We start from the raw sequence: 102,280 nt of genomic DNA, 5'->3' as shown, positions 1-102,280 counted from the left end.
TAAGACAAACCAAGCGACCCTGGAAAAAATTACATGACAAAGAATTATTTTAGGAAGGGGTTCAAGTTATGGCCAAATGATTCGATTTTTACGATAACGTGTTGTTGGAGATCATGAGTTTATTTGAAAATTGCATAGAACCTATGCGTAAGTTTGATGAATTCACTACGTTTTTCAATTGGAGAAACTCTCATTTATTGTTATATGCATTGCGGAAGATATTTTAAAAGATTTTCGAAAAAAGTCAAATGCACAATGAATTTTAGTAACTAATTTAAACAAAAGTAGATTTAATTTCATATTTATTTCTATTTTAAACCTAAAAATACTTTAATCTGAAATAAATTTAAATAAATGTGAAATATTTGAATTCTTGGATGATATTTTTATTTGAGGATTTTATTTGAATTTAGGAAGGTATTTAAAATGAATTGTAATGTACTATTGCTTAAAAAGTCTTGAAAATTACATTATTTTTTTTTTTGCTGGGGAATTTAAAAGTTTTGACCAAATTCTAATCTGTATGACCATAATCAACCTGTGTACTAAGTTTTAACAAATTTCTAACGGGTAAGAAGCGATGTCTTGTCGAACATTTTTGTATCCTTTTGTATATAGTGGCGTAATTGTTATTTGTTGCCATCATGTCGCAAAATTTTGAATTATTTTGGACGGATGGTAAGGGTTTTAAACTTTGGGGTGTGTCTAAAATCGACTTCGTATGTAGCTGGTATTTGGTCGAGAGGAAGGGTTTTTAAATCTGGTGTATATCGAACATTTGCGAAGGTTTGCTTTTACAATTAGATTGTTTAATGAAATTATAAGAGTTATTCATTTATGATTATTATTGGCAAAACTAAATTTTAAATTTTGTATTCTTTTAAGGATTCCGATTGTAGAACCGAGGCCAATAGCACAGAATGCACGTGTTGGATTGTTGACAACTTATTTAAGTTTTTGACAGGGACCATTAGGTTCTAGTTGTTATTGTGTTATACATATACATATAAATAAATATTAATAACAGGGTGGTCGATTATTCGAGCTTTTTATACCCTTCACCATGAGTGGCAAGGGTGTATATAAGTTTTGTCATTTCCACATTTTTCATTTGCGACCCCATAAAGTATATATACATATTCTGGATCGTTATAGATAGCGGAATCGATATAGCCATGTCCGTCTGTCCGTCTGTGTATTGAAATCAACTTTCCGAAGCCCCCAAATAACTTAAATACACTTACATACATTAATATCTCCGAAATTCTTCCGGCTCGGTCGCTATTTAAAACCGAATAAAAGCGGTCCACAAAGTTGGACATATTTTTTTTCATCGAAAATTTTTTTTTTGTCATAAATTCTTTCTCCAAAAGAATTATTTAAAGAAATTTAAAAAAAAAATTTTGAAAAAACTTTTTTTAAAAAAAAATAAAAAACCATTTGGAAAAAAAAAAATTTTAAAAAAATTTTAAAACATTAAAAAAAAAATTTTGATTTTGTTTAAATAAAAATATTAAAAAATAAAATATTTTTAAGTATAATTTGGTGAAGGGTATATAAGATTCGGCACAGCCGAATATAGCTCTCTTACTTGTTATAATATGGGATTTCCTATAAAGACATAACAATTTCGTGTTTATCATCAGAATTACAATAGTGCAGAGCAGTGGCGATCGCAATATTGTATCAGGATTGCCGCATAATCATATTTATGACTGCTCAAACAGTATTCCGGGGGTACATTTGGTGAAACCATTTTCAATACCAAACAAACCTTATTAACAGAGAGTATTTGTGGAAAAGTTCAGCCAGCTAGTTCCTTTCGTTTGGGCCCTATCGTCTTTTCAACAGAGAGACGGACGGACGGACGGACCTAGCTAGATCGTCTTAGAATCTTATGAAAACTAATAATATATATGGGAGATTTCATGTGAAGTGAACCAACTTTTGAAATCGATGTCTTCCGATTCCGAATTACTAGTCCTATTAGATAGTAATTCAGACACAATTTATAGTAATTTTCAACAAGATCTCTCGGTGTCTCGGAAGACATCGATGTCAAAAGTTGGTTCACTTGACAGGAAATAATCCATTAACTAATTTGGGTCAGCGACAAATATTTTGATGGTGGGTATACAAATTAGCAAAATATGATTTTTAATCGAATAATTCTTAAGCGAATGTCAGACCTAATGAGCTTTCGAAACTTTTATGCAGGCAGTACTTACATACATACATATACATGAATATATACGACATATGTATTTTATGAAAAACATGCATTTCATTTTTGTTACCTTCAATGATTAAGAGATAATCAGCTAATGGTTTGTAATGTAGTTGTTGTTGCTGTTATTTCACTCTCACAGGTGTATTTGAATTGAAATGTTTGTTTGTTCGTGTTCGTTTATTTATTTAATTCATATGCCGATTGTCAGTGTGACTAAATTGAAAAGTATTTTTTTTTTTGTTTACAATTTTTCACTAATGAATTTCACTACCTCATTCACCATCATTATCGTAAATTTTTTTTTCAAACATTTTATTTTTTTTTTGGCAACAATTTCCTAAAAACTATAAAAAGGGTATAATTTTTGGGCCATAATATAAGTTTCCTTTGACATTAAAAAAATCCCTTCAGCTACTTTTGTGACTTTTTGAAGAAACGATTTTCGATTTTCGAATCTGCAATTTCAAAGCCTAAACTTAAATAAAGGTCAGTCTGTTTGGTTATCTTTATAAAAAACACCCGTTATTATAATAATATAATAATAATAATATTTAAAGATTCGAAAATAATTTCCATGGCGCAGGCACTTTTAATTTAAAATAAACAACATTTTAAAACCGAATGAATACTTTTGTGTGGCTAAAAACATTTCCGCTAAAAGACAAGGGCATTTAGAATAAATATGTATGTGCAGTATGTATTAATACATAAATATTTAGATAAATTAAATAAAAATAATACTTAATAAATAAACATGATCAAAATGAAATTTATTAAAAGATTAAAATTTTTAATTTGACATTTTCTAAACATGTTGTTGTTTTGAAATTATTATGTATAAAGATGTAAATGACACACATTATACACATGTAAATTTCATACATACAGTATTTGTATGTATGTAAATATGCTTATATTTGTATTCAAAATTCAAAAATGTTGCAATAATAAGAACAAGACACATTTGGATTTGAATTTGAATTTTGTAAACAGATTGGTGGATCGTTGTTTGGATCCTCAGCCTCATGTTATATAGTTTAATAGGGATTATTTACGAAAATGTATTAAACATCATCATACTCATACAAAAATTCTCGTTAGGAATAAACTAAGGGAAACACAGAACCACCAGAGAATAGAATTAAAACAAGAACAAGAACAACAATGAACCCAACGTAATATTAAATACAAAATATATTTTGCAATTGAGTAAAAGATAAAAAAAAAAATTAAAAGCTAAATATAACACAGATTTCTAAAAGAATGTATTATTGTATGTATGTTTAACATTTTCGAAAAATTATTCAAAATATTAAATTTTAAATTGATGTACATATCTATATATTTCCTGTAGTAAACATTTTAAAACGAGTTCTTGGGTAACTTCTGGTACTTAACAAATGTCCTGTATGTCAGTAGTTTTTCAACGAATGCATACCATTGCAATTAGAGTATTCAATTAATCGGGTTTCTGGTTTAATCGGTTAATAGAGCAAATAATTAATCGGGGTTTAGATTTAATCGGTTAATTTCAAATTATTCGATTAACCGAATAATTTTTTTTTTAATTTTAAATTGAAAAGAAAAACACGAATTTTGTTTATTTATATAAGAATTTTTTAATAAAAATATAAAAAATATAAATATATGTATGCACAAGAGAGTTTTTTAGGATTTTAAGGCGGTCTTCTGAAAAAATCTTTTTAAAAAAAGAAAGTAATTTAAATGCTTTCCTTATAAACGATTTTTTTAGTTTTAATAAAACTTAACTTAAAAAACCTCTATCACTGATTGTAATTTCACAATTTCTCAGTTCTTTTTTTTTTAGTTTTTTCGAAGCATATTAAAATCCAACCATTGGAGTTCTTTTTGGATTTTTAGATTTTGAATACTATAATTGTTTCGTTAAGTTCTGATAAAAGAACTCGTTTCAGTAATGTCTTCAGTTTATTACAATGTCGTCCTTCGGCTCATTGCGACAAAGTTCATCTATCTTCTATATATATAAAAATTAAATGGTCCATGTATGTAATGGCATCACGTGAGAACGGCTGGAGCGATTTGGCTGATTTTTGTTTTATTCGATTCGAAATTTTCAGGAGATGGTTTGTAAAGAAAAAAATTCAAAAATTCCGGGTAAAACTCGGATTTTGAGTAATAAAAAAGCTCCCTAAAGTATGCAGCACAAATTTAGATATTATACCCTACACCACCATAGTGGGGAGGGTATTATGCGTTTGTGCAGATGTTTGTAACGCCCAAAAATATTAGTCTAACACCCACCTTAAAGTATACCGATCGACTTAGAATCACTTTCTGAGTCGATTAAACGATGTCCGTCCGTCCGTCTGGTTGGCTGGCTGGCTGGCTGTCCATGTAAACCTTGTGCGCAGAGTACAGGTCGCAATTTTGAAGATATTTCGATCAAATTTGGTACATATTACTTTTTCGGCCCAAGGACCAAGCCTATTGAAACTGGCTGAAATCGGTCCATTATTTCACCTAGCCCCCATACAAAGTCCCCTCGAAATTGGACTTTATCGGTCATAAATGTTTAATTTATCTATGTATCTACACAAATTTCGCTCCAAATAAGTTTTATATATACAAAATTCATGTCACCAAATTGTGTTACGATCGGTCCATAATTAGTCATAGTTCCCATATAAAGCCCACTTCCGAAAATCACTCAAAAATATAAATTATTGGAATTTTAAAAGAAAAATATTTTTACTCATTTACTTGGTGTAGGGTATTATATGGTCGGGCTTGACCGACAGGTATATGTGGGTTGGAGAGACTTGAAGAACTAACATTAGTTAATGCTACCGGGCGAAGCCGGGGCGGTCAACTAGTAATATAATAAAGGTCACTACCAAATTCCTTAGTTTCAATTTTCGTACTATACTTCAAAAACTACAAAATAAAATTTGTGTGTTTAAAACTATATTTCTATATAAATCGACGCAAATTAATCTGTTTATTTGTTATTTGACAAAAAATAATCGGTCAACCGATTAACGGTTAATCGAATGATTAATATTCCTCAATACTAATGGATCTTAAGATCAATAGACTGAGAAAGTGATTAAAAAAATTGATGTCCCTCAATATGTTCATCTTTTGAAAATATTATTTCATTGTTTTGGAATTATATTAAGATAAAGAAAGCAGTTTTTTGTCCCGCATAAGTTTGAAAATCTCTTCATTTTTCAGATATTTTGAAAATTGTCCCGCTTTTTGTAAAAATAAATCTAATTTAAAGGGTGGGTAAATTTATGGTACGGAAGTAAATTGGTTGTCAAATAAAGAAGGTCAATTATTGAGCTGTCATCTTTGCCATTTATTTAGAACAAACTTTGAAAATTTTAACCATCGAACGTTTTGGATGCATGGAACGTTTAAATTATTCGATTACAAACTAGTCCAAACAATTCATTTATGATAATATGATATAAATCATAAAAACACTAAAAAGCACCGACTCACCAAATACACTGATCACAGGACAAAAAAAATGGTCTCCTCAAAAATGGTCTCCTCCAAAAGAAATGGTCTCCTCAAACAAACTGAACTTTAGTGGGGAACATCGTCACCTTGTATTTCCTCCACCCTAAAATGCATACTTTTATTGAACGATTCAAGAGATCCGACTAATTTAAATCGGGAAAAACTGCATGATTTCGTTTAGTCTTAATAATTCAATTAAGAACATAAACTTTCAGTCCGACCTACTAGATAAGTTAATTTTATATTCTGTTCTATGTATCTATATCCACATAATTCGACAAGCAAAAAATCACAAAGTATGTATTTGTTTTAGCTATGCTGAAATAATAATGTAACTTTAACATTAAAATTTATAAAAAAAAATTCCCGAAATTTTACTTATCACTTCTACTCTAGAAATATAACATAATTGTTTTGTTCATTATATAATTCATGAAACTTCTATGATGGCACTGTGTATATAAATAGTAACAGCAAGTTGCAGTCAGTCAGTTTATCATAAGCGCTGTTAGAATTAGCATCAACTGCATTACCAGTCTATTCTTGTACACCCCATCTTGTATAAACCCATCTGTTTTGACTGTTGTTTCTTATGTGGTGTGTTATGGTGGATCCACGTTTCATCCAATGTTACTAAACGCGGTGATCATTCAAAATTGAAACCATTAAGCCATGTGAGATGCCTCTCGTGAATATATCATGAATATTTTCAATTGTTTCGGGTATATAGACTTCAACTGGGCGTCGAGAACGTTCGGCATCTTCAGTGCTTAACCCACTGTTTTAACATTGAAATTGATGGTGCAGAGTTTCCATAATAGTTGTGTTCGCGTACTTGATAATTTGCAATAATTTGTACAAATTATCACTGGAAGTTACGGGATTCCGTTCGTTTACTTTCAAAAACTTGTAACGAGAGAGCAAGAGAGTGTTAAAAGTGACATTTCGTAGATAGAGAACATGATATTTTTTACTGGACATTTTTTGTCCAGTAAAAAATATCAACATAAAAAACGTTTAAAACATATGGTTGCAAATGCAAATAAAACTATAAAGTTGAAAATTAATACAATTTACAAGTTTTGCAAAGAAAAGAAGTAAACTAGCCCAAAACAAACGCTTTAAATTCATTTATAATAAAATACAACTTATTTTTACAAATTGTTGTTCGCGTACTTTTTTTTGTTACTTTTCAGATTGAGAGTAATTTATTTTTACTCTTTAAAATAAAGTTACTGGATATTTTTTATTGGAAAGTACGCGAACACACCTAATATTTATCAAGCCAAGCCATGATTTGAGTGATGTTTTTTCAGCTTGTTCAAATTTTGACAGGAGTCAACTGACAGATGCCTGTTGACAGGAGCCTGTTATTGACAAGCCCTCGCACTATGGAATTTTGTTTTGCAAATCTAAGGGACATATAAGACTCTAACTTTTTTCAGAATACATTCACAAAACTAACTCATCCTCTTAGAGAACTGGCCAACTAAAAACTAAATGGATTTGCACATGTATTGTGCATTACCAACCAAAATTTTTAAATTTCAGAAAAGAAAAGAAATAAAAATACAGAAAAACCACATTATATTTTCAGCTATAAATAACTAAAAATATATGAAAAACAAGTAAGAAAGTATGGTCGGTCAAGCCCGACCATATAATACCCTACACCAAGTAAATGAGTAAAAATATTTTTCTTTTAAAATATCAATAATTTATATTTTTGAGTGATTTTTGGAAGTGGGCCTTATATGGGAGCTATGACCAATTATGGACCGATCACCATAAAATTAGGTCGTGTGATTTATGTCTATATTAAAGTTAACTATGTTGAATTTTGTGTGTATACCAACATTTTTAAGCGATTTATGTACGTTAAAGTGATTTTCGGAAGCGGGTCTTATATGGGAGCTATGACTAATTATGCACCGATCGTAATAAAATTTGGTGACATGAATTTCGTATGTATAAAAGTTATTTGGAGCGAAATTTGTGTAGATACATATATAAATAAACATTTATGACCGATAAAGTCCAATTTCGGGGGGACATTTGTATGGGGGCTATATGAAATAATGCACCGATTTCAGCCAGTTTCAATAGGGTTCGTCCTTGGGCCGAAAAAATTATATGTACCAAATTTTATCGAAATATATTCAAAATTGCGACCTGTACTTTGCGCACAAGGTTTACATGGACAGCCAGCCAGCCAACCAGACGGACGGACGGACGGACGGACGGACGGACGGACGGACGGACGGACATCGTTTAATCGACTCAGAAAGTGATTCTAAGTCGATCGGTATACTTTAAGGTGGGTACTAGACTAATATTTTTGGACGTTACAAACATCTGCACAAACGCATAATACCCTCCCCACTATGGTGGTGTAGGGTATAAAAAGAAGCAAAAACAAATGCAACAACAACAACAACAACTACAACAAAGAAATTTCGTAAAAATCGACCGACTTTACTCAACAAGCACTTTGTTGTTTATTGTAACACGGATTGTGCCTCGTTCATGTCGTTTGGTTATTTAGTAGAGTGGCCAACAATTGACGGTTTTTATTTTTGAAAATTTCGAAAACACAAAAAATCGAAAGAAAATAAATTAAATTCAATTGAATAAAAACACACAAAAAAGTACAACAATTGTGATAAAATATCAATCAGTGAATCGAACGAAGAAGTGATCGACTGGCACACAATTAATTTTCTTCACATTTAAACATCGAAGTAGATTTCGTGTACAACGGTTGATCCCATTAGTACATTGATCGGGTTGTCGTTGAAAAAAAAATTCTATTCTATTCTTCGTCACATGAAAAAATATCAAAATATTCAAATTTGTAATAAATAATTCATAAACATACTCTCGTACTACAGCCAGCTAAATTTTTGCAACAAAAACAAACCGAAAATATGAGTTTTTTCTAATTAGAAGAAAAACATCTCACCTTGTTGGAATTAATTAACGGATTCAGTAGTTTTTTTTCAACAAAATTAAATTTTCTTTCAATTAAAGTTACATAATTGCTAGAAATTGTGCAAAATTTTATAAAAAAAAATTAAAATTTTTATATAAAACCATTATTTTAAGTGTATCAAAGTGAATTTATTTCCGGGAATTCATATTTTTAATATTTTCATTTTGTTCATATTTCAATTTCAGTGATTTATTAAAGCAAAAATACTCAACATCACTAAAATGTAAAAAATAAATACCAAGAATTAATAAAAAAAAAATAAAGTAAACGAAAGTCAATTTAATATATAAAAATATGGAAACGGTGAGTTTGAATACTGAAAACTAAGGTGTCAAAAATAAAAGTTATTTTCAAAATGTGTCACTGAAAAATTAATACACTGCTGAAAGTCGAGTCTTTAAATTATAAAAATAGAAAAGTTCCTGTTGTTGTTGTTGCGGTTATAAAGTGGAAGAAGAAAAAAATCAATTGTTTAAAATGTGAAAAGTGCATAGAAACAACAAAATATTTTCAAATATGTAGTACACTGTAAAAAATTAAATATAAAAAACTTAAAATAAAATATAAAAAATTTATTTGAAATTTTAATAAAATTTTGTTAAAAAAATACATATTTGAACACAAAAAATAAAAATTGTTTAAAAAATTATGAATGAATATAAAAGTTAGACAAGATAAACAAAATTTTTGTAAAAATATGTTTTAAAATAAATCATAAAAATTTACGAAACCCAAAGGATATGGGTTAAAAGTATTACAAAATATTTATTTCAGTTAAATTAATTTCGTTAAACTATTGAAATGTATTGAAATATCTAAAAAAAGTTCAAAATTACGAATTCAAGTACTGTGGTGCATGATTAATAATGTTAAAAACTGGACTGCTTTATTTCAGACCGTTACCAAAATGGTGTCAAAATATTAAATTCAAACATTTTTAGATGGTACGAAAAAAACATAGCCAAACTTTAGAAAGCTAATAAAAGTTGTCGAATATTTTTGTTTAGGGTAACTATGACCCAATAAACTCAGAACATCCATCAGAAACTAATTTGCAAATTAAGTTTAGGAACCAGGTGCAAAAAGGTGAAGAGTGCCTCAGGGCATTGTTGCCGGTTTGGGTGTAAAATAATATTTTTAAAACGATTTTATGGAAAAACTAATAAAAAATATTTCGAATAGATCGGGCGACTAAAAGTTAATAAAACTTTGATTTAAAAAAAAAAATAAACACAAATAAAATTTCACGTGCTAAAATTATGACATCACGCACAAAACAGCTGACAGAACAATAACTAAAAGTCTGAATGCATTTCGACCTTCGAGGGAAATGTTAACTAATCTTAACTAAAGTCATAGTTAAATTTAAAAGAAAAATTATAATTACTTTTTGAGATAATTGGTGTTAACAAATTAGCAAAAAAAATGTCAATGTAGGAAATTAATCAATTGCAAGATATAAATTTATGTATATGTAACAGGTGTTTGTGATTATTACTAAACGAAAAAATTAATAATATAAAGTTCACTCTTTTGTCCACTATAAGTTTTTTTTAAGGAGTTCTAAACAATTCTCGGCTTTATTTAAATAGAATTATCCATTTTTTAATTAATTCTTAATGTAATTTGTTCATCATAATATTTATTCAAGCTTTGAATGATTGAAATAAATATTGAATTAAAATATTTGTTCTTCATTCAATCTGTTTTTGTTAAAAAATGAATTGAAAAAAATATTTTAAAGCCTTGTACTACGAAGGTGGTGCCTTTTTGAAACACTTGTCTTTGGATAAAAATAATTTTTCAACGTAGTCTTCTTTGAGCTCTATACACTTTGTGCAACCTTTCTCCAAAATAAGATTTGTCGAGGTCATCAAATTAGGTAGTCTTTGTGAAATGATTTCTTCAGGTTTGGAAACAAGACATAGTCATTGGCGGTTAAATCCGGAGAACAGGGCAGAAGAGTGAGCATTTCGTAATGGATTTGAATTAAAGAAAACTTGAATGATTCAATAACGAATTAGTTCTATAAATAATGAATATTATTATAATTACCCCTATGAATTAATTCATAATGAATTCATTAAAGTTATGGTTAAGAGAATTGAATTGAAAATTGAGTTTATTGAACTTATTCGTGAATTACAACGAACCTACATTTTTCATATTTGCTCCAAAGCAAAACAAAATTTTTGGAAATTACGTCGAGCTCTTTTTGTTTGTTAAAAAACAAAATCTAACAAAAATTAAGAGGCTTTTTAAATCTCTACACAATTATGATGTATTGTGGTTCCTGTAGTACAAATATGGACCAAATTTTAAATTATGTGGAGAGGTTTTTTTTAAAAAAATTTGTAAGTAAAATTTTGAATTTTTTTAAACGTATCTCCACATAATTAATGATTACTCAAAAACGGTTAGTCCGATATTATTAAAGTAGACTTAGAAAAATTGAAATTTACATAGCCTTTAATATTGCGTTTATATATTGCGTTTTAATCGGATCACTAGTTTCGGAGTTATAATAACAAATTAAAGCAAAAAATATATTTTTTACGTGAAAATAGCTAATTTATTTGTCTTATAAAACTCATAAAAAATCGAGAACGTCAGAAATTGTTTAGGTTTATTGCTTTATCATAAAGCCACATATAATAGCAACAAAATGAGATATCGATCATAAAAATCCATTAATTCTTTTCGAATTTATTCACAATTAAGCGAATTCGCTCATTTTTTGTTTGATATACATAAAATTGAGTAGTTAGTGTTCTTCTTTCGATTAATTAAATTTTAAAAACATTTTCCCCCTGCTATGTACAAATTTTCACACATATATTGCGTTTTAATCGGCTCAGTAGTTTAGGAGTTATAATAATAAATTAAGCCAAATAATATGTTTTTTAAGTGAAAATAGCTAATTTTTTTGTTTTTAAAAAAATCACGAAAAATCGAAAACGGCAGAATTGGTTCAGATTTATTGCAAAGCCACATGTAATAGAAACAAAATGAGATACGATCATAAAAATCTATGGATTGTTTTCGAATTTAATGACCCTTAATAAACAAAAGTTGGATTTTGGACATTTTCATCCCCCAGTTTGGTGAACATTGGTAAAAAAAATCATTCTGAAAAAAATTTTAGTAAAATTTTTTCAGTTTTTAAAAAAAATTTGACATTAAAAAATTACTTTTGCAATTTAATTTGAAAGAATAGAAATGTGTACGTAATTGTCGTTCTAATGAGACATACAACACAGAAATTGGTTAAAAAATTTTAAAGTTATTAAAAATTCCCCAGGCCATTAACGTGACTCTGGTCACTAGAACAAGAAATGTAGGAACAAAATTAACATATTTTGAGAAATATTAAAATAAAAGCTCTTGTATACTTAAAATATAGGATACCGTTAACCTATTCGCAGGTATGACCAAAGTAATTTATTCTTTTTAACGACAGTTTCAAAACTCCATTTTCAAATTTTTAAATATTTTGTTAAACAAATTTCAGAATTTTTTGATCCTCTCATTTGGGAGTTATTGAGAATATAATAGGGAATAAAAAAAATTATGAAAATATCTCCTATAGTTTTTCCGTACCTGCGATTTAAATATTGTGTTTTTCGAGAAAACTAATTTCCTGGCCACATTTTGGCGAATGAGCCCAATTTCCTTACTGTTATTCAGAATATTATAGTGCAGGAAATTTTAAATATAGTCTTTAAGTTTTACTAAAATCGGAAATCGTTAACCCTTAAATCGTGAAGGTCAAAGGTCAAATTTTTCAATATTTGAAATTTCTCATGGAAAGATAGCTAAATGTTATATATTTTTGGGCCGATTTTGATAAAACTTAAGAAAAATATAACATGAAGTCTAGTATTTATAATAACAGCACATAAATGGAAATTAACCCTAAATGGCACTTGGGGTTAAAATGACACTCAACTTTTAAAATCATAAAAAAACATTTTCAATTTCAATAGTGCTGATCAAAATTTGATTTTTAAAGGGCAAACATAAAAATATTGTAGTATGTATGTATTAGAAAGTAGTAAGTTAACCTATATGTCTAATATAACAAAATATATTGACTTTGCAGTAGATCTAAAACCAAGATTTTCTTAGAAACACTTAAAAATATTCTTAGAAATCTTTAAAATCATAAATTGTAAGGTAATGCGAAAATATAATGGTGAAATATTGACAGAATCTCAGTTATATTAAGCACGCCATACGTTAGTGATACTGTTTTTGGTAAAATAAATAACACTGATAGAAATGTTAACTCAGATGAAAGTAATATTGAAAGTGATGATGAGTGTGATATAGAAAATTTTATCGACAGTGATATTCATGATATGGACAGGGAACAAGATCTTTAAAGGTACATATACATATAAATGAATGTTAGATATTCAAGGAATGATGATCTGTGAGTTTATCAAAGAATAAATACGTTCATGTTTCCGCTCATTATTGCACCAGAACAATCACAAACCAGAACAAATATGAAAAACATTTTGAAATCGTATTGTCAGTTTTCGGGATATTTCCACTTTTAAGTTTTCATAAAAACACGTTTTTTTTTTAGATTTTTTAGCTTAACACGTTAACAGTCCAAGGCAGCGACTGATGCTTGCCTCACACGTCCGCTTTTTTTTGCAAAATCGGTGTATTTAAAATTTAAATATCTATATTTTTAAAATGTATATAAATAGCTAAAAGGTTTTTTTTAATAGCCCACATGGGTTGTGGACTCCATAAAACAAAATCTCATATAAATCGCTTTCAGAGTCCACAGACCACATGTAGGCTTGAACATTGTTTGGATGAACAGCCCACATATGGGCTGTGGATTCCTAGCGCTTTCTGTTCACAGTATGAGAGCTTAATTTGTATAGTAGTGTAATCTACATAATATATCAAAAAAGAACCTTGTAATTTTTTCAATTTAAAGCATGTGATCAATAATAACACCCCAAATCCTGAGTAAAAATTCCTTAAAATCTTATACTACAAAAAACTCAAAACCTGAGGCTTAGAAATATTCAAATGATTCAAATTTATATTACACTCAAACTCATCCGAATAATCACATTCAAATCTAAACAACAAGCAGAGCATTATGAATAATTCGAAAACACAGGTCACAGAGGAACTCCCCAGCTAAGAATCTCACACGCGAATTAATCGCATTTAAACAGTTACTGCCCAAATATGACAATTTCTTACGGTATCTTATTCTACTAAATACTCTAAAAATATCTAGAGAAAGTATCGCGCGGAACTCCCAGCTTTTCAATCCATCTCTTAAGTTATTAATCATGCTAAGAAGCACAGACTCGTAAATATAAGACAAACTATCCATCTGAAACTTTAAAATTTCAATCACTTCAAATAAAACCCTTTTACTGAAATAAAACTTATAAATAATTCTTCAAGTGTATTTTTTACTTTGCATTAAATTTTCACATTTAATTAAGAATGTTTTTTTTTTGTTGTATTTAAATTTATTTTAAATTTGATGAAATTAAATTTAACGTTAATTTTACTTTATGAACCAATGACACAGTGAGGCACAAACTAAAATCTAAAAAAAAATCTTTAAGGAATTTCAGCTGCATACCCGTGTAAAGAGGGGCGGCAAAAATACCACCAAAAAATCAAACAACAACAATAAAAAATTGCAACAAATAAATAATAAAAATAAAATAAAAAACAAGTGACTCGTGAAATAACACGACAGCATCATTTATATACAAATTAATTCGCATACACTAATAGAAATACTTTTGTATTTTTGATATAAAAATAAAATAAATTTATTTGGATATTTAGTATATAATGGTTGTTGTAATCGTATTGTTTATAAATGAAAATCTTAATGCTTTTTAGCATTTTTAGTCAATTTTAATTATCACATCAGCCAACCGTTGACAGATGATTTGACAGATTTACACTTTCGTTTATGCTGTGCTTATTTATATACTTGACTCCCTCTTGAATTTTAATTTCGCTATTTTCTCTTTCACATCCTGTTGTGTTTTTTATTCATCTCATTCTCTCTCTCTCTCTTTCTTACCTTAAGAATTTCAAAAGAGACAGTGTTTTGTTTATGATTTCAACATAACTGTAATTATATGAAACGTGAAGAAAGCATTCAATTCGCAAACAAATTTAACCTTCAATTATGAAAGATTTATTTAATGCTAAATTAAGTGTTTCAAAATGAAAAAGAAAATATTTACATACATATATGTATGTATTGCATATTTTTAGTCAAGGCAACATCCAAATAATTTAAAATTTTAATTGAACGTAAATAAATAAAAGTGTTTAAAATTTGAATATCAAAGGATGTGTATGTGAGTGTATTAATTTTAATTTATTTTTGTTACTCAAAATATTTCGAAAATAATTTTTTTTATTTTTGACCAAATTGATTAATGGTTTCGATATTTCGGGAAAAAAACACGAATTGTCTATAATTTATTTGGTGTTTTCTTTCAGGCATTTGATATATTAGTTGTAAATCAAGATTTCAAAGCGGAAACCTCGGACTCTGTCACTCTGACACGCGGTGACATTGTGGAAGTGCTGAAAACAACTGAAACCAATGGCGGCTTGAAGTAAGTATTTTTAATAATTTAATCTACATAGTTCCTTTGTGTTGAAAGAGAAGTGAATCGAATTAAATTGTATGAAAATCATTCGGTAATGTTTTTGAAACTGGTGACATGGGGCATAGGGAATTATACATAGAGACGAGACACTCCGAATTGTCAAACACAAATACAACATATCATATGTCTGATACAACAACAAAATACATTGACTAACATGTATTTTGTTGTTGTGTCAGACATACATACATATATGTCTCGCCTCTATGTATAATTCTCTGTGTTTGGAGAGTTACTCCGTAATTCAATGTGAATAAAACACCTTCGAAATACAATGTATTAAGCATTAATATTCGAACCTTCAAATTGTTTTTCGTTACTCCCTGTTTATACCTGATAAATTTTTATCATGATAAACTTCAAAATGGTTGTCCCCATTTATTAGTATTATTTCTTCGTTATGATACATTTGTTAGTGCTTTTGCTTAGACAACAAATGTCATTTATTGTTATGATGAATATTTGTCAACTATAGACACGGGGTTATAGTTTTTTTGATGTTTTTCTTTCGACATAGAGGAGTTGACAGTTAATAATATTAACTGTGAAGGCCCATAATAATAATCAAAAATAGTATATTTTAAAAGAAATAAACCATAGACAAGTTAAAGTTTAGTTTTGACTGTAAATATAAAACTAGCTGAAGCTGTTTTTGGCCATTGTTAGCTATGACCTTTTCCCATCTTTCTGGCAATATATGAATTTCGAGCCAAAAGAACTGCTCATCTTTTGAGGCCAAGAACGAATCAAGGCAATTTCGGATACTCTGTTCTTAAGTGAAGCTTGTACCAGAGATAGCGATCTGATAGGATAAGGTCTGGATTACAAGGAGTGTGAGGCAAAACTTTCCAAACACTTCTTTCTAAATAGTTTTTTACAGATATTGAGACATGCGGTTTCATGTCTGGGCGTTTTTCGGCCAATTTTCGCTTCAAACGAATCATTTGGGCTCGGTACAGGTTCTCTGTGATTGTCTGATCAGATTTCAGCAGCTCATAATAGATAGGACTCTTTTGGTCCAACCAAATACAGAGCATTGCCTTAGCTCCATGGCGCTTTGTAATGATTCTGTGCAAAAACGAGATTCTTTTATAGCATTCAAGCAGCATTTCAGACATAAAAATCCTCTTTCAAGGTCTCTCAGCTTCAATTCGTATGGTATTCAATTTCCCTGCTTTTACATGAATCCTGCTGGTCGTAAACGTATTGAAATTGCTGCTGAGTTGCTCCCAATGATTTTGCAAGCTCTTGTTGAGTTTGACAACAATCATCATGGAGTAATACTTCCAATCCTCAAATCAAAAATCACCACTTCTAACCGCACAAACCATCTCTCGCACGTTGAAACTTCCCATTTGAAGCTTCCCATTTAATTTATAGCCCAAATAATTTCCTTTAAATATTTTATTTTTTTATTTTTCTAACTTAAATATTATAATGTTTTCCTTTCCATTTCAGAAATGTAACAGACGCTGATGCAACTGCCAAATGGTTGGTTCGTGTATTCGGCGATAATGCCAAAGAAGGATGGGTGCCGAAAAATATTTTAGATGCTGGCCTATCAGCCATGTTAAATGGCAACGAAAAGGAAAGTGCTGATTTTCAGAAAAAGTAAATTTTATTGTATTCGATTTAAAATCAATATATAATTAAATAAATATTAAAATTTATCTAAATTAGAGCCGTTATACGTGAACTAATCGAAACAGAGGAGGAGTTCAATCGTGATTTACAAAATGTAGTTGATCGTTATATTAAGGCCGTTGATGCGGCTACAGCACCACGTAATGTACGCGATAGTAAAGATATAATATTTGGAAATTTTCAACAAATTGCTGAATTTCATAATATGTGAGTACAAAGCCATCATCAGACTGTCTGAGTTCTCATCTGAGTTGAATATGTGAGACGTTAATTTATTTATTTGCTGATATACTAACCCCCATTTTCTCAATCTCTGGCTCAATTTTTATCGTGACGATAAACTGACAGTTCTCATACAAAAAAATGTTAATTGGAGGTTTATCGTTACGAAAAACGATATGGTACATCTTCTATGACAGGAATTTGGGAAACTAATTTTTTTAACATTCAACTCATTTGAGAATCCTGCTACTAGAAAAACTTGCTTAATTCATATTAATTTCTAATTTATTTTTCTAATTTAAAAGGGTTTTCATTGATGGCGTCAAGTACTATGCGGATAAACCGAATATGGTAGTCAAAACCTTTTTACGTTTGGAAAGAGATTTTGATATGCATGTTAAATATTGTAAAACCGAACCTTTAGCCCAAGAATATTTAGCATCGAACAAAGAAGCCTACACATTCTTTCAGGTATGTAAATAATTAAATTCTATTAAAATCAGATTTACAACATTATTAACGTATTTTAAGTTCATCATTTGTGCAGTAGTTTCATTAGAACTTTAGGAAAATATTTCTATAAGTTAAAAACTCATACAGATCAGCAAAAGCTAATGATTATTCAGCTTATTAACATTAATAGCTCAAAGAGAAATACAATATAATTCGATTCGAAAGGAATAATTTTCGAATCAAATGAATGTTGCAAAAGTAAATTACTAAAGTCAAAGTTTTGAACACCCCTTTAAATTTTTTATTAATGAAAATAAAATCCTGTAAACGTTTATAAATAGTTTTTTCGGACGAATAATAATAATCAACCTGTGGAATCAAACTTAAAAAAAAATACGTTCCCGAAAATTTGACAGAAAATCAGCTAGACCTGCCAACACCAGCAGACTTTAGACCCATTGAAAGCATTTGTTAAATGACTAAATCGACTAAGAAAGAGATATTAAAACGATTTCAGTCAGATTGTCCATCTGGTGGTTGTAAAAATATTGAAGATAATTCTAAAAAATAAATAAACTCAGAACAGCCATCACAAAAAAGGTGAAGAGTGCCTCAGGGCATTGTTGCCCGTTTAGGTGTAAAAAACAATAATTATGATATTGAAAAACTAATGAAAAAGAATTAAAAAAATATTACGAATAGATCAGGCAACTAAAAGTTAATAAAACTTTGATTAGAAAAAAAAATGACACAAAATTTCACGTGCTAAAATTATGACATCACGCACAAAACAGCTGACAGAACAAAAACTAAATATCAGAATGCATTTCGACATTCGCGGACTTTCCAGTAAAAAATATCCAGTAACTTTATTTTAGAGAGTAAAACTACATTTACTCTCAATCTGAAAAATAATCAAAAAAAGTACGAGAACAACAAGTTGTAAAAATAAGTTGTATTTTATTATACATCAATTTAAAACGTTTGTTTTGTGTTATTTTGCTTATTTTCTTTGCAAAACTTGTAAATTGTATTTATTTTCAATATTTTTGTTTTGTTTACATTTGTAACCATGTTTTAAACATATTTTTTATGTTGATATTTTTTACTAGATAAAAAATGTCCAGTAAAAAATATCATGTTCTCTATCTACGAACTGTCACTTTTAACACTCTCTTGCTCTCTCGTTACAAGTTTTTAAAAGTAAACTAACGGAATCCCGTTACTTCCAGTGATAATTTGTACAAATTATCAAATACGCGAACACAACTATTAACAAATCTTTAACTAAACTTTAGTTACTAAAGTCTAGTTAAATTTAAAAACAAAAAATATATTTATTTTTTGAGATAATTGGTGTTTTGTAATGCATGCCTTGAGGCACTCTTGTGGGTTAGAGGGTTAATGAACGAAATTCACTCTTTTCCAATTTCTCCTCAAGTCACGAGATAGTATGCTATCAATCAAGATGTATTAACAAGGTGGCAGCGTAACTACAACAATTACAACAATACAAGAACAATAGTCATTTTTGTTTGTGTAAAACCGTGTAAACTGTCAAAAAAAATTCACAAAAACACACTTTTATAAATGAAATAGTTTTTTTTAACACTTTTAAATATTTTATGCACTTAAAGCGATGACAAATGCTCACTTTTTTAAATATAAAATAATCGTTTGAATCTTATAACAAATTTAAAAATGTTTGTAAACAAGTTTTTGACATTTCACAAGGCAAATCATGAGTAGAGCAAAAAATAGTCAGCTGGCGTTACGCTGCCACCTGGTTAAATATGCCTTGCTATCAATGGCACACAAACTAAATGACTCAGCTTGTTCAAATTTTGACAGGAGTCAACTGACAGATGCTTGTTTACAGGATCAGTTAAAAGGCGGAACATTCGTGAATACTCGTATTATAAGGAGTCCATTAAAATTATAAAGACACATACTTTTCGTTCTGTTTATCCAAAAATACAAATAGTTATTGATGGATACTATTGGGTAAAATACTTGTTGCTCAAACATTGTTAGCTAAGAATTCTTTCCTCTCATTTGATTACTGTTTGTTTTATTTAAAAATCATAATAAGCGTTAATTTCAATTTAAATTGGACCTCAAAATGTTAACAATTTCAGTTCCTAATTAACGGTCAAAATTCTCAAATTGAATTTTTTGCAGCAGTCTAATGTAGCAAGCATTATTGTTTGTTTGTTTACCTTCAGTTTTTATTTAAAAATTTGTCGCATTTTTCAACACCCTTCTTTCTTACTTTTTTTTATAAAAATAGAATTTTATGTTTTTATTTTCATTAGCTTATCCTCAACCACCTGAGTTTGTGATCATTTTCTATTTAGACTAAGAAAATTTAAACAAAAAAAAAAATCATCATAATTTTCTTTTACTTCTATGTGTGTTTTTCAAACAAGTTCAAGTTTATTTTACATCAAAGAATTTTCAAATTCATTAAGAAAAACATTAATTATTGCACCTATATTTGTTTGTTTGCCTATCTACATCATAAAATTCCCCTCTTCCTAAAAGAATAAAAAACAAAATGACCTTGAAAATTGATCATAAATATTGAAAACTTCATTAGAGAATTTTTCCAATTTGAAAATTACTGTTAACAAGTGTGTTGACTGCCAGAATTATCTAGATGATATTGAAAATATTTTCTGATTGCTTTTTTATTAAGTTTTTCTATCTACATAGTACATGTGTGTGGATTTTAATTATTTATTATTATATTTTGTGAAGTTGTTTGTAAAACAAATAAACAAAATGTTATTTTCTGAATGTTTGTCTGTCTGTCCGTCTGTCTATGCCAGATCATGGTCATATTTACTATATAGAACACTTCACTTGAACCAGTTTATTATGAATTTTGTTTGTTTTCTTTGCTTGTTTCTTTTACGAGTAGTTTTATTTTTATTCCAGTGTATATATTTATTTATTTTTTTGGGGGGTTCAAAGAAAATAAGTTTAGAAAATAATAAAATATTTAATAAATTTTACCGCATGTTTTTGTTAAATTTTTTAACAAAATTTGTGTTGTGGTATTAGTGCGTGTGTTTAGATATGTATGTCTGAATGTATTTGAAAAGCTTTTATTTCCGCTCGACAAATGAAAAATATTATTCTTGTGATCTCTAGATAGAGCTTTTGAAAAACAATTTCATAATTTTTTCTATTTATTATTATATTTTTTCCCTTTTACTTTAATTATAGATTAATTTTGTTTTTCTGTGTGGTCAACCCCATTTGTATTGACCACCATCGCATAGCAATCATTTTGTAATTTTACGCAGATATATATTTAACAGTGGGTAACCAAGTTTACAATTGTAGCTACTTCAAAAATCTATTGTTAGAATTAATTTGAAGTTAAGAAATATTGTGATTGCAAGTGAAACAATTTTATTTTTCAAGATTTAGGGAAACTGATAGTTTGATCAGCTCTTCCAATCTATCTAGACTTTTCTCCCTTCACCCGGCTTTCAGCTAAACAATTGGTCCTTCGAACCAGATTATCATTGGAAGATTTTTCTTCCAATTCTCCGAGATTTCAATCATTTGTTGTGGATTTCCTACCAACAAATAGTTTTTCTTCAATTGTCTTCAACCATAAACACACAGGAAAGTCGGGTGAAGGGAGATAAGGGTAGATAGATTGAAAGAGATGTTCAAACTCTCTGAGCCGAAACAAAATCGTTTAGATTTCGTTCCTCAGAACAATTGGACAAATGAATATGGAAAAAGGAAAGAAATAAAACAAAGTAATTAGGATATTTTCTAATTAGTTATTCAATTGTTTGAAATATTGGATCTTACCAATAAGGTGCAATAGGAGTAGTACAGTTGTAAGTTAGACTTGTATCTCGCCAAAAAGAAGTATTTACGAGTCTTGACGTTTAATTTAGATCTTATAATGTGGGAAAATAGGAATTGCATGGAAATGGGAAAAATCGTTACGTGTTGTTTTTGGCGTAAACACTTTTTTTATTTTTTTTTTTCAAAATTTAAATATTTTTTTTTTAAATTTATTAGTTTTTCAAAATTTTTTTTTTCCAAATTTAACAATATTTTTTTTTTTAAATTTATTAGTGAAAACAATCATAAATCTTTGATAAATTTATAAACTGTTTATGCACATGAGGGTTAGTAACCAAGATAAAGATCTAAAATAGGTCAAAAATCGAGGTTCTCCCGTTTTTTTTTTCTTTATATCTCAGCCATTTGTGGGCCGATTTTCTCGATTTGAGTAGTTTGTCATTCCATTTGTAATTCTTTTTATACCCTTCACCTTCGTGAGAAGGGTATATATAAGTTTGTCATTCCGTTTGTAATTTCTACATTTTTCATTTATGACCCCACAAAGAATATATATTCTGGATCCTTATAGATAGCGGAGTCGATTAAGCCATGTCCGTCCGTCTGTCTGTCTGTTGAAATCAATTTTCTGAAGACCCCAGATATCTTCGGGATCCAAATCTTCAATAATTCTGTCAGACATGCTTTCGAGAATTTTGCTATTTAAAAACAACAAAATCGGTCCACAAATGGCTGAGATATGAGGAAAAAACCAAGACAACCTCGATTTTTGACCAATATCTGGATTACTAAGACATTAATATTGACAATATGGATATCTAATGATAGATATTTCAAAGACATTTGCAACGACGTATATAAGACCATAGTAAGATGGAACTACAATGGGTCAAAATCGGAAAAAAACAAAAAAAATTTAAAATTTAAAAACAAAAAAAAAAAATTCCAAAAAATGAAAAAAACTACTGGAAAAAATTTAATTTTGTTTACCTAAAAATATTTAAAATTTTGAAGTATAATTTGGTGAAGGGTATATAAGATTCGGCACAGCCGAATATAGCACTTTTGAATTAATTAATTTCACCACAAAAAAGAATTGAATGAAATTTTAATCAATTCAAACGAATTTGAAGAATTCGTTTCTAATTCAAATGAGTTTGTCAAATAGAATAATCGAAGTAATTTAACACGTTACTCTCTGAATTGGTTGACGTTGTGATGTCCTTATCAGACATTTGTTGAACAGCATCCTTTGACATTTGAATAATATCTGCTTCAGACACTTAATTGGTGGACAAAACTTGCGGTTTTTTTCACTGTAGCGTCTAAGTTATAGAAATTGTTAAATCTTTGTTTCGTCAATTCAAATGAGTTGAAAATGAATTGCTAATTCATTTGAAACAAATAAATTGGAAATGAATTGCAATTAACTTTGACAAATTCATTTGAATTAGAAACGAATTCTACAAATTCATTTGAATTGAAAACGAATTGCAATTCATTTTTAACAAATTCATTTAATTGAATGAAATTTGAATTCAATTAATTGTTTTGTGTGAATGATTCGCGAATTAATTCAAAAATTAATGATTCATTTACAGCTCTGCAATATGGATATCTAATGATAGATATTTCAAAGACCTTTTCAATGACGTATATAGCGCCATAGTATGTCGGATCTACAGTGGGTCAAAATCGGGAAAAATATTTTTTAATCCGATTTTTTTTTCACCAAACAAATTTTTTTCAATAATAAATTTTAAAAATTTTATTTTTTAAAAATTAAAAAAAAATTAAAAAAGAAATGTTTGCCATAAAATTTGTTCACTAATAAATTAGAAAAATAAAAATTAAAAAAAAATAGTTAAAAGGTACCGGAAGCGTTAATTTGTAGTATTTCGGTAACGGTATTATAGCGGTAACGGTAATTACAGTTTACAATAATTAAAATTATGTTAACAAAAGTGGTATTTTTAAATTATTTATTGAATTTTTGTTAATTGCAGTTATATCGGTAACGGTTGCTAAGCGGTAATGGTAGTTGATCTGAAAGGGTATTTTAGAGGTAACGGAAGCATAGCGGTAACGGTTTTTATTATAGGTACATTAGATACAATTCTACTTTGTATTTAAGAAAAGTTAAGTTAGTATTTTTGATTATATTTGCAGGAAATGAAGAAGCAATTATCAAAATATAAAAATATTTAGAATTTAATCAACATTGACGCAAGCCAAATAAAAGCATTCGGTGACTGACTTCAAGGGGAATCTGAAAATGTTTTTGATTAATTAAAATATTTCATTTGTCTAATGTCTTCATTACTATTACAATTTAAAATACATAATTGATCCTTTTTGTTTTTGTTAATGTAAAAAAAAACACTTGTTGCTGCAACATTAACGATCGCAATTCACAACTTTACATATGAGTACATTTAATTAACAATCAAATACATTAAATTTACACTAACAATTTAAACAATTAAAAAGCTCTTGAATGAATGAAAAGTTCAAAACCCTTAAGGACAGTCAATCAGTAGTGGTGAATTTACAAAAAATTAAATGCAAATTAAATGTTTATTTAAAAAGAAACAAAACAGAAATTATTACAAAATTTTAAATTGTAGAAATAGATGAAAAATATCACAATTGTTTTTTTCTTCTTAATTTTGCGGCTGTTTCTTCTTTAATATTTAGTTGAAATAGAGCTAAAGACACATAATATTTATATTTAGATTTCCACCAAAAAAACCAAAAAACAAAAAATGAAAATTAAAGAAAAATAGAAATGAAAATCTTGCCGAAAGAAGCTTTTTTTCAAAGTTCTAGTAGAGCATTTTAGTCACTCTTTAGACGTTCGAGTGTACGTGTCGCGCTGAAACACCGTCTATTTGGATCTAACGTGTTGGATATATTTTTCAAATCTTCTCTGTTACTGATTCTGCAACAATAAGAATATACTTATTTTGTGAACCAGATACATATACATATATATTTCCAAGTTATTCATAATAGATATATGTACATTTATATATTTTGTATACTTGTACTTGTGTGTGTAGTTTAAAGAAGTGAAAAACCAAAAAAAAAAAATCATTAATTTATTTGAAAAAGAAATTAAAAAAAAATTATATAAATTCAATTGCAAAAGAAAAAATCGGCAAAAAATATAAAATTTCAATAAAATATTGAATTTTGAAAAAGAAAAAAAAAGTTTCAGAATATTGTAAATTTTATATATATATGAGTCCCAAGCATATATAGACAATATAATTTACATAAAAGTGAGTGAAAGCTTCAAGCCAAATATTGAGTAAATATATCAATTTGCACATCTTTATAATTAAAAAATAATTCTACATTAATATCGGGTGATTTGCTTAAGCATTTTTATATGAACTCTTAAAAAAATATCATTTAATGGACTCTTAATGGACTCTACTTTGCAAAAAATAACATTGAAATTGAAAAGTGTTGAATTTATTTACATATTTGAAAGAAAAAAGTACCAACCAAAAGAATAATTTTGCATAATTTTCATTTTTCTGTATGTATTGTGTACAGTGAAAGCTTTTTCGGCTGGACTTTCTTTTAGCGGCATATTTTCTAAAAAAAAATTATTTTGGAGTCTCACTGTGTTAATTCATTCTGCTGTGTCCATATTTCAAATTTTATTTCTTTAAATTCAAATACATATTCCTATGTTTTCTATATGACTTTTTATATTTGGTTTTGTTGTTGCTGTTTTAAATATTGTCTGATTTTATTTGCCAGTTGTATTCTTAAACGCCCACAATATTTCAAAATGATTATTCTAGGCCAAGACTTTCTCATATAAAAAATAGAAACATCATACTAGAATAATACATTGATGCCATATTTTTCAAAAAAAAAAATCTTGTTTGTTTTTTAAACATTTGGCAGGGTCGTTAATTATTCGTTCAGACAAATGTTTAATGACAAGGAATTTCTAAAAATCCTCTAAGTTGACTGCAAAAAAATTCTTGTCAAAAGTTTACCGCACTAAAGTGGAGTTTAAAATTTTTAGAAACTTTAATTTCAAGTTAATACATTTTAATAATTACCTTAGGGGAAATGGTATAATGGGAGTGGTTCCTTGTGAATACTGCTAACAGATCCAATTTCTAGAGTTTGGTCATGTATTCTGAAGTCACGGGGCTAACTTGTTTCGAACAATGGACAACAATTTCCTTGTGCTTCAAAATTGTACCCCCACCTTAAATTGTGCCTTTTACTGTAAAATCATGTTCTGCCAAAAATTAACGTTATCGGATAACATTATAAGAGCAGGATCTGCTCTGAAGTTTGGAGAGGTAACAATATTCTTTTTTTACCTCTCTCTTTTTGCTTCTCAGACCGCTTGAAAAATAAATGTCATTCCAAATTGTAAAGGATCTTCTTCTGAATGTTGACAGTTGATAGCGGCCATATTGTTGAAACTACATCTGTCGAATTGACTGCCATTTATTCAGTTTCATTAGCCAAATCTACATGGACGGATATAGCGTTCTACAACACGTGCAAGTGATAAAATAGTTATATCAATATGTTTATCGCCATTTTACGCGATGAGGCAAATTTCTGGATGAATGGGTACTTCAACAAACAAAATTGTCAAATTTGGAACGATACCAATCCACATGAGATCCAAGAGCGTCTAATGCATCCCGAAAAAGTCATTGTTTTTTGTGGATTTTAGGCTGGCGGCGTCATTGGTCCATATTTCTATGGCGAGCGCAATAAGTCGATGATTACCAAGTTATTTTGGCCGGAATTGGTTTCAATAGCACGGCGCTATGTGCCACACAGCTCATGCCACATTTGAGGGCATGGTCATCTCACGTGAAGATGATGTGAACTGGCCATTTAGATTTTGCGTTTTGACCCCGTCGTGGGGTTTTCTTAAGTCGCAGGTCTATGAGAATAAGCCACAAATCATAGCGGCTCTCAAAGCCAACATATTCCATGCCATCAGTCAAATTCAGCATGATTATGAGCAAGAGTCATGGAAAATTTGACATTTCGGATGAGTGCCACCCAGGGAAACTGCGGCGGACATTTGCACAATATTATTTTCCATACATAATGCCGTTTGTAATTTCTACATTTTTCATTTGCGACCCCACAAAGTATATATATTCTGGATCGTTATATATAGCGAAGTCGCTATAGCCATGTCCGTCTGTATGTTGAAATCAACTTTCCGTAGCCCCCAAATAACTTACAATCATGATTGATACATCAATGTATCGGGAATTCTTCCGGCTCGGTTGTTATTTAAAATCGAGAAAATCGGCCAACAAATTGAGATATATGGAAAAAACACATTCGATTTTTGGCATATTTTGTTTATCTATATCTGGATTACAAAGTCATTAATTTAGACAATAGTGATATCTAATGATAGATATTTAAAAGTCCATTGTAACGATATATATAAGGCTATAGTAATTTGAACCTAAAATGGGTCAAAATCGAAAACAATTTTTTAACCAGAATTTTTTTTTTCAATAAAAATTTTAAAAAAGTAAAAAAAAATGGAAAACAAGTTCTAAAAAACAATTTGGAAAAAAAAAATATTTTTACAAATTTTGAAAAAAAAATTTCAAAAACTATTTTTTTAATTTTAGTTTGGTGAAGGATATATAAGATTCGGCATAGCCGAATATAGTTCCCGTACTTGTTTTTTTTTTATCAAATTAAAGAAGTAAATCGCATATAAAATAAAACAGAAATATGCATTTTTTTTTTTAAGAATATTAGAAATTTCATACTTTTTAAAACATTTTCATGTTTGGTGGAAATTTAATTTTGAATGTTTTTATTAAAGTTTAAACAAGTATTGTTAAAGTTTACTTTATTCGGAATAAAATCAGCTATCGCTTAGTTGTATCAATTAAAACACATGGCAAAGTTGTGATACTTTTTCAAAACATGATTTAATTTTTGTTTAATTTTTCCATTCCAAACATTGCTTTAATAATCGTAATTGAATTCTTATGTTATAAAAATAGTTCATATTTGTATGAAGTTACAAGCTCAGTAATACTTATTTATCTTAATTACCATTTATTTTACGTTCGTCCACGTTTGTCTATTTCCTTTGTCTTTGGCGAAATAAGCAAAACACAATTTACCGCATATGTTTATTGATCCTACAAGACATTTGTAATAGCAAACAACATTAAACAATATTATAATGAACTCTGGCTGTGATCTTTATTAATAATAATAATGTGATTAGTTTAATAAATAAATATTTGTTTAAAGAAACGAGAAAAACTGATTTTGTTTGTGTAGCCTGACTACGCTTCTGTTTTTTTTTATTTGAGCAATTAATAATATGTAATTTAAAAAAAAAATAGTAATAAATAAAAACGCCAACCAAAAAAAATTTAATTATACATACGAATGTGCTTTATAATATACAGATTTGTATATATGAACGTGTGAATTTGATATAGTTTATTGCCTTTCAACTATTTGTCAGTGAAATGTTTGCCAATTTTACAAATTTCAAATGTAATATTTATAACGACTTAAATTATCACATTTTAATTTTAATTATTTTGTTTCAAAATTATTTGTAAATATTTTGTTTTGTTTTCTTTTATTGTTTTGCATTAATCTGGCAGCTCCGTTAGTTAACTATGCCATTAATTTGACGAAAACAAAATTATTTATTTATAATAAAAATTTAAAAAAAAGAAATCACACACACACCAAATATTCAAACATATTAGAAAATTAAAAAAATGTTTTTCTTAATTTGTTGTTTGTTTGTCTAAATATTTTTAGACTTTTTTTCTTCTATAAAATTTGTTGTTATCTAATGAAGGCCAATGGATACAGATATTAAATATATATTTCAATAATAATGGTCGTAATTTGTTGCAAATATAGAATTTGTAATTAATTTGTATATTTTTTTATAACCAAAAAGAAAAATTATATTTAACTGGAAACATACATATTTAATGGACTAAGCAATAGATAAATAAATACATATATGTAGATCGGCAACTCTACTGTCAAAGACCTAACTGAGTTGTAAAAAACCTTAGTGGTGAGAATGTATTAGTTTCGTATATTTTTCATGTTTAAAATGTAATACTAATGGCCGTATTCACAAACAATTTTTAAATTTAAACAACATTTTAAAATCTAATTTTGTATGGATATATTTTGCTTTAAAAAATTGTTTCAATTTAAAATGTGTTTATGAATACGGGGATAAGTATTTTAATTCAACTAAAATTCTTGCAATATTTTCAAGTGCTTGAATTTTTAGTTATTCAGTGCTTATTTTGTTTTGAGTAATTTTTCTAGTTTCCCCTCTATGTCTATTTATTTCTCTATGATTTTTTTTCATTCAGTTTTGTTTTTAATTAGCTTTTAACCAGATACAAAAATAATTGAAAAAAATGTATTATTTAGATTTGAATTGAAGACAAATTTAATCATTCAATATATTCTTAATCCTAAAATGCATGATTTTTACTTTTATTTTTCTATAAAGTGTCAAATATTTAGTTGATATTTATTTATTATATTTCCTAAAGCTTTAATTTGATTAAGAATTTATTTAGCTGAGACATCGTACTCCATTTGATTTTGCTGAAGGAGAATCTGAATTAGCATCATGCTTATGTTCGTCTAAAATTAAGTGGAACTGGAATGTATAGAATTGGCAACAATATGCATTAAAGGGTTAAAGCTATTTTTTTAATGGATTTGAATTTAAGAAAACTTGAATGATTCAATAATAAATTAATTCTATAAATAATGAAGTCTGAAAGGTATGAATTTAATATATTTAAAGTACAAAGGAATTAATCCTATGAATTAATTCATTAAATGAATGGTTAAGACATAAAATTTATTTTGATTGAATTGAAGAAAAATGCATTGAGAATTAATTATTCTGAACCTGTGTTAAATGAGAAGGGTATAAACGAATTTTTTATGTTTTCGTTTATTTTTTTCAAAATCTGCATAATTTTCCAAAAAATTACAAAGTAATTTTAAATGACATGACATCTACAAAACGTCGGGAAATTTGTAATAAAAATCTGATTTTTTATTTACATTGAGGAAGTTCAGACCCTAGTAGCTAAAGAAACTCAACAACTTTAAAAATAATTTGTCATTTTCATTATTTATTTATTAATTATATGTGAATATACACTTAGTTTCAAATTCTACAGGTATATGTAAGGAAATGTTAAAAATTTTTATAAAATTACAAATTCGTCAATTTTATGACATCTGACAACCAGCAGCATAATTTTATAATTTAGACATTTTTTCGTGTAAACAAGTCAGTCTGCATGTGTGTGTGTCTGTTTAGATGATAGGAATTGTTTAAATTTATAATTTACATGCTACAATAAATCTGTTTCAAGGTAAACACAAAATGTAAAATGATAAAAAAATATTCAATAATCAAAATAAATGTGATTAATTTAGTTTTTCTTTTTTATGCATACATACAATCATATACAAGGTAAACAAAATTTATTTTATATTTCCAAAGTTGTTTTTTAATTTTTTAGAAAAAAAAAATTATTCGAATTGTTATTTTTAATTTTTTAAATTTAAAAAAAAAATTTTGGTTTTTAAAAAAAATATTTTTTCCGATTTTATCCCATTGTAGATCCAACTTACTATGCAAATGCCTTTGAAATATCTATCATTATATATCCATATTGTCTATATTAATGACTTTGTAATCCAGATATAGGTAAAAAAATCGATGTTGTCCCAGTTTTTTCCTCATATCTCAGCCAGATTAATATACATAGAGCGGAAATTAGAAAATCACTGTATTGATTTTGCTCTCACATAGCTTTTTTATATTGATACATTCTCACCACTTAGGATTTTGACAACTGAGTTAGGTCTATGGCAGGGGAGCTTCCGAACTATGTGTATGATACTTATTAAGAATATTTAGAACAGTTTAGATGTTTTATGAAGCTCCTAAATACAATATACTATATACATAAGTAATACATATTTTTCCTTTTTTTATGTATTATAGGAACGAAACTTCGAAAAGAATAAATCGATATTTATGATCAATATCTCATTTTGTTCCTATTACATGTGGCTTTGCGATAATGCAATAAATCTGAACAATTTCTGCTGTTTTTGATTTTACATGATTTTTTATGCTTCAATTTGTTATTATATCTCCGAAACTACTGATCCGATTAAAACGCTCAGATTACTTCAATAATATTGGACTAACTCTTTTTGAGTTATCATAAATAATGTGGAGAAATATTTAAAAAATTTACAATTTTGAAAAAAAAAAAAAATAAAAAATAATCTATCCATAGATGATGCATCAGATCTATATAGTGGTTAGAAGGGTATTCAATTTATCGGGTTTCTGATTTAATAGGTTAATCGAGCAAATAATTTAATCGGTTAATAATCGGTAAATTTTAAATTATTCGATTAACCGAATAATTTCCATTTTAATTTTAAATTGAAAAGAAAATCAAGAATTTTGTGTACTTATACAAGTATTTTGTTAATAAAAAGAACAAAAACATAAAAAGCTAACAAAACATAACATTCCAACAAAACAATCCTAAAAAGTTTTTTTTTAGGATTTTAGGGAGATCTTCTGAAATAATCTTTTAAAAAAAGAATATAATTTAAATGATTTATTTTTAAACGATTTTTTTTAGTTTTAATAAAACTTGACTTGAAAAAAATACTCTCACTGATTGTAGATGTTGGAGAAATCGAAAGTAAGGCATGTTAAAAAATATCCAATTTCTCAGTTCTTTTTTTAGTTTTTTCTAAGCATATAAAATCCTCAATCATACCATGGGAGTCCTTTTTGGATTTTTTTAGATTTTGAATACTTTAATAGTTTCTTTAAGTTGCGATAAAAGACTCGTTTCTGTAATGTCTTCAGTTTCGTCTATTACCATATCGTCCTCCGACTCATTAGAACAAAGTTCATCATAGAATATTCTAGAAAAAAGGGTCATTTCCAAATTCCATAGCGTCAGTTTTCGTGCTATACTTAAAAAAACGATTGCTAGAAGGGAATGTTTACGAGTTAAGAAATAATATTTGTATGTTTAAAACTATATTCCTATATAAAGTGCAAAAAAATAAATTTCGGTTAATCAGTTAATCGACACAAATTAATCGGTTTATTTGTTATTTGAAAATCGTCAATTTCGAATTATTCGAACAGTTAACCGATCAAAATTAATCGTTAACCGATTAACGGTTAATTGATTGAATACCCTAGTGGTTTGTGAAGCCTTTTTTTGCTGTTGACCTGTGTTAGCAATAAATTTGACCCCTCCTTAAACACACAGAAAAAATGTTTTTAGTTGTCCCCTCCTTAAACACACAGAAAAAATTTTTCTGTATTAAAAGAAAAGTGTTTTTGTTTATGCAGTTTATTTGTACTCACAAACATTTCTTTGAGTGTAACACACTAATTAGTGGTCGGCTGCCAAAATATTATTACAATTATTACCAAATACTAGCAGACCTACCTCAATTTTCATTTAAATACAAAATATTAAATATATACACATGTAAATAACTAATAAATGCAGTGAGTGGAATGACTTGTAATTAATTATGTTCAATTTCCTAAAATTTGTAAAATCATTTGAAAATTTCGAGTGCAATATTTATTTTATCCGCTATTTTTGTGTTTGAAATTAAACCAAACAAAAAAAAAAGAAAAGGAAACTACTGAATTGAAATAAACAAAATTGCAAATTGCAAAAAAATAAGCTTTTCAAAATTGTATATAGTAAAGAAGTAAACAAGATATTGATTCATAGTTTAAACAATCTATTTTTAAATATTTTACATGGGCGATCATCATTATTATTTTATTAGAAATCATATCCGTTTGCAAATTTGTGGGTGTTGTTAAATATAAACAATGTATAATTTGAAATGGCTAATAAAAATAACGAAAAATAACGAAAAATGTCATCCTAAAAATAAGTGGGCGCAAATAGACGTCATAAAATATTTCATAGTTCATGCATCATTATTTCCACTTTTTTCCTCATTTAAATTATTAATTATTTCCAATTCTTTTCAGGAAATTTCGAGTAGATATAACGACGAAAAAACTTTGAGTGAACATCTTAAATTACCCATACAACGAATTAACGATTATCAACTTTTATTAAAGGTTTGTATTCAATTCTTTATTTTTATTATTATTATTTAAACATATATTTGATATCTATTACAACAAATATTCCAAAAATTCCACTAAAGTGATAAGAAACTGATTTCTCATTTTCTCATTTTGTACTTAATTTGAAATGCTTTCGAGTATTGGGCTTTTTTTGATATTTGAATTTTTGCCATACAACATTTTTCAAAATTGAGTTCTTTAATTTTAGTATTTGTTCCAGAAAATTTCGAATTTAAATTCAAATTTCTTATTATAATAAAAATAAATATATGAATCAGAATTTAATGTTCAATTCATATTTTTTAATTTTGGAATTTTGTTTTTCTTCTTTGAATAAATATTTCAAATCACTTTAGTGGAAGCAAAACAAATCAATAATATAGCCGTATAATATAACAAACATACTTGGTACAATATTCAAATATTCATACACTTAAGTACAAATACTTTTAATTTAATATTTTTATAAACAATCCAAACCTCCACCACTCCAAAGAAACAAATCCCTAAACTCATTCCTTCTCCCAATAAAACGAGCACAATTTTGTGGATTGAAAAGATTTTAAGATTTGAATACTAAATAAAACAAACACACACAATGTAGTTGAAATGCTTAAAGCTTAATGAAACACTTTAAATCTATAAGTTTTTGTTTTTTGAAATCCAATTTTTTAACCAAAACTACACTGAAAGAATACTTTACAATTTCAACAAACACACACCAAAACTTCCCCTATGACAAAAGCTTACACCTCCAATAAACACTATTTATGTTCATCTTCTTTAGTAAGAGGATTCACATCAAATACTTCATCATTCATTCATCCATCCATCCATCCATTTGATGGCTTCTACTCTTTCTCTTCTCAAACTTTATTAAACTCCATTTCACAAAAAATAAAAAAAAACACAAGAAACGAAAATACCTAAAAACAAAAACGAAAAACGAAAAAAACCGTCAAAGAAAACTTTGTTTTATTTCACAGGATTTGCTTAAATTCTCACTGAGCTTAAAAGAAAACATTAAAGATATCCAAAAGGCTTTAGAGTTAATGCTTAGTGTTCCTAGCCGAGCCTACGACAATACATTCTTGAATAGCATTGAGGGTTACCGGGGTAATATTAGTAAAATTGGACGGCTCCTTTTGCGCGAATGGTGGACTGTGCTCGATAAGGAGGGCAAGGCGCACGAACGTTATTTGTTCCTATTTAAGTCACGCGTGCTCATCTGTAAGGTACGCAAGATCAGTGAGACACGTTCCATATTTGTGTTGCAAGAGATTATAAAAATACCGGACTGTGTAGTGGAAGCGGATAGAGAAAATAGTCTAATCAAGTTCACGGCCAAACCCAACGCTAAGGATGCTCAGCATTTGCCCTTGTGCCTAAAGCCTCACGGTGATCATAAGGATTTACTTGAGAAGTGGTATACGGAAATTTGTACTCATATAGATAAAGAAGTTACGCTGCAGGAGCATAAGGCCGACGATTTGCGCATAGATTCTACACAAATCCTACAGGAAACCACCTTAAATTTGCCCCAAAAGGCAGAGGCCTATAATCCGGATAGTAATATTAAGGCCTCGGATGTTGCCAAAGATTATTTCCTAACGAAAGAGGAAAAGGAACGTTACCAGGCAGAATACCAGGAGTTGTTGCGATTGGAACAAGAGTCCATACAGCGTTACAATAAAACGAAATTGGAAAGTTATCAGACGGTGCAAAAATCGTCAGTGTCTAGCAAAGAAACAAGCCAGCATTCGGAAATACAACAAAGAACTGAAACCATATCGAAAGTATCTCAAAGAAGCGACGGTGTCGAACAGCAGATATCGACACAAACACAATCGATTGAACAGCAGGAAAGAGTTGTTGTGAAAAATGATAATATTGTAGAAGAGCAGAGATCGACAAATGTAAGCTGCTCTCAAGAATCCAAAACTGAAGTTGCAAATAAGGCAACAGCTGAAGTTCCAGTCAATCAAAGTGTAACACAAAAAACTGTTAAAATACAAGAACCAAAAGAGGAGCCAATCCCGAAACCTGCACCTGAACCTAAAAGAGAATCTCCTAAACCGGCCAGAGAATCACCCAAGCAGACTAAAGAGCCTTCAGGAGAATCTCCTAAACCTAAGAAAGACTCTCCTAAACCTCAAGACGTGCCCAAACAGACAGAGGAACCTTCTAAATCGAATAGAGACTCTCCCAAACTTAGACGAGAGTCACCTAAACCAACCAAAGAAACTGCCAAACCCACACCTGAGGAACCAAAGGTGGTAGTGCAGCAAACAGCTGCTATTAAGCAGGAGCTGAGACAAGAACATATAGCTGAGATATCGTCTTCTATAGAAGAACACCGAGAAGAAATTACAAAAACTGCTGCTACCATAACTACAGAGACTGAGATCTTACCACCCTCTTGCCCAGTTGAGGAAATCGACGAAAATCTTGGTAAGAATGTCATGCCTATTACGCCATTAAAAGCCTCCCATGCTTTCACGCCTGAACCTGAACCTTTGCCAGTTCCCCAAATCACAGTTACACAAGATATTGTACCCAGAATACACAAACCCATACAGCTTAAAGACATTGTTGGCTATCAGGAGTCGATCAGACAAGCGGCTGGCGGTGATGGAAATCCCAGTGGATCTGGTGGCCAGCAAAATGTCTTTAACATCTCTGATAGCGCTTCGCTTAGCCAGTGGAATGAACGTCTCTACACCATACAAATGGGTGGTGGTGGTGGTGATGGTGGCTTCGGGGATGGTTCAGAGCCACCCCAGCCTCCAATGCCTCCACATTCTGTACGCATGCCCGGCTTTTTTCAGCCACTACCGCGCATTTCATACGAAACATCTATTGAAATTCTGATAGTTAAAGCACCTCCTCCCTCACCTCCCCCACCCATTACGCTGATACCACGCGTTGTGGTGCTCAACGATGCTCTGGAGTTGAAATCGAAAAACTTCCTTGAGGGTATTTACGAAACGGACAGCTTCGATACATCATTGCGTACGGCCAAAAAGAAGATCCGAAAGATTAAGTCGACGGTCTTGAAATCTAAAGATTCCACCAAGTACGCCGTGGATACCGTGCAAAAAGCGCAGTCGCGAGATTTTTTGCACATTTTCACGCCTCCCATTAAGCAAAAGAGACCCATCTATGAAATTGTTGAAGAACCCTCCCGAAGTGATGTCGAAGACGACTACTCTGAATCTATGTATGGCGATCTGCACTCGGAAGTGAGAGAACATAGTGTTGCACGCACCGAGGATCATTTGTCGGTGACATCTAGGAGACGTTACGGTACTATGACTGATAATTTCAAAATGTTTCAAAACCGTGTTGGGTGTGTCTTTTTCATGTTCTCCACTTGTGTATATTCGTAATGCTGCCAACAAGAAATGTATGCTATTTGAAAAGTTTTGATTTTTTAGAGCTTCAGCATAGATTTCTTGCAGTGTCCCTAGATCTTGTGAAATGCAGTATCCCCCTATTCATCCATGTCTTGTCTTGTGTTCATTTCATGTAGTTAGTTTTTAAAACTGTGCTTTCTTATACATACTATTTATTTCTACTCAAAATTTATTTGTAGTTTCGATGTCTAGCAGATCTAAATATTCTAAATTCAAAATTATTGTTTCTTACTTTGGAAAGCAAACTCTTTCTCGTACACCTGTATGTTTGTTTCGAAATTTTGTGTGAAAATATTTACATAAATACATAATATGTACTTGTTTGTAATTAATACAACTTTTATTTATTCAAAAAACGAATCTAACCATAAGCTTTTCTTCTTATTCTTTCCCCCTTCTCGAAAATCCTCCACATATAAATATTTTCTGGCACATTCTAAATCTTGTCACCATCATAATTATCATGCACGCTGATAAAAAATATATAAAAAATACTCTATCATGGCATGTTTGAAAATTACTTCACATAAATTTGCCTTTTGCTGACGCTGAATTGCTGAAATTGCGAAAATAAAATAAAAAAAAAATATATAAAAATGCTTGGCTGCCTTTGGGAAATCTGTAGACAGTAGAGCACGTGATTTCTCGAGAGGCACCTCGTATGATAGTCTTGCTGAAGTAGATGCACTTAAACCACCAAGAAATGTTTTAGTTGGCAGCACTAGTACACTACTACGGTCACACAGTCGCTTAGAAGATCGTCCCTATTCCCGTCAATCAATAGCATCCGTTAGAACTCTTGGAGCACGCTCTACCACATCCCAAATGGAGGGCCGTGCGCATAAATCGATAGATAAACCTATCGTTATGAAAATGCTAAGATGTGCGCAGGTTCAACGTAAGTGGTTTGCAAACTAAATAAATATTTATCTATCTATCAAAATAAAAAAGAATTCATGTGAAAAGAACTTAATATTTAGCTTTAAATATTTATGTACATATATATTTATATCTGTGTCCAAATCTATGGAATTTCTTTGCTCCCATATTAATAGTTATTGTCTGACACACATTTTTTAGCTGGTGAACCCGCCCACTTCGAAATACAATATAAAGAAAAACCCGGTTTGGTAATTTGGTTAAAAGACAACAAGCCCTTGGATGACGCATTAGCTGATCGCATCATCCAAACTGAAGCCGCGATGAATTCTTATCGCTTGGATATTAAAAATTGCAGTGAACGCGATACAGGCGCTTATACTGCAAAAGCAACCACTGGTGCTGAGGTCACCACTTGTACCGCTCAATTGGTAGTTGGTCAATGTAAGTATTCGATTTATGTCTGGTTCTGAGTAGAAGCAAAGTGTAGTCCCGTTTAATGTGGTCTTGATTATTGCAGTAGCTAATAAAAAATATACATCTTTTTAATTTAATTCCATTTACAGCTGCTGAACATGATGAAAGCAAAACCAATGTGGCTCCCATATTCTTGGTTAGCCTTAAGGATGCTGAAATGTTGGAGAATACCATGTTCCGTTTCTTAATCAAAATCATGGGTGATCCTAAGCCCAAAGTAGAATTGTAAGTATTGATGTGGAGTGGATAAACAATTTACTGAAATACTATTTTATTTTAGCTTTAAGGATAATCAGGAAATTTTGGACTCTGACATTAGACGTCATATTGTACGTGAAAAAGATTACTTGGGTTACTATGAGTTGGTAATCAATGAGGTAACTAAAGATGATGCCGGCATTTATCAGTGCAAGGCCTCCAATAAGTTTGGTGATGCCTTCTGTGAGGCTACCGTCACTACAGCGGAAGATAAAAATCCCTTCGGTTCTTTAGCTGGTCAAATTTTGCCTCCCGGTGAGAAGGCTGTATTCCAGTGGAAACGTAACGGAGCACCTTTCGATCCCGAAGAACGCTTCAAGGTATTGTTCGGTGATGATGAGGATTCACTGGCTTTGGTCTTCCAGCATGTGAAGCCTGAAGATGCTGGCATTTACACATGTGTAGCACAAACTACCACCGGCAACATCTCCTGCAGTGCCGAACTATCCGTGCAGGGTGCCATTCAAACCCTGAACAGGGAGCCGGAAAAGCCAACCTTGGTTATTGAACACCGCGAGGCCAATACCCATGTTGGTGGTACAGCAATTTTGGAATTGCAATGCAAAGGTTTCCCCAAACCAGCTGTGCAGGTCAAACACGAAGGTGAAATTATCCAGGTTGATGAGAGACACAAATTCTTGTATGAAGATGATGAAACAATGTCTTTGTTGATCAAAAATGCCACCACCGAAGATGCTGGCATTTACACAATTCATGCCATGAATGAATTGGGTGAAGACACGTCCGAAATTAGTTTGGTAGTAAAAGCTCCACCTAAAATCAAAAAAGTTAAAGACATCACTTGCCATGTAAGTGAAACTGTCAAGATTGAGGTCGAGGTTGAAGGCTACCCCAAACCAATTTTGAATTTGACCAATAACGGCAAAGACATTACTTGTGAGAAGAACATCAAAATCTCAGAAGTATCGATCGGCAAGAGTACGGAAAAAGTTGTCATTGAAATTGTTGACATTAAGCTCTCGCAATCTGGAAATTTCTCTCTGAGGGCCACAAACGATCTGAGTCAGACCTCGGAGTACTGGAATTGCACGGTACACTCAAAACCAGTGTTTGTCAAGCAACTCGAGGAGGAGTATGTGCACGGTGAAAAGGAAACGGTCATAATGACCTGCCGCATTGATGCATTCCCCGAAGCCAAGCTTGTCTGGTATCAAGAGGGCAAAGAGATCAATATGCAGAATCACAAATACTCGGTATCCTGTGATGGAAATGCTTACACTTTAAAGATTACCGGTGTAACCAGAGTTGATGCTGGCGAGTATTCAGTTAAGGCTGATAACGAACATGGTTCCGCCACCAGCAAAACTAATTTGCTGATCAAATGTACCCCCGAAGTGAACTCCAGTTTGAAGAATATTACCGTTACCGAGGGTGATACCAATGTCATGCTCAACATTGGCATTGATGCCTATCCCAAACCCAGCGTTAAATGGTACATTGATGGCATTGAAATCGATGAGAAACGTAATGAGTTCAGACGTCAAGAGGAAGGCCATGATTACAAATTGATCATGAAGGAGGTTAGCGTAGCCATGCAGGGCACATACAGCGCTGTAATTATGAATGATTATGGAAAAATACAAAATGAATGTATTGTTACCGTACAATGTAAGTATGCTAGTTAGTATAAGGGTTGTGATAGGGAAAGATCTTGGAACATACAGAAGGTTTGTTAGCCAATTCTAATAAGCATGTAAAAAGAGCTTCGCACTTCTACCTACATATTTTTGTCAATATTATTCTAAAGTCACTTTTACACACAGCAAGTTTACTTGAAGCAAGTCTCTTCACAGCAAGTCTGTGTTCAATTTTTTATGTCAAAACCTAATAGACGCCATACTGAAAATGAGAAAACAAAAGAGAATTGAAGAGACTGGCCAGTACAAGCAAGTATGTACCCCTCTTCTTTCTTCTTGCCTCTCTCTCCTATAAACTCAGACTTCCGGCAAGTAAACTTGTCCTGTGTAAAAGCAGACAAAGTTCACCAAAAAATATAATTTTTCTTTAAACTTGATAAATTAAATGCAAAACAAATCTTAAAAAATAGCTTGGAAATGTGTCTTAATTTTAATTGGATCTGTAGAGCTAGACTACCTTATTATTTTTTATTACTTTGCAAATAACTAATTTCAACTTATTTTAAATAGGCAAACCTAAAATCAAGAAACAATTGAAGGACACTGAATTGGAAGAGGGCAAAACATTGACCCTGGAAACTGACATCTATGCGGAACCCGAAGCTACCGTTAAATGGTTCAAAAATGGTCAGGAGTGTTCTGCCGATGCTCGCTTGAAAATCAATCATGACTCTAAACGTTATGAGGAATACAGCATGACTTTGAATTTATGCAAGCCTGAAGACAGCGGCACCTATGAAGTAAGAGCTAAAAATTTGGTGGGAGAAAGTGTCTCCAAATGTCAAGTTAATATTCTGAGTAAGTAAAATTAAAGTTGAATCTCGAAAAGGCAAAGTTTTTTTAATTGCTGTTGTAATTGTAGCTAAACCTGAAATTGATCATGTGGATATCTTTGAGAAACACAGTTTCGAATCTGTTCCATTGAAATTTGAGGTCATTGCTCATGGCATACCAAAGCCCGAAGCTATTTGGTATAAGGATGGCAAAGAAATTAAGCCTGATGATAATACCGCCATAATTGTGGATGGTGTAAGTTTATCAGTCCTTAAATGGCAAAGAATCGCTAATGAATTGTATGTTTCATTGTCTTGTTTAGCAAAAATATCGTTTGGAAAAGAAATATTTGAAATTGGAGGATGCTGGTACCTACAAGGTGGTTATCAAGAACAAGGTTGGTGAAAAGACCCACCAAGGTGTATTGACATTGTCGGGTAAGTTTATAACTATGGAAGTGTGTGAAAGTTATAACTCTATTTAATGTTGCTCTAAAGGTATTGCTGAGTATCGCAAACCAATCGTAAAGAAGGGTCTCGCCGACATCAGTACTTACAAGGGCAAGCCTTTGTCATTGCCGATTGTCTTTACCGCTGATCCAGAGCCCAAAATCGTTTGGCTTAAGGATGGCAAGCCCATTCAAAGCAACGATCATGTCAAGTTGAGCGTGGTCAAGAAGGATTTGGAACATGGTTTAGTGGAATATGCCTGCACTTTGAATATCGATAAAAGTAAGTGAAAAACTGGCAGTTTTCATTTTGTGAGTTCAACTATTTAACAGTTCATTTTCTCTTTTAGCTGAACATGCTGATAATGGCCGTTATGAGTTACAAATTGAAAATAAATTTGGCCAAGCAAATATTAGCTGCTTTGCTGATGTTTTATCCAAACCTGAAATCATTGGTCTCAAGGATCAAGGTTGTATGCCTGGCCAAACTGTATGCTTCGATGTGGTGGTGCAAGCCAATCCCAAACCAAAGGTTACCTGGAGTCGTGGCAATGAAAACTTGTGCAATAACGAAAACTGTGAGGTTATTGCCGACGTTGAGGCTGATAAATATAGATTGGTATTCCAAACTGTAGCCGCTGCTGATGCTGGCACTTACACTTTGACTGCTGTCAACAATGAAGGCACTACTACCCAGGACTTTAAACTCAATGTCCATGGTATGTCTGACTAAGAACGTAAATAAGAATTCGAAATTATCTGTCTATTATTTTCAGTTGAGAAACCCACATTCATTACACCGCCCGAAGATCAAGTTATACATGATTATCATGCCGCTTTAACCAAGGTTGTGGTACATGGTGTTCCCTTGCCCAAAGTTGAATGGCTTAAAGATGGCAAACCCATTGATATCAATGCCACTGATAAGCTTACCGAAGAGAAAATATATCGTGTGGCCCACAATGTTATTTCCAACGATCAAATTGCCAGTGAACTAGAAGTTGTTCACTTCCGTTTGAATGATATTGCCAAGGTAAGACTGGATTAAGCTTAAATGTTTTCCAAGACCGTAGTCTAATTAAATATGCTTTCTGTTGTTCCTATTTAGTATGCAGCGGTAGGTGTTAATGATATCGGTAAGACTGAAGCTCCCTTCAAACTCACCATGTTGGAGTTGGCTCCCATATTTGTCAAGAACTTGGAACCCACTCAAGAGGTTACTGAAGGCAAGCCACTTACTCTACAATGTGTAGTGGATGCCAGTCCTTTGCCCGTTGTACAATGGTTCAAGGATAACGAAGAAGTTAAACCAAGCGAACAGTGAGTTATTTAAAATACAAGAGTTTTTGATATATTTTCTAATTTAAACATTTTAATTAGCATTAAAATCACTACTACACCTCAGGGTCTTCTTAAATTGGAGATCGAAGAGTGTGAACCCAATGATTCCGGAGCCTATAAATTGGCTGTCACCAACGAACACGGCAAGAAAGTGGCTTTGTGTGCAGTTGCTGTTAATCGTAAGTATTTCTACACAATTTCTCACATTCAATTTTAACGCGTATTTTCTTGTGGCAGCCGAACCTTTGGAACCAACATTTGTTAAACCCATCGGTGATAAGAAGATTACTGTCGGTGAACCTTTGAAGTTGGAGGCTGTTGTAAACGGTTTCCCCGCTCCCGAAATCAAGTGGTTCAAGGATGAAGTTCTGCTGAGACCCAGTGAAGCCATCAACTTTATAAACAGTCCCAATGGCCAGATTGGTATTGCGTAAGTTTCTATTTTTTTGGTTGTTACTTTACAATTGTTTCAATTATTATTGTTACATTTTACCTCTGCAGTATTGATTGCTGTACTCCCCATGATGCTGGTATCTACAAGTGTGTCATCAGCAATCCCGGTGGTGAAGTCAAGGGTGTGGCCAAAATTCAAGTGGTACCCAAAGAAACGAAGCCAGAATTTGTGGCTGAATTGCAAGATGCCAAGAGCATTGAAGGTTTCCCTGTTAAAATGGACGTCAAGGTTGTGGCCAATCCTATGCCTGATGTTAAATGGTTCCACAACGGTCAAGAACTCTTGCCTCAAAATAAACACTGTACTTTGATACAAAATCCCGATAATACCTACAGCATGATCATCGAAAAGCCAACTCCCGCCGACTCTGGTCTATACGAAGTTATTGCCACCAATGACAAGGGCTCTGCTGCTTCCAAAGCAAAATTGTATGTAGCCCCAGTAACCGATGAAAATGCTGCCGAAGAGGCACCCAGTTTTGTGTCATCATTGCGTGATGTTAGCGCGGATGAGGGTCAACAACTGGTGTTATCAGCTCCGTTCGTTGGTAATCCCATGCCCGAGACCATTTGGAGCAAGGATGGTGTACCAATTACACCCGATGAACGTACTCTGATGACTTGTGATGGCAAACATGTGGGTTTGATTATCAACCCAGCCGAAACTGCCGATTCTGGTGTCTACACTTGTCTGCTGGCCAATCCCTTGGGCGAAGATACTTCCAAGTGTAATGCCAACGTTAGCAAAATCTACAAGAAACCCAATTTCACCCAGAAGATTACCGATCAACAACAGGTTTATGGTGGAGATGCCAAGATTTCTGTATCTGTTTCTGGCGTACCTTATCCCGATCTACAGTGGTATTTCAATGACAAACCCATTGAGGATGGCGATAAGTACTACATGAAGAATGATGGTGATCATCACACTTTAACAGTTCGCGACTGTGGAGATCGTGATAAGGGCACCTACAAGTGCATTGCCACCAACAGGGAGGGCAAGGACATTACCCAAGGCCGTTTGGATATTGTTAACGAAATGTAAGTAAACATCATGAATTCAATGAGTTCAATCATTTAAAGCCCATTATTTCGTATAGCAAAAAACATGTTCGCTCTGAGCCACCAGTATTCCTCAAGAAAATTGGTGATTGCGATATTTATTTGGGAATGGCGGCCAAATTTACAGCCATGGCTACTGGTTATCCAAAACCCGAAGTTGAATGGTTCAAGAATGGACAGAAAATCTTCCCAACAGATAAGATTCATATGGAAACGGAAGCTAATGGTTTAATGCGTCTGTCCATTAAGGATGCCGATGAAAATGATGTGGGTCGTTACACCTGTCGCATATTCAATCCTCATGGCGATGAACAATGCGAAGCTGAATTGTTGTTCGATAGTAAGTTTGTGGGATGTTATTATGTGGGACAATTTTCACACATGTTTAAATTTTTCAGCATTCGACAGTCCTTCTCAGGTTCCTTTGGGTGATCAATATAGTGATTTCAAGAAATACAAGCATACCGGTGCTCCAAACCCACTATCCGAAGCTCCTTACATTTTAAAGATGACCGATCGCAATTTGCATTTGGGATGGAAGCCTTCAGTACCTTCAATGCCCCGCTATCCAATTACCTATCAAGTTGAAATGATGGATCTTCCCGATGGAGAATGGCGTACTATTCGTACTGGTATTCGTAACTGTTCCTGCAACGTCAAGGACTTGGAACCTTTCAGAGATTACAGATTTAGAGTGCGTGTAGACAATAAGTTTGGTGTTAGTGATCCCAGCCCTTATATTCAAACCCACAGGTAAGAACAAATGAGAACTTTAAAGTATGAACTTTAATATATTTTGTATTGATTTTATTGCCAGATCCAAATTGGTGCCTGATCCACCAAGGACATACACATACTTGGCTCCAGGTGTCGATTTCAGGCCTGAAACTTCACCCTACTTCCCTAAGGACTTTGATATTGAATGTCCTCCTCACGATGGTATGGCTCAAGCTCCTCAGTAAGTCTAAATTTGCAAACAAATTCCATTTACATCTAGCTATAATATATTTTCCCACATTCAGATTCTTGCGTCGCGAAAAAGACGTTACTTATGGTGTAAAGGGCCACAATACCGAATTGATGTGGTTCGTATATGGTTATCCTAAACCCAAGATGACCTATTACTTTGATGATATGCTAATTGAACCTGGCGGCAGATTTGACTTCAGTTACACTCGTAACGGTCAAGCCACTTTGTTTGTCAACAAGTAAGATTTTCTTTCTTTATTATAATTAATGGGCCAATTTAATTCATTCATTATTAATTGTACTTTGTCGCTGTAGAATGTTGGATCGTGATGTAGGTTGGTATGAGGCTGTGGCCAGCAATGAGCATGGTGAAGCCAGACAACGTGTACGTTTGGAAATTGCTGAATACCCCCGCTTTACTAAACGCCCAGATGAAACCTTTATCATGGCCCGTAAAAATGGTCGTATTGAGGCTCATGTTGTAGGTGTACCAGTACCAGAGATTCGTTGGTATAAGGACTGGCTACCATTGGCTGATGCCACTCGCATTAAGATTCGTCACATTGAACCCCATGTTTACATTTTGTCGCTCAGCGATACCATCATTAAGGATGCCGGTCTCTATTCGATTAGTGCCCGCAATGTGGCCGGATCGGTTAGTTCTTCGGTCATGGTCCATATCGAGGATAATGAGGATCAATATATATACAAGACCTATGGCAGACACCCATATGTGCGTACCAAGCAATTCCGCTATGAAGACAAATATGATTTCGGTGATGAATTGGGTCGTGGAACTCAGGGCATTACTTATCATGCTGTGGAACGTGCTACCGGCGACAGTTATGCTGGCAAGATCATGTATGGCAAGCCAGAGATCAGGCCATTCATGCTCAATGAAATGGAAATGATGAACATCATGAACCATAGAAATCTGATACGTCTACATGATGCCTACGAAACTGATCGCAATGTCACCTTGATTTTGGAGTTGGCAGCTGGTGGTGAATTGGTCAGGGATAATTTGTTGAAGAGAGATTACTTTAGGGAACGTGATATTGCCTGCTATGTAAGACAAGTTTTGTGGGGTTTGGAGCATATGCACGATGCTGGCTTAGGCCATATGGGTTTGACAGTAAGTTTCTTAGGACTTTCTACTAATATACAAAGCAAATATTTAGCATTTTAAATTTAAAAATTTTTTCAGATCAAAGATCTTTTGATTTCTGTTGTGGGTGGTGATTTCTTGAAAATCTCCGATTTCGGTTTAACTCGTCGCATCCATACTCATACATTGACTACTCTTGACTACGGCATGCCCGAATATGTCTCACCCGAAGTGGTGAACAAAGAGGGTGTTGGTTTTGCTCACGATATGTGGAGCGTTGGTGTCATCACTTATGTTTTACTTTCCGGTCACAATCCATTCCGTGGTGCTAATGATCGCGAAACTTTGCAAAGAATTAAGGAAGGTCATTGGGACTTTAGCGATTCCATTTGGACCCATATCACCGATGAAGGTCGCGATTTCATCAAACGCCTCTTGGTTTACAGCCCCGAAGAACGTATGGATGTAAAGACAGCCTTGAGACATCCTTGGTTCTTTATGTTGGATAGACGCGTGTCTGACGATGAATATCGCATCAGTACTGATCATTTGAGAAACTATTACAACGACTATAGAGATTGGTATGCCAATGCCTCGTGCAAGCACTACTTCAGACGTAGACGTTTGAGTGGTTGTTGGACACATCCCTCAAAGATGGTTTATCCTCCAGGCTTGGTTTATACTCCCGAGTCAACACCGGAGCCCCTACCCGAACCCAGAATTCGCACCAAGCGTGTTGAAACCTATTCGAAATATTTACATCCTGAATATGAATTAGGCATTATACAATCCGAGAGCCAGTAAGTATTTGGAAACTTTTTTCATTTGCTCAGGTAACTGAATTTGTCTCTCTTTTATTTAGTTACCAATATGGCCCTGATACATACTTGTTGCAATTGCGTGACGTAAACTTCCCCGTACGTTTGCGTGAATACATGAAGGTAGCCCACAGAAGATCGCCTTCATTTGCCATGAACGAAAGCTTGGATTGGTCTTTGCCCATTATTCGTGAACGTCGTCGTTTCACCGACATTATGGATGAAGAAATCGATGATGAACGTACTCGCAGCCGTATCAGCATGTACACTGCTCAGGACTCTTGCACCATTCGCAGATTACGTACCGAATTGGGCCCTCGCTTGGATGAATACACCGAGGCCGAAGCAATGATTGAATGCAGACGTGAGGGTTATCCTCCCTTCTTCAGAGAAAAGCCTCAAGCATTAGCCATTACTGAAGGTCAACCCGCCCACATTCATTGCTTCGCCGTTGGTGACCCCAAACCCGCTATTCAGTGGTTCAAGAATGATATGGTTCTAAATGAGAGCAATCGTATTAAATTCCACACCGATGAAGATGGACGTTCCATTTTACGTTTAGAGCCTGCCATGCAATTCGATGTCGGTGTCTACAAGGCTGTGGCCCGTAACAAGGTTGGCCAAACTGTAGCCAGATGTCGTGTAGTGATCGCTACTTTGCCCGATGCTCCTGACTCTCCCGAAATTTCGGCTGCCAGTAGCAGTGAAATCTTGTTGCGTTGGAAACAACCTCGTGATGATGGTCACACTTCAGTGTTGTGTTATAGCTTGGAATACAAACGCTTAAATGGTGATGCATGGATTAACATTGCCGACAACATTGATCACGAATTCTACTTGGTTCACGATCTACAACCAAATACCCAATACCAATTTAGATTGGCTTCTAGAAATCGCATTGGCTGGAGTGAAATGGGCATTCCTATTACTGGTGCCACCAGCGGCATGGATGCTGCCAAAATTCATATTACCAAAGCCATGAAACATTTGCAACAATTGACCGAAAATGGTCATGTTGTTTTGCCCGAAGAAGAACGCGTTCACACCGATTACCACTGTGAACGCGAACCTCCCAACTGGGTTACCGATCATTCGGTCAACGAGAAATATAGTTTCATTTCGGAAATTGCTCGTGGTGAATTCAGCACCATTGTTAAGGGCATTCAAAAATCATCCGATGCCGTTGTAGTGGCCAAGATCTTCGAAGTCAGCGAGGAGAACGAGGAGGATATTGTTGCTGAATTTGATAACTTCAAGACATTAAGACACGAACGTATTCCTGCTTTGTTTGCCGCCTACAAACCTCTTAATGTTCCAATTGCCATCTTTATCATGGAGAAACTGCAAGGTGCCGATGTTTTGACCTATTTCAGCAGTCGCCATCAATACACCGAACAAATGGTCGCCACAGTTGTTGTACAACTCTTGGATGCTTTGCAATACTTGCACTGGCGTGGTTTCTGTCACTTGAACATTCAACCCGACAACGTTGTGATGGCCTCCGTCCGTTCTATACAAATCAAATTGATTGATTTCGGTTGCACCAAGAAGGTCAACAAATTGGGTGTACAAGTTAGACCATGTGGCATGTTAGATTTCCAAGCTCCAGAAATGGTAATGGAGGAACCGGTATTCCCACAATCGGATATTTGGTCAGTAGGTGTTTTAACCTATTTGTTGTTGTCGGGCACAAGCCCATTCCGCGGTGCCGACGAATACGAAACCAAGCAGAATATTACCTATGTACGTTACAGATTTGAAAATCTCTTCAGTGAAGTAACACCCGAAGCCACAAGATTTATAATGTTCTTGTTCAAACGTCATCCACAGTAAGTTAATTATTATCCTCTGTTTCCTTTAAACAAAAATTCATTTTAATTTTATTTGCTTTCAATAGAAAACGTCCATACACCGATGACTGTCAAGAGCACAGATGGCTTATGGCTTCCGATTATATGGTCAAGAAACGTGAAAGAGCTCACTTCTTAGGCAATCGTCTCAAGGTAGGTTTAACACATTTTTAACATTTAACCCTTGTGGATATTAATAAAAATTGTCTGTTTCTCTGTTTCAGGAATTCTCCGATGACTATCACAATCAAAAGTCTTCCAAAGCAGCTCCTAAAATAAACTTTGAAGGTGGTCCCACCCCCTCTCAGCTCTTAAGATCCAACAGCATACAAGAGGAATTATTTACCACCTATTAAAAAATGCATTATTTATTTAGATTCAACAACACCATTTTCATCATCTTCTAAAAACAAGGAAGCATCTCAAGAAACTCTCATTGTAAACTTAATAACGAACAAATGATATTTATTTAAAACTCATACTACGAAACGACTTATTTGCTAAAAAAAAATTTTACAAATTGTATAGAAAATCAACAAAAAAATTAAAATATTTAAAAAAAAAAATTGGTTGCAAATTTATTATTTTTTTTTTTAATATTTATAGAAAATTCAACATTAATTTATATAAAAAACACAAAGTTGTATATTTATTTAATAAATATAAAATTAAAGAAAAAAAACCGAAATAATTAATTTTCTTGTGTAGAATTTATCGGTAAAAATTTTCCATCGCTGATATAAAAGTGAAAAATTGAGTTTGACTTTTTTTAAAATACATATGTACATTATTACACCTCGATGTTATTAGCTTGCCTTTAGTCTTTTTTTATTAAAAAAAATCAGATATCTCCATTTAAGGTCATACAGAGTCGCATTATACATTAAATACTTCACATTTTGGTTTTACATTACCTTTGTCTATATATTATAAAGTTTTTTTTCAAGATTTTCTACAAGTTTATTAATTGCGCTATACTTCCTGGAAATATTGTGTATATAATATAATATCCGAGATATCGGAAAAAATATTTGCAAATTTTAAGCCACGCCAATTCGAAAATAGTCTCGCCGATATAATTTATATTTGTGGAAAGGGTATAAATAAGTTTGTCATGTATATATGTATATTCGGAATCGTTATAGTCGATTTAGCCATGTCCGCCTGTCAGTCTGTATGTTGAAATCAACTTTCCGTAGCCCCCAAATAACTTACATACAGATTCATACATCAATATATCCGCTATAGACCCGGTTCGGTTGCTATTTAAAATTGAGAAAATCGGTCCACAAATGATATAAGGAAAACACCTTGACAACTCGATTTTTTGCCTATTTCTGATCTATATCTGGATTACTAAGTCATTAATATAGACAATATGGATGATTAATGATAAATATTTCAAAGTCCTTTGTAACGATGTATATAGCGCCATAGTAAGTCGGACCTACAATGGGTCAAAATTGGGAAAAATATTTTCTAACCCGATTTTTTTTTTGTCACCAAAAAATTTTCTTGTCACAAAATTCACTTATAAATTAAAAAAAAAAAAAAAAAAATATTAAAAAATTTTATTTTTCAATTTTGTATAATTTGTTATAGGGTATATAAGATTCGACACAGTCGAATATTCTTTGTACTTACTTTGTTGTGATATACAAATTTCACTTGAACCGAAACATTTGTTTTTTTTTTAACCCGGTCTTCGATAATATCTCGTCCAACTAAAGTTGCTATTTAAACTCGGCACACAAATGGCTGAGATATAAGCAAAAAACCACGACATTTATTTTTTTTTCACAAAATTTATTTTTCACCGTCGGACACATTTAAAGTGAGGAGAGGTTTTTGGAGCCAACAGTTCAAACGACAATTTCTGCGTAACCTGGGGCAATATTTCAATGTGACTAATGTTAGAATTATCGCAAAATGCTTCAAAATTGTCCAGCTTTTCAATACAAATTTAAAATTGTTTTATGTAAATTTTTAATATTTTTTTTTTTGTTTCTGACTTTGTGAACATATGCGAATTCAGTTTTAATCTCTATGAATTTGAATTTGTAATTTTTTTTTAAATTTTCTTTTAAAAATAAACGCAACAAATCAATTTAAGTAATTTAGATGTTTAAAAATGTACTATACAGGTTCATATTAATTCCTTTGTTTATTTCAAATTCTTTCAACATTTCAAACAGGAAAATTCCTTAACGGAAACGGATAAATTTGTTTGTGTATCGTAATTTATCAACCCAACCCACATACCGTTAGTGTTGAACAGCTGTTTCATTACATTTTACTGTGTACGTCAGCCATATTGATTTTTTTCTGTCTGTGTGGAAAAAAAATAACAAAAATAAACAACAGTGTTTCAAATCTCATATAGTTCTCTCAAGAGATTTCATTTTCTCACTGTGTTCCCAGAGATGTGAACATCGTCATTATCATTTTTGGCGCACACACAACAAGAACAATAAATACATTTTTTTTTAAGTAGAAGTAAATTTTTAACAACATTTAAAAAAAAAGCACCGACTAGAAAAAAACCCCAATACATTTTGTTATTGTTTTAGATTTAAAAAGAAATCAGACAGAATAAATTAAAGAAATAAACAAACAAATAAAATAAGAAAAGTGTTTTAATCAATACAGTAGCAAAAAAAATGTTAAAAGTTTACTCAGGGATGGCTTTAAAGAGGCTACAAGTGTTAACGATTGTACTTATTGTTTGGCTAAAATTAACATATGGAATCATAGATGACGACGAATACAACAGTATCTACAATTTGCAATTGCAGACAGAGCAGAAACATGAAGTGGGACGATTTCCATTTCTAATGCCAAATGTTAGGCCAAAAACTGTAAGTGGAAAACAAATTTTTTATGATTTATACAAGTGAATGGAAAATTTAGGGAGTTTTTTTGGTAGACGTGTGTAGTACAAAGTAACTACGTCAATATTGAAAATTTAACAGGTGGCAGTTTAGCTCGATGTTTTATTTCCTACAAGGAAAAACTGTTTAATTTTCTTTTTATTTTATTTTTTTCTTCTATTGTATATTAATAAACCTACGTTTCTTTGGCTAGTTAATACAAATAAAAAACCTTAAACAAACATTAGTACCCAACAAAAAAAGAAAACAACACCTACTCACAATTCTTGCCTCCTACCCTGTCCCTTGAATTCTTCAGCTACCTGTTATTTTTATGTACCTGCCGGACTGATTCTACTCGTGCCAGGAAATTTAATATAATTTTATTTTATTTCTGTTTATTTATTTAGTTTTACACAATTTTGTTTATAATTATTAATTTTAGAGATGAGCTTGACCTTGGCAAGATTACAATTAATCTAAATGATTTGTTTTTGTTATAAATACTTTGAAAAATATTGTTGTTTGTACTTATGTTGTTAAACTTGTTTGTTGCAATTTAATATTTTTCAAAGGGGAATATCGGTAGTGCCCGGTTTAATACGTAGGTATATAGCCCGAAATTAATAAGAAATGCTTAACGTAACCAACTAACTTTAATTTGAGAATAAAGATCAGTAAAATCAAGTTAATATTACAGAACTTATTGGATTTTTGATTTAAGAGCTTTATTAAATAAATAAACATTATATTATTTTTGGAATATTTCTGTAAAATAACAGAACAATAATTTATTTATTCAGCAGGTCTCTTAACAGAAATCACAAGAAAATTCTAAATTCAGAAACACGAACTGAAAACAATTTTAAAATTATTTATGAAAAACACTTCAAAACATAGATAAATATACATAGATCGGAAACTTTGCCGTCATAGACCTAACTCAGTTGTCAAAAACCTAAGTAGTGAGTATGTATTAGTAAAAAAAACTATGTGAAAACAAAAACAACGCGCGAATAAAAAAAACAATACATTCTCACCACTTAGGTTTATGACAGCAGAGTTTCCGATCTACGTTTTGAAGTATTTTTCTTAAAAAAAATTAAAATTGTGTAATTCAATTGCTTGACTATAATTTAAGCCTTGAATTACACTTGCTTTCAACTTGAATTCCCTTAAACAATTTATTGGTATGAAAGTTTTTATTTTAAATATCTTTTGTTTTTAACTAAAACGTATTTAATCTTTAGCCAATAATAATATGCGCAAGAAATATATTTTTTTATTGAATTTTTATAATCTTTTTTATTAAAGGAGTTTTATTAATTTTTCTCACGTAATAAATAAATACCACATTTAACATCTATTTTTGGATTATCTTTCTTTTAGCCTGAATTATATCTTTGTACACCGATAAAGGTGGATTCCACAAAAAGTTATTACATTGGTAAGTGTTAATAAAATCAAGTGTATTTTTATACCTACATACACAGAAAAAAGTTTCAACATAAATATTGTGATTCGAATTCATTGATTTCAATTCATAACATTTATAAATAATTTCTTAAATAGTATGATTTTTTTTTATATTTTATGTTTTGAATTAAAATCTAGGAGGCTTGAAAAATATAATTTCAATTTCATTTTTATTTTTATGTTGTTCAAAAATGTTTAAAATTTTTCATGGAAAATTTTTAGTTTTTTTATGATTTTCAGCTACAAAATGATATAAAAAGCGCGAAAATGATTAAATTGATTTAAGAGGATGAAATGCTTTTATATTTATGAATGTTTTATTATGTTTAATGATAATTTTTAAGTTTCAGATATTCTCCTTATTATCTTAAAATATTGGCCAATATATGGCTATTATGCAAATATTCTTGCACTAATTCATTATATAATACAATTATAATGCAATTTATTAAAAAAATTAAGTAAAAAAAGCAAAAATTTCCGTCATGTAAAATTTTATAATATTTATGAACATGTTCTTATTTTGAATGAAATAAGTTTGGGAAAAAAAAGTCAAGTTCGATTAATAATATTTATTACAAAATTCATTCCAATTATGAATTTCTTTTTTCTGTGTACATATTTTAATAAATCTTATCTACAAATTTATTAATATTTTTCTGTTATTTTTTTGTTTTTCATGTTTTTGCAAACTTATCAATTTAGTCGGTTATGAACCCAATGCTACAATGAATACTGCTCATCACATGCTTTTATATGGTTGCGGTGAACCTGGATCAAGGAAAACTGTGTGGTAAGGAATAGGATTTTAAGAACTTGTTATTCATTTTTTATTAAACCTACCTCATAGTCCTTTGAACAAAAATATATCGCTTAAAGGATTTTAGAAGTTTTTCAATATCAAGAAAAAATCAATTTTTCAAAAAATTCAAGAACTTCTCCATTTTCTTTTAATTTGACTTAAATGCAAATATAATTATGTTTAAAATTTAAAAATTAAATATTTTTCAAACAAAAAACTTGAATTTATGTTTCCTTTTTATTGGAGAATGGTATTGATAATACAACTATAATTCAATTGCTTGACTAAAATTCAAGGCTTGAATTACACTTGCTTTCAAATTGAATTCCAGTAAAAATGCTAGAAAATTTGTTGGTAAAAAAAATAATTATTTAAACCTTCACTCTTTTAAATTCAATAATATTTGGAATACATGTTTTCCATGGCCATATTAAAATTAAAGTTTGCCAGAATTTGGAAAATTGCTTTAGTGGAAATTTGCTTTCATATTTTTTTAATAGATGCAAGCAAAATATCTAAAATAAAACTCTAACCCCCATTAACACGAAGTTATAGTTATACGGTCGGTATGAAAACAGTCAGTTTTCGTTTTAATATCTTTAAAACTTTTAGTCAGATTGATCATGATCATGTTTGATCTCATATTAAAGCTAATAAATTGAATCGTTTATTTCAAAAACCAGTCAAGCAACAATTTATAGATTTTGAGTAAATCAAAGAAAACTTCCTAGCAACCTAAAAAATACTTTTAAAACATGGATATATTTCTTACGAAAGTTATCTATTTGTAAAACTGTTTGATAAACATAAAACTTTTTATCTATACATATTAACATTTATTTAAATAATAATATAAAGTTTGCACTTGACCGGTTTCTGGAAAAAGTAAAATGACAAATTAACTTTTTAAAGAGTTTAACATCCATAAAATGGTTCTTATCCAACCAAGTAGGTATCAGAGCTTGTAAATATTTTGTTTTTTTCACATTTATTGAGACCAACAACATTTTCTTTGCAGAGCAGGAAATGAATCATTTATTTATGAATTAATTCGAATTAATCATTCACACAAAAAAAAATAATTGAATGAAATTTAAGTCAATACAAATGAATTTGGTAAAAATGAATTGCAATTTATTTCCAATTTCTAATTTAAATAAATTTGTCAAAGTGAATTCCAATTTTATTTCCAGTTCATTTGAATTGAATTAATTTTGAATTCAATTCATTTTAAAAATTTATTTGAATTGAAAACGAATTGCAACTCATTTTTAAAAATTCATTAGAATTATAAATGAATTGAAATTCATTTCTGCCTAATCCGTTTGAACTGATTCAAATTTAATTCAATTCTGTTTTTGTTGTGAAAATAATTAATTCAAAATTAAAAGAATGATTCATTTACAGCTCTGCTTCTTTGTGTACTAAACACGGATTTCTCGGATTTGTTTCACCATAATATAGAGGAATTTTTTATTTTTATGCATTAAACAATGCATTTAATGCATTTACAAAACATTAATCGCCCAAAAACTCAATTTTGGATTTTTTGTTGCTTGACTGATTTTTGAAATAAACGATTCAATTGTAGATTTTATAGTTTTTTTTCTAGAAATTTGTTTCTCACCAAACCAGGTTATAGTATAGAAAATCGTGATTGAACAAAAGATACCTTCTATTTTCCAAAGATATATCTTAAACATGAGCCATTGCATTGAATGGGATCATAAGGATTTCTCTAGATAATTGATATTTAGAGATATATTTGAAAAAAATGTATTTACGTTTTTGTGTATATTTATACTCTTCACCATGAGTGACAAGGGTATATACTATAAGTTTGTCATTCCGTTTGTAACTTACATACATGATTCATACATCAATATATCAGCTATAAACCCGGTTCGGTTGCTATTTAAAATCGGTCCACAAATAACTGAGATACATATAAGGCAAAAACCAGGACAACATCGAGTTTTGTCCTGTTTTTTATCTATACCTGGATTACTAAGTCATTAATATTATTGCCTATGGATATATAATAATAGATATTTCAAAGACCTTTGCAAAGGCCATTGTAAGTCGGGTTACAATGGGTCAAAATCGGGAAAAATATTTTTTAAGCCGACATTTCTTCACTAACAAATTTTTTTTTCATAGAATTTGTTCCATTAATAATTTTTTAAAAAAAAATTTAATTTAAAAAAAAATCAAAAAAAGAAATTAAAATTTTTATAAATTTATTATGCGGAAATGGGTTTTTGGTGATATATTCAGACAATTTAAGTCATACCATGGCTTATAATTGAAGAACATCTTTAGAAAATGGAAGATATCCTTTGTTCAAAAGGATTTGAAAATTTGATCATACAAACAATTTTATGAAATATTTTAATCAATGTTTAAAACGAAAATCTATGTTAAGTTTTGTATTATTTGAATATTATATAAATTTGAATGTCGAAACTATAAAAAATGTTGTTTATGTATTTATAGGGATTGTGGTGAAATGGCTAAAACGACTAATGAAGAAAAACCCAGTCCTTGTGGTTTACAGTCACATTCTCAAGTAAATTTTGCAGACATTAAATTATGTATTACTTATTACACAGTGCAACAGTGAAAAAAACACACGATCATGACTATATAGGTTCGACTCTACTACCAAAGGGTAGTAAAACCCTATACTCAGTTTGTCCATTTTGGTGACCGATTTTTTTTTATGGGCTCCCAAAGTTTCTGAAAATCAGTGGGGCCTCTAAAAAAGGTGTCATCAGTTTTTGGTTAACAGCTAATTCAGACTTTGTGATACAGCTTAACTTTATATGGCAATAATATAGCTAAGATTCCGCCAAATAAAGTTTGTTACAATTTGTTTTCAAAAAATAGCTTTTTCGTGCACTTTTGTTGAAAAAATATAGGAAGAAACATTTTTTTTTTTACTTTTTTTAGAATAACTTCCAGGGTCTCCTAATTTTTCACTAACAATATTTAGCAAAGTTGTAGCTACGGTAAAGTTGAACAACTCTTGAGAACAAATCAATGCATTCTGAACGTGTCTAGTCACTCTAAATAGCACATAAAAATCACTTTGTACCTAAAAATTAACGTTTTTACTATTTTATTACGCTAAAACAAAGATTTTTTGTCAAAATAGTATGATCAAGTCCACACTTCTATGTTGTGCTGTATTATTTACTCGGCTGAGGTGTTCGGAATGGGGATCAGTGAGTGGACCCTCAATGTCACAAATTTAAAAAAAAATCGCCAAAAAGCCATTTATGATCCGAATAAGCTGAAATTTAAAATATAGATAGTCCTTGAGAAGGTCTACAAAAATATGCTTTTATCTGTAGGTATCTCTTTTAGTTCAAGAGATATTTAAGTTTAATTTTTTTTTTTTAATTTTGCTCGATCTTTCTTTTGTATTTTACACATGATGGGCCTACGAAAGGTCGAAATTTGTTTTTTATATACGACGTATATTTGCGATAAAATTCTAAAGAAAATAAAATAAACCTGATAACAATTATTTCGTCCCTATAACAAGTTACACGCATCCAAAGTTGAAGCTTCTTTTTATATACATTTCAACTTTGTATGCGTTTGTTTTTTAAGTTTTTATAAAAAAAGTCCCCATATTTTTTCTTTTATAAAAAACTAATTTTCTTCGTTGCTATATACATTTTTTATGATCTGAAAAGAGAACTTAATGCAAAAACGTATAAAGTAAAATTTGACTAACTTAAGCGGACATTGTACCCCCCAGCCCTATCCAAACTTGGCCAATTTTGAAAAAAAATTTTAGGTTTGAGTAAAAAATTCTAAAAACTCAAAGCACCGATCCTCAAAAGCTCGTCATATTTGTATAGCCCTATATATTGTTTATATACATACAAAACGTTTTTACTATCATACTGTAAATAACGTCAAAGTGGGCTATTTTCTTAAAAAGCTCAGTTTTTGGAACACATTTTCCCCGTTTTAGGAATTTCGATGTTTGAAAACAAAGAATGGCAACATTAGTGATGCCATTGACTTAAGAACATTTAGATCTATATTACTTCCAAATTTTATTGTGATGTCTGTAACTGTTCAAATTTTACATTAATTCAAAGTGTTTATTTTTCTTGATGGAAAATCAACATTTTATAATATAGTTAGTTTTTAAGGTAAAATACGTCCGAAAAAACACAAAATTTATTCATTTCACTAAAATGTCTATCTCCAAGTCATAAGGTTTCCACCGATATCAAAAACTTTTATAAAAAGCTTATATTTACTCTTCAGAAGCTCCACAAACCTTGCCCACTTTCAAAAATTTTGATTTTTTTTCATATCTTGCATCAAGCCGGTCTTGCGTGATCAACATTGGATACAGTGATGCGCCCGGATCATATCGATAATGATTTGCCCATTCTTCGTTATTCCAGCACAATAGAGAAGTATACACTCGAACATACATTTTTAACAAAAAATGTTTGTTTTAGAGTCAAAAAATAGTAAAAAACTAAAATTTTTATGCTACAAAGTCATTTTTGACAGCTATTTAGAATGCCTAGATATGTTCGGATTACATTGATATGTTCACAAGAGTTATTCAGATTTACCGTAGCTACAACTTTGCAAAATATTGTTATTGAAAAATTAGGAGTCCCTGGAAGTTATTCTAAAAAAAGTAAAAAAAAAAATTTTCTTCCTATATTTTTTCAACAAAAGTGCACGATAAAGCTATTTTTTGGAAACAAATTTTAACAAAATTTATATGGCGGACTATTAGCTATATTATTGCCAAATAAAGTTAAGCCGTATCACAAAGTCTGAATTAGCTGTTAACCAAAAACTGATGACACCTTTTTTAGAGGCCCCACTGATTTTCAGAAACTTTGGGGGCCCATAAAAAAAAATCGGTCACCAAAATGGACAAACTGAGTATAGGGTTTTACTACCCTTTGGTAGTAGAGTCGAACCTATACTGTCATGATCTTGTGTTTTTCCAAAAGTCTTCATTTGTTGCATAGTGTTATTAATGCTATATTTCTTTGCAGATTCTCTATGCCTGGGCTAGAGATGCACCCAAATTAGAATTACCCGAAGGTGTGGGCTTCAAAGTTGGCAACGATTCGCCCATTAAATACATTGTTTTGCAAGTTCATTATGCCAGCATTAAAAAGTTTCAGGGTAAAATCAAAAAAAAATAATTTATTTTATGAGTAAATTTTTAATATAATAAATATTTTATTTTCCATAGATGGCAGCACCGATGATTCGGGTGTTTTTATCAGATATACCGAAAAACCGTAAGTTTTAAATTATTTTCATTATTATTATTTTAAATTACTTTAACTATTCCTTTTGCAGCTTGGATAAATTAGCTGGCGTTTTGTTAATGGGCACCGCTGGTGTCATACCACCCATGTCAATTGAACATATGGACACTTCTTGTGAAATAAATGAAAATAAAACCATACACCCCATTGCATATCGTACCCATACCCACAGTCTGGGTAAAGTTGTTTCCGGCTATAGAGTTCGACCCGATGACCATGGCATGCATCAGTGGACTTTACTGGGGAAACGTGATCCGTTGACACCACAAATGTTTTATCCCGTGGAAAATTCAGAGGCCATTGTTAAGGGTGACATCATAGCGGCTCGGTGTACAATGGAAAGTCATCGTAAACGTGTTACGGAAACAGGGTGAGTAATAATTGCGAAAATGTTAGGAAATAACTGGAATAATTGCGCCCAAGAAATGGGAGTAAATTTTAGATGATAAACAGTACATTTTAACAGAATTATAAACATAAATTTGCTTAGCTTAGTTGGCTTCAGTTCCCTTATTCATAAAAATTTAATTTAGAATAAGAACTCAAGTAATGAACAACTAGCTATTTCTTTTATGATTGTTATAAACATATTTAACAACGCATAGTGGGGTCGATCGAAAAATAAGTGATAATAATTCTGTATCTTCTAAACTACATACTTGTCCGATTTCTCTAAAGTTATGTCTTAAGATATTAAAAATTTCCATTTTGAAATTTTAGTTTGTATACCCTTCACCTTCGTGAGAAGGGTATATATAAGTTTGTCATTCCGTTTGTAAAGCGGAGTCGATTGAGCCATGTCCCTCTGTCTGTTGAAATCAACTTTCCGAAGCCCCCAAATAATTTACATACACGATTCATACATCAATATCTCCATAATTCTTCCGGCTCGGTTGCTATTTAAAATCGAGAAAATAGATCCACAAATGGCTGAGATATAAGGAAAAAACTAGGACAACCCTGATAGACAATATGGATATCTAATGACAGATATTTCAATGACCTTTACAATGACGTATATAAGACCATAGTAAGTTGGACGGACCTACAATGGGTCAAAATCGGAAAAAATATTTTTTAACCCGAATTTGTTTTTTCACCAAAAGTTTTTTTCCGCTAAATATTTAAATAAAAATAAAAAACAATTCGAAATTTTTATTTTCCAAAAAATGAAAAAAACAACTTTGGAAAAAAAATTAAATTTTGCTTAACTAAAAATATTTAAAATTTTTATTTTGAAGTATAATTTGGTGAAGGGTTTACTGGTTTACCTTGACTTTCACAGATGTTATGTGTGAAATTTTTACCTTCTTAATAACTCTTAAACAAAAAACTTTAAAAATTTAATTTTTAAATAAATTTATACGTGCACCCTACTTCAGGAAATGATTCATCATTAAAAATATAAAAAGTCACATTGAGTTTTTAAAATTTCTTTGCAAATTACAATAAAGTTATTTATGGGAATTGTTCTGCCATTAAATTGTTACCCTTCCGCCCAAAAACATAAACAGGGAGCAAATTTTTTTAAAAATATAAAAATTTTGAGTAGTACTTTATTCAATTGCATGAAAGTTATTCGAAACTTTATTTTTTCAAAATGATTTTTTCTATCACTCATTGAAAACTTGAAAATCTTTTTAAATTTCAATAATTATTAAAGAGACATATTTTATGAGCTTAAGAGCTTCCAGTATATAAAATTTTTAATTCCGATCGACCCCCATTTTCTCAATATCTAGTTATCGTTTTTCGTAACGATATACTTGCAATTAATACAATTTTTGTATGAGAATAACCAGATTTTGAGAAAATGGGGGTCAAAAAGTTTAGTAAATACGATCGAACGATACGTTTTAAAACGTACTTGGTTGGTATATTGGAAATATTTTATAGATCTTTTCTGTGATAGGATTTGGGAAATTTAGTCCAATTACAGTTTTCGATCTGATAATTGGCCCATCATTCATAAATTTGTCATCAATATACAGTTGTAATTATAATTTAAAATAATATTCTTATTGATCAGTTCTGCAACATTTCAAAAAATTCATTTTCCATGTCTGGTTGCATCAATATATCACGTATAGTCCTGGTTAGGTTGATATTTAAAATCGTGAAAATCGGCATACAAATGTCCGAGATATAAGCAAAAAACGACGCCATCCTAGATTTGTTCACCAACATTTTTTAACCAAAAATTTTTTACACATTTTTTTTCACCAACAATTTTGGTTTACCAATCCCTTTTATAACCAACATTTTTTTTTATCAAAATTTCTTTTCACCAAAAATTGTTTTAAACATTTATCTTAAAGTATGCTTGTTTTGTTTAAAAATTTTTATTTTTACCCTTCCGTTTGTAATTTCTACAATTCTATATCGTTATTGAAAGCCCGTCTTTATTTTGAAATCAACTTTCCATAGCCCTCAAATAACTTACATACATGATTCATATATCAATATATCCGATATAGATAGACCCGGTTCGGTTACTATTTAAAAGCCAGAAAATCGGCTCACAAATGGCTGAGATATAAGGAAAAAACAAAGATTTTTTCCTATTTCTGATCTATATCTGGATTACTAAGTCATTAATATAGACAATATGTACGCCATGATACAACCATTAGAAGGTAGAATCACTAGGGAGAGAGTTTAAAATGCTATGCCTCGTTACGTCAAATAATAGAAAAATAAAAAACAGAAATCCAAAAATAAATAATAACAAATGAAAATTGAGAAATATTTTGTTTATATTTGAAATACAGTTCAATATAATCGGAGTCATTGAAATGATGCATGCAAATCCGTGAGTGTTTCTTCAGCTCAACACCGCAATCTGCACTCCATTATTTAATTTTATTTTCAGGACATTTTATAAATCTTTCGACATTTTGTTCAAATAAACATTTAAATTGAATTTAAAATATTTTTCAATTTAGTTAATTTTTGATGTTTTTTTTCAATTGTACTTTTATTTTTTATTTTATATTAGTCTGACAATTCAAGGCATTTAGAATTGAGAACATATTTTGTAGTGATTCTACCTTTTATTGTTATATTATGATGTACGCCATAGTAAGTCGGACATACAATAGATCAAAATCGGGAAAAATATTTTTGAACCCGAATTTTATTTCAACAAAAAAAAAAAATTTTCTCAAATAAATTTAAAAAATTAAAAAAAAATTTTGGTAAACAATTTTTTTCAATAAAAATTAAATTTTTTTTTTTAATTTTGAAATGAAAATTATCAAAATTTAAAAAAATAATTAAAATTTGTATTTTAAAGTATAATTTGGTAAGGGGTATGTATATAAGATTAGGAACAGCCGAATATAGTTCTCTTACTTGTTTATTTTTCCTCTTATATCAAATTTGATATTGATGTATGTATAAGGATTTGGAGTCGCAAATAAAAATCCTAGAAATTACTTTCATGTGGGGTTTAAGAGGTAAAACCTTTAATGAAATCCATAGTTGTTAGTACAAATTTGACGGAAACGTAAATTTTCGAGAGGAAACGGCTTTAAATTTTGCAAATATGTTAGCCTTTAGCAGGGATATTTAGTTCTGTAGATGAAAATATACATATTTATATATCAAATGAAAGGTATTTTAAAGGCCTCTCTAAATTAAAATATGCATCGACAATGATCTACATTAGTGAAAAATATTTTTCAAACCAATTTTTATTGCAAACAATCTGAAAATTTAAAAAAAAAATATATAAAATTTTTATTTCAGAGCCACAAACAAAGATGAAATGTGTAATTTCTACTTGATGTACTACGTGGAAAACGATGAACCTTTAAAAATGAAATACTGCTTTAGCCAAGGACCACCCATGTTTTACTGGAGCAATCCCGATGTCGGTCTCAACAATATACCACATATCGAAGCGAGCACTTTGTAAAAATGTTCAAACAAGTGACAAAACAAAACATAACAAAACACAGGAAATGAAACTCAAAAACACAAACAAGAAAACTACAACAAAGCTTTATTTATTTTTATTTTTACAACAAACAATTGTTATAAACATCACAAACATTAGGGACAAGTGCAACAAAATAATAATTTAAAACCAAAAACAAAAAACAAGGAAAATTTTAAATAAAGAAAACAAAAAATATATCAACAAAATAATAAAGATAAAAAGACAAACAGATAATGATCATGATCATGACAGCAAAAGATAACGAGTAAGATGACAAAGAAATTAATGAAATAATGATAAGGATTAATGATAAAGTATTGATTTGTTACATAAATTATCAATAACTTGACCATGACAATTTTATTTTCTATTAGATTTTAAAAACAAAATAGTAATAATAAGACAAACTAAATTAAAACATTCCAAACAAAAAATTTAAATAAAAAATATGTATATGTATGTATATCATTATAATCATAATAATTATTAACTATATATGTATATCTCAGATAATAATGATGGAAATAATGCAATTATGATAGGTCAAATTGTAACTGTATAGAAAAATTATTTAAACAAACCAATTTAATAAAAAACAAACAAAAATTGTATGTAAATCTCTCTGCAACTGTAACTAAATAAAAATATGACAAGTACTTCTACAACAATTAAATATGTACTTCTACTACTAACTACATATGTAATACATACATAAGTGTTATTGTAACTGTAAACTGTAACTGTAACTGTAAACATGTAATAATAAAATAAATACTGAATGTCATTAGAAAAAATACAAAAAAAAACTACATCACTTTTTTCAAATGTTTTATTATGGTATGAATGATATGACAACTCGATGCCTGACACATTAAAATAAATGCATTTTAAACTTACCGGGACACTAACTCACAATCGAAATATTTCAACATTGCAATACAGTCACACGCAAAAGTAAATAATTTGTTTAAATATTTAATAATGTTGGTATGTAGTAAGCCAATTGCTGGGATTTGTTAACAAAATTATCCAAAATATTATTCAAAAAATCCTGTTATAATTCTGCAAACAAATTCAAATATTTAAATAACAAAAATCACTCAAATAACAGCTTATCATCCGCATATTTTAAAACCTAAGTACATAGTTTTTTAAACTTTTAGTAAATTGTCAAGTTTTTGAGGAAAACATATAAATATTCATCGGTTTTCAAAATTTTTGGGCATCAAAATAATATAAAAACAAGTAAGAAAGCTACATATATCGAGCACTTAGCGCCAAATTATCGTAAACGACATTTTTAAAATTTTTGTTTTATTGCAGAAATTAAAATTTTACGGACCAACTGATGTTTTAGCGTTCTCAGAATATCAAAATTGTTAATAACATCAAAAATATAGGGGGTAAGATTTTATCGTAAGTCAATGTTTACATTTTACAGTAAACAAATTTTATCGTTAGCGACACACAGTGGTATAGAAAATAAAGAGGGAAATAAATCTGTGATTTCTAAATGGTTAGATTAATTTAAATGAAATTTCACATGCGCAAAGAAGAAGTCTTGTCATGTTTAAGTTTTGAACGTGAACCTCATGGGCCCACCAGGAGCGCGACCAAGGGCCCTCAAAGTAGGACACCTCGGGTATGTTACATTTTTAAAACGATATTATTTCTTGGTTTGAGTTCCGATTTCAACTTCTTCTCATCGAGCACTACAAAAAACCTCGTCGTAGCTTTCAATTATCTATTATAGCTTATTAGATATTCGCATTTGAAAATTAAATTTTCAACATTTTTACTCACCCTACTCCAGTTTTTAGATAACAGCGTATCCAAATATTTCTCCACTTTTCCTCTATTGGACTAACAACACATGTATGTGTCAAATGGAAAAAGAATTGTTTAAAAATAATGACTAAGTCCAAAGTTATATGCATTTGAATTTAAAAAAAATTTTAAAAGCGATTTTTCGCTAATTTTTTGGGAAAAAATAACCTTTTTTTCTTTTTAAGTTATCGCAAAAAATTTCTAAGAGGATGTATAAGGAATTTCTACTTTCTGAAAGCTAAGTTTTCATAAAATATTTTAAAGGAAAACCAGTTTCAAAATAGTTGTTACCGAGGGGACCAGGTACTTTCAAAAAACATCTATTTTTTATGTAAAATAAAACTTTAGGGCAAAAATTCTCAAATCGCGTATCATAAAAATTTTAAAAAATACCGCATTTTTAAGTCATACATCCAATATTTAGCAAGAGGTGCCCTTTTGGGCTGTTAAGTAGTGTGTCATCATTTACGGAGTCATTCTTGGACTGAGTTGTTTGATATACGTATGTATATCTAAGTTTTTATTACCGACACTGGAGTAAATAGACTTACCTAAATAAAAGTTTAGCTTGAAATGATATTGACCACCAATTTCTTGTTGTGACTGTAATTTCAATAAATTGTCAATTATTTATTTCTTATTATTTATTATGCATACACACATATATGTATGAATGTTTAAATGTTTGTATGTCTCTATATGTTTTTTATTTTATTATTTTGAATTGTGCTCAAGTTGACAACAATTTAATCATCACCACTAATCATTTACTTGTCTTAACTAAATATGGTTAATTCTACGACAACGACTACAACATGCTTTTCATTTTACAAACTACAACATTTAATTGTTTGTGACAAAAATATAAAAAAAAAAACTACAAAAAAAGCTGCTACGCAAAATTCTTCCCAAAATAGCTGCAATATATACAATCACACTTTTATATATATAACCTGCAGTTTTACAAGTTGCCAGTGTGTCCATTTTAGACTAATGCAACACTAATGCCTAATTACTTGGCTGACTTCAATCTCTATATTTTTATCTAAGTAGTCTTTTTAATGCAGAGATAATTCAATTGGTTACTTGTGACATCCGAGGTAACCTAGCGTGAAGATAATTGTCACTTTAGTGCCTTTAAGTAACCTATAGTGTAATAATTTTACTTTATTTGTATTGCATTTTAGTGAGCTGTTATTTTACCCACCACAAGTAATCTATTAGATAGTCAATTGTCACTTAGTGTAATTTTGTAGAGCCTTCGCGCTCTATGTAAGGTCTTTTGACTTTCTCCTAGGACACAAACATAACTAGTCACTTAGGAAACTCTGTAACCGGAGGTAACCCTTAAATCATTAGTTCGGAACAGTTGCCCCGAACTGCTGGGTAGTGAAACAGTCTGATATATGCGAGCATATTACAGTTAGAAATTTTCCATTGATCTTAAACACCAGAAGAATTAAATGTTAAAAATTTTCTATACACATGTTTGTAATTAAGCATGAACATTTTTACAACGAAATCATACTAAATGTACAGACAGATAGGGCTACAACGAATTGTGTTTGTTTTTAGTTAAATAACAGGAAATGCCGTTACCAAAAAGTCACCGTTAGCGAATTAATCCAAATTAACGTTACCGCTTTGAATCCGTAGCCATCCTTGTTCCATATTCGAGATGACGAAAGAAGTTTTTGTTCGGTATTAAAATAATATTCAAATAGTACTTTTTTTGTACCTAGAATACAACAATTTATATTTATAACGCCCCGGCTTCGCCCGGTAGCTATTTACTAATGTTAGTTCTTCAAGTTTCTCCAAAAAATGTCTCTTATTAAGAAAAATGAGAAGTGAAAAGGAGGTAATATATTAAAAATTTAAATTTCTGAATATCCTGGAAATTTCGAATCGAATACAAAAAAAATCAGCCAAATCGCTCCAGCCGTTTTCACGTGATGCCATTACATCTCCATGGACCATTTCATTTTTATATACTACTAGTTGACCGCCCGGCTTCGCCCGGTAGCATTTAGTTCTTCAACTTTCTCCAGCCCATATACAAATGTCTGTTCTTATTTATTTGCAAATAAAATATCTAAATTTGTAATGCATACTTTAGGGAGCTTTTTTATTACAGTTGACTAGAATCAAAAAAAAATTCCGAGTTTTACCCGGAATTTTTGAATTTTTTTTTCTTTATAAACCATCTGCTGAAAATTTCGAATTGAATAAAAAAAAATCAGCGAAATCGCTCCAGCCGTTCTCACGTGATGCCACTACATACATGGACCATTTCATTTTTATGGATATAGATAGATTCCACAAAGTTTTCTATAGAAAATACACAAAATTTGCTTTGGCAATCTCTAGTAGATTTTTTTGCAATCCAACCTAGAAATAAATATGATTGAAATTGCATTTACTCTTAACAGTATAAAACAATTGCAATTCAGTCTAGTAGTACGATCGTATCAAAAATTGTTTCAAATGTCAGCCGGACAAACTTAGCACTTTTTAAGAAATCAGGCATATTATACGGTAATAGTTGAGAAATTTATTGTTTAAAAGAGGTGAATACTTGCAATAAAGTTTACTAATAGAAAACATCTTATAATTTCTTTTATAAATATTAATTAGTAATAGCCACGTTCGTCTGTTTATTCATTATATACAATAAGTATAAACTTATTACACATAAATATGTATGTATGTATTCTGCAAATACATACTACGTTCTATGTAAAAATTACACTGAAACAAAATATAAACACGATCACCAAACAAATATGGATTTGAAGTTAGAGATTGTGTTGATTTAAAAGCACTAGTTCCATTACATATCCCTTAACTTAATGAAATTTAATAAAATCAAGTTAATTATATTGAAAGATTAATTTTAAACCAATATTGTGATCTGTATTGTAATATGCAAAACAACCCCAATTTTTTCGGATTAAAAATGTGATCTTTAGTCACATAATAGTTCTGTATCGGTTTTCGTTTTGAGGTATATAAGAACAAATCTCTCCCAAACAGATATTAACAGACATTTTAGTAAAAAGATGAAGTCATATGAAGGATTCAAACATGGAAAACATTTTGTAGTACTCAGTTCGAAAAATATAAATTTTGAGTTATGACTAGGATATTCAATCGATTAACCGTTAATCGGTTAACCGATTAATTTTGGACGGTTAACTGTTCGAATAATTTAAAATTGTCGATTTTCAAATAACAAATAAACTGATTAATTTGTGTCGATTAATCGATTAACCGAAATTCCTTCTTTTTTTTTGCATATATTTTTCAAATACAAATTTCAAATAAAATATATTTTTTCGAATATCCAAGAAAAATGTTTAGTGAGAATAACAACTGACATATTTAGTTTACATGTATTTGAAACTGTGTTTGCATTTGCATGTACAGAACTTAACGAAACTATAAAAAGTTTTCAATATCTAAAACAATCCAAAAATTACACCAATGGTATAACGAAATTTTTGATATGCTTAGAAAAAACTAAAAAAAAAACTGTGATATTCTTTATCATGCTTTCGATTTCTCCAACATCTACAATCAGCGAAAGAGATTTTTCCAAGTCAAGTTTTATTAAATCTAAAGAAAAAAATCGCTTAAAAGGAAACAAAAATTTTTAAAAGATTATTTCAGAAGATCCCACTAAAATCATAAAAAAACTCAAATGTATATACAAAAATGATCTCTAATTCCATATTTGCTATTATTTTTTGGTTGAATTGTTATGTTTTATTAGTTTTTTTGTTTTTTTTTGTACACAAAATTCTTGGTTGTATTTTCAATTTAAAATAGACATTATTCGGTTAATCGAATAATTTTAAATTATCCGATTATTAACCGAATAAATCTAAACCCCGATTAATTATTTACTCGGTTAAGCGATTAAACCAGATACCCGATTAATTGAATACCCTAGTTATGACCATATTGTCGCAATTCGTCGGCAATTTGTATACCTTTCAACATGAGTGATAAAGGTATGTATAAGTGTGTAGTTAATTCCGTTTGTAATTTCTACATATTTCATTTGTGAATCCATATAGTATATTCTGGATATTTATAGATATCGGAGTCTATATAGCCATGTCCGTTTCTCTGTTGAAATTATCATTCCAAAGCCCAAATATAACTTACAAACTTAATTGATATATCTATATATCCGCTATAGTCCCGGTTCGGTAGCTATTTAAATTCGGGAATTGGGAATCCACCCTCAACCGGCTGATATATAAGCAAAAAACCATTACTAAATCATTAACATAGACAATATGAATATCTAATGATAAACATTTCAATTCGGACCGACAATGGAACAAAATCGGAAAAAATTTATTTCTAAAAAATTTTTGTTCATCAAAACTTTTAAATCGAAACGGAAAATCAAAGTCAGGTTTTATCCTGCGTCACTGTCAATCGACTTGGGTTTTCATCCAGTTAAAAAATGCATAATCAGTTTCCGTTTTCAATGAAAGATACACAGATAATTTTTTGTGTCATGGAAATATAACCATATATGGAAACGACTACGTGAAAAAAGACCAAAAAAACAAATAAGAGAGCTGTGCTGAATCTTATATACCCTTCACCAAATATACTGCCAAATACAAATTTTAAAAATTTTTAGGTAAACAAATTTTTTTTCCAAAGTTGTTTTTTAAATTTTTTGGAAAAATTTTTTTTCAAATTATTACTTTGAAATTTTTTTTTTTGAATTTAATTTTTTTTTTTTAAATTTTAAAACAAATTGTTTTGGTTCTAAAATTTTTGTTTGTGAATTCAGATAGATATAGATAAAAAATAGGTAAAAAATCGAGGTTGTCCTGGTTTTTTCCTCATATCTCAGCCATTTGTGGACCGATTTTGCTGATTTTAAATAATAAACTTCTCATGTCTGTTATTGAAGATTTGGATCCCGAAGATCTCAGAAAATTGATTTCACTAGACAGATGGCTTAATCGACTACGCTATCTATAAGGATCCAGAATATATATACTTTATAGGGTCGGAAAATTATATTGTGGAACTTACAAACGGAATGACAAACTAATATATACCCTTCCCACGAAGGTGAAGACCTGGGAGACACAGGTCTTTTTTTTGGTCTTTTATCACGTAGTGGTGTCCGTATGTGATTATTTTTTTTGGTGTTGCACTGTGATATTTACTGATGACAATAATAAGTATTAACCCTCTAACCGACCAATTTTATTTTGAGGTAAGAAAATATATCAGGTTATTGTTTGAATAAAACAAAAGACAAGTGCACGTTCATATTTCTCACAATAAGTAAATTGTTTGTCTCTTTACACATGATTACCATTATAACGGGAGAAATAAGCAAATAAAGCAGCATTACATACATTTAACATACCCCGCCTAAAGGCAGCCTTGCCGGTTAGAGGGTTAATACATTTCAAATTTAAAATATTATTAAATCCATTCGGTATGTCAAGAAATCTTTTTGAAAATTACATTTCTTGTACTTAAAATATTTTATTGTTTAGTATTGATATTTTTTGCAAATGTTACTTTTTATTTATATTTTCTTTACATTTTTTGAAAATCCATTACAATACAAAAGTTTTAGTACTCAGTATTGTCATCTGAAAATACCTTAAGTAGGTACTATATATTTTTACTGTAGCAGTCATCAAATCAAAAATAGGTATCATTTATAGATAGTGAATTAAATGAATACATTTAATGAATTTTAATAATATAAACGTTAACCCCCATATTCATAAAACAATTTTAAATTTAAACAATGGCTCACTAAATGCGAACGAATATTTCTTTCAAATTTATATTCAATATAAAATAAGAAGAAAATGTTCGCATTTAGTGAGCCAGGCCCTAATTTTCCATAAAAAATTTGATTTTAAAATGTTGCGTAAATTTAAAAATTGTTTATGAATAGGGCCTTAAATGTTGTGTTATAGGAATTGTTTCAAATAAGTTCTTTTTTCAGAATTTATAAAAGTTACCGGTATCTTGATATTTTTATTTTATCTAATTACGATGGGGTTTACCTCGTGGTTTAATACAAATACAGCAAGAAGTAAGAGTGCTATATTCGGCTGTGACAAATCTTTTACACCCTTCACCAAAATATACTTTAAGATAATTATTAAAAAAAAAAAATTTTATGGCAAAAGAAATTTGTGGAAAAAAATTAGTGAAAAAATCGAGTAAGTCGCTGTTTTTTGCTTGTATCTCAGCCATTTATGGGCCGAATTTAGCAACCTAGGCGGATATATTGATGTATCAATCATTTATGAATGTTATTACGGATCTTCGGAAAGTTATGATATCCGGTAAGTCATGAAGTCGTTTTTTAACCATTCACCATGAGTGACAATTATATATATAAGTTTGCCATTCCGTTTGTAATTTTTACATTTTTCATTTGCAACCCCACAAAGTTATATATTCTGGATCGTTATAGAAAGCGGAGTTGATATAGCCATCAACTTTCCGTAGCCCCCAAATAATAATAATAGATATTTCAAAAGCCTTTACAACGACGTATATAACACCATATTAAGTCTGTAGGTCCGCCTTACTTGGTGTTATATGGGTCAAAATCGGGAAAAATATTTATTAACCCGATTTTTTTATCATGAAATTTTTTCACTAAAACATAAATTAAAAAACATTTTTTTAAAAATTAAACAAATTTTAAAATTAAATTTTGAAAAAAAATGTCAAAATTTTTTTCAATACAAAATTAATTTATTTTTTTCAATTATGTTTACCTTGAAATATTTAAAATTTTTATTTTAAAGTATAATTTGGTGAAGGTTATATAAGATTCGAATCATTGTTTCAATATTTTTGTGTTTGAGGCTTATCCAGTTATATTTTGAATATATTTTTAGAGTGTATGTATATTGCAAGTACGTATGTATTTATTAGTTTTCCTTATAGACATATTTGTGAATATAAATTATTTAACCAGTTTTGTTTTTTTTTCTAATTTTCTAATAAGACAAGTTTATGTTTTCATGTCAACTTTTAAATTAAATTCTAGCATTAAATCATCGAATTATATTATATACATATGTATCCATATATTGTTGTACAATAAAACTGGTTTTGGATTTTCTTTTCAAAATTCATGTAATAATAACCAGAAGTGATTGAAGTATGCAAATACATACATTATCCAGATTAATTAAAATATTAATAGATAATGTTCTTTTTAATTACATACTACATACATATTAAAAATCTTTAAAAAACATATTTCGAAATTTTTTAAAAAAAATTTCATATTTTGATATTAAAACATGTTCAAATCAAACTGTCTTTATTAATTCGTATGGAAACTTATTTCATGTGTTTTTTTATGGTCTCGAAATATAATTATTCACCATAAGTACAATGTACTTAAAACCATAGGTAATCATCGTATGTAGTTTAAAAATGATCCATGACAAATTAAGTCAACACTGATTTTTTGGTAGTTTTCTTAGTAAATTATTATGAGGGGAACTGTGCTTTTTTCTTAAGATAAACATTTCAAATGAATCACATTTAAAAGATTTTTTTCCATTTATTGGTCTACGATAATTTGAAAAGTCCAATTGTAAATAAGATTAAATACATACATATGTATGTATGTACATTTAAAGTAAATTAAAATCTACAAATTTAATGTCGTTCTTCAATTCTAAAATAGGAAAATTATACAAAAAATCAAATGTTATTTTTAAGCATGAGTAATTATAGACAAATTAGAGCCCAATAAATTCTAGCGTCGTATAAACAAACCAGATATCAAGGTATCAGCAACATTTATTTATTTTTTTTATTTTTTAAATTTTATCATCGGCTAAAATGTGTGTCTGAACTTACTCCCATTTCGCCTTATCAATTAGACACAGACATACACTCATTCATACAGATGATATGAGTGGGTCACACGTGTTTATTCAAATACGTGCTTAGACGTAAAATGTTCAGTTCCTTCGATTTATTTTGGTGGCCAAATCGTAGCTACTTTTAATAAAAACACACTTTAATTGACATGTCTGTATGAATATACGTACATACGTAAGTAATGCTTAGGTAAGTAACTAGTACTGCGACTGATGAGTTCTTAAATTATGAGAAAAAGTCACAAATCCACAATGAGTTATCAGCCATTAAGAACGTGTTCAAATAATTATGTACGTAGTAAATATTCATGCACCAACAAAACAATATTCGAATTTAAAGTAGAGTTTTATACTCTATTAGATATTGTAAACAAAAATATGGGTAATTTTTGAGCTATAACTACTAATTGGCAAATAATAACTGTCATTTTCGGTCCCTGCTCCCTATTGATCAAATTATTGGCAAAAATTTAATTCAGAACGTGTTCCCATATCTATGTATCTTATATGGAAGCTATGGCAAATTATAGACTGATCGTCACAAAATCCAATAGTATGATTTTTGAATACAACTGATCTGTGTAAAATTTTGGTTTGATCTACATAAGATTTATATTTATACTCTTCACCATGAGTGAGTGGCAAGGGTATATACTATAAGTTTGTCATTCCGTTTGTAATTTCTACATTTTTCATTTGCTACCCCACAAAGTATATATATTCTGGATCGTTATAGATAGCGGAGTCGATATAGCCATGCCCGTCTGTCCATCTGTATGTTGAAATCAACATTCCGTAGCCCCCCAAATAACTTACATACATGATTCATACATCAATATATCCGCTATTGACCCGGTTCGGAAGCTATTTAAAATCGGTACACAAATGGCTGAGATATAAGGAAAAACGATTTTTTTTCGATTTTTTACCCTTTTTTGATCTATATCTGTAGTGCTATTCACTATTAATTTTTAACTATGATCGCATTGTTAAAAAATGATAAAAAGAAGACCTTTTCAACGGCGTATATAAGGCTATCAGGTAAGTCGGCCCGATTTTTTTTTCACAAAAAAAAAATTAGATTTAAAAAAAAATGTTTTAAAATTAAAAAGGAAATTGAATAAAAACAAAAAAAAATATTTTTTTTTTTCAAAATTGTTTTCAATATTTTATAAATTTTTGTTTCCAATTTGTTTTTTATTTTTTTAAAGAAGTTTTTTCCAATTTTTTTTTTTTTTGGAAAAAGAAATTATGAAAAAAAAATTTTTGGATGAAAAAATAAATTCGGGTTAAAAAATATTTTTCCCGATTTTGACCCATTGTAGGTCCAATTTACTAGCTTATATTACAATGGACTTTGAAATATCTTTCATTAGTTATCCATATTGTCTATATTAATGACTTAGTAATCCAGATATAGATCAAAAATAGGCAAAAAATCGAGGTTGTCCCGGTTTTTTTCTTATATCTCAGCCATTTGTGGGCCGATTTTGTCGAACCGAGCCGAAAAAATTACCGATATATTCATGTATGAATCACGTATGTAAGTTATTTGGGAGCTACGGAAAGTTGATTTCAACATAAAGACGGATAGACGGACAAGGCTATATCGGCTTTTCTATCTATAACGATCCAGAATATATATACTTTGTGGGGTCGGAAATGAAAAATGTAGAAATTACAAAAGGAATGACAAACTTATATATACCTTTGCCACTCATGGTGAGGGGTATAATAAACAATCTTTTGAAGAAACCTTAAGCTCCTAAATCGTATGGATTGTAATAAAGCAATCATGCACCGATTCTTGTTATTTTTAACAGACCTTGTCTTTTTATCAAATGAACAATGTGTCCAAAATTTCATGATAAAAAACATTATTGAAAAATCTATATTTAAATTTTTCTATACAAAAATGTTTCCCAATTTAGACAATTTTTATGGATTGATATTTTGGATGTAAGCAACTCTCTCCACGCGTAGATCCACTAAGGGGATAATATCGGTATCTCTATATCCCTGAAATCAATAAAGCTAGCACCAAAAATCCAACTTAATCTAAATTTATGCAAAAAATAATTGAAATGTACATTTTAGATTTTTGTACATTTAAGGGGATAAAACGGGCGGAACCCGATTTTTAATACTTTTTTGTTTCACATATCCCATAAATTAAATTTAAATGGAATTGTGTTCCACTAAATAAAAAATTCAAATGGATTTTGGCACTTTTTTGGAATTTGATGGTATAAGGTGTGAAATTGAGCCTTCTTTTTGGTACTTTTTTATACCCTTCACCTTCGTGAGAAGGGTATACATATATAAGTTTGTCATTCCGTTTGTAATTTCCACAATATAATTTTTCCCACCCTATGAAGTATATATATTCTGGATCATTATAGATTAAGCCATGTCCGTCTGTCTGTCCGTCTGTTTGTTGAAATCAATTTTCTGAAGACCCCAGATATCTTCGGCATCCAAATCTTCAATAATTCTGTCAGACATGCTTTCGAGAAGTTCCCTATTTAAAATCAGCAAAATCGGTCCACAAATGGCTGAGATATGAGAAAAAAACCAGGACAACCTCGATTTTTGAACTATTTTTTACCTATATCTGGATTACTAAGTCATTAATAAAGACAATATGACGTATATAAGATGACGTATATAAAACCATAGTAAGTTAGACCTATAATGGGTCAAAATCGGAAAAAATATTTTTTAACCCAAATTTTTTTTTCACAAAAAAAAATTGAAAAAATCAAAAAAAAATTTTAAAATTTAAAAAAAAAAAAAATTTTAAATTTAAAAAAATTAAATTTAAAAAATTTATTTTAAATTCAAAAAAAAATTTTAAAAATATTTAAAATTTGTATTTTGAAGTATAATTTGGTGTAGGGTATATAATATTCGGCACAACCCTTGTTTTACATTAATATGGTAAACAAAATATTTATTTTATTATAAAACCCATCCATTAATAAAGCATAAAGCGTAGTAGCATATGATAGTATCAAATATTATTGGAAAATATTTGAGATTATGTCACATTTTGGTCCATAACTCTGGCTCTAATTAGCCAATTTCCTCAATTTTCAATATCAAACAATTCTGATCAACAAATAATATATGGGGAAAATTTATTACTGTACATTCGTTCCTCGTGCCAACAACATACATTACTAGATCGTCTTAGAATTTTATAAGGTCTTTTGGGTTCTAAGACCAATATTTCGATATGTTACAAACGGAATGACAATACGATTTTGTAAAAAGGGCAGAAAAAAAGGCAACATTTAATATTAAAAAGGAAAAAAAAAGACAAACTAAACGATTTTTTAAAACAATTATTTGATATTGCAACGACTTATTTGATTTTTAATAGTAGTAAGAAAGAAAGTATGTTGCTACGTATTTGATTTAATATGAATCATATTAATTTCAGCTGTTTATAGAGCGGTTTTATCCCATATCTACCGCACATTTACAAATCGATGATCTGTATGTAACGGGACTGACTTTATAAGTTCGCAAATGAATATTGTGGAAATTTTAAGCGGAATGTTAATCTGATTTATCTTAAAAGTGCAAATAAGTAAAATATTTGAGTTATTGAAATGAAGTAATATACACATAAGAAAGTATATGCAAATGTCGAAATGATCAAAGAAATCGTATTTACACTCAGCCTCAAAAATGAGTAAACACCACAAATTATTTAAGATAATGAAAATCCTAAAATCTATCCAACGATTAAAATTTAAAAGTTTCGGTTTATTGGAGATTACGCTGAATAATTGATTCGGATCTGAAAAAAAAATATTTAAGACGGTCTATAATGATTTTCATGATCATAAAAAAATCAAAAAATTCACTGGTGTTTACTCACTTTTAGGGCTGTATGTACTATGTACTTATATAAACATTTATTTTCTTAATAAGTAAATGCACAATTCTAAACAGCTCATTTGCCGACTGATATTCTTTACAAAGTATTGTATTTATTTTTTATTCACATTTATTTGAGAAATTGTGACACAATTAGATGCAATTTTTCATTTTAATAAAACTAGAAGTGCTACTTGAAAATATTTATGTATTTCAGCACTTAATTATGCAACGAATGCATACATACATACATATGTAAGTAGATACATACTCATACATAAATCTAAATATGGATATGTTATTGTCTAGTAGATACGAAATTGATAATTTTGAAGAAGTAATGAAAACAAGTAGACACCCTCTATCTCATCAGCAAAATAGATACTTTCATACATATGTATGTATGTTTATGTATGAATGTTCATTATCACAATGTATAAATATACATCAATACATACGAAATTAAGAATTAAATTCATTCAAAAAGTTGCAACAAACGTTCGTGATTTTTTATTAAAATTGCATCGTTCGTTTAAGCATTAAAATTGCAAGACATCCACGTACTGGCACATAAAACGTTCCAATATTCTCATTTATTATTTCAAATTTTAAAATAATAATGGCACGGTCTCGGTAACGTGCAAATACGTTCAATATCTACTCATTGGCTAACTCACTCGTTTAAGTTAATTAATTTTTAAAATAAAATATATTTAATAAAACTAAATATAAGTGCTACTCGTACAATTAACATGCTATGTTACCTGTTGTAACTAACGAGTATTATTTAAATTACATGTACATTAGGGTGGCCCCGATGTTCCCAACTAGAAATTAAAGTTTAGTCTGTTTGAGGAGACCATATTTGTACTAGCGTCAGTATTTTATGAGATTAAAAATGTAAATTTTTAATGATTTTTGTATGGGAAAAATCGGGTTCACGAATGGACCTAATACAGTGTTTCAGCTGTCTAAAATCATCTTCATAAAATTGCCTATAACGGACATAGGTAGGTAGAAACATTTTTTGTGTTTTATATAGATGGGAACATCCACAACTTTTTATTTCAGAGCCACCCTAATGTCCTTATGTGTGTCATTTATTTTTATTCTACCATTTTTTTCTTTTATTTCATTAATTTGTTTACAATATGACAAGTGTCATATATTTAGATACATTTATACGTTTGTATATAGTAAATATTAATTGTATATAGTTTTTTATTGCGCTAATTATTTATTATTTTGTTATGCATTTGTAAATTGTTTATAAAAAATCATTATCAATCAAAACATATTAATTTAGCATTAAGTATTACTAGTCTTTTACAACTACAAGTATCATGTTTGAAAAGCGTTTAAAAAAAGTTGTTTAAAAAAAAAAAGTTTCTTTAAAATTCAATGACTTTTATAAATTGCTTTATATGTATGTTTCAAAGGTCCTTTAACTCAAAAGTTTATCCTTGTAAGTTTATCTTTTAATGTCAGTTAAGATTCAAAGTTGTTTTTTTTTTTGTATTAAGTAATTGTGCCATATTAATATTAGGCAAAATTTTATTAAAATTGTGAGCAAAATAGTGGCAGTACTGAGTTAAAAGTGCAGTGAGAAGCTGCCAAGTGTTTGATGTTTAAATAAGAAATATACCGATTGACTCAGAATCAGACTAGACTATTTAACGATGACCGTCCGTCCGTCTAGTTAAACGATACAAAAAATAGGTTTTTCTATCTACGGAAAACACGGGCATTAATTTCATGACGATCGGCCCATGATTAATTATACCATTTAACTTCCAAAAAACACTCGGAAATCAAGAAAATAATTATTGAAATTTTAAAAGAAAAATATTTTTGCACTTTAGGGTGTTATATTGTCCGACTATACTTTTTTACTGTTTTATACCCTTCATCATGAGTGGCAAGGATATATATGGGGCATTTCATGTCAAGTAAACCAACTTTTGAAATCGATGTCTTCCGATCGGGATGAAACCCGATTAGTTCTATTGGTTAGTAACTCAGACACAATCAACAAGATCGGTCGAGAACTCTCTGAGTTAGAGGGGGTCAAAGTTTGACATTTTGGTCAAGCTATGACCCCCTCTAATGTTTTTTTTTAGCTCAGTGGGATGCGAGTGGGATATCTTTTGAGCAAAAAAAAAAAATTTTGAAATCGATTTTGCAAAAAAAAGACAAAAATTGTATGTTTTGAGTTACAAATTATTTATTTTGATAGATATCCCACCCACAACCCACTAAGCGACCTAAAATATCTTAAAGGAACGGACCTAAGCTTTATTTTGACTAAAAAAATTTTAAAAAAGGCCCATATTTGAAAAAAATTTCGATTTTGCAAAAAAAAAAGTAAAAAAATTTATGTTTTGAGTTACAAAATATTTATTTTGATAGATATCCCACTCGCATCCCACTAAGCGACCAAATAGGTGTTCAAGGAAAATATCCAAGCTTTATATTAAGAAAAAAGGGCCCATTTTAAAAAAGTCAAAAAAGGTTTTGATTTCGGAAAAAAAATATTAAAAATTGTTTTTTTTTTTAAATATTTTTTTCGAAAGCTTGAAGAAAGAGCTATCTAAACTATTTGGGACACATTTTGATAAGAACAATAGGTAATAAGTTACATGGATAAGAAAAAACACCTGCTTAACCAAAATGTCAAACTTTGACCCCCTCTAACTCAGAGAGTTATCGGCCGATGTTGTTGAAAAATTGTGTCTGAATTACTATCCGACCTACATACAAATTTTTCTTTTATAGCTAAAAAAAATTTATTGTTTTTACTAATAAAATTTCATCAAAAAAAATTCAAAATTTTTATTCCAAAAAAAATGTTTTTAATGTAAACTTTGATGAGTTGTATGTATGAATATAACTCTCTTGTTTAATAAAAAATTTAAAATATCAATATTTTTCCTGATCAAATATTGAAAAAAAAACTTGACGTAACTTGATGAACACTTGCAGTACATAATAACTGAAGTGGAATTCGTTAAAATCGGAGATGAGAAATCCGAAAAGTGCTATTTTCTGACCGCTTTGACATGGATTTTACCTATTATAACTTGATAACAAAAAAATTATTAAATTTTAAATATTATGGTCACTGTAATTATGTGTATGATGATTGCGGTAACCATAATATGTTTAAGTTAACATTTAAATGATTGTAGTAGTCATATACATACATACCTATATGATTGTAGTAAATATGTATAGGTATAAATGTTTATGGCAATGTTCATGATGAATCACAATATAGCGAAGTATTACATCATATAGTGAAGTGACAAACATATACTTGTTTGCTACAATCATAATATATGATTCCTACAATCATGTGAATGGTTACATAAACATATTATGGTTTACGAAATCATTTACATAATTACTGTGCGTGTATTACATATGTAACGTGGAGACGGATTTCGAGGAATTTAGTTTTTAGTCATAAATTTTGTAAAAATTATTGCTTAAAAATTGATTATCGTTTAATTCAACTAAACTTTGAAATAAATAGCTTTTTGTTCAAAACTACTACATATTTCCAAAAATCGAATTATTGATCTGTAGTGATCATAACTATGAATTAAATATAGTCAATATTTCAATTTCTCTAATTGAAAAAAACTGTAGTGCCATTAATATCAGCACAACTATAAATAACCTAGCACAAGTATATACTTGTATGTCGTATAAACCTGCCAAAAAAAATATTTTTTTTTGCTTTAAAAACTACGTAAGCGTACATTCACTTGTCAGTGAGTGCACTCACTCAATGAGTGCTTAGACCTCTAATAAAATAAAAAAGGAAAATATTTACGAAATAAACAAAAAACCAAAGAAGAAAAAAAAACAAGAGCAAATATAGTATATAGGAAAAAGTGTAATGAGGGAATCAATTTTGAATTCTGGGTACACATCATGAATCTACAAACATTTAGTTAGAGGCAGACACACTAACAATTTAACCAATTTACCACACTGTGGATCTTCTGTCTAAGAAATATTGCAGAAAATCCACCTACACAAAATACAAACATACTCACGCACTCTCTGAGAACTAATAATGTGTGTATGTGTGTTGTTGTTGTTGCTGGCAATAGCAATGTCCTATCAATGCTGTTAGTTGACCTTTGCCCTTGCATTTGGGTGTAAAATATACAAAGTTCATGCTCTCTATTGTATGTGATAAGGTTGTTTGCAGTGTGCTGTTGTTTATAACAAACCTGCAGTTTTAAATTTAGCAATTGTCAATTTCTAAAACACACTGGTTGGTTACCTTTGTATCGAATGGTATGCTTAAGGGTATTGAGTCGTTTAACATTTTAACCATACAAAAGAGCAATGCACCCATGTCCTATTCACGGGTTCCCTAATTAATTTCATTGGGGACACGATCCACTATTAAATACAAAAAAAAAGACAAAAAGACAAATTCTTAAATTTGAAATGCAGGAAATACAAATTAAAATCAAGAAATTCAAATTAATATTGAGAAATAATAAATTAAAATGCAGAAAAGCAAACTAATACTAAGAAAAATTAGATTGAAAATAAGAAATACAAATTAATATTGACATAATATACATTTTAATTCAGAAAGGCAAGTTAATATTGAAATGAAAATATAAAAATTTATATGTAAATCCAAATACATATCGCTCATTTGCTGCAACAACGTCATAACTCCAAATCCGGGTGTTTTGAACTGAGTAATACAAAATATGCGCCGTTCTTTAGTCTTTCATATAGTTTTATCCATAGCAGAATAAGCAAGGTACAATTATTAGAAAGTACGTTCTCAATTATACATTCCCTATAACGTCAAACAAAAGAAAATTAGAAAAAAACAAAACGAAATGTCTAAGACAAAAAATAATAATTAAACAAATTTTTGTGTATTTACTTTTTTCCCTAAAATATTCAATTCAAATTAATTTTTTTCCAAATAAATATGTGTTAGTTTTAATATAACGTGCAAAACATTGAGAAAACAAAATAAAAAGTGATTAGAGTAAATGCGTTATTTGACGTTGTAGGGGTAAATATTGAAAACTCTCCCTAATAATTGTACCTGGTTGGTTCTACCATGGTTTTATCAGTTTAAAAAAAAAATCAATTATTTTTTGTATGAGAGTGCCATAGAATAAACACATAGAACGGAAGGAGAGAGTAATATATATTGAAAAATTACTCTCTTTTCACACATACAGGTGATACAATAACAAAATACATGCAATACATTCTCATGAATTAGGTTTTTGACAACACAATTAGGTTTTTGGCTCTCAGTTACCTATCTAGTTATTGTCTATGGAGAGTGCTTTTTTGTGGTAAACGTCAAAATGAAAATTCATGTTTTCTCGTATATTGAAGCAATAATACTAATAAATGGAGACTATACTGGATAATTTTTTATCATGACAACGATTTTGACGTTTATCATGATAAAAATTTATTAACACAAATTGAGAAAATAAAAACTGATGTCGAGAAATTGAAAATTTTAAATGCAGGATTTACAATAGATTACATATCTTTTGAACGCAGTTTTTATTTTTATTATCTTTTAGTTATTGAAAATTATAGAGTAAATAACTGCTTCGAAAATGTCGAATTTTGTGGAGAAGTTTTGCTTTACTCCTTTAATTTGCAAAAAAAAGCCGATGAAACACAGCGATTGCCCACCAAAGCTTATGGTAAATGTTTTCCATCGGTTTCAAAGTGCGAGATGTAGTTTGTTCGCCAGCTAAAAACGTGTGAAAACCAAGTATTGGAGGCATTACTCCATGAAGATTGTTGTCAAACTCAACAAGATAAGAATTGATGCCGAGTGACCTTGAAAATGATGCTTGAACACTATAAAACAAAATCATTTTTGCACCGAATCATTACTTGCGATTATAAATTGATTCATTACAATAACCCGAAGCGTAAGAGATCATATCTGAAGCCCGACCAACCAGCCGAATCGACACCAAAGCCAAATATCCATGACGGTAAGGTAATTCTTTGTATTTGGTGGGAGCAAAACGATCCTATCTATTATGAGCTGTTGAAATCTGACCAAACAATCACACGGAACCTGTTTGAAGCGAGCATTTTCCGAAAATCTCCCAGAATATGCGGCCTGACATGAAACCGTAATATTCTATTATGACAACGATCGGCCACATGTTGCAATATCTGTTAAAAACTATTTAAAATGTAGTGGTTGGGAAGTTTTGTTACACCCTCTTTATAGTCCAGACCGTGAACCGTCCGACTAAAATTTGTTTCGATCGATGTAGAACGTTCTCTCTAGGATACTCTTCACTTTGGAACAGAGTATCCGATATTGGCTTGATTCATTCATGGCATCAAAAGATGAGCAGTTCGGCTCAGAATCCATATGTTGCCAGAAAGATGAGAAAAGGCAGGCGCGGATCCAAGGGGATGGAAAAAGGAAATACCCCCAAAACTAATATTTTTAGAACAAAATTAAAATGTTTTTATACGAAGCAGGGCAAATAATGATGAATTTATTCCATTTTCCCCTCCAAAACCATTGAGCTGGATCCGTGCCTGGGAAAAGGTCATAGCTAACCATGGCCAACACTTTGCATAAATTTATATTGTACAAATGTTTCAAAATAAAATTAAAAATTTGAAAAAATTCCGCATTTTTGAGTCATACACACAATACATACATATTATTTATTATGAATTTAGTTTGTTTAAACCAAATATAAATTTATTATTTTTCAATATTAATTTAGGTTTTCTCATCAGAAAATACATCAAGTTGCATTTTCTCAACTTTAATCTTCTGAATATTAATTTTGATTTCACCATTTCAATTTGTATTTCCTCAATTTTAATTTCGATTTCCCAAATAATAATTGAGTGGATTCAATATAAAATAGGATTTCTTAGTTTCAATTTGTATTTCCTCAATATTAAATTCGATTTCTCAAATTCAATTGGGGGGTTTCTCAATATTAATTTGCTATTCTGAATTTCAATTTGTTCAATCATAATTTGGATTTCTTAATTTAATTAATGATTGAGTGGATTGTTGGGCTAGGTACTAGTTCCATGAACTGCAGGGTGAATGCAAGTGTGTGTGTTTAAATATATGTATAGTAAATGTTTGTGCTTGAAACTTTGGAGTTTTGTAGTTTCAGTTTTATATTTTTTTCCTTTCATTTCGGCGACAGTCATCATAAAAATCTTCTGCAGTGTTGAGGTCTTTTAAATGTTAGTCATACGACAGTGAGACAAACTTGCAGACACTTAAGCTCACATTTGTATGGCTGGCTGTGTAACTCTAACTGTAATTTTTAAACAAGAATATGAAAATTTTTATGAGAAATTCTAAAGAAACAAATTTTTTTATTTGTTAATTTTTATATTTCTGACATGATTTATTTATTTATTTATTTGTCCATTTAAATACTTCTTATTCATTTGTTTATTTAATTTTGTTGGTTGGTTTTTTTTTTTTGGTTGTTTTGTTTATTTGTTGTGGAACGGCACAGTTTTAATAGGACACCCAGAGTCATAAAAATTATGTCTCATATTATTGGTTGTTGTTTTCTCCTTCAGTTTTACTTGATGTTGTTGTATTTGTTCGGTTCATTTGTTCCCATTTGTGTCGTACAAACATAAATGGTTCCACTTTTTTGCTTTTAAGTACGAATACGAGAGAGTATTGAAAGCAAACAAATAATAAGGAAAAAATAAAGCCAGATTGTTTTTGAAAATAAAATAAACTTATTTGTTATTTTTTTTTTTTTTTACTTGTCGAGTATCCATATCAGACATTTGCAGCTATATAAATATTACATATTTACTTTTGATCACATACATATGTCTGTATGTCTGTAACTAAGTATGTAAAGATTATATGCACATGCTTGTAAATGCATATTGTAAATTTATATTTACTATGAGTTTATATGCTTGTAAAGTTTAAGTCGATTTTTTTTATTATTTATAATATACATATTTATTATATACAACAATTGGGGTACGTACTAAATTTACATATAGAGGAGTAAAAATATACAGTGAAAGAAATGGTTTTTGACAAATCTCGTTAACAATTTTATAATTGAGGGTTAAATTTGAACTGTTTCATTAAGTTCTCCTAAGATCAACTTATTTTCTAATACATACATTTAAATTTTTTGGGAACTTCGGAAAAATCACAATTTCTATAGCCTTCATCCTTAGAGATAAGGATATTTAAAATATGCTATTCATTAGCGAAACTCTCATAACTTATAGATAGAAGAGAGACAATATAGCGATGTCCGTATGTTGATTGAAATAGGCTTTTCGAAGTCTGCAGTTAATCCCACAGACATGTGATATCAATATATCAGACATAGTCATAAGAACTATTGGACATATGACTTAAAAAGGCGCGATTTTTAAAAATGTTTAGCTTTTGTTTTGAAACTTGTGTACACTATAAATTTATTCAATGTTTTGACCATTATATTACCTATGACCTTTTCTCATCTTTCTGACAAAATGTGTATTCCAAACCAAAAGAACTGCTCATCTTTTGAGGCCAAGCACAAATCAAGCCAATATTGGATACACTTTTCCAAAGTCAAGCGTATCCTAGAGGATACGCTTGACTATAAGGCGGTCGAGGCAAAACATCCAAAACCTGTTCTTTCTAAATAGTTTTTAACAGGTATTGCAATTAGGGTTTTTAATTTCCCGACCTTTTTTGATTCCCGGGAATTGGGAAATTTTTTTCTACATTCCCGGGTACCCGGCTATTCACGAAATATATAATGATACTGTAAATTAGGAATATTATAGCCAAATTTCATATAAAAACTTAGTGTTATAATTATTAAATATCAGAGCTTCGAATTAATTAATAAAATTTGTGCTTAATTCACTAAAATCTTAATTAAAGAATATCAGCCTTTCATTCCATAAATCCATTCCTAATATCTAATTCTTTAGATTCATTCCAAAGCCTTTGTTTAAACTGAATTAATTTTAAAGTTAATTAATAACAGAATTTATTCAAACTTTTAATGATTAAATTTTTGTTAAATTAAATCATTTACAAAATTAATCGAAAAAATTGTCTTAAGCCTTTTTGTAATAGATCTGAATTGAAGAACAATTTAATCATTTAATAAATTTTTGAAGCTATTTTGTTATGGATTTGAAGAAGAAATTTAAAGAAATTATAATGATTAAATAAGAAATAAATTCTATAAATAATGAATTCACTTTTTAAATTTTCATACGAAAAACCCCAAATAAGTAATAATAATAAGCGGTCTATTATTGCCGATATATGTATAAGTAAAAAACTGTAAAAACCTGTTCACTGTTTTTTGGTGAAAAAAATAGAGTTTTAACTTGTTTTCTTTGTATTTTGGTCAGTTTTTAATTCCCGGGATTCCCGACTAAAAATCCCGGGAATCGTGTAGTGAAAAATTGACAAAATTCCAGGGAAATTTGTACCGGGAATTCCCGGTAAGTATTGATTCGGTGCAAAAATGATTTTCTTGTATAGCATTCAAGCAGCATTTCAGACATACAAAATCATCATTCAAGGTCTCTCGGCTTCAATTCGTATGGTACCCAATTTCCCTGTTTTTGGATGAATCCTGCTGCCCACAACCGTTTGCTGCTTGAGTAGCTCCCAATGTTTTTGGAAGCTCTTCTTACGTTTTACAATTTCCAATTTTTGGTCTTCAAACTTTTTTGGCTGGCTTGGGTGATCTTTGTCTTCTGTGTCAAGATCATCACTTCTGAATCACACAAACCATCTTTTGCATGTTAAAACCGATGGAACACATTCTCCATTAGCTTTGGTGATCAATCGTTGTACATCAGCGTCACTTTTTTCAAATTGTTGGCACAAAATTCTACATTTTCGAAGCAAAAAAACTTTTTTTTTACACTATAATGTTCAATAACTAAGTGAGAATAAATGACAGATATGTACCCTTCAAAATGACATATAAGGTATTAAAAACAAAAACTGCGTTCAAAAGATACGCCATATATGGCCATGTAAAACATGTATTCCAAATATGATAGAATTTAGAAGAAGGTTCAAAAATTAATTCGCCCTCATTACGAAATAATTTATTTTCTTTAAAATTTTAAAAAACTTAACCTTTGACCCAACTTTAAAATAAACAAATAATGACCGATCTTACTAAAAAATTATGATTTTCATACAGCTTGTAATGGAACTGTTAGTCTTCTCCTATCAAATATCTAGGAATGGGAAAACTTATTTTTGTAAGTTCCTGATTCATACACGTTCGTAATATATTAAAATTTTGTTAGTAAGCCTTAGAAAAAGCATTATCAATTCAATGAAATCAAATAATACCATTCACAATACACTAAATTCCATTAGCTAATAGTGTTTTAATTGAAGGTCATTAATTTTCTAAGTGTAAGTAATGAAACCATGGACACAAACTTACATACATCTGAACATATTTAGTATAATATGTAAGTTAAATATAACAACAACAACAACACACTTCCATTACGACAGAAAATAACAACAAAACAAAAAAATAGACGTTCAAATCTACAAGATCCTACCCTACCTACCCTACTTTTTACAGCACTGCACCACAGCAAAAACGAGTACTGCTGGTATAATGCAAGATACGACAACGACGACGACAGCACATTATCGCACATTTAGTACACACGCTTACTACTACACACTTAGATCCGCGCACTCACTTACTCACTCACTGACTAACTTACTTAACACACTCTTCGCCCATAAAGAGCGCACTAACAATCAGCAACCATCATCCATTATCAACGCCAGAGACGATAATTACAAATTTTGATTTTTGCATGTAGGTTTTTTCCCCAATAATACTTTTTATTGGTACTTTTGAGTAGAAATTAATTTACGATTTCAGTTATAAAAAATCAATACAATCAAATTTCTCGATTCTATTCTATTCTCACTTTAGTTTTCTAGGATAAAATTATATCCAACCCAAATCTGCCGATTCACGAATTCACTGATATTTCTATTGACATAAATCTCGAAATATCCATTCATTAAAGCGGATGTGTTTTAATGGCCAAACCCTGTGGAAAGAAAAAGTGTAACATAATATCTCATGATGTTCTATTCAATTCCAACAACCATGGACAATGCCGCCAGGATCTGATCTTGCTAGACTTTTGTGGGCCAGATTGAATCGTATTCGTACAAACCAGGGAATATGAACTGCAACTCTGTTTAAATGGTCGTGTCGAATAGATAATCGGCCACCTAAATGTCCACGAAGAAGTTTTACTGGAGATCTGATGGAACTCAACAACGTTGGACCTGCGGCAATATAATGACTATCAAATTTGTACATTAATATTTGATGTTTATCTTAATTATTATTATGAGCTGCTGAAATCTGCGGCCAGGCATGAAACTATAATATTCCATCAAAACAACACTCGGAAAAATGTTGCAATACCTGTTAAAAACTATTTAGAATGAAGATGTCGCCTCATCCGCTTTTGTTTCGATCGAAGCATAACGCTCTTTGATTTTGTCATTCCGTTTGTAGCACATCTAAATATTGATCGCAGACTCACAAAACTATATATTCTGGGTCCTCATAAGATTCTAAGACGATCTAGCTATGTCCGTTGGCAACCACGCAAGGAGACTTGGCTTGCCCTACAACGACTTCTGCAGAAGTTGTCAAAACGAGGAGGAGGTTGAGAGCATTTTTCATCTTCTTTGTCACTGTCCGGCATTAGGAGATCTACACTTAAGGTTTCTGGGACATCGTTCCCTAAATAGTCTTTCTGAGGTCTCGAATAAGAGGCTAGAGGGCATTAATACCTTTATAAGGAGTAGTAATTGGTTAAAAAGATCAGACATGGGGATTACCTTAGAGTGACCTAATAACAGCCAACTGATTGGTACGCAATTTTAAAAATCTCCTCCCTCTCTCTTTCATCGGACATCTTCCTATTAATTTTTCAATCTTCCCCTTATCTCTTTTCATTTCTATCTCTCCCTCTATTTCTGATTTTCTACAAAGGGACCTATTGCTTGGACCCACGTGAGCTGCTCTTCTTTTCTTTACTTCGCGGCTGCCTGGAAACCTTACCTCTAGATATGTCCGTCTGTCTGTTGAAAACATGATAGGGCCAAAACGATAGGAGCTAGCTATTCCACAAATACTCGGTCCAAGATTTCACTCAGCCCCCATACAAATGTCGGGGGTACATTTATACTATTTGAGCAGTCATAAATATGTTGATTATGCGGCAATCCTGATAAAAATGTTGCACAAATTAGTTCTAAATACTCAGAAATTATACTGTAATGTATGGCGTAAATCGGACAATATTTGTTCCTAGTTCCCATACAAGGCCCCCTTAGAAAATTACTTGAACATTCATAATTGTCTTATAATAATGAATATGGTGATGAAATTGGACATAAACAAGGTTTTTAAGAACCTAAAAAAGAACCTACCAAATTTGAAAAGATCGGTACATAAGTAAGTTGTAAGTTTCAAAGCATATTTTTAAATATTCAGATTTCGGATTCTCAGTTTTTTTTTCTATGATCTACCGATCTACCATTTTGAAACCCAAACGAAATACATCACATCTGAATAAAGTTTCAACGATTCTCCAAAATTGTTGATTTCCCTCATAGTCAGTTCTCATATAGTTCTTTTCTGATTTTGTAGATCATAGCAAATCGATCATAAAGCACAAGAAATCTAGAACTTTTAATATGTCTTTGAATTTGTACACTTTTGCCAAATCTGATCGCCAACAACGTCGTTTCAATAGTCTTCGTCTTCGTTTTCATCCTCGTCATTATTCACACATCCATCCATTCATCTATCTATCGTATGGATGTAAAATGTAAGTAAATGAGACCAAACGGCCAAACTACCAACTACACTCAGACAAACAATTATGTACATAAAAGTATATACATACATATGTATGTAAATACATATATACATAAACATGTTCATATGTACTATAATTGTTTTATTATATACACATGTAGATGCTCGTACATAAAGAGTATGCGAACATATTGTTTTGTATCCAATATATTCATTTTTATTTATAATACAACAACATTTAACCAGCTGACAATTCAAAACATTTGGATTTTATTATACAGAATTTCGTATCCAACTTTAAACAAAATAAATATTACTACAACATTTGTATAACGTACAATGTTCAAACTCACACATTCATCCATCAATCCATCCATACAGTATCGATTAAAACATATCAGACAAAATTTACAAGATTTTTAACAATATTATAGTCACAGTAACTATTTACATGATTATGGTAACCATAATATGGTTAATTTATGATTCACATGATTGTATCAACCATATATGTATATGGTTGCAGTAAACAAGTATATGTTTGTGACAACCATATTTATGATGAATAATTTTATCATAATATGTAGTTCTCAGATTATGATAAGCCTTAAGCCGAGAGCAACATAATATGATAAGGCCCTCATCATATGAATGGTTGTCACAAACATATACTTGTTTACTGTAACCATATTATGGTTACCACAATCATGTAAATAGTTACTGTGACTATAATATAGTTAAAAAACTTGTAACAATATTGAAATGGTTACAGTAACCATGCCCAACTATATTTTTTCTCTGCGTGTAGAAATAATATGTATAAAAGCAATTTTTGTGTAATGTGTTTTGACCGCCACTGTACGTGGTAGATATTTGTATGGATGTCCGTTTGTACATTCGATCGATGGATGAACGGATGGTTGGAACGAATGTTTATGATTATTTTTCAGTTTTGTTTTTGTTGTGTGTTCAATAATAAAACACTTTTGTACACATACTGTTGAGAAAAGAGCACTTACTCAGAGATTTTACTTTTTCTTTTTGGGTCTAAAATTCGAAAAGGAAAAGAAAAATTCAAAAAAAAATAAAAAAAAATATTAACTGGACAGACGGAACATAATAACAACAAGAACTACATCCAACCATATGATGATGATGGTGGAATATAAAAAATTATAGTTTTATTTGTGGTCGTAATCAGTTGGCATGGATTGTCTGAATACAAATGTATGTGTAGACATATGTAAAATGACACATAGATACATACTTTTATGTATGAGTTTTATATACTTTTAATAAGTAGTATCTTGAAATTTGTTGTACATATATAAATTGTAGTTCTAAACACCAGATAACTTTTGAACCTGATTTATGTTTCGCTGTGGTTTTTGTTATTTTTGCTGTTTTTTTTGTTCATTTTATATCAAACCCCAGAAACCAGAAACACAACTCAAACACATGATAAAAAAGTTGTTTATGTTTACATGTACACGAGTATAAACAAAACAAAACAGAATCAAACCAAACAAAACAAAACGAATCGAAACGCAACAAAACAAAACTCTACTACTAAACCAATTCCTATGAAAATACAGATGTGGTCAGCAAAACACTGTGAGAGGGGGATACTTTGTTAAACCTATTAAATACAGGTTTAGAGAGGCGTTTTGAAAAATATTGAATTTTAGTTTCAAATACAATTTCCAGCTGACTTTTTCATCTGCGCTCTGCAAAAATCCTGTGATGATATTCAACTGACATTTGCCTACATTTGGACAAATGTCAACTTGAAAAAATTAGCAGTTGGTAGCAGCAATAGTTTTGGAATATTGTAGTTTGAAAATGTAGTAATTATTTTGTTTGTATTAAGGACAATCAATCAGTTATATTTATTTATTTTTATATTTGAGGGTTATAGAAGCAAAGTCTGCCATGTCCACTTTTTATAAGCAGCATCCAAAAAGTTTGGGGATATATTGATTTGTCATTCCGTTTGTAACACATCGAAATATTCATCGCAGACCCACTAAAATATATATCCTAAGAAATTCTAATACGATCTAGTTATGTCCGTCCGTCTGTCTGTTAAAAACACGATAGGGCCCAAACGAATGGAGCTAGCTGAAATTTTATAAGAATATTCTCTGTTGATAAGGTTTGTTTGGCATTGAAAATGTGCAATATCGGTACATGATTTCACCTAACCCCCATACAAATGTCCTCACGCAATACTGTTTGAGCAGTATTTTGACGAAAATCGGGCAAAATTTTAGTTTAAATTAAATACATGTTAGAACATGAACAAAGTGCACAAAAGTCCCCTTTTACAATGTAGAAATTGAAAGGCAGACAGACGAAGATTGTGGGCGAGGGGTTCAAGAGGTAGAGTGTGTATTACACAGGTTAAGGTTAGTTCAAAAGAGAATGAGAAAAATGTCTGCCTTTCAATTTCTGCATTAGCAATAATTAATCATATAATTCTTTAACCTCTAACGCGAAAACTTTAAAAAAGTTGTCGAATAATTTTTTTTAGGGTAATTATGACCCAATAAACTCAGAACAGTCATCGAAAACTAATTTGCAAATTAAGTTTAGGAACCAGGTGCAAAAGGGTGAAGAATGCCTCATGGCATTTTTGCCTGTTTAACTAATGAAAAAGAATTAAAAAAAATATTCCAAATAGATCAGGCAACTAAAAGTTAATAAAACTTTGCTTAGAAAAAAAAATGACACACAAAATTTCACGTGCTAAAATTATGACATCACTCACAAAACAGCTGACAGAACAAAAACTAAAAGTCAGAATGCATTTCGACCTTCGAGGGAAATATTAACAAATCTGTAACTAAAGTCACAGTTAAATAAAAAAAAAAAAAATATAATTATTTTTTGAGATAATTGGGGTTTTGTAAGTCCCGGTCCACACTGTGAAACATTTGCTGCAAAACATTTTTAAATTCTCTTTTGAAACTGCATTCGTGTCCACACAGTGAAGTTTTTGCTTTTCAGTTTTTGACATTTCTGTACAGTACGAATACGAACGAATAAATGTGGATGACATACTCAACAAAACCTTCATGTACATGAAACAAAGTTCCCTTTTTCATTCCTCTTTCCCCTTTCATCAACAAACTCAAATGTTTTGCAGCAAATGTTTCACAGTGTGGACAGGGACTAATGCATGCCTTGAGGCATTCTTGCGGGTTAGAGGGTTAAATAAATAGTTTAAAATATTTCACTTTTGCTAAATTCTGCCTTCTGATACTTAACTTAATAAATAATTAGCAAAAACAGTTTTGCAAAAGGATCAAATTCAAAGCAAAATTTATGAAAAATATTGTTACGAAGTTACATTAACGATTTGAACTTAACGCTCTCTAACTGTTGCTTTCAAAATTCATATGTGTATAAACATGTTCACGCTGTTATTAATATTGCTGCCAACATTAACATTAAAGCTGCTAAAATCTCTAGAAATAGAAAATTGTAGTTTTGTTTGTTACATAGATAATTCATGAAAATACTAAAAGATGGTACTGTGTATATAAATAGTAACAGCAACATAGGTTATTTGTTAAACAAATTTTATAATTTTTAACACGTCTCTAGTTATATAGATTTTTCTATTTAAAATGGAAAAATAAAAACGGATTTTGAAATTTATTATCAGCAATCCCGCAATTCCCAAAAAAAGTGTTGAACAATTCCAAAAATGGAAATTTTTAGTTTTTTGGCTATAATATCGATACAAGGGTCGGGGTTATCGGAACCCTTTACAAAATATTTTGAAACATATTGGGCCACCTAAAATCGGTTACTATATTTTGATATCGAATATGCGATTTGAGAATTTTTGCCCTAAAGTTTAATTTTACATAAAAAATAAACATTATTTGAACAGACCTGGTCCTTCGGTAACAATAATTTTTAAATTTTTTTTTTCATTTTAAATATTTTATGAAAACTTAGCTTTCAGAAAGTATAAATTCCTTATACATTCTCTTAGAAATTTTTTCCGATGACTTAAAAAGAAAAAAAGTTATTTTTTTCCAAAAAATTTGACTTTTTAAAATTGTTTAAATTCAAATGCATATAACTTTGGACCTAGTCATTATTTTTAAATAATTCCGAGGACCCTTCGTCGCGGCCCTGGTGGGCCCATGAAGTCCAGGTTTAAAACTTAAACTCTACAACACTTTTTCTTTGCGCATGTGAAATTTCATTCAAATCAATCTAACCATTTATAAGTTACAGATTTATTTCCCTCTTTTTTGTCTATACCACTGTATGTCGCTTACGATAAAATTCGTTTACTGTACGATAAAATCTTACCCCCTATAATTTTGAAGTTATTAACAATTTTAATATACTCTGAGAACGCTAAAACATCAGTCGGTCCATAAAATTTTAATTTTTGCAATAAAAAAATTAGAAAATGTCGCTTAATCATATTTGGCTCTAGGTATTTGATATTCTGAGAACGCTAAAACATCAGTCGGTCCATCAAATTTTAATTTTTGCAATAAAAAAAATTAGAAAATGTCGCTTAATCATATTTGGCTCTAGGAGCTGATTTTCATAAAACTTCTAAGAAATATTCCTTGCAGTTAAAATTAGCACAAAATTGGCAAAAATGTTGTTTTGGGTAATTTTGGTCCTAAAGGAATATAAGGGTTAACTTCAAACATTATTCAGTATTGTAAAATTTTTTATTTTTGAATCTAAAGAAGGTAAAAATATTCCAGCAGTATGTATAAAATTTACAATTTTGTTATCTTAAATTTTCCTTGGGACACATCATGGACGGAGGAATTTGTAATACCTAACTCGAAATTTTACTAATCGATATACATAGGTATCTTTACAGAAATATAAATCTGTATAGATTGTGTTAAACAAAATTAATTTTATTTTTAACGGACAAAATTCCAATTTTTAGCCTATCTAATATAGTTAAAACTTTATCCGATTTTATTGGAATTTTCACTCAAAAAAATTTTCATAAAAAAATATGCCCTTATTATAATGATCACTAGTGTAAATAGTAGGGTATTCGAATTATTCGATTTTTCTCTTGTTCGAATAAAACGAATAATTCGAATAAGAGATTTTAACTTGTTCGAATAATTCGATCACACGTTTAAAATTAATCGAATTATTTGAATAATTAATTTTTAATATTTTATTGTTAAAGAATAACAAAAAATAACGTTTAAGTTAACAATTCAAGTATTGATAATGTTAAAATACATTCGAAAACAAATTCCATCATTAAATTTTCATTAGAAATATTCTAACCGTTTTGGAGCTATGCTTTAAAAAATTTGAGCTAGTTGGACATGATCCTGAATTCAAATACAATATAAACGTATTAAGGACTTTGTTATGTCGTTCATTAATTCGGGTTTTAAATTGAGTAACTAATTTATAACAAATTGTATTATACATACATCAAGCTCTATCAACGTTGCCAACTCTTTGCTTTATAAAGTGGGAAATTATACAATAAAGGGAATCTGTTTGATATCATTGTCAGTGAACGTGGCTAATTTGAAGTCAGGCAGTGCATGATTGACACATTTACAAATACGCAAAAAGTTTATTGCCATGTTAGACAAAGATGTTCAACAATGTTCAAAACCATGCTTTTCTTGCAACAAAACGTTAGTTTGCAATATTAGTGTTTATCATTCGATTTATTAAATATTTTGCAACACTAACGTATGCGGTTAATCACATCACTTATATATGTACATATATTTTAAGATCATGGCCTTCATCTATTTCAATGTAATCATTATAAATGTCATCCTCAATATCACTTTCGACGACCGTTTCAAAATCACATTCTTCATCACATTCAACTCCACTTTAATCTAAGTAAATATTTTGATGATTAATTGCGATTCTTCAAATATTTCGCCAGCTAAATAACAAATATTTTATTCCGTACCTTTTATTTTTATTGGTTTAAGTCCAAAGTTAAACATTTTGAAAGATTTGTTTTTAGAATTGTAACTTCTTGCAGTATTATTTATATATTTATAGAAGGAGCTATCGGAACACTCATCTACAGTGACCGAAAGTTCCTTTGTCTTTAGTTATTTGTCGAATTTCAGAAACAATACAATTTTTGTGAGTCATTATTACTTATTTAAATTTGAAATTATGAAAAATTTTAAGCAATTTAATAAATTTAAATATATATGAACATTTATTCGTTTTATTCGATTATTCTACATAAAATTGTTCGAATTATTCGTTATTCGAAAATGGCCATTTTTAAATTGTTCGAATAATTATTCGTAAGAAATTATTCGATTAATCGAACGATCATTAGTCGAATGAATACCCTAGTAAATAGTAGGTATATTATTATTTTACTATTCGTATAAGAACGAAAACAAACATTCAGGTATTTATGTCTTAAAAAGTTTTTGCTTCTCTCTATTTATTTTCAAAGGCATTGACACCAAAACCTCAAAATCAGCTGATCCTCAGTGTGACTACGACACTGAACCAACAACAATTTGTTTATAAATTATATGTATTTGTTGTTGTTGTTATTGTTATTGTATATACATATAAACAAAATAATAAATTCGTTGAGTTCTCATATGTACTACATAATGCATAGAAAGAGTACAATATGTAGATATAAACAAATTAATAGAAATAACAAACAAATAAATGAAAAATATAAGTAAAACACAAAGTCGGAAATATATTTTTAAATTTGCTGTCATGATCATTTACTGTTACAGCAAAATTTTATAAAACTATTTGAAGGATTTTTAAACAAAAATTATGATAAAATACATATGTAGGTATATGTACTACATATTCATGTTAATTAAATAAACAAGTTCAAATTAGTTTTATGTTTATATAAAATATGTATATGTATCTCTAACTACATAGAAGAGTAAGAGAGAGCATTTGGATTTTTATTTTGAAATTTAATTTTACTTATTAAATTCGACTCAATTTTTAATACAAGTAAATAAATAAATAAATATTGAATGCATTTATCATGTCTAAATTCCACTTTAATTTTAATGCTTCGTCATTCATTTGTTTACTTTCCACAATCCACACACTCTCTGTTGTGTTTTTGTTGCCTTCCTTTTCCTTTTTTGTTATTTTCAAAATCAATCCAATAGATACGGATACAACAAATAAAACGAAATTCTCATATGAAAACAAAACAGAAAAACACTCTCCCAGCTACTTGCACTTTTTTCAAAAACAAAAACAATATTCATGTGTTTGTGTTGAGTGTGTGTGTGTGTTGGAGTGTGCATGTAAAAAACCATATGATTAATACTCTTTAGAACAGCTGATTTGAGCAGAGTGCAGAGCGAGTAATAATCAAACACACTAATCAGCAGTTTTTATTTTGTTTATAATATACACAAACTCTATAACAACAACTACAACAACATAAACACAATATCAATGAAAACAGTTGTTGCTGTATATAACAAAATATGTATATACAAAAGAGAACAACAAACACATATGTAAATATCTACAGTTGTTGGTTGGTTTTTGGATGAAGCATAGCAAACACACGCGTTTCAATTACAATTGAACACAAAAAAACAAAGTTAAAAATAAATAAAAAATTTTAAAGTATTTCGGCCGTATAATGTATATTCTTTCATTTCCTTAAAATTTAAATTATATTCATTTAATAAATTGGTTTTATTTGACAAAAATTCTAAATTTAAACTTTCTTCATTTTGTTATTATTTTAAGTGTTTGACATTATGTTTGCTGGGTAGCTCTTTCACCAAATATCTTCATTTTTATTTTTGAACATCACTGATCTACACATAGTTATATATAAAGTTCAGCTCAAGGCGAATTTATACAAGGTGGAGTCAGTCAAACAGCTGATAATTTTTTTTCGCTTTTTGGTTCTAACAACTGTCAAAGCTTGTTTTTATTTTTAATTATCTACATATTCTAAGCTTATTAACAAAATATTTATTGTTTACATAAATAAGTAAAGCCCTCACTATTCAATTATCTACACTATATTAAGTTTAAATAGGTACTTATTTGTTAAATTTTTCATTTTGGTTTTTTGACATTTGTTAAGACCAATCGTTGTTTTTGTAGAACTGACACCACCTTGTATGAATTCGCCTTGGTTCAGCTGTGTTTTTTTGTTTTCGTATTGTATATATACAATACGAAAATATATACGATACGAAGTTATACGGAAATCAGTTTTTTAGAAACAGCGTTAAAGTTAAAACGTGTGTTATTTACATAAATACTTACAAAATTCAAAATGTCTACGACTTCTAAAAAGGCTAAGGCTGAAAATGAAATTTATTCGTCTTTTTGTTTTAATCCCTTTAACAAAATGAAGCACAGATCATCAGATGTGCGAAATATTTCCGACGGCTTATTAAAAAAATTCCCTACGCTGTCAAAACGATTGAAAATTTGTGGATCATGCAGGAAAGAGCTCGGAAAGTTGAACGAATTACCGAATTTGAATAGTAATGAGCCTTGCGTTGAAGTTATTCCAGATGAAGACGAAAGTAATTCCGAGAATGAAGACAGAACTGTTGATGATGATGATGGTTATTCTAACTTTTCAAATTCAACGAATGAGTGTCGAAACCAATACCATAAGGATGCAGTAGAAGTTCTTGAACAAATAAAAGAGAAATACAAAACGTCACAGAGTGAAGCTGAAAGAATTCAACTTCTCACGCTTGCTCCAAGAACATGGAGTTCTGCAAAAACAATGACTGAGTTTGGAACGTCTCAACGAAAAGCAAGAATTGCTAAACAATTGGTTGCTGAGCATGGGATTCTCACACTCCCAAACAAAAAGAAGGGAAAAACTGGAGTGCGATACTAAATCTCTAATAACTCAGTTTTATCAGCGAGATGATATGAAAAGCAGCTAATAAAGGTGACAAATAAGGAGGATAAAAGTATGGATATTTGAAAATTTAAAAACTTCATAAATTAAGTGTAAAAATAATTATTATATAAATTGATCTATTGTGATTAAGATTAAATTTTACTAAATTATTCATCTTTTTATTATTATTATTATTATTATTATTATTATTATTATTATTATTATTATTATTATTATTATTATTATTATTATTATTATTATTATTATTATTATTATATATTAAATTAATTATTATTACAAATAAATAACAAAATTAAATTATTCAACATTTCCATAGAAAAAAAGTGATTTTTATTCCTGAGGTTAACATATTATGGGTATTACAGTATCGAGGCTATGAAATTTTAGTTGGGTATGTTACATACCATCGGAAAGGCTAATGTGTCTAGTTTCTCTGCGTAAGTTTAATTTTTAAGGTTTACACACAAATATGAAAAAAATTAAAATAGTGCAAATTTAAAAACCTTTGTCTTGAGTTACAAAACATTTATTTTGATTGATATCCCACTCGCATCCCACTAAGCGACCAAAAAGGTTTTAAAGGAAAAGACCTAAGCTTTCTTTTGAGAAAAAAAAAATTAATAAAAAAAGAGTCAATTTTGGAAAAAAAAAAGTCAAAAAGGTTTTTGATTTTTCAAAAACAAGTAAAAAATTATATGTCTTGAGTTACAAAACATTTTTTTTTATAGATATCCCACTCGCATCCCACTAAGCGACCAAAAGGGTGTTAAAGGAAAACACATAAGCTTTCTTCTGAGCAAAAAAAAAAATTAGTCTATTTTTTTAAAAAAAGTCAACAAAGTTTTTGATTTTGATAGATATCCTACTCGCATCCCACTAAGCGACCATATAGGTCGCTTAGGAAAAGACCTAAGCTTTCTTAAAAAAAATAAAAAAAAAAAATAAAAAGGGCCCATTTTGAAAAAAAATAGTCAAAAATATTTTTGATTTAAAAAAAAAAAATCAAAAATATTTTATTAAATTTTTTTAATTTTTTTTTCGAAAGATTGCATAAATAGCTATCTAAACTATTTGGAACACATTTTGCTAAGAACAATAGGTAATAAGTTATATGGATAAAAAAAAACACCTGTTTGGCCAAAATGTCAAATTTTGACCTCCTATAACTCAGAGAGTTCTTGACCGATCTTGTTGAAAAATGGTGTCCGAATTACTATCCAATAGAACTAACAAATTTCATCGCGATCGGAAGACATCAATTTCAAAAGTTGGTTCACTTGACGTGAAATGCCCCATATAAATAAAGCAGGAATGCAAACTAGATACAATTACAAAATGTACCAATATGTTTATAATAATGTACTTTTTTGCCCTCAAATGTACCACAACAAATTGGATATATCTGAAACACTTTTGGTTGCCAAATTTTTCTAAATCCAAAATTAAAATGTGATATTCAACAAAATAATTTAATCGCACTCGTTCAACAATACTGTATTAAATTAAAATCTTTTAAGTGTTCTGGAGAGACAAAAAACTGTTTGTGGTTACATTTTAAGAGAATTTGAAAATTCAAATACATCATAGTAAACAAATTCCATATATGTACAGTGCACTCGCGGTAACGTGAACACCGTCTAACGTGAACACCGCCTAACGTGAACAAGCTTTTGTTTACATTGACTACTCTGTAACGTGAACAAACTCAGAAAGCTCTATAACGTGAACACTTTTTTTCGCTGCATTTGTTTTCTAAGCTGACTGAAACACTGAAATACATACATTAAATTCGATTTTTAAAGTTTTGGGAATCCCCTTATTTAAAAAATGTCCTTGTATCCTCTAAATTATTTTTTTTGTATGGTAGCGAATGAGTAATTTTATTTGCTATGAAATTTTATTTCAATGTATATTTTCTCGTGATCTCGTTTTGTTTTGTAATGCATTTTAATCAATAATTTTCGTTTTATATTTTAATAACGAAAATAATAGTAAAAGAATTTCACGTTCAAGCGTGTTATTTTTATATTGTTTCCATGAAATACGACAATCGCTAACTTCAACAATTTCACTAATATGAACTGCCTTGGTTTTAATTAGTTCACGTTACCGCGAGTGCACTGTATATATATTTACATTGTTTTTCTTTAAAATTTTTGCAATTATTGCAAAAAAAATCTATTTTTGATTTAAATTTTAAAACCATTTTTCTGAAACTTCTCGATATTTTTGTTTGTATTATTTTATCAACAAAACAGTATCAACTCAAAATACTACAACCAAATTTGAATAAAACAATTTGATTATTTTTAACTTGAATAGAGGCTCAACTCAAAATACAAACATAATACCTTTTTTATGAAAATATACGATTTATTTCTATTTCCCCTTTTGTATTAAATCAAAATAAATAAATACTACTTTTTAAAAAAATAGTAGTAGAAATACTACTTTTTAAAAAGGCAGAAAAATTACTACTTTTTTAAAAGAATAGTAGTGGAACCACTATTTTTTTTAAAAAAAATAGTAGTAGAAATACTACTTTTTAAAAAAAAATAATAGTAGAATACTACTTTTTTAAAAAAAATAATAGTAAAAATACAAGTTTTTTAAAAAAATAGTAGTAAAAATACTTTTCTTAAAAAAAAATGGTAGTAAAAAACTACTTTTTTTAAAAAATGGTAGTAGAAATACTAGTTTATTGAAAATAGTAGTAAAAATATTACTTTTTAAAAAAGGTAGTAAAAATACAATTTTTTTTAAAAATAGTAGTAGAAATAATTTTTTAAAAAATAGTAGTAGAAATACTAGTTTTTTAAAATAATAGTAGTAAAAATACTTTTCTTAAAAAAATGGTAGTTAAAATACTACTTTTTTAAAAAAAATTTTTGTAGAAATGAAATACTACTTTTTTTGAAAAATAGTAGTAGAAACACTACTTATTAAAAAGATAGTAAAAATACTACTTTTTTTAAAAATAGTAGTAGAAATACTACTTTTTTTAAAAAAATTAGTAGAAATACTACTTTTTTTGAAAAATATTAGTAGAAATACTACCTTTAGTAGTAGAAATGCTACTTTTTAAAAAAAATAGTAGTAGAAATACTACTTTTTAAGAAAATAGTATTGGAATACTACCTTTTGAAAAAAAAATAGTATCAAAATACACTCAGGTCTCGTTTTATGCGAATTTTTTTTATGCGGATTCAAATTTATGCGATTTTTAAACTAAATTTTTTTTTAGAATTTTGAAAGATTTTGAAATTTTAGATGGTTTTTAAAGGTTTTTTTTTAATTCTTCATTGACATAACCGATCCCCTAAGGGCCTTACCTTTTTACCATTTCTAAATTAAACCAACTTTGCATCACTGATATAATGGTTATATTTTGTTTTTTTACAAAATCAAATTCTTTATATAGATTCAGATACGGAAAGAGAATGAAAGATTCATCGCGGACTGACTATTTTCTATTTTCCGGATATCAAGTGTTCAATAAGCAACTCAAAATTCAAAATCGCAAAGTTTAATGACAAATTATTTTGCAAGAAAAGAAGCGATTGAAGCTCCTAAAAATCTCGATTTCGTACCCTATTCACTAGATTAATTCTAGTGATGAAAATAATATTTTACCATATGATGATAATCTGCTTATATCATCTAGTGATGTAAGTGACGTTGAACGAATTCCAAACCGATGCAGACAATTATTCAGTGATTCAGATTAATCATGCATATTTACAGAATTTCCTTAAAAAATGTGTTAGCTCATTTTTTTGGATCATTTTCACTTTTTCTGTAATTATAAATATTTTTGTTTATTTTTTTTTATACATATTTTGTTTTTATTGTTTAAGTAAATTAAATGAATACATTTTTTGTTGATTTTTTTATGCGATTTTGTTCTGATTTTTTAATTAAAATCTGAATTTATGCGGTTTTTCAGAATTTTGGAACGAATCATTAGTTTTTATATGAAGCTAGAGTATCGTTTTATGCGAATTCCATTTATGCGATTTTTTTTGGAACGTATCTATCGCATAAAACGAGACCTGAGTGTACTAGTTTTTTTAAAAAATAGTAGTAAAAATACTTTTCTTAAA

At 30.0% G+C, this 102,280-nt stretch overlaps 2 protein-coding genes across 8 annotated transcripts; both read left to right on the top strand.

Moving 5' to 3' along the window:
• The first annotated feature begins 8,254 nt into the window (after window positions 1-8,254).
• Obsc (Obscurin) lies at window positions 8,255-48,985 on the top strand. 7 transcript variants are annotated; one of them, XM_065512440.1, is made up of 31 exons: window positions 8,255-8,594; window positions 8,918-9,035; window positions 15,246-15,364; window positions 16,877-17,029; window positions 17,099-17,269; window positions 17,590-17,755; window positions 32,691-32,783; window positions 33,779-35,243; window positions 36,834-37,106; window positions 37,289-37,531; window positions 37,654-37,789; window positions 37,845-39,451; window positions 39,991-40,278; window positions 40,343-40,509; window positions 40,577-40,691; window positions 40,752-40,985; window positions 41,053-41,421; window positions 41,479-41,735; window positions 41,811-42,022; window positions 42,083-42,222; window positions 42,281-42,473; window positions 42,545-43,537; window positions 43,597-43,898; window positions 43,957-44,311; window positions 44,376-44,516; window positions 44,581-44,766; window positions 44,843-45,662; window positions 45,735-46,435; window positions 46,498-48,282; window positions 48,351-48,456; window positions 48,528-48,985. In XM_065512440.1, exons 2-31 carry the CDS (start codon window positions 9,027-9,029, stop codon window positions 48,657-48,659), a joined length of 11,931 nt encoding a protein of 3,976 aa, XP_065368512.1. In that variant the 5' UTR covers window positions 8,255-8,594; window positions 8,918-9,026; the 3' UTR covers window positions 48,660-48,985. The 7 variants fall into 7 exon arrangements, with proteins under 7 accessions (XP_065368512.1, XP_065368515.1, XP_065368511.1 ...); XM_065512443.1 differs by having other exon boundaries at window positions 8,255-8,728; window positions 36,921-37,106; XM_065512439.1 differs by having other exon boundaries at window positions 8,255-8,728.
• Window positions 48,986-50,771: 1,786 nt separating this feature from the next.
• Window positions 50,772-62,728, top strand: Phm (Peptidylglycine-alpha-hydroxylating monooxygenase). Its single transcript, XM_065511943.1, has 8 exons — window positions 50,772-51,161; window positions 52,563-52,620; window positions 53,355-53,442; window positions 55,948-56,020; window positions 58,500-58,632; window positions 58,703-58,751; window positions 58,813-59,151; window positions 62,532-62,728. Exons 1-8 carry the CDS (start codon window positions 50,964-50,966, stop codon window positions 62,698-62,700), a joined length of 1,107 nt encoding a protein of 368 aa, XP_065368015.1. The 5' UTR covers window positions 50,772-50,963; the 3' UTR covers window positions 62,701-62,728.
• Window positions 62,729-102,280: the final 39,552 nt, after the last annotated feature.

The sequence above is a fragment of the Calliphora vicina genome, chromosome 5 (genome assembly GCF_958450345.1).
Source record: "Calliphora vicina chromosome 5, idCalVici1.1, whole genome shotgun sequence".
NCBI lineage: Eukaryota > Metazoa > Arthropoda > Insecta > Diptera > Calliphoridae > Calliphora > Calliphora vicina.
The sequence above is the reverse complement of the archived record's forward strand: the minus strand, read 5'-3'. Positions and strand labels throughout refer to the sequence as shown.

What these genes read in the sequence shown, in the direction of transcription:
- Obsc (XM_065512440.1), top strand. An exon ending in CACTTTGAATATCGATAAAA is followed by an intron (nt 40,986 to 41,052) that starts GTAAGTGAAAAA and finishes TTTCTCTTTTAG; the next exon opens with CTGAACATGCTGATAATGGC. An exon ending in TCTTAGGCAATCGTCTCAAG is followed by an intron (nt 48,457 to 48,527) that starts GTAGGTTTAACA and finishes TCTCTGTTTCAG; the next exon opens with GAATTCTCCGATGACTATCA.
- Phm (XM_065511943.1), top strand. Translation starts at nt 50,964, where the DNA reads ATGTTAAAAGTTTACTCAGGGATGGCTTTAAAGAGGCTACAAGTGTTA. An exon ending in CAAATGTTAGGCCAAAAACT is followed by an intron (nt 51,162 to 52,562) that starts GTAAGTGGAAAA and finishes TCTTTCTTTTAG; the next exon opens with CCTGAATTATATCTTTGTAC. An exon ending in CACAAAAAGTTATTACATTG is followed by an intron (nt 52,621 to 53,354) that starts GTAAGTGTTAAT and finishes TTATCAATTTAG; the next exon opens with TCGGTTATGAACCCAATGCT.